General features: G+C 39.8%; 2 protein-coding genes across 4 annotated transcripts; both read right to left on the bottom strand.

The window, feature by feature from the left end:
- Positions 1–29,332: 29,332 nt before the first annotated feature.
- Positions 29,333–51,828, bottom strand: CCDC34 (coiled-coil domain containing 34). The gene is made up of 6 exons (XM_032110728.1): positions 51,511–51,828; positions 47,638–47,770; positions 45,187–45,294; positions 31,695–31,853; positions 31,126–31,267; positions 29,333–29,815 (listed from the first exon to the last, which is right to left on the bottom strand). Exons 1-6 carry the CDS (start codon positions 51,702–51,704, stop codon positions 29,601–29,603), a joined length of 951 nt encoding a protein of 316 aa, XP_031966619.1. The 5' UTR covers positions 51,705–51,828; the 3' UTR covers positions 29,333–29,600.
- A 6,702-nt stretch (positions 51,829–58,530) lies between these two features.
- LGR4 (leucine rich repeat containing G protein-coupled receptor 4) lies at positions 58,531–133,825 on the bottom strand. Of its 3 annotated transcripts, none has more exons than XM_032110725.1 (18): positions 133,214–133,825; positions 98,873–98,944; positions 84,868–84,939; positions 83,312–83,383; positions 73,860–74,075; positions 73,136–73,207; positions 71,653–71,721; positions 70,995–71,066; positions 70,837–70,908; positions 70,098–70,166; positions 69,630–69,701; positions 68,450–68,515; positions 67,747–67,818; positions 66,811–66,882; positions 66,388–66,513; positions 65,133–65,254; positions 64,504–64,578; positions 58,531–61,512 (listed from the first exon to the last, which is right to left on the bottom strand). In XM_032110725.1, the coding sequence occupies exons 1-18, from the start codon at positions 133,396–133,398 to the stop codon at positions 60,236–60,238; spliced, it is 2,853 nt and encodes a 950-aa protein (XP_031966616.1). In that variant the 5' UTR covers positions 133,399–133,825; the 3' UTR covers positions 58,531–60,235. The 3 variants fall into 3 exon arrangements, with proteins under 3 accessions (XP_031966616.1, XP_031966618.1, XP_031966617.1); XM_032110727.1 differs by lacking the exon at positions 133,214–133,825 and adding an exon at positions 111,753–111,828; XM_032110726.1 differs by lacking the exons at positions 83,312–83,383; positions 84,868–84,939.
- Positions 133,826–144,179: the final 10,354 nt, after the last annotated feature.

Genomic DNA, 144,179 nt, shown 5'->3' with positions numbered 1-144,179 from the left:
TGGGGAATCTTTGATAGATATGCTAATTAGTAAAACCTATAATGTTGTACCAGATCTTTTGGGGAGGGGGCAATTTTGCGGGGTGCATTTCGGTGCATATGACCTGGACGTGTGCACCTAAGGATCCTTAAAATAAATACCAAGGTAAAATCCCTTTTCTCCTTCTAACCGTGTATGACTCTTGATTTTAAGACCAGGAAAAGGCATCAGTTGCTGGCGACCACGAAGGGACCACCGCTGCTGCCTCTGCCACCTCCGCCGCCGCCACTCTCCGAGCAGGGGCGGGGGAGGGAGCGAGCAGCCAGCACCAAGCCAGAGGAGCAGTGCGGGGCCTTCCCGCCCCCAGCCTCGTCAGGGGCGGAGGGTGGGCGCGCAGGTGGGAGAGATGCAGGTATGCCACCACCCCCTGACCGCCCCAGCGGCGGAGAAAGTGCAGAATGGCCACCGCCCCCTGACTGCCCCAGAGGCGGAGAAGGGACAGGTATGCCACCGCCCCCTGACTTTTCCAGGGGTAGAAAAGGGGCTGATTGGCCACCACCCCCTGACCGCCCCAGAGGTGGAAAAAGTGCAGACTGGCCACCGCCCCCTGACTGCCCCAGAGGCGGAGACAGAGAATGGGGAGGGGAAGGGGAAGGGGCGTGCTGGCCAGCATTCCCCGAGTACCCCGAACACGGAAGTGAAGGCCGAAATGGACACGGGCAATGGCGGCGGCGTTCCTCGATACGGAGAACCGCAAGCTTCAGAGCTGGGGACAGGCGGAGCCGCTCGCTCTCCCCACCCTGTGGCTCGGCCAATGTCAAAACTGAGGGCAGACAGGATGGCCCCAACCCAGGTGGCTCTTGCAGAGCTAGGGACGGGAGAACCTGCTTGCAGCCCCTGCCTCCCTACCCCTCCACTGCCGCAAAGAGCGAGGCAGTTCCTGATCAACATTCGCCTGGAACAATCTTTAAAACCAATGAACCAATTTCAATTAAAAGTGAATGGGATGATTCCAATACAGATGGTTCTCACAGGGAGGGTGGTAGAAGAAGGAGCAGGATAGCCCGAGAAGCTATGGAAGCAGTCAGTCTCGTTGCTAAACACACAAGGTCCAAAGCAGATAAAGAGGGGGAGGAAGAACTTGCATTAGAAGCACCTCTGAGACAGGCTGTGGGAAATCAAGGAGTGATTTATATAAAGACACCATTTTCCCTTGGAGAATTACAGCAGTGGAAAAACTCAATTGGGAAGTACGGGAACAACCCGGAGAGTGTAGAAATGGCCATAAAATCCCAAAACCCAGATTGGGATGATCGAAATGTTATGCTAGATAAATTATTGGATAAAACAGAGACAAATGGTCAACAAGGCTGCTATATATGCTATAGAAACTCAAATTGCAACCAGGAGTCTCCAAGGGTCAGTTAATGACATCCAGCCCCTAGCAAACCCTGGCTGGGATCCCAATGTCCCAGAACAGATGGAAAAGCTGAAGCGATACCAGAAATGGGTGGTTGTTGGGTTAAAATGCGCCGTTCCTAAAGCAGTGAATTGGGCTAGGTTATATGAGATCAAACAAAATCCAAATGAGACTCCCACAGAGTTTCTAAATAGGCTTAAAGAGGCTGCACAAAAATACACTACCTTATACCCTGACTCAACTGAGCAGCAGATCCACCTGGCCTACCTGCTTATAGGTCAATCTGCTAATGACATAAAGAAAAAGCTGCAAAAGATAGATGGGCCACCAGACATAAGTAAATTGTTGAATGTAGCCTGGAAGGTATACCAGAACAGAGACTCAGTAGACAAAGATAAACATAATAAATCCCACGACAAGAAGTATGATAAGGAAAGTCATCTGACACATCAAAAAGGGGTCCTCCTTTTCCCCTAGCTGAGGACCAATGTGCAATTTGCAAGAAGTGGGGGCACTGGAAAAATGAGTGTCCATCATGAGCAGAAAAGAAGCCCCCAGTTCCAGAACTAACTGTAAATACAGACTGACGGGGACTGAAGGTAACTACCCCAGCAGAGCCTTCGGTTGTACCTAAGCTGGGGAATGATGATGTTGATTTCTGGTTGATAAAGGGGCAACATATTCTGTGTTAAATACTTTAAAAGGTAAACTGAGTCAAGACACTGTGGATGTGATCGGAGCTACAGGGTTAAGTGAAATAAGGCCTTTTCTCCAACCTTTAAAATTTAAATTGGGAAAACACTGGGTCACTCACCAGTTCCTGTATATGCCAAATTCCCCAATGCCATTATTGGGCAGAGATTTATTGGAAAAATTGGAAACAGAAATTAAGTTTTCCAAGGAGGGGGGAGTGAAAGTTATAATCCCAGAATCTAAAATTATCAAAGCAGCTGCTATACTTGTACAGGAATGCCATGGAAAAATTCCCAAAGAAGTTGAAGAGGCTGTCATTCAAATAGTGTGGGCCAATGATTCTCCTGGGAGATCCAAAAAAGCTGAACCTGGGAGTATCACACTCAAAGCAGGGGCTACACCAGTAAGGCAAAGACAGTATCCTCTGAAATTAGAAGCTCGCAAGGGATTAGTACCTGTGATTGAAAAGTTTCTCAAATTTGGGTTGTTAGTGGAATATGAATCCAGGTACAACACACCAATCTTGCCAGTAAAGAAAGCTGATGGTAAAAGCTACAGGTTGGTACAGGATTTGAGGGAAATTAATAAGATAACAGAGGACATACACCCAGTGGTAGCGAATCCTTACACACTTCTGACAACACTAACAAATTAATTAGGATGGTTCACTGTTTTAGATCTCAAGGATGCCTTTTTCTGCATTCCTGTGCATAAGAATAGCCAAGAACTCTTTGCTTTTGAGTGGGACAATCCAGAAACAGGGAGAAAGACCCGGCTCACCATGACAGTTTTATCACAAGGATTCAAAAACAGCCCAACCATATTCGGAAACCAGCTGTCAAAGGAGCTTGAGGACTGGAGGAAACAAGAACCAGGAGGAGCGGTTCTCCAGTATGTTGATGACATCTTGATAGCGGCCAAGAAACGAGATGACTGCATAAAGCTCACTGTAAGTCTGTTGAACTTTTTGGGCCAAAGTGGGTATCGGGTCTTGAAAGAGAAGGCACAGGTTGCCAGGGAAACAGTAGTATACCTGGGCCTGGAAATTTTCCGTGGACATTGACAACTCAACAGAGAATGGAAGGAAGCCATCCATTGACTTGCAGAGCCCCATACCGTAAGGGAGATGCAGGCCATCATGGGAATGGTAGGTTGGTGTCGCCTGTGGATATCAAACACTGGTATACTGGCGAGACCTTTATATGAGGTCCTTAAAGCAGCTGAAAAAAGGACAATCATGTGGACAGAGAATGCCAGGGCTGCATTTAAACAGCTGAAACATTCCTTGGTGTCAGCCCTAGCTCTGGGGCTGCTGGACTCGACTAAACCTTTTGAACTCTTTACACATGAGCGACTGAATGTTGCTCTGGGGGTACTGGCACAGCACCTTGGAGACCAGCGAAGAGCTGTGGCCTATTTTTCAAAACAACTAGACAGTGTAGCCCAGGGTTGGCCAGGATGCTTGAAAGCTGTGGCAGCAACAGTCCTTCTGATACAGGAGGCCCGTAATTCACCCTTGGGCAGCACATTGTTGTGTATGTACCCCATGCAGTGATAAATGTGCTGGAGCAAAAGGGGGGACACTGGTTCTCCCCTAGCAGGATGCTCAAATACCAATCTGTGTTATTAGGACAGGATGATGTTACTCTAAAGACAACTTCTGTGGTAAACCCTGTGATGTTTTTATCATCCACGTTACCTGACAGTGTGCCTGAGCATGATTGTTTGCAGACAATAGAGGAAACTTATTCCAGCAGACCAGACCTGAAAGGTGTTCCTTTGAAGGATCCAGACTGGGAATTGTACACTGATAGGAGCAGTTTCATGAGAAATGGTAGGAGGATGACCGGTTATGCCGTAACCACCTCAGATAAAATTGAGGCAAAAGCCTTGCCTCCAGATGTATCATCACAGAAAGCTGAACTCATTGCACTAGTGAGAGCTCTAGAACTGAGCGAGGGGAAGAAGGTGAACATACGGACTGATTCCAAATATGCCTTCAGCGTTGTTCATGCCCACGGAGCTATTTGGAAGGAACGTGGCCTGCTGACTGCTCAAGGTAATGAGGTTAAGCATGCTAAACAGATTCTTGCACTTTTACAGAGCATTTGGAAGCCTACAGAAGTGGCTATCATGCATTGCATGAGGGTCATGAAAAAGGGAAAACAGCCCCTGAACTGGAAATCGTTTTGCTGACGAAACAGCAAGGGGGATTGCAGAAAAAGGCGTTTTTGCAGTGGTACCATAGAAGGAGACAGATTTGTCTTCTTTTACCCCAAAATACGATCAGAGGGTTCACAAATTAGTTAAGTTCCTTAAGGCTGAAGTCAAAGAAGGTGGGTGGGCTGTTACCCCAGTAGGACAAGTCGTAGTTCCACCCCTGATCCTTCAGGAAATAGCCCAACAAGAGCATGAAAGTACCCACTGGGGAACAGAAAATCTTTTAAAACATCTGAGGAAAGTAGTAATAGGGAGAGGAATGACTGATATTGTACAATCTGTACCAAGCAAGTGTGAAACCTGCTGCAAAAACAACCCTGACACAAGCAAGAGAGTTGTGTTAGGAGTGACAAAAACAGGCGATCTCCCGGGAGATTATTGGCAAATAGATTTTGCTGAGATGCCACGCAAAGAGGGATGCAGGTATATGGTACTGGTTGACACCTTCAGTGGATGGCCTGAGGCTTTCCCCTGTCGCACCAACACAGCAAAAGAAGTAGTGAGAGCTTTGCTCAATCATATAATACCAAGATTGGGGGTTCCTTTGGGAATGTCATCAAATAGGGGACCACATTTTGTTGCAACAGTGGTTGGGGAAGTTAGCAGGATTCTGGGACTTACCTGGGACCTGCACACACCATACAGGCCCCAGGCAAGTGGCAAAGTTGAACGCATGAACGGGACCCTCAAAACCCAGATTTGGAAGATTTGTCAAGAGACATCCATGACATGGGTTCAGGCCCTGCCTATAGCCTTGCTGAGAGTCTGCATACAGCCAACGCAAAGGGACGACATAAGTCCCTATGAAATATTATGTGGCAGGCCATACAAGGTTCCACATATCCTGGGGGAAATTCATATGAGAGGTAAAAACGATTTGCAGAAGTATTTAATGGCTCTGAGTTCCACTTTGCAGAAGCTCCAGAGATTCGTCGTGTTATCCAAACCAATAGGATTGGACACACCTGCTCATCCATTCCAGCCTGGAGACTGGGTCTACATCAAGTGGTGGGACAGTGACCCCTTGCAAGCCAAGTGGAAGGGACCATTCCAAGTTTTGCTGACCACTTTTACTGCGGTCAAGGCTGCTGGCAAGGGACCGTGGATTCATTACTCCAGGGCGAAGAAAGCTTCTGCTCCCGAAACCACCAAGAAGACAAAGACTGATACAAATCAGAAAGATGCACTTTAAACTGTTTTTTACATGTTTGCTGTTTGCCCAACTGGTAACCATGGTTCAGGGTTCACCCCATGATTTGCATAAGACTGTGGTCCAAAATGTGTCCAAAATTCTCAATAAGAGTGATTGCTGGATCTGTACTCAGTTACCACCCCTAGATGGGAGGGGTCACTGGCCATTGATTGGCATTTTAATGGAAGAGAACCGCACTGAAACGTGGGAACCAATGAATAGCACCCTTCTGCCCCCCATACCCCCGAGTGGCCTGGTAGAGCGTGCAAACTATAAGGTTCCTTATGCAATTGTAAACGCCACAGGAAAAGCCGTTCTTCCTTCATATTGTCATAAGACCCATTTCAGGGAAATAATAGACCCAATAATTGCAGCAAAGATGAAATTGACAGGGTGGAGACTGGCTCAGACATTTGGGATGGGGTTGTATTGGATATGTGGTGATAAGGCTTGGAAAGTTATGCCCGTGAACAAAGACCAGGCTTGTGCCATTGGGGCTGTGGTCCCAAATATAACAATATTTGACCATCTTGAAAAACCAAATGAAAGGAGAAGAAGATCTCTTAATCCCCTCATTGAACGTCCCACACTTTTCCATAGCATAATCAGAGTCCTCGTACCTACTTACAGAGTGGTTGAACTGGAGACAGCAATTGTAAACGTCTCGGCTGTCATTGAACGTATTGAGCAGCATACTGCAGATGCAATTTCAGCCTTACAGGAGGAAGCTGACAGTCTGTCCCGTGCAGTTATGCAAAACAGGATAGCTCTCAATGTCATACTTGCTGCACAAGGAGGTGTATGTGCTATTGTCAATACCACCTGTTGTTCTTATGTGGACCAAAATGGAAGAATTAAGAAAGATATGGAAGAAATTTGGAAGGGAACTCAAATTCTACATGAAGTAGCTTCTAGAAATAACACCTTAAATTTTGATCACCTCATGGTTACCAAGCTGGGTAAAACAAATATTCATAATAGCTGTAATTGTAGTTATTATCTGTGTAATTGCCTATGGAGCAGCCGGTTGTATAAACCAGTTCTGCAGGTAAAGAATAGAGTAGAGTAGAGACTAGACAAGGTAGAGTTTTGTTAGTCTCTAAAAGGAGGGAAATGATGCCATGAAGATTTTTTGCCTTTTCTTTTATACCCCTGTGTCTTGGTTTTGAAAGACAGGTGTCTGCTAAGGAAGGCAGAAGCTTCCCTTGAAGTGGCAGATATAACCCCTTTTCCCTCTGAGTTATTATATTTTGAAATCAAGGGCCTTTAGGCAAAGATGTGGGAAATAGGAATAACAGTTCTTTACTATATATATATATATATATATATATATATATATATATATATATATGTATATAACCAGTCAAACAAAACAACAACAACTCTGGCAGTAACAGCAATCACAAACCCAGTGCCAGCCTTCTCGGCTGTCGGGCCCTTTCCCCTCGGGTGCAGTTCCGCTCGCAGCCGGCAGGGGCGCTGGCGGCTCCCGGTGAGCAGGGCAGGTGCAATGGTTCCCCCGCGGCTGCAGGGGGCGCTCCGGAGCGAGCTCGGGGAGCACGTGGCACTGGTGCCCTGGGATCCTGGGAAGGGATGGAACAAAAGCTTCACAAACCCCTGGGCAGCCGATCCCGGACTCTTGGGAACAGCAGGCTGGAGCGGCAGGCTAGAGCGGCAGGCTGGAGCGGCAGGCACAAACACAAATCCCGGGTGGCAGACGAGATGTATCCAAAAGGGGAACCCCCCGGAGGTCCAGGCAGGCAGGACGAGCACAGCTACAACGCAGTGAAAACTCGAAGCAGCAGCGGGGCAGGGCGGCCACAGCCTGGCCTCCTGCAGGGCAGGGAAAGCGGCTTTTGGGATCCCGGCGTTGTTTCCAGCAGAAAGAAAAACGGCCGAAAAAAAAAAGGACCAGCAGCTCCTTTCTTTGCAGCTTGTCTCTCCGGACGCTCAGAGCGAACTGACCCCACACCCAGGTGTAGACAAAGGAGTAGCCAGGCCCGCCCCACTCCCCTTTTTGTCTTTCTTAAGTACAGCTATTTGTCCCCTAGCAACATGCATATGGGAGAAAATTCCTTTAACAGAAAAAAACTAAGACTAAACTAAAACCCCAACACCCTGTTATGCTTTTTTTACAACTTCTGCATTCTTAGTGCTTTTTGCCTACATTCTTGGACTTGTTTGTCAAGCTGAGAGATTAAACATTTTAGAAGCTTTGTAGCTAGGGATCAGTGTGCCCCAGACCCCAAGGAACTCTCCAGAACACATTATGTAAACTAAGATAGAACCATCCAGGGGAAGGTTCCTTGGGGAGGGGGGCTCACTTGAGCCTCTCATTGGGGAATCTTTGATAGATATGCTAATTAGTAAAACCTATAATGTTGTACCAGATCTTTTGGGGAGGGGGCAATTTTGCGGGGTGCATTTCGGTGCATATGACCTGGACGTGTGCACCTAAGGATCCTTAAAATAAATACCAAGGTAAAATCCCTTTTCTCCTTCTAACCGTGTATGACTCTTGATTTTAAGACCAGGAAAAGGCATCGCCTTACCCCCCACATACACATGCGCCCACCCTGGAAAAAAAACCCAAAATGCCCGGGAAAGTGGCAAGATGGTGGGGAGAAAGAAAATGGCACCAGCTCTGGTCTCAATGAGAAAAAAACCAAAACAAAAGGTTCATGCCACAGCTCAGGCAAAACAGATAGGAAGCTGTTGAATCGCTAGTGTTGGTCCCCTCTTCACAGCTGTCTCCATTTCGAGACAAATTTCAGGAGAAAACACCCTAGAATGAGCATTTCTTCTAAAGAGAATGGGCTTCAATAACTCCCTCTTCTTCTGCCAATGAGAGAAATGGATACCAGCAGGCGAAAGTGAAAAAAAAGTGAACTGTTTATTAAAAAAAGAAAAAAAGATGGGGGTGCTCGCAAGGCATAGAAAAGGATTGAAATTTCAAAACCTTAACCCCTATTGCCCTCTCCCCCCCCCCGACCATGTGGCTGTGAGGCAAAGATAGCGGCTGCCCCTCTTTGTCTCAGGGAAGGGGAGGAAAGAGTTCACGCAGCAGCATGGGTCCCCTCCTCACAACAGGTGAAATTGGTGGGGTTTAATGTCCTTTTTTGTGTTGGTTCAGCTTCTCCGAGGTTTTGGGTTAAGGGTGCCCCCCCCCCACCACCGGCTCCCTGGACGGACCAGAAAAAAGGCCGAGCCGAAACAGTTCCAAGAAAAAAAAAACAACCAACCAACAAAACAAAAAGCTGCCAAAAGGATTTGCCAGTGAAAAGCCTCCAGGCCAGGGGAAAGAAAATAACAGAAGCTCCTTGCCTATACTAGCAAAAAACTAATCCAGAGAAGGCAACGGATCTGTGCAGTAGCTGACCACTCCGCGGGGGCGAGGAGAGTTTGAATGGAGCCCGCCCCGGGTTCTCAAACTCTGGTCCGCCCCTGGTTCATCTTAAAGCTAAAGCAGCCATTTCTGGGCATAAAGCAGATGATTAGGGAACTGACTATCATCATAAAATCACCCCAAGACAACAGCAGATGAAGCAGGTGGATTTGGTATTCTTTTCTCTTGCTGGCTTGGCTTTTCCGAGGTCTGGGGCTGAAACGGAGCGGCCTCTCGCCATCACATCGGTCCCCACCGATTCTTCACCTGTCGATTGTTCTCTCTGATCTCGGACGAAAACCAAACTGTCCAATTCAAGAAAAAAGCCACTGAAGGATTGCTGTCACAGTCTCCAAGGCCAAGGAAAGGAAAAAAACCTTCTTGCCTAAGCTAACAAAAACCCCTAGCTAGCTAAGCAAAAAAAATAAAAAAAACCAAAACCAAACCAGTCCGTACAGCATGACAGACAGCCTGGGAGTGAGGCTTTGAAAGAGCCCGTGGAAGAGCCCCAAGGCTTCCCTCTCTCCTGGACCCACCTTAAAGCTACAGCAACCATTTCTAGGCATAGAGCAGATGATCAGGGAACAGAAAACCACCCCAAAACAACAATTAATGCCTGCATTACCATGTTCCATTTTTTACAAAAAAAAAAAAAAAAAAAAGAAACCTGAATATTTGTAGTCTAATTACACATGCAAAAATTTAGACAGGGAATCTGACATTTAATCTTCACCACATAGACTTAACACATAGAATATAATTTCTTGTATTTCACATGTATATTGATATAGAAAATACAGCCAGATCCTTTGCCAGACATTGAACTGCTCTCCTCAGCTGCTTTTAATTTTTGGAAGCTGTTCAAAATGTGCAGATTAGCTCTTTTGTACATATTTTAGCCAGTCATAAATATTCAGCAATAAAAAGAACAGTAAGGTCAGATTTTTGCTTTCCACAGCAGTTTAGTCTTTCCACAACACTTTATGAAATATTTTGTGAAAATCAAGCCTCTAAAAATCTAATTAAATTGTTGCAGTGGGGATACTGTAACACTCATATCAAACAAGGAGTCCTGTGGAAAAGAAATATATATGGACAGATTCTTGGTAGATGTTTCAGAGATGTTTATTTCCCCAGCCGCATGGCCGGGGCTCTGCTGAGGAACTGTTACAATCCCAGGACCGAGGGTCCTTGCCCGTGCAGGGAAACACAACCAGTGGGGAACGAGGCTGACCAGGGGCAGAGAAACCCTGTCTCTGTCCCCTCAGGGTCCCTCTCCCAGGGCCACATGGCGGGGGGAAGGACCCCGACATTTCACCCATTTATTTTTAACAAAAAGAGATTTAAAACTTAACATTGAAAACAACTGGATAAACATAACAAGAACAGTTTTAAAACAAAACAAGCCACCCTCCTGAATCTTTAAATGTCCAAACAGATTCTCTGGAACATCTTAAGGCTGACAGAAGGGGGACAGGACTCTCCGGGCATGCTTTGTGGGGAAACTGAGGCAGGAGAGGGTTTAATTTCTTCCCTCTCCCTTTTCATCTCCCCCCTCGGCATCGGAGAGGAGTTGTAGGGAAAGGGAATTGTATAGGGAAGCCATGGAGTGAAAAACGGATTAGGAATAAACTGGGGATGGGGTAAACTTAGGAAGGGGTTCATACTGGGTATAGGGTAAAAGGGGAAAGTAGGCTGTGGGTAGGGAAGTTGCTGGAATGGATATTGTTTATAATTTTGTGCATAACGGCTGCCTTTGACTGGAATAGCTCCAGGCCCAGTAACATTCGCTGCTTGAAAACCCTTCTTTCCTTGTACTATATCAAATTGTACAACTTCCCCATCTCCTACACTTTGCAGGCAATTTTTAGGGTTATTCCTTTTAATGGCTGTTCTATGGATGAATAAATCTTCCCCTGTATCATCTCGCGTTATAAATCCATAGTTGTTTTTTACATTGTACCATTTCACAGTTCCTGTGATTTTCGTTGCTATAACTTCTCCTATCGTGCTTGCGTGTTTGTCGTGGCTGCTGGTCCTGCGTGGCCGCCACCTCGCCGACTCCGACGTCTCGGCCAGGCCCCCGCGTTGCGGCTGCTCCGTGCCCTGCGAGCGGCGCTGCTCCGGCGCGTGTCTGGGCTCTGCGCGGCCCTGCATTGCCATTGCCGCCGGCCCCGCACCCTCCGAGCGGTTCCGCTCCACCAACTCCATGCTGCTTTGAGTGCAGCTTCATTTCGGCTTGGTGCTGCCCTGTGCGGCTTCTTGTGTCGCTATGGAAACTGCCGGTTCTCGCTCTATGGGGCTCTCCGAGCCGTGTGCTCGGAGGGGGCTTCCATGCTGAACCCCAGTTCCTGGCTGCTCGTGGCCCATGGCACCCGTGGCACCTGCCGCGTCACTCCCTCACTCGCGGTTGAGTGGTTGGGGACCCCGAGACAGGGATGGGGTCTGCAATAAGGCGCGCGCTCCCGAGGGGGCTGGGCGCATCCAGCACAGGCACCTCCGCCGGCACGGCTGCAGTCACGCGCTCCTGGGATGGCTGCCGCGCGGTCTCGGCCACGGGATTACAGTCATCCTCTGCTTTAGGGGTAGTGGGACCATATAAATGCTCCTGAAGAGCTTCAGTGATTACAAGGCATCCACAGAGGGGTTCAATCACTAATGCATGTTTTGTTTGATCCCCCATCTCACACAAGACCTCGTACCAAAAACACTCGAGATGAGTTCCAGGAGGATTAATATCAAAAAGTAAGTCTCGAGAAATATAGAAGAAATTTTTGAAAAGCCAGTTAAAAAGATGTTCTAGATCTCCCGGCACAAATACTTTCTTGTTTTGCTGTTCAAGGATTCCTTTAACTTCTAGATACATTTCTTTCTGTGGCTCAGAGAGCCACATTTCCCATGATTCTTCCATAGTCCAGAGAGAATATCCAAACCAAGGTGAGAAGAGAGAGATCTAGAGTGGTTTTTACTCACGAATTTTCTGTCCTTAGGGATCGGTATCTTGCCCGCATTCTCTACCATTATGTTGCAGTGGGGATACTGTAACACTCATATCAAACAAGGAGTCCCGTGGAAAAGAAATATATATGGACAGATTCTTGGTAGATGTTTCAGAGATGTTTAGTTCTCCAGCCGCATGGCCGGGGCTCTGCCGAGGAACTGTTACAATCCCGGGACTGAGGGTCCTTGCCCGTACAGGGAAACACAAAACAACCAATGGGGAACGAGGCTGACCAGGGGCAGGGAAACCCTGTCTCTGTCCCCTCAGGGCCCCTCTCCCAGGGCCACATGGCGGGGGGAAGGACCCCAACATTAAATATCAGCTCTCTTTCTGCTTTTATTAGATTAAAACACACAAATTGAGATTTATGGAAGTGGTGGAAGGAACCCTCTGCAGTATTTAAAAGTTGCCTCCTTAATCTGAAGAAACTTGGAAAAGTTTTTTAAAGCACCAATACCAACACAAAACTTTATATGTAATATCTACAAGAAGCATACTACTTCCCTGAAATAGGAATCAAAAGGAAGCCCACAGCTGTAGAGGTTATATATGTAGTTAAAACCATGCCAAACTAGCTGATATCTCCGAATTGATTGCACATTAATTGTTGCACTCCTCCCCTATACTAGTCTAAGTGACACAAGGGGGAAAGTCCTTTTATTCCCTTCCCTTCCTGTAACCTGCCTGTTCTATCAAGACTTACCTGGAGTAGGAGAAATAGGAGATAAGATATGATTAGGGGGTTAAGAAGTCAACTCCAGGAGAGAACACCTGGAAGGTATGAGGTGTGCTGTGTCCCAAAGATGAAACATTTGTGTTCCAAACCACTTGAGGAGAATGAGTTTCCAGCAATAACAAGAGAACCTAGAGGTGCATTAGGTCCCAGAATTCAACTAAATGAAAGAAAAATCCCATTCATTGCTGTTAAAATTTTCACCTAAACAGAATAGATTGAAAATGTCTTTAGAGCCAAACTCCTTGCCATTTGCCTAATGCACTGATTAAGCGATATTTTCTTTTAATTATTTGTTTCACAATATTTTTATTATTTAAATCAAGCTGAACAGCTCCATATTGTAAGAAACTAAGGCTAATGGGAACAGTAACATTAATTTTCCACTGAGTCAATAACTGGACAAGCATCACAGACCTTTAATTGATGCTAGGATTGTTTTGTTTGACAGAATTGTTTTCAGATTCAAAAGTGCCCATCCCTTCTTATAAAGCAAAATTAGTGCTACAACATCATCACAGAAGGCAACAAGGAATGTACATTCTAGATACCCAAATCCAGAGAAGGTTCTCAAACGCAGGGGTGGGGGAAATGGGGGGTTTGCTAACAATTACGATTTAAAAAATACTGAAGAATCCAATTATGTCATGTCTCCAGTTCTTTTTCAAAACTTAGTTTACCAAGAATGATACCATGTCCAGAATATTACAGAGCACTAAGACATCTAGTGAGTGAAAAATATATTGCAAGTAGAATTACTGTACGTTATGTAAATTAAGCAGTGCTGGATTTAGTTATTAGATTTAAGAAGTCTATGGGATCATTGCTGCAGGTTAATTATTACCACATGATTTTTCACTATATATTTAAATTCTTCCAGTTCCCAGGTAAATAAATGATTCTGCATTAAAACCCACTTGATGTGGGATCTCATTGCAATGCTCTGGTCTTTTATCAGGTCCTTGCTTTAGTAAAGACCTAGTATACAACCTCAGAGAAATCACATTTACTGGTTTAGCCACTAGTGCAGATCTGGCATTAAGTCCTACCCATTAAACACATACTTGGCATACTTATCACTACAGACCATGTGTATTTAAATTACAATTCAGAAACTGTGATGAATCACATGGCACAGGATGTCTAAACCATCCTTTCTAAAGGAAACACAAGCTTTCCACAACTTTGTTGACATAAAGAAGTGTAACAAAACCTGGAATGACTTAATTCCCGATTCAATAAAGAGATCAAGCTACTTATTTTCCCTATGGCCCTGGCAAACACAGTTCAAAAAAATCTGCCATCATCAGCTTCAAATACATCAGAACTGCTTCTTGGGGCTCATAAAATAAAGAACATTAGTTCAGAGCAGATCCCTTCATGTTCTGTCAGGAAAACGTATGGAAAAATACATAGGAAAGATGTAACACCAACACATGGACAATGTTCGAGAAACAGAAATGTGCTCCTTCAAACTCAAGTTGAAATTATCAAATAATCACAACAAAAAATTGGAGGGTAAAAAGAAATTGATCAATCTACTGTAACAAGTTCACTGTAACTTGCAAGGTTTGGAAATTATAAGAAAGGTTCAGATTCCTTGAAATTGAAAATTTAGGTCAGATTCCCTGATTTATGTAATTTTCTTTATCAATTTCTCTTTTTTTCAACCTAGAAAAAAATTAGTATTCACTTTTGTACATAATAAATAGCACATACTCTATATATACCACATCTATATTTCTTTCCCTATCTTTCACTAGACAAATATATTCTTTAAAATAAGACCAATAATACAAGGATTTTTTTTTCTTCAAGAACTTCAGGGGGAAAATATGCATTTTCCCTGTCTGCTGATATGTAGATAGACCTTGCATTACCCATTGGCTGGTCATTTTGCTGGCCAGACATTCTTGGCTTAGGACCCTGCTTAGGTTTTAATTGCTTATGTTTGACATGGTATTTCTTGGTATGTAAACTTTTCTTTTTGTGATGTTGTGAGAAAACTTTGGATTGAAAAGCAAGGGAATCCCATAAATGTTGCGGTGAACCATGGCCAAAGCCAGGGTCAGCTGGATCAAGTGGACCCAAAGGTCCATTGGTTTGATGCTGCCCCAGCCCAAAAGCCCTGAGCATTCATAAGGCTGTGAAAAATACATAAATCTGTGCCTGACCATTGGCTGCTGCCCTCCCCTCCCCTTATTTCTCATATTTGGTTATATTTCCAGAGAGTTCTATGTTCTTTGGTTGTTAATTGGTCCTCGTTATTCCTCCCCGCCTACCCCTTCTCCCATTTGCTGTAATTCCTTCTCCCCGCCTTGGTAACACCCCCTGGCTGATGTTCCATTGGTTACTATGTGTTTTCCATACCCCGATCATGGGAGTACAAGACCCCCCGAAAGCCGTGCGGCTTTGGCTTTTCTCTGTGGATTTCCCGTTTCTTCAATAAACCCCTTTCCCCACGAGGAAGTCCCTCCTCCTCTTTCCTACCTCCTTCTTGCATCTTTGCCATCGGTGGGCAAGGCGAACCCGAGCAGGTGCTTCGCCGGCCCTCCCACGCAGCAGTCGGCTCTGTCCACCCCTGTTCGGAGCAGGCAGAAGATTGCCCGGTGCCTGGGACAGCATGCTAGCCGGTGCAGCACCGCAGCACATAAATCTTGAGTTCAGACTGACTTCAGTTCTCTAAGAGTTTCTTCCTCACATTGATTAGGATTCCATCATTAGTTACTTTTACATGTCAAATTACTTTTTTACAAATCTCTTGTATCACAATCCAGCCAGATGCTTTTCAACCAGAATTTCTCAGAAATTTCTAAACATTTCACTAGCTGCAACATGTCTGTATTTTAGAAGGTGTTTGCACAACTTCTGCAAAGCAGGAGAAAATGGAGAGTTAGGTAAGATAGAAGGATTAGTGAATCACAGGCCTAGTGATAGTGAACACAAAATCAAGACTTATATACCGGATAATTCACTGTAATGAAAGAATATATTTTTAAATTACGTTAATTAGATTTAATTTAGAAAATTCTGGTTTTTCACATACCACAATTTCTAATACTGCAATATCATTACTACACTGTACACTGAAAATTTATGCATATCATCAACTACCTACCTCATAATTGTCTCAACTGCAGAAGCGTCAGAAGCTTCATACAGGTTTCTTCACAAAAATCATCTTCCAGACCATTTACAGGGAGTTTTAGTTTTACAGAGTATAATTTTAGAAGTATTATTTTTTGCTTTTCTTTGTTACGCTTACTTTTGTTGCAACAGGCAATGATGCTAGGGACCAGATGCACAACCCATACTATCTACTGATTTGTGATACCTTTTGGTCCTACTTAAGTGATACTGGAAACTCCTCAAGGACTGAGGATATTCATGCTCCTAGTGACTCTTCTCTCCTACCCAAAACCTACCATACAGACAAAATCTGTCTTTTTAACTTCTAAGACCTGCTTCTCAGTTTTCTCCATCCGACTGTGAATTAAGTTAGCTATGAGATACTAACAACTGAAATCTGACAGACAGGGGCTATTTATGTCTGGGAGGAACTGGAACCCAAACAAATAGAAATTTAGTTTTGATTGGCCAGTAGTGTTGCTCACTAAAAAGCAGAACATGCCTGAGTTGATGATTCTCAGTAAATTGTTGGAACATTACTTTACAAATAACAACAATAAACTTTATTGATTTTCACAGTGTCTTGAGATTTTGTTTGTTTTTAATGAAAGTGGGATTCGATCTGGGATTGTAATGAAAAAATACCAAACACAAGACTCGGAATAAAGCTGTAACAGTGACTAATAATAGACATAATTTATTTCAAGACACAGCTCATGCTACAAAAGCTGTGGACTGAAAAGGCGCAGGTAGGACAGGTAGGTCTGATGAAGTAGCAAACCCCTATACAGTAGATGCCCTCCAAAAGAGTAGTTGCACACCATGGAAAAAAACACACACTTATATAGTTTAATCTGCCTTTCTCACAGACCATTGCTGCACCCTGAGCATGCCAGTATGTACTCATAGATATAAAAGAACATAGTGGGAGTAGTTTACAAGGTAGAGGTCTGAAGTTAGATGAGATGAAAGCGAACCCAAGTAACTTTTATTTTTGCTTCACCTCCAATTACTTGAGAGAAATTTTAGGAAAGGCTTATCAGATTTAAACTGCTGATCAATTTCTCAAAACTCCACAAACTTTGACACATAACTGATCACCTGAGAAAAAAACAGCCTTTAAAACCACTCTTGAAAGCACACAACACTGCAACCAGTGCTTGATGTTACAAATCAAGCTACATTTGAAATGCATGACACAGACTTTCATTCCTACCCTCCCTTCTCCAGCAACAGGGAGAACTCGTTTATCGAGAAAGCTGGATTACAAACTATGCCTCAAGCAGCAGTGAGTCAAGATTTCATATTAGGTTGGTTGAGCTGCTTTTGCTTTTTTGTCTTGTGGTTGTTGTTTTTGATTATCCTAAAAAACTACTGAGGGAATCTGGGGGGGACTTAAAGTGCAGAAAAGTAACCTAAAAGTTATCTTTTATAACTGGGAGTAGAGAGGAAAACTTTAACTAAGTAATAACTTCTCTGTACGTAGCATTTATTTGTGTGGTATTGCACACACATATTATTTTAGCGGGGGGGGGGGAAGTCCCGGATGCAGGAGAGCCAGCTGGAGTCACAACACGAACACCGATACGATTTGAGCATCGTGCTCCCATTTTATCGTTTACCTTCACCAAGTTATACTTTTTCAAAGTTCATGCCCCTTTCCCATGAGAAAGCCTCTAAGCAGCGGGGGAGCTGACCAGTGTATACCTTTTCCCAAGGCTGTTCAAGGCTGCTGGCTAGCAGGTGCCTTGCAAGCCTATCTTCAGCCTGAGGCCTCATCAAGGGTACTTCTGCAACAGCCCTGGGATGCCCAAGCTCTCCTGGGGTATCCTATGCCCCCGTTCCACAAGGAATTCCTCTACATATCCCCCATTTTCTTTTTGGGCAACCCAGGTCTGGTCAATGATTTTTTGCAGCCCCACTTTAAGGCAAGAAAAAATACACCCAAGTATTATTAAGCCTAATATAACTACAAATAGCAATCGGCAGCCTTCTACTACCAAGGTACGCAGCCATCTGGTGATACCCAGACCCTTAAGCCAATCTCCAATAGGGTTGTCTGTCTCCCAAAGGTTGTGTAGGCCCCTCTGGAGGTGAGAGAGGTGCTTGTGAATTGAGACAGAGTGGTCAGAAAGATTCATACAGCACATACCCTGGAACTCTTCACAGCCATGGCCGTGAGCTAGTAGTAGAAAATCAATGGCTGCTCAATTTTGTAATATTGCATGTCTAACACTAGTAACATCTGCAATTAGCTCATCAAGCATCTGTGAAGTTATGTTTAACTTATCCCTCGCCCAGCAAGCAAGTTTATGCAAAATAGTGTGAGTGAGCCCTGGCTGCTGAAACACCAGGTAAAAACATAGATGCTAGCCAAAATAACTGCCTTCACTCAATCTAAATGGGCTGATTGAAAACGTCCGCTAATGCTCCTGTCTCAAGACAGTCAAAAAACAATTTCTTACTCTACCTCTGTGTCTGGTGCTATACCCAAAAATTTATGCAACTCTCCTTCTTAGTTTTGCCTTTGGAGAGGGTTTCCCGACACCCACAAGTCACTAGCAACCACCCAGGGCAGCTGTTACATTCACCCCAGGGTCTCGCTATTTCTCCTGCTACAGATCTGGTTGGATCTGGCAAGTCCTCAGCTCCCTCACTCAGCCACGTCTGCAGCCTCTCCCAAAGCTTCTCAGGACAGAGGTCCCAGAGTTCCAGCTGTTGAAGTAGTGGCGTCACTTTCCTCAGGAGCCGATGCTGACTGCGCCTTCTCGCTTCGGGGTCCTGTATGCGTAGCACGGCACCACTTGCCTGACACCCTTCTGGTCAGTGCTGCAGCAATGACTTGTCCCTGTTGTCGCAGGACATTCTGCAGTGTTGCAGTAAAAGCAGCTGTTTGAGATGACTGTTCTGCACATACGAGCACGTACGAGCATCTCGTCTACACCTGCTCCTTGGGGCAGCGTGGCAAGAATTGTCTTAGTTTGCCTATTAGCATTTTCAAAGGCAAGTGTTCGGAACATTTGCTCTTGGAGCTCTTCAGAGAGCTCAGTTGCATCCTTTAAGGCTGCTGACAAACGGTCGATGAACTGACCATATGGCTCTGACAGCCCTTGTCAGACTGCTGCATACGGGGGAGACTTCTTCTTTTCAGGTACTGACAACAGGGCTTTGTGGGCAAGAGTCTGTGACAACTGATGAATGACTATGGGCATGGTCAGCTGTGTCACCATCGCTCCATAAGCCCCGCTCCCAGTTAACATGTCAGCTTGGAGCGCATACAGTGGGTCTTGTGTGTCACCTTGGTGTTTGCTAGCTTCTTCTTGTGCTAGCCGCTTCCACGTTCACTCCCAGAGCAGGAACTGCGAAGGGGTTAATAACAATTGTGCGATGCTGATGCAATCATTCGGACACAGGACATCTGCTGTAAAGATAAACTGCAGAATGCTTCGTGTAGCTTCAGACCGCAAGCCATGCGTGGTGACTGTTTGCTTGGCTTGCTGCAAGATCTTCCAGTCATGGGGTTCCCACTTTGCAGTGTCCCCTTGTATCTGTACTTGGCAAGCGAGGGCATTCACTGCTTGCCAACCACCCTCAATGATTGCATCACGGATGACTCCATTCCATCTCCTTCGCAATGGGTCAGTCCTCTCCGTCGGGGCTGATGGAAATGACGGCTGCACCTCCCCTCGCGGGAAGGGAGGAGCTGTAGGCACTGTGCCTGATTCTCCCGACGGGAACGTAGGAGCTCTGAGTGCTAACTTGACCTGTGGGGCCACGGGACACCACGGTGCTGATGGTGTAATATCACAAGCTTTGGACTCCAGTGCGTCTTGCCGTGTAGATAAGTCAGCAAGCTTTTTGATTACTTCATGCATCATTTCTTGGTGCTTCTCCCCCTCTTGGGGCTGACCCCCGGCAGCCCTGGCTGGCTCTGGCTCTGCAGGCGACGAAATCGCAGAAGCCGCTTCGCTGCCGGATGTTGCTCCGCTGTCCAGCAGCGGGGGGTTATGCTCTGCCGCTTTCGGCCAGGCTTTAGGACCGCTCATTTGTGCCGCCGCTTTTGGCCAGAAGCTAGGACCGTCTGTTTCTCCTTGGCCCGCCTGTGCCCCGCCCCCTGAGTTGGGCGGCTCTGCTTCCGCATTCGCAGCCATTTCTCCCTCAGACATCAGAGGGGTAACTTCCTTCCCTGCTGGGTCCAGCAACTCCCGCAGTGAGCGGACGGGTGCTGCTGTGCCTTTAATCGGTTTTCTTGCAGCCAGCCCTAAGAACCGTGCTACCCTGGACTCCGCCCTGGTCTCTGGCCGCCGCTCCATAAGACCCCGTCTGTTCCCTTCCCGGAGTCGCTACACCCGGAGCTGCCACTCTCTAAAGCCTCTATGGTGGCCACGGCTACTGTCCTCTCTGCTTTCATAGCTGCGAGAGTGCCAGTTACTGCTCTCCAGGTTAAGCCGAGAGCTTTTGCTTCTTTAGCTTCCTTTCCTCCCTCAATCGTGGACAGCCATAATTTGTTTCCAACTTCCCTCCACGCTTTGACTGAGAACGAAAGTGAAGTGTGTTTCACACACCCGTGTTCCCGGGCCCATGTAACGAGGGCATTGAGATCTCAGTCTTTCACAATCTCGCCTCTCTTAGAGAGGATGCTAACTAGGAGTCGAGTTCCTGCCTCATAATCCATAGCTTCTTTGCTGCAGGTACTCGCTTAGCCAAGCAAAAAAATGGTCTCCGGCCACTCGGCTTTGAGGTTTAGCCCCCAGCTTTACTCGGCTTTGGGGCCACCCACTCTGGTTCCCCTGGCTCTGCTGCACTGATACAATGAAATTCGGAGTCTTACCGCATTTAAGTGAACCTGCATGTAGCAAAACTCACTCGGGTCCCTGTTCGGGTGCCAGGTTTAGCGGGGGGGGGAAGACACGGGTGCAGGAGAGCCAGCCGGAGTCACGACACGAACACCGATACGATTTGAGCATCGTGCTCCCATTTTATCATTTACCTTCACCAAGTTATACTTTTTCAAAGTTCACGCCCCTTTCCCATGAGAAAGCCTCTAAGCAGCGGGGGAGCTGACCAGCCTTTTCCCAAGGCTGTTCAAGGCTGCTGGCTAGCAGGTGCCTTGCAAGCCTATCTTCAGCCTGAGGCCCCATCAGGGGTACTTCTGCAACAGCCCTGGGATGCCCAAGCTCTTCTGGGGTATCCTATGCCCCCGTTCCACAAGGAATTCCTCTACATATTATAATTAGTTATAATTTACTTTAGTGCCAAGGTTTTTTTGGGGTTTTGTTTTTGAAAGGACAATCACTTCTGGCTTTTAAAGTTAGTTCCAGACATCGTTTGAACTTGGTTTATGCTCTGCCAGTAAGTTATTACTATATTATTTTTAAAAGTTCACATTTCCAAAGTGGATTTAGTTGCCTAGCATAGCATGCCTTTAATCATAATCAACACCAACAACACGGCAGCAAAGTAAGAAACAAAATTAAAACAAAGTCATGGAAAACATGTCCTGATCTGGTTTCTAGATAATATTTAATTGCATGTGCTTGAGACACTTCCTTTTATAGATAACTGGTGTAGTTAAAGTACTCCTTTACATGCCAGCCATTACCAAAAAGCCAGACAATTGAAAGTCTCCCTTATCACTCAGCTATGCAGTGTAACCCAGCCTCCTACACCCACTTTCCTATATGTGCTTTTCACCTGGCAATCAAAAGTGCTAATTTATGAAAGCTAGTACCTTTCAGACATGTTATAACTTCGGCAGAGAGAAGTTACTTAACATGTCCTTGATCAAGCAAAGATTCAGATATATACTTGTGAATTTTAAATCAAGTTCTTTGATTTCATTACAAGGCAGCATTTTTACCCATTATATATTGTTTCAATGTTAATTAAAGAGCATACTGTGTAGTTCTACAAACTATACACAGCTAGACAAGAATTCTTTTTTGTGAACATGATTCAAAAGCTCATGATTATTCAATTTACTTCCCTTTTGTGTTAAGAAACTTAAGCAATACTAAAACTTAGCCAAATGTTTTTCATATATTTAAAAACACACATATATATTAAGACTATGAGAGAGGTATGTATGAAATCTTTATGCAAATAAAAATATAGTTTCAGATATGTTTCTGCTCATAAAAAAGTCCCAAGATAAAACAGAATGAAAATGCTTCATAGTATTAGCAGAAAGGATATAACAAACCAATCTCCCAGATACACTTTGTAGATCGTATCATTATCTCATGAGGTGTGTCTTTTGCTTACCAGTGATTTGGTCTAGAAAGTCTAGATTGCAAATCCTTCTTGTATGGGACTTACATAAAATTTAGAATTGAATACATGCAAAATTAAAAGGAAACAGCACAGTACTGCAATACTTGTATTACAGATATAGTCAAAATGCCAATTAAATGTTTCTCTTCCTAGCTAGACTCTCTGTTGAGCACACAGGGAAACACAAGTTGCATTGCACAAATATGAGTTACCATCCACACATTCATATCCTGCCAACCAGCTGTGTGCAGCAAAATCTTAACTCAGATACTAAGAGACACAGTTGTAAAAATAATTAGGGTTTTAGCTTCAGTAGAGGAAGTACATTTTCCCACCTCAGTCCTTTCCCTTGAAATATCATTCAAACTGTGTCCAAACCCAGCCTAAAACTGCCTATAGAGAGAAAAGACTAAAATACTGTTCACTCAGCATTTAATATAAAACAGTTTTTTAAATCATAAATATGATTAAAAGATTTTTCACAGATCTTCTGGAAAAAAAAAATCAGAACGCTATTTCTCAATAGTCAATTTGTTATTTTCATTAATTTCTCCCATGGGTACTCAGGTGAGAGAATTTATTACCTTGAGCTGTTTAATCCTTCTGCTGAAAAGTATTTTATTTTGCATATATAAGTAAAAGTTCGTGGATCAGATACTGAACCTCACATATCTTATTTTCTAGGCTACTGCCTCTGGAATTATTATTACCTGTAAGCTATTTTAGAAAAACCACAATCATTTCAAAAGGAATGTCTGAGAGAGGTCAAATTCTGTAAATTTATTGACAAGGACAGTAAATGAACAACAAATCAGTGATCTAATTTAACTAGGCATGAAGTAGATTAACATTTTAAGTGACTGTACCAAGCATTTGAACTGCTTTACAAGAAGATTACGCTTTAAAAGTCTCGAAGGCTTAAAGGTAAGTGGCAATGACACTTTTCAATAATTTTAAAAGGCATAAAGTTGAAGCTTATTGTCCTTACTCCTGTTTAAGCATTTTAATCCTGAAATCTTACACCTCTGAAGCAGCCTTAGAAGAACCCTAACAGTTTTATGCATGAGCAATGCACCCAGACCACCTGAAATAACAAAAAAAATGTGAAGATTTTTTTTAAAGATTTGTTTGTATTGGAATCTCATGAAACATGATCAGCACATCCACTATGTTCAGGAGATTACACAAAATATTTTCAATTTTTAAAGCTGTTCAGCTTAACGTGGAAGCAAAAGTAGTTCCCTGGTCAGCATTTAAGCATGGACTATACAAATAATTCAATAATAACATCAGCCTAAAAACCAAGTTAACAAAAAAAAAGAAAAAAAGAAAATGAGGAAAAAAACATCAGCAGCACCTAAATCCTAGAGTTTTTTCAAATTACATTTTCTGTAACATTTTGTATTACTACCTGATTAAACCAGTATGAAAATACATTCCTTGCTAAATTTATTGGGGTTATATTATCCACTTTCCCTACACCAAGAATCCTGATAGTTTTACCCTCCCATTTTCCTTCCTGAGAAGTAAAAGAATGTGGATATGAAACAAAACTAAAGTCTGAAAGCCATTTGATTTTGAAGTACATACAAGGAAGTTTCATAAAGCTTATGTCAGCTGCAATGGGCTGGAACATTACAAACAAGTGCCAGTGAAAACCTTTAATGTTCAACCCTGTATCAGTGCAGCAGCTTTGGCATTTAACTTAATAAATATCACTGTCAAGGTTCTACTGATAAGGGAACTTCAAGCTGTTGTCATTCACACTTGGCTTGGGACACCTCTAACAAACTGTGCATAGGGTGGCATAGGAGAAAGTGCTGGATGGGCACAATAACTCACCTGTCCCAGTTCAAGACTGCATAAATTTTGATATCATGTGACATAAATAATGCAGCAGAGGTACCATATTCTGTCCAGTCACAGCTGCAGACTTACCTGCCATCTATCCACCTTTCAACTTTGTTTCCTGCATACTGGCAGTTACATCAGGTATGGAAATTGTTTTTGCAATTTTGTTATCAACACCTTGCTAGCTAACAATGCGAAGCACAGCACTGTGAGGACTGCTATGTGGAAATGAACTCAAGCTCAGCCAGACCCAATACACATGTCCTATATATCTGCCACTGCCTAGCTCAGTGCACTGTGAGCTATGCTTAACCTGGAACAGATATCCTAACAAAGAGAGAAATCACTTCTGATCAGTGGAAATCAAACCATTGGTATTAGCCCTTTAAACTTAAACTAGTGCTTTAGCAAGAACAACACAGGAATTCCTCAGACCCATCCTCTACAACTTAATCACAATTTTGTTAGGGAAGGCTGATGTATATTTATACCAGTATCTTTGAAGGGCTTTTCAGACTCAGGCATACCAGAGTCACCTTGCTTTCCTAATGGGTACTGATATTCTACATAGCTTTCAGGAACCAATACGTAAAGAAGGATGTGCTAATATAAAGACGAAATTGAAGAGTGTTCCCTGATCAAAATTTTACCAAGAAGGATCTACATATTATAGATTTCATACCTGTACAACCACATATGGTGGCATTGTATAATAAAATCTGTAGGGGTTTTTGTTGTTTTAGTCAGACTCAAGTTACAGAGAAAACATTCTAGCATCTGTTAACATCCTGGCATTGCTGGATGACTTCTTAACAACTTGTTTGTTGCCTTAATCCCAAAACACACAACCTTGAACTGTTTAAATAAATTACCTGTAAAAGTCAAATACCCATCTTCCACAGGACCTATACACAAAAGCACTTATTTTCATATTTATCAAGCTGGGTTAAGGTACTTTCCATTGTTTAGTGCTAGTAATACTGAAATAACTTCAGTAGCAACTCCAGTAAAAGAAACCAAAGTCTGAGTCCTTTATAACAGTATGATTATCATAAACATAACTGAAACATAATTGAATGCACCCTTGCATCTGGCCACAACATAGTTCAAAAGGTTTTCAGAGCTTCAAGTACATCACTTTCCAAATGATCCTGAAATTTTCTGTGAATTCATATTTGTCTCTGAATTAAATACTTGCAATTCCTGTTTCAGTCAGTAAGCTGGACCAACCAAATATTTAAGTCCATATAATTAGGGAAAAACCTTCACATTTTCAAAAAATTTGCCTCACTTAAATACAATTTTAGAGAATTGTCTAATATGCCATTATAAAATGAGTTACACATATAAAAACAAGGACATCACCTTACATATGAAATGGAGACTTTGGTAACTGAACAAGCTTTAGGTCAGAGGCCTCAAATCCCAGATAGCATGACTGCTTTGGCCCTTCTTTATCAATGATCTCCCTAACACATTTCAAGTTAACCAAGTATTCATATGCTTTATTAGATCAGGGTGATCAGATTTCCTTTTTGGTATTGAATTTAAACATAGCTTCTGATGTTGCCCAGGGAACAGCACTATGGAACACTCACTTTTGACCTCAGCAATAAAGGATGAAGTCTTTCATATGTACTCACAAAAATATCCCAGTGAAAGTCATATCAGAACTTCTGACTGCTCTTTCATCTGACTTTCTAAAGCATAAATTAAGGAATTGATTTTATAACTAAACATTACACTGGCAAGGGCATGATTAGGATCTGCTGTTATTGGTTACTGAGTTCAGGTGAAGCCTTGGCTCCACACCAGAACCAGTAACAAAACTTCCAACAGTGGAGTTGCATTGTGCTACATTAACCAGACTACTTCCTACAAATGCAAGGCTCTCTACAATCATAGTGACCTCTTACTAATGATATGCTCTTCAGGACTTTTGATCCACTTTACTGCTTGTAGACTTTCAACCCTGAAACAACTGCATGAAGATCTCCTATCAGTTACTGCAAAGTCATGCTTTTTTATGGAGTACCTACACAGAAACTTTCTAACCCAGAAGCTCACAGGAGATGGAATCCTTCACAGTGAGGTTGAGCATGGTATTCTATTTATGATCAACTCATAGAGAAGTGGAAAAGTTGTAAACCCTAGAAGGAAACAACAGTCATTATTTTGAAGTGGTCTATGAATTCTTACCAGAAGTTCTGCAAAAGCATGGGGATGAAAAGAATCTAAGTTTAAGTCTCATGTTATTTTAGCACAGGCATCAAGATGCAAGATCTTGTAGTGGTTCCAGTGAGTAACTTGAGACTCTGTAACTTGATCTACTGTGAAATTTTGTAAGCAGAGAAATCCAGAAGAGACCTTAATAACAGAATACAGAATGCTCTTTACGCTAAAACAAAGTGTCAAGATTTTATCTTCTAACATCTGAGAAAAAATGGTGTAAATTATTTGCCACAACAGCATAAAATTATAGCCTTCTGCAGCACACAGTCCAAAATAATGCTATAAGGCCAGACCATTTTATTGTGTAGTTGATATCTTGCTGGAAAAAATCCAAACATTATTTCTCTTCTTTAGCCAAATCATTATGTGGATTGAATTTGGGCCAATATGTGCATTCAGCGGCTATCATGCCAAATTTTTTTGTAATTTAGTTAAGACAGAACTGTCTTTACAATTGTAGGAACCCAGAGTGCCAAGAATATTTCTCTGCCTGTTTTTAAGGGGTTTTACCCCCCTGAACAACACTGTTTTAGCCTCAAACCTTGGAAAAAATTACCAACAGTCAGACAACAACTAGAAAATACAGTGGTGTGAATTAGGTTATAGACTACTATGTAAGATTGTCACAGGGTGAAAATTTTAGAGGTTTTGGGCTTCTCTTTATAGTAAATAGAGAAGAGAAAAAAATATCAAAATGGAGGATTGTTGTTGTTCTCTAGACCTTCTTCTCCTTCTTCTACTACTCTATATTCTGCAGTAAAAGTAGTTTGGATTGATTGGATAGAAAATTCCGCAGTTCCTAGTCGTGTTACTGAATAATTGGTAAGAAAGTGAAAATAATGTACGTTTTTAGTAACTATTGGTTAAAATATCTTTAAAAGGCGTGTAAATCTTGATAATTGCTCTCACTCCTACTTTTCCTCCTTCTATGCTGTACCTGGGTCACGCTAGTGGTTCAGTTCCTCTGATAAGACTTAATAAACAACTATCTAAAAGCATTGAAACTACAGAAGACATCTCGCTTTATCTTTTAAACTCCTTGCAAGGATTTTCAGCAAATTCTCTCCCATCAGGAGAGATTTGATTTATGGCACGGTAAAGTGTCAACAATGCTATGGATAAGCTACAATATGGGCCTCATCTTAAAGCTCCTATTTTAGGGGTTGTAAGTTCATTTTATTTCACAACAAGCAAATAAATGCTCAAAGAAATACAAAGCCGTAAGTATACACTCAGGTAATTATGCCAACACACCTTACTGCTGGCCACATGCTACTTCAGAGAAACTGTTAGAGAAAACACTAAAATAGTATATGACTCTTCAATTAAATCAGTCCCGAGAAATCTCTGTAAGCTAAAATTAATCATTTGCATTACAGTAAAATACTGTCCCTTCATCTAAACACTCACAAGCTTCTCATAGCTTACACAATTCTGAAACTTCTGAGTCTGATTAGACACTTCCACATGGCAAGATGGGATGGAGAGATTAACAACTAATCTATTAATCCACTAGTTTCATACCCATCTATTGCAGAGGTCCTTATAGAAAAAGATGGACACAGAGTTCTACATCCTGAAGATAATGTGCAGACTTCTGTATGCTTCTACTTAACAGAAGCACAGTTTGACGCTCCATGTATTTTACAGACTCCAGACTTCTCCTACATGCATACAGTAAAATTAAGATTTTGTGAAAGTCTAAAAGCAAACATAAACTAAGTAATCTACCTGTAAGGTGTTGCAGTCTTGTTAGCATTTGCCACCATCTAAAAAGAACAGACACAGGTATATTGCGTAAACTGATTCACTCAAAGTAATGGTATGAGTAATGTATTAAGTATAAACTTGACATGAGATAGTTTTAGTATTTTTCACAACTTGCTCTGAAGAAATTAAAATATACTATTAAGACAAGAAGTAGAATCAAAAGAACACTTACATACCAGAATGTGACTTAGTGTGTTATTTTACCATGTAAATTTTATAACATGCTTTTTTTTATATATATATTTTGTAACATACTTTATTATTATTATTTTTAATACTGTTAACTTTTAAGACATAGCAAGGTATTTCTCAAAGTGATAAAACTATAACAGGAAAAATAAGTCTTCTTTCTTTCTACTTTTTCCTTTTCACCATTAATAACAGAATGTTGAGACTGGAATGGACTTCTGGAAATCATCTAGTCTGACCCCCTTGCTCAAAAGAGAGCCAACTGGAGAAGGTTTCTCAGGACTATGTCCAGTCAAGTTTTGAGTATCTCCAAGAATGGAAACTCCACAACATCTCTGGGCAATTTGTTCCAGCATTTGATGACTGTATTTTAATTTGCATTCACTGCCTCTTCTCTCACTGGGCACTACTGAGAAGGGTCTGCTCTCTCTCTCTCCATTCATCAGGTATTTACAGACATTGTTCAGACATTACTGAACTTTCTCTCCTTCATGCTGAACAGTCACAGCTCTCTCAGCTTCTGTCTGTCAGATGCTCCAAACCTTTAATCATCTTTGTGGCCCTTCACTGAGCTTGCTCCAGAATACCAATGTCAGTCTTTTACTAGCATGCCCAGGAATGGGCATAGCACTCCAAATGTGGTCTCAAAACAGTTATGGTACAAGGGATGGACTGCTTCCCTTTGTTGGGTAACGCTCTTCCTCATGCAGCCCAGGAGGCTGCTGGCTGCACTTGCCACATTCATCATCTTTCTAGGTGACTGAGGTGAGGCTGACTACTGGCCTGTAGTTCTACATATACACCCTTCTTGAAGACTGGGTTGACATTCACTTTCTTCTAGTTCTCAGGAACCTCCCCTTATCACCAGACCTCTCAACAATAATTGAGAGTATCCTTACAATGACATTTGCCACTTCCTCAGCATTCTCAGGTGCACCCTACCAAATCCCACAGACTCATGTATGTCATTACTGGCTCCAAACTTCACATCCCTGACCAGTTCTCCCTGGTTTGTGTGTATCAGGTCTGGCAAAGAGCCTGTGTCCATTCATTGCAGTACTCCAGCAATAGAAGCTATCCCACTATATGTCTGCAATCCCAATGACATGATAACCCTGGAACTGGTGCAGGCCTTGAATTCCTGCCGCATTAAGCCAAGAATTGTTTTAAAATCTGTTACAAATAGCGTCTTTAAAATATCCTAGTAATACTGGTGCCCAAAATAATAATTACATATAGAAATGAACTCCTTCAACAACAAGAGAGAAAAGGAAGAAACAATCCTGTGCATTTTATTGGTATTGAGTTACAGTCCCATTACAATTTATCTTTTCCTTTTTTTTTAAAACTAAAATGCAATATAGAAAAAACATAAAAAGCCTGATTGGTCGATTAGTGGTAAACACAAAGCCTGCTCACAAAAATGGAAAAAAAAGAAGTAGGCACAAAGCAATCTGCTTTGGACATGTAACTACATAGAACTTCACAGTTATGGCCCAGTTTGCTCAAGATTGTAAGAACACTTTTTCTGAACTATAACTTCTTTCTGCACAGAGATCCAATACAAGGGTTGCTCTTGGGCTTCGAAATCACCATTGGTAAAGATGCACAAGGCTGACAAGATACAGGTCTCATACTCTTCTTCAAGGTAAGAAAACTGTCTTCCTTTGGGGGAGGCACATGTACTGGTTTCCAAGGAATGGGGTTACAATATGCTGGAGCCGGATACAAATTTCTATCAGCACTCCCTAAAACATTCAGAAAATACACATAACTAAAAAGGAATATTTATGCTACAATCTTTCCAATGCAAGCAGTTATAATAATCATCTAGACTAATTACTACACAACAGTGTCTTCAGAGAAAGACAGCACAGGCACATCACATAATTTAGGTGATTCAAAATAATAAATATTCCACCTTTTTTTTTTAAACCAGTAACTGGCATATTCTTCACCTCTACTTAAATAATAACCAGGTTGAATGCTCAGTCCTTTGTGTTCTTAATAACTGTAAATGTCTACAAATTGGCTACCTTGTTTTACCTAACCACATGATGGATACGCTTCAAAGTTTGTAATACATTCTACTGAATGACATAAGTGAGTAGAGAAGTATTTTTCAAAAATCATTTAAATAAATGATTGCAGCTGGCAGTATGTAACGAAGGTCCAACCAAAACATGAAGGCAAGGTATATCACTATTTACAAATAAATGTAAGCAAAAGAGTAAAGGTTGTTCACCTGCTTTGTACATGCTTCTTAAACACTCTGAGACCAGAATTTTGGTCCCAAAACTATTTCTGTTGCAAAGTGAAATGGAAGCAATTATTTTAGTTGCATAGAAAAATAATGTGTAATGCAATACCATTTCTTGCTGATTTTCTGCTTTTGTACTATGTGGGATGACAAAAAATACAAAAATAAAGTAAGACTTGTGAAACAGCACACTATGAACAGCATTCTCTTCCACACTTCCCTTTCAAACAAAAAAAGGAATAGGATTACAGAAGCCAAGGAGGTACCATGCAGATGAAAAGCAAAACAGAAAGGAAATTTTAGCTCAGTATACAGATTGATGCCCCTGTCTCCTTTTTCAGACAGGACTTCTGTCAGCTTCTAATTGTTCTTGTGTCTCAAAACCCCACCTCTTTTCTAAGGGGGATTCAGGTGTGCTAAGGTGGTGCACACCTTCTGTAACATGAAAACTATCTTTACAAGGATGATGACATAACTAATTTGCTTCACAGGAAACAGTGATTTGCTCTAGTGATTCCTATGCCTGGTGAGAAAAATCAGATAAAATCATAATTTGGGACACCACATAATTATCTCAAATAATACAAATTTCCTCCCAAATAACAAAAAAGGCTAAGAAAAATACAGAAAAGGTCTCAGAATCTGTTTCTCTGACTTATACCATAGTATAGTCATTACTATGTGCCAAAATTAGATATGAGATGAATATCCTAAACAGCCTTCGTTTTACATTAAAATATTAGAAGGAAGGAACCACAAAGCAAAGTCACTGCATATTCGTGTACTAGACATACAAACCTGTAGACTTCCCATGTGGGAAACCATAACCATATAAAGCAGGTTGTGGTTTATTTCTAGCATTTTGCAGCCATTCCTTAAAGATTTTCTCCGATCTTGTTCTCTTCTCCTTTAGCTCAGCCTCCCGTTCTTTTTCTTGTTCCTAGAAATAATAATAAAAAAATTAAGGTACTCCCGGACAAAGCCCTGTACAATATACACAAAATAATAAATAATTTTTTGCAGATTTCCAGACTGCTGAATATATTTCAAATATGTCTTCAAATACGACCACCTTTTCCTAACAATGGAAAAGATGCATTTTTTGGTTTAAGTCTGAAAAAAAAAATTAAAAAACCCCAAACTCCATGTTACTCCAGTGTTTCCCTGAGAAAAACTCAAAGGCTATTAACGAAAATGCATTAACGTGCATCTTACTTTGCTGACCATACCACAGTGTCTCTAATGCGCTAACATTGCAACTCTTGAAAGGTTTTTTCCTACACAACATTGCCATTTGATATCAATATATTCAACGTAAGTTACAGATTAAGTAACTCCATCCAAATAAATGATCAGTTTGTTAATACCTTCTCCTTTTCCTTCTTTTCTGCCTCCTCAGCTCTCTTCTTCTTTAACCATTCTTTATACTTTACGTCAGCCTTTTCTTGTAACTGCATTTTTTCTAGTTCCCTTGTCGCTTTTTCCACCATTTCTTTGCTCAGCTTTCGTTTCCTTTCTCTTCTTTCCTATGCGAAACATATCAAAAAAACAGAATAGAAATTTTTCAGTATATTTCAAGGAGTGATTCTTTTGAGGAATACAGTTAATTTTATTACACAATCACAAAGAAAATTATCATAAACCTGAAAATATATGTGATATTGTAAGCTCTTTGAAGTCAGAACCTATCCATCGCTAGATTCTAGGTAAGATAGTTTTAGACATACAAACTTGTCAAAAAAGATGATAAATTTTACTTTCAGGTCTCCTCATACTACTACATTTACTACTCTGTTTTATTTATTCTGACATTTTTTTTAAACACTTCAGACACTTCTCAATATTTCTGGGAATGAAATACATGGTTGCAGTTCTCAACAATGGTGTGTTAGCTTTACTTGTTGGTGAATCTAGAGCAAACTACAGTTCCAAATGGAAGTCAGGTAAACTGCCCCATTCTAAGAGTCACTGAGATATGCAGATTGTTCAACACACTTAAGCAGAAATTAACAGGAAAATAAAAAGTTCACATAAAAATCCAGTTCATGTTTTGTGGTACTCTCTTTTTATACTCTTTAGCTTATTCACAGAGGGAATACTTCAATAAATCAATCCACACATCTCTCCTGTTCAAATCATGAAAGGGAAAATGAGAAAACACATTCTAGGGCAGGCAAAATGGTAACTTGAGTGTGAAGTGAAATTGCTGCCCATATGATTTGGAAGACAGAATACACCAGAGGTGTCATTCACTTCTGCATCTTTTCAGAGTGTGTGTATCCAACAACAATGTTCTGAAGATCTTTCTCTAAGCAAACAAACATGTATCTACTGGCCTTTTCTTCATCTAGAGAGGGAGGTATTTTTATTTGAAGAGTAACAATAGCTCTCACTTCTGTTCCTTGTAACCATTATGAAGTGTCTGGAAGCTACTGATTTGATACTATTTCTGCTTAACTCGCTTAGCTCTGAAGCAACTGCATACACATGCGGAAGCAAAAATCTACCAGACAAGCTGTGCACATGACTTGGAGGAGAGGCACAACACTTAAGACCAGTTTCCTCTTAATAGAAAAGAGCTGTTGAAAAAATACATTGGTTTTTTTTTAAGAAATATTCTACTTATACACTTCCCTGCACACTCCTCTTGAACAAAGGAGATATGTAGTTTAGCAGAAACTTATACTGACTCAGAATTATTACAGTTGGCAGTATGGATGTCAAATGCCTAGAACTACAGCTGCAAAGTATAATAAATAAATGAAATACAGGAAAAACACATTCTCAAGAAAACCAGAAATACACTCCCATTCCATTTTACCATTATATATTACCATTTTTCCCATTAAAAGAACAAAAAGGCAGAAAACTAGAGCTCTCCCCATGTGTCCCTCCCCCACCTTTTCCCAGGTTTACTGTACTTCTGGAAAATCCAATTATGCATAACGAAGCAGAAGCTCCATAATACTGGAGCTGGGGACCAGCACAATTCCTTCAGTCTGGTCTAAACAGGATACCTGTTGGTTCAGTGCTTGTCCCCCATACCAAAACTACCACCAATCCAATAAAGTAGCACATAGAGAGTAAAAACTTCAGCTTATACTGCTCTGCAACACACCACACTTCTGCCAGGAAAGAAGCCAGTTTACAGAACCGCTTGAGTTAGTGTGTCCTGTTCTGTTTGCCAATACCAGAAGCACTACTACAATTTTAACATCAGCAGCTATACTATGCACTGTGGGACTTCCACCCACCACACCCCACCTGCCTCCTTTTACAAGCTATGCTTTATTAGGTCTGTCTACCATAATCTCCAAGGTGGATGTTTCTTCACCTAAAATCATAAAGATACTTTCAGTAGTACTGCTCTGGTATACTCTTGTCAAATATTCTTACTTGACAACAAACACTTCTTTGTGTACAAAATGCACACTATTTCACAAAACAATTGCAACTAGCTATTAGCTCTATTTTCTCTTTGGTTTTTTGTTGCTTGGTGGGTTTTTTTCAATTTCACTTTTAATACATTCTAGCAAACATCAGCTTAATCTGTTTTGTAGTATAGGGAAAATGGTCAAATATTAATACACTCCAATTTCAATGCATATCTGGAATGTAAAACTACACAGAATTATAAAACAATTGGTCTTATTAATATGACTTCACAACACTGAGGCCTGTACATGTGATAAAACTATTTACAACCAAGACCAATGAAAAATTCATTTCATTCTGAGAACTAAAAAAAAGTTGAGATTCTGAAATGTTTTTATGCTAATGAAGAATGGAAACAAGATCTTTCTTAACATGAAACAAATGCTTCCATATTTAAAAATGTTGAAAAGAAAAAATAATGTATTTTTGGCAAAGTATTTAAATATCACCTTCCTGAAAAAGGCAAATAACCAATTGTCTAAGCTGTTCCTCCTTCTTCATCTAAAATTCATCTCAATCTCTTTTATTCAGAGCTGTTTCTCTGTCTCTTCATTACCAAATACTCCCAAATGCACCAACAACTCTGGAACACATAAAAATCATTAATGTAGATGAGAGATATATGTTAAATCAGTGAGTTAAACTATGGGAGAAGGTGGCTTACAAAGATTTCACACATTTTGTTGTTTGCTGACTTACCTCTGACGTACATGAAAGTAAGTTACAAAACTAAGGATCTTCCAAAACTACAGTCTTTAGCTAAGGGTCTTATTGTATAAAAGACATTAAAATAAATATAGGAGAAAACTGAAAAACTGGGCTACTTCCATACCTATGGAGTTGTTCCATAATGGAAAACAATTATAAGCAGAAAATAGACTAAAAATCTTTCTAAATACTATAAAAGAAAGGCAGGGAAGCTTCTTAAATTATGTATCTTAAATGACAATACTTAGATGAGTTTAGCTACTATCTAGGCTGACTCAAAGTTAAATTAGGTCCTATGTAAACAATAACATGCCATACACACTATCATGAAAGCCATGACTATTGCTAAGTTTTACTTCCAGTGAGACATCCGTAAGACAGGGAGACTCCCTGCAGAATTACAGACTTTACAGCAGCCTAGAAATTTTTCTGCAGACAAATCAGAAATGCTTCCTCCTTCTCTCACAATCAGAACAGCTTTTCCTTCATAAAGTTAGTGTACACCACATTCCCAGCTACTTTAGTAACTTGTTTCATGTCAAGCTTCTATCACCCTGACATTCCCAGCTTTTTCCCCATCCTCATTATAAAAGTCTATCAAAAATGCTATGAACATATATATTAAGGTACATGTTCTTCACTCCGTCTTTTACTTTCCCTTCCATGTACATATGAGGGAAGAAATTACTTGTTTATGTTTGGTGTTGTTTAGATTGGGTTTTAAAAATCCTCTTTGATCTTGTCTTCGAAACAGTCACAATTTATTCACTAAACCACTAGTAAATTTACATACACTAAAATATGGTTGCGGGTATTACATAAATTAAGGTATTGATTGTAAAACATCCAATTACTCATTGCAGGAAAGGCTTGTTCTCCTGCCACCCTGCCCAAGCACATAACTAAGGCGAAAGGTTACAAATCTACCCTGAAGGTTCACCACTCTGTGCTGTGATTCTATCAAGTCTCAGAACCTAATGAAGTCTGGGCTAGGTCAATACTTGGAAATCCCCCACCCAACACAAATCCATCTGTCCCACAAAGCAGTGAATGGTGACTCAGTTCACAGCATGTGTCCTACTGAGTCAGTATTAATTACTAACTTTTCAAGAAAAATCAGAACTACATGTATGTGGTGAATGGTCAAAGGATTTTAAAATTTGAAGCATCCCACTTTCTTCCTGACAGAAGGTAGAAATATTAAATAATTTTTCATGCAGGAAAAAAAAACCCTAATTGCTTTTGAAACATAGGCACTATATCCAACTCAAAGAAAACTACTAAAATATATGTTTCTGTATTTTCACATCAATGACTAAATGAGAGGCTGGAATGCACAAAGTGCAGGGGCGTTTTCTGTTTTGCATTTTCTATGCAGACTGTCACTGAGTAGAAGTATTTCCAGAAACTAATGATGTGATTGATATTTTTAAGATATTTTTACTTCTCACAGCAATCCTTTCCATCTTATGGTCCGCAGAATGTGACAACATTTTTCTATTCACAGATAAGGGTTCTACTTCACAGCGGTTTGCTAACAGCTAGCATATTCTAGCATCATTTAATGCTGACTGATGGCAAAATACAGGAAAAGCCCACATTGCCGACATCAGAACACACATCCAAATTTACTCGTTTATCCTCATAATAATCCTGAACATCAACCACTTTTAGCAGTCTTGGAAATCTGGGTCATTCAGACAATTGTAATTATCTTTTCAATTTTGCCCTGTAACCCAAATCAGTGACCAAGCCTAGGCCACAGGAGTACTTCTTTAATCTCTCTAGAATTTCCATGTGAAAACAAGAGGCTAGAAAGGAGGTCAACAGAGGTCTGAGCAGCAGATGTCTCCTGACAGGCAAGTTTATATCAATTTACTGCTGAAGTTCACACAAAGTCAGTGCAGACCCCACTGCAGTCTGGGAACCGGAGAATTACTGATCTTTCTCCCAAACTGTGTTCATTTCATATGGGGACTCAATGTATGTGACAAACAAAGTTTTAGTGTACTTGGTCCCTGGAACACTATTGGGATTTTCAGAAGAATGTGGACTCCACGAATGCTGCTGAAATACATGAGCACTCATATTCACCTGTCACCCTGAATTCCTCTTCCAAAACTCTGTCTAAAACTCATTCTAACACTCACTATGAAAAAATAGTTCATTCTACTTACAGAAATCTAAAGGTAATTAAGATTCAGGTACAACCTAAAATTATAACCATGGCATTGATCGTGCATGACATCACAGAAAAAAATTGTGTAAAGACTTTCCAGGTTCAGAGAGTAAAAGACCCACAATATGAAAAAAAAAATCCATAAGAAATTAAGCCCAGACCCACAAAAACAATTTAGATATGTAAAGACAGGTATGCACACAGAAAATTTTCATTCTTAAATGCAGTTGATTCTCATGACTGGAAATCATGTCTACTAGAAGCTTCCCTCACAAACACATTTCTTGAAAGGGTTCAGTCTTGAAAAAAGTAGACATCTTAGCATCTCTTTCAAGTCTAAACTGTCAGCAAAAACCATAGTACATCAGGCTCTACATTAGCAACCAGTGCTTTGACTCAACAACAGTTCAGCTGTAAGAACATTAACCTAGGACAGGGTAGATCTGGATTTCATTACATTTCTGCCTGAGGAGATTCCAACTAACATGTCCCCAGGCTGCAGGCTGGGATGACAGGATTCTCCACCCCTTCTGTGGAAGTGGCATCACTCCTCACAAAATAATTAACAACTCATTGGATGAGAGAAAGACAGTATGAGCAAGCATAGCTTTTGAACTTGAAAGTCATGCTTGAGCTGTTGAACAATCTGTGCTCTGTATTAACCATGCTGAGATAAAGTACATATTAAACAAAAAGCCTTTGGTGTAAGAGTTGGCATCTAGGTGTCTCTTCTGGGAGGAATTACACAGCACAGCAAAAAGGGAAGTGTCATAGGTTAGCAAGCATAGTCCCGGAAGGGATGTCCTTGCTAAGGGGTGCTTACAGTTTCCTCTGGGACCTGATAGAACCTATCAGCTGGCCAGTTTGAATATGGACAATTCTTTAAGCCACTTAAAATTGTGATCGCCTCTGTGATACACACTTAAGAATAGACAAACTCCCCCCTCCAAGCTCTCTCTCGTTTCCGGTGCTGGGACAGGTGGCTGCGGGCCCCGAGTGGGGCCAGTGGGCCCGGTCCAGGCCCTGCTCGGCCATCCTGGAGCCAACGGGCCTGTTCCATCTGTGGACCCCCCCCCCCCCCCCCCCCCCCCCCCCCCCCCCGCCTTGCTGTGGGCAGCCGGAGCAGCTCGGCTCCCCCCCTCTCCACTTCGATAAGCCACATTCCAGCTGCAAGGCCGAGGTGAGATTAACCCTTTTAGAGCTGTGAAGAGCTGAAAACCTGACGGAAGAGAAAGAGGAGATGCTTAAAGCTGAAAGTCTGTTGTGAAGCTATGATATATCAGAGTATCCCGTTGTAATTTCATGAAGATATGGGGGGTGGAGTGTTCAACTCGCAAGCAAAAGCACCTGCGCTGAGATAGGCAGATGCTGACGCAGCTGTAATTTCATGAGAAGTTTGGACAGGGAGAGATGGACCAGATGAGGACTTTTGCTCCAAACAGGAAAGGAGAAAACCTCAGTTCCTAGAGATGCTCCCAGAGATAGTCCTAACGATGAAGATGAGGAAGACCCTTTGCTCCCAGGGAAGGAGAAGGGCCTCTGTTCTTGTTTCTGAATGGCTCAACCTTAAAATTGTACCCCAAAAAACTTCAAGAGTGGACCCTCGAAAGCAGTTGCGGGAAAAGCTGCAAGTCGGGGGAAGGGACTCACACGCAGGCAGAGAGACTCCTCTTCCTAAATGGACTGAACAATATTTGGAAGTGGGCGGCTGTCTTGTTGTGATAACGTTTTCATAGCACGAGCAAGAAGAGACTTCTCTTTTAAATAGACTGAACAAGGTTATTATGGAAGTGGTAAACAGACTGAACATCTTAAGGGTTGTCTTTTTACATTATCAGTGGGAGAAGGGAGGAAGGTGGGGGGGAGGAGGAGAGTTCTGAAGGTGGTATAATTTTTTTTTTCCTTCTTTTAGGTCTGTTAATAAACTTCTTTATATTCTTTCAAGTTTGGTGCCTGCTTTGCGTTTCTCCTAATTCTTATCTCACAGAAGATAAACAGTAATGAGTATTTTGGACCAAACCACTACAGGAAGTCTGCTCCAAGAACAGTCATTCATTACTATACAGTGTGATGGTTCTAGGCTTTCATATACTTCTTACTGCTTTTTGCTTCTCATAAAGACTATCAGCCAACAGCACAGTAAATGGTAAGAACAAAATTTTCAGTGAAAAAGCATTCAAACAGAACTTTTCCATCCTGAACCTAGTTTCCATTAAAATTATATTTTTCAGTAAGTAAAGGGGTCTTATTGAAAAGAAAAGAACAATAAAAATGTTGAACATCCAAATTCTATTCTTAATGCCTGCTTGGTCATATTTACTTTTAAGAAAAAAAAAGAGTGTTGCCTTATTCTCTATTCAACAATGCAGAAAGTATTAGAAATGTTACAGTCGAATTTAGATTGGTATTAGAATAATTGGTTTTTTCAATGGAAAATTGTAACTTCACCACTTGTGCTTTTACAACTTTGCTAGGTATCACATTATTACAGCATAAAGAATTACATGCAAAGACTAAATACAAGGATGTTAATAAAATGAGTTTCAGAATTAGTTATTTTGGGATGCAAGCATTCCTCTTTGGGGATTTCTCTTACTGTTGCAAAGATACGCATAACACATGTAGTGGGTTTTGTTTTGGATGGACTTAATTTTCTTCATAGCAGCTCCCGTTGTGCTTTGTTTGGATTTGTGAACAAAACAGTGTTTGTTGATAACATAAGTTATCACTAATCAATGCTTACGAAGCTTCAAGGTCTTTTCTGCTTCTCATCCCATCCCACCAGTGCATAGTCAGGGGGGTTGCGCAAGGAGTTGGGAGGGGGCAAAGCCAGAACAGCTGACACCAACCAACCCAAGGGATATCCCAGACCATACTGCTCAGCAATAAAAGCTGGTGGGAGCAAATGAGGGGCTACGTGGGGTCTCAACTGCCTACTGGGGCTAACCCAAGAATGTAATGTGTATATATATATATATATATATATAATGTAAATATTTATATTTACACACATGTATATATATGAATTGAATACTCTAGATATTGCTAAGTTCATATTCTATTGGCATTGTAAAAATGAAGCAGCTTTGCAGAGTCAGTAAAGGTGGATTAAATATGATTTGAAGATACCATATTAGATTGTAGCAGGTAGAGTACACTGCATCAGAGTTGATTTTTTTAATATGTAATCAAAAAGCTGTTGTCATCAAGCCTGACCTTTAATCCTAATATTTTATTCAGCAATAATTCATAAGAGGTTCTGACTGTTATGACAATGTTAAAGAATTAAACAGTCATGGCAGTTTACAGGCTCTTCACAGTTTATGCATTCACAATGCATTTCTCAAAAGCTTTTCATCCTTTGATTTGAAACCAGTACTTTGATTTAATCAGTAATTCCACAATTACAAGTACCTTACCAAAGTGTCCACAGCTGATGATAGGAATGAAAGAGACTTCACATTATAGGATCAGAAGTTCACATAAAACAGAAAAAGAAAAAACCTTGGCTACTGCCAAAAGCGAAATTCCTATGCTATGGCAAAATATTAGGAGGTAAGTCTTATATACCTCAGATTCTGCAGATATGGTCTTGTAAACACTGCACTCTCTACTACTACTCTAATAGATACGCAAGTCTTAAACCCAAATTATGCCTACAACGGTAAAGGCAGGGGCTGGGCTCCCATTTACATGAACATAAGAACACTTCATGTGAGACTACATAAAGAGCAATAGTCAAAACCATCCTCAGTTCTTTAAATAATTAACAGTAAAAGAACACTAGCAAAGAGTTCTCCATACTGCACCTCATTCTTGGGAAATGAGGTGGTAAGGGTAGGGTTTTCTTCCTGGAAGAAGGCTACATGTATCTTGAATCAATTAGTTCAAGGGAAAATAAGGGAAAAAATAAATCCAACTGGCTTCAGAGAGCAGCTTACATATATTCCAAATCAGAAGAGAAGCTCCAGGAACTTCCACTGATTAGAACACAGTAAGTTATCACTCAGTAGGACCAGTGCCTGGTCACACTGTGAAGGAACTTGGAATTGAACCATACTGAACAAGTTCTCAAGAGTGGTGGCCTTCAAAGGAAACACTACAAAAGAAAGTATGAATGAGTGATCAACTCTGAACGTCTATGACCTTAACTATCATGTTATTTTACTGCATGTTTTTTATCCAGCCAGAGTTTTGTCATCGCATATTAATTGAACAGAATTTAGATGAGAGAGAAAAATCTTTGGAAGGAACCAGAAATGTGATTCCCAAATATTCTGAGGATAAATAGCAGTATTTTTTATCTTCCTCCTTAAACTGTAATTTACCCAAGTCTGTAAACAGTCTACTTATCATCTACAACCAGCTAAGCCAAAGAGTAACAAAACTTCTATTTGTTAAACAAGACCATATTTGACAAGCCACAAGTCATACAGATGCCGCTATGGAGAGAAGCTTTTCAAAATGTATCACACAAGTAGGTACCCCGATTCAAATAATTCCAAGACACAGTTTAGAGGACTGTATTGAAGGTGTTGGCTGCACATTTTGTGTTAAACTTACTCAGTGGTGGAGAACAATGACTGAAGTTAACTCATTTGTTCAGAATCTACGTGGAGTCACAGGAGATTACAGACTTCAAAGGCCTCTTCTTTTTAATGATAAAATTCTAGCCATTCTTTACTTCTTGGTTTTATTTTCAATAAAAAACTTCATTCTAAGAATGGGTCCTTTCTTGGCTGCTCCCCCTCCAGAAAAGAAAAAAACCCACAGTGCAATAATGAACAGACAGAGAGAAAATAGGATTTCACAAGCATTAATTCTAATCTGAAGAAATTAAATACAAATTAGTTTTCAATCTTGAATACCTATTCAAGATGTAGTTCAATGATAATATGGCAATCAAGGATGTCAATTCCTTTTGTTTCAAACTCTGCAGTTCACTATAAGCGCCTTACCAAGCTGGAGCCTAAAACCAGCAATAAATAATCAAGCAAATACCAGAGAGATGAAGACAGATTCTAATGACTTTGCTGATCTATCTTCAGTTCCGCATAACACTTAAACCAAGGCTACTTTAATAATGAAAACAGGACACTGAACACCAAATTTACTTGCTCAGCATTTATAACCATAACAACCTCATTTTTATCAATAACTCTAACAGTAACTCAGAAATAACAGTTCTAGTTACATAAAAAATCATGTTATGTTCATTTTTCTTCTGGAATCCAAAGCATGCTTAGAGTTATTTTAGAGTTAAAATATTTCAATTGATACTCCTATGACTTGCTAAAAAGTCAACAGACAATTTACTGTTTGCCCACAAATTACTCTAAGAGGGAGAGAAAGTAAGACTATTTTTGTCCAGGAGAGATCCAGTACCTTACTGAAAATTGTACAGGCATTGTTAGGTCCAGGAAAGTGCCTAACAATTGATTTTATTAAGCTTTTAATTCCTAGTGAGCTGCAAAATTTTGCCATAAACAAATACTTGTATAACCATTATTTCATGGCTTAGCATCTTCTTATATGGCTCATTATTTCAAAATACTACTTCTAGTTCACTTACAACCTTTAAGAACCACAAAAGCTATTTACATAAAGAATACTAAATAGCTAGGATTCCTTTATTTTCAAAAATAGTTTATGTAAAATGAAAGAAAGAAAACTGTAACAACACATAATTTTTAATCTATATTAAATAATAAAAAAACCAATAGTGAACACACAAACAGTGTTCAAGCTTTGCTTCCTAACCCCACCCTAAAGGACCATATTTAACAGTTAGAGCATCACAACTAAAATTGCTATACAAGAACACTGGCTTGACATACAGAAAACCAAAATTCTTTTATGCAAACACAAACATTTTACTTCTGACATAAATGTCTCTCACATTCACAGTATGAAGACTCTTCCAGCAGTGTCTCCTGGTGCTGGATGCTCAAGATGAAGGAAAAAGTTTCACGTATGCTCAAGTGTGCCTTACTTTCTTCATCACTACAGTACTGAGCAATGGAAAAGGATACAGACTTGTGGAGATTACAGAGATAAGATCCCTGAAAGTACTGTCTCTTGGCAAATAAAGCATTTTCTGCACTCTACACACAGGGCTCAGAATCAATAACTGAACTTGAAAAAGGTGAGTGCTTAATGGAAATTTCAGTAAAGTATACTGTAAGTTTTGCCTCAAGAAGCACCTTTTTATATTTCTATGAGAAAGTGTTTTCCAAATAGGAGATATATACACAATCCCCTAGAAAATTGTATCAACTGTGAGTGCTCATGACTCTAACCTTAACTACAGCTGAAATCTTGATGCAATTTCAAACATCTTAGTCACTGAATTGACATATTTATCCTTCAGTCTGTATCCAGTTCCACAAATAATCTTGTGGAAACTTGAAATGGGACAGTCTATGCAGCACAAATATCCTATGGACAGATAAGCTTTTAAGTTCAGTTTGTCCTTGATTTGAGTGTGGCTTATAGGAAAGACTAGCCAATGAATCATCTGATTTCAATTAAAATCAGCTTACTTTTCTAAACACTTGGGACATGTTCTAAGGATGACATTATGCTTCCAAAACATAATATGATAAAGTCCAGACACAAGTATGTTTTTTTGCCTGTCCTCTGGGCTGGTTTGATTACGATAAAAAAGACCTCCTATTCCCACTGACAACAGAATAGAAGCTGTTAACCAGTAAATCCACAAAGTTCCAAGGAAAATCTGAATAAGTAGAAATTTATAGAAGTTGAAGGAGGGGATAGGGGTAGTGAGGAGGAGACAGAAGGAAAACTTCTGGTTTTGAACTGGAAGTGTTTTAAGAGGCAGATCAACTCTTTCAAACCAATGAATAGGTACAGACGCCTAGAATTTAATTTTCATTTAAATTTCATTTTGGAAGAGGAAAATGGCATTGTATATGCTGAATAATAAATCTACTTTTTGCTGTGTAATTTAATTAGTAATATAAATCATAATAACTTAATCGAGCAGGATAGGTTCTGCTGTTTATACCAATTATCCAACCAGCATTAAGACTAAGATTAATTAGGTTAGATCCAAACATATGTTATTCTAGTGGTTCTAGGCTGAATCTGAAGGAGGAGTTCTGAAATAATGAAAACAAATGTATTAGGTCTGCCCATCCAACACAGCTAGTGCTATTGGGATATTTTTAGTGAATTTTCATCTGATTTTATTCAGAAACAGAAGTATAGAACAGTAAACAACTGGTATTGCTACAGACCATAAGACAATGAACACATACACCCATGCACTACCAGAGGCTGAACATGCCCTGGTCTCCCAAGCATTCCCAATTCTGCCATCAAGTGCATATGCTCACTTGGTGTGACACAGCTGTATAGAGATCCATTGATGTGGGAGACAGAGGAGTAGAAACTCCTGCAATTAAAGGAGGCTTTGATTTACAACCCTGGAAGAGACTAGGTCTGGCTTAATTGACAGAGATTTGTGGACTTTAAGCAAAAGGATTACAAACTTGTGTTCCTACAATTATAAGTAAAATTGTACACTGGGTGTTTTGGTGAAGGGTTTTAAAATATAATAGTGTGATTTTATATAGTTTAAGTTAAGAATGTAGATGGTATAAGAGAGACATCTGTGTGTACGTGACATGAGAAGTTATTGGTCAAGACACAGCTGCATTGCAGTGAGAAGTGCCACAGGTGATAGGTCATTAATCTAAAACAAAGTGTCGTTTTAAGTATCTATTGGATTAGAAAGTTATAAATTACAATGTAACCCTAAATCTTGTGACTAGTCGCCATTACTCGGAGGTGTTGTAAAATCCCACGCCTCGACTGATGCGTTTGTTATTTTAAACAATAAATCCGTGTAATTGCATAGTCCCATCCCTTAAAGTTATTTTCCTCCGACACGTGAAAGCGCGGGAAACGGTCATATTGAGATCAGGATTCTGTCTGTTTCTGACCTTGGACTCAGGCATCCCCCTCAAGAGAACTTAAAAATCTTTTGATCCCACCCAGAAATTAATTATTGAGTGAAGGAGTTCCCAATTACTAATTGTGGTCTACTGGGAATTTCTTCAATCTGGCCCCATACCTCAATTATCTCTCTAAACCTTACCACACTCTTTGCCTGTTCATGGTGATATTTAACTAAATCCTTCTTCTGGCTCTACAAGACATTGCACACAGACAGGATGTACATTTAACCCAAAACGTTTGGGCACTGAACCTGGGAAGTCTGGGTACATTAAAGATCAAAACCCCAGCTATAATCAGCAGAAAGCTACTGCACAAGATGTACACCAATTGTCAGTTATCTGACTACTCAGAAAACAAATCCCTTTGTATCTCACAGAAAAAAGCCCATCAGTCTTAAAAAAAAGTTTAGCTGTTTTGGCATGTTTTTATAATTTTCAATTAAAGCAGCCATTTACTCAGCAAACTAAAACCATGGAAGTCCAAACAGACTGAGTAAATTTTACATAGGCTTACTCAAGCACGGCATGAATATTTCCAGCCAAAGCAGTATTTACCTCTTCTCTTTTTTTCTGGACCCATTCCTTGTGTTTCTCTTCAGCTATCCTTTTTCTTCTTTCACATTCTTGATATTGCTTCATTTTCTCAAGCTGTATATTCATTTCCTAATTAAAGAAAAAGTATACATCTCAAATCTGTGGTGACCGTTTACAGGCAGTACTGTAAATAGTATTATGGCAATAGTGCTGCAGTTAAAACAAGGTAAGCATTAGATTTTGGTATTTTTCCTTCACTAAGATTTTGGAGAAGATTAATGACAGTCAACACAGAAATACTATGAAATACAACCAATGAAAATGTATAATTTTTAGGATAGTAACTGGAAATACATATTTTAATTAGATTTTGGAAGCAACTAAATGTACCAAATCACTCCACAGTTTATTGAAATGCCTTTTTAGTCAGCAGAATCTTAATTTGCAGCAGTACTTTCCTACAATATTTAAAATTTACATTGTGTACTTCTCTGCACTGTGGAAGGTATCAAAAGCTAAGTGAAGTATTATTCACCTGTGATTTTTAGTACCAGAACTACTAGAACTTTAGGGCTTAACCCAAAACTTACTAAAGCCAAAATTATCGCAGATTCTAGCAAACTTTGAAACAGAAGGCTTATTTTGAAGATGAGAGAAGAAATTCCAAAGTATCTTTATATGATATACAGTATATATGCAGTCACTTGCATCTCTCCAGTGAAGTTAATAAAGAAAAAACATAACTAAGGAGACAATTTGAGATGTCTAGCTTCTCCAACTGTAACATTAACAAAAAGTCCTAATTTTTAATGAAAATTCATACCTTCAAACACAGGACAGATGGAATTATTTCCATGAAACTGATTTTCTGCAGTCAGTTTCAGAAAGAACACCCTTTTCTTATGACATTGAATTTCAGTTTAATAGGACATCAAGAGAAGCTTACAGAGAGCTCAAACACCCACAATACAGACATGGTTTGAAAATACAGTTGTTGCTGTATTGAGGCAAAGTTACAGCAAATAATGTCTCCTTTGAGTTCCAAGACACCTGTATTGCAGGTATCCTGGCTTCTGTAAAAGCTGATGGCACTGTAAGTACCTTAGAAGACCCAACTTAATTCCACTCCAAATGTTTATCCACATTTTTGACATTCAGGGCCGACTTGGTGCTAACGTCATCAAAAGATCTATCTGGGACTTCCCAGTTGTTTCTCGGGATATCAGTTTAGAATACTTTTAATATCCAAACATAGCAATAATTTTTTATATAAATATCACATATTTCATTCTTTTCTGGCATCTTACAGAACTGTTGATTATATTTTTCCCCCAAATATAAGCTTTTCACTTTGCCTTGCTGCAGTTTGACATCTAATGTTTTCAAAATCTTACAAATTAGAAATATTTACCTATATGACTATTTTCTACTAGCATTAAGTAATGTTTGTCCTATGACTGTTCTTAATACTTAGTTGAGAGACATCTGCTAGCTTACATTTACATTACCAATCCAGAATATAAATGGGAAGTCATGAATTGCTTCATTTGTTTGGTTTGTTGATTTTGTTTGATAAGTTTGCTTGATATTAATGGATCAAAGCATATTCCTTAAGTTTAACAAACTACTTTGGTATACTGCTGATCTTTAAAATACTGTTCCTGAACCTTCCAGTGGTACATGTTTTATAAACAACATGAGGTAGCCCACATAAAACAGCTGTATGCTATATTCACTTTACAGATAATCACAGAAAGCCTAGGAAAACATTCAAGGTCAAATAGTTAATCAATAACTAAAGTGAGAAATTACCTAATTTTGATGTGATTGTTCTAATCACTACCCAATACTTCCCATTTGATTTTTAACAACAGTATCATTTAATCAACTGCCAACTACAAACAGAATAATCAAGAAAAGATAGAGTGCTCTCACTTAATTGTGTCCCAGCCCTGGTTCTCAAGAACTGTTCATCTGCAAGGGGGCAAAAGACAGACTGAGGGGGAAAAAATGCTGTAACAGGGATCCCTATCCTGGGAAAGGACACCAAACAGTTGTAAAATTACATGCTAAGTGAGTAACACCACTGTGCCTCAAAACTAACCAAGTAGCTTGGCATACTTACAATCAGTACACACCCCATTTTCTTCTACATGCAGGCATACGTACCCATGATGAAAATCAAGGTAGTAATTATATAAATGTTTTAATTTTCTAAAATTAAACCATTACCTGACAGTTGGATAAACAAAATATTATACAGCACCAGTTCAATGAAGCATAACATTTAGCAAAAGAGAATGCACACAGTATGAATCACGCCAGCAGTGACAAACACACTTTGGAGGCCTAAGACACTAAAAAAAAAAAAGGGAAAAAAACCTACTTGTGTTTCTACAACCAAAGGAAAAGAAAATGCTGTGTTTGCTATCTTCTATTAGACTTAGAATGAAGCCAATTGGATGTAATCACCTCTGCAGCTCTAGCTTGTAAGCGGGCACGCAGTTCCTTCTCTTTGCCAATGAACCACTCTTCCCATGGCGAAAGGTTATCTTTCAAAGGTGACACTTTTCTCCCCCCTGCTATTTCAGAGCATTCAGCCTTCCTGAATTAAAAACAAGAAACATAAGAGAATATTATCTATAATGTATTTGATTGAAAAGTTAAGCAGTGTTACTGTCTTGAAAAAGTACTTTTCTTTTATGGCATAATGTGACAACAATGACAGAATTTTTCTACTTGCTTAGTAATCTCCCTAATGGATAAAATGGCATTTATAATGCACCTCTGACCATCCCCCTTACATTCTACCTTTTACTTACTAAATTCTAGCTTGTTAGTGATTCTAAACTGTGGAACAGATCCAAACATTACCTTTTAGGAATTAAACAAAAATAATACCTTTTAGGAACTAAACAAAAAGATTACCAGTAACATCAAAGTGTCACTTTCCTTCTCACATATGGAAGCCAAGGAAAAACCAAGATTTAATATTAACATCCTATCCTTGGTCACAAGAAGCTCCATGTATCAAGTGGTCTTTAGCAAAAGCAAAGCAAAAGCTAGAATGTATTTTCTTCATTCAAGTCGTATACAACTGGATTCATGGTATCAAGCAACCTCAGCATTACGAATCCATTCATTACTAATGCATCCATTCAATCCAATAAAGTTTTCCACCTTAAAACGCTTTCACAGGAAATGTGCTTAAGAAATACAGCTAGTATACAATACTTGATGGTATTATACAAGATTGTGTTAGACATTTAATAGGATATCTCACATAAGTCACTCATAACTTCTTTACTCATTACTAATGCAGCAATCCTACCCCCGGTCAGAAATATCTTTTATAATATTCTATACATGTATTATTTCATAAGTAACACAATATATTAGGATCCAAGTCAGCAAAGTTTGAAAACATGCCAAGAGATTTCTTTAAAAGATTTCTTCTATCTGCCACAGAATTTTTTCTTGAGAACAAAGCAGTGAAACTAGACTTCACGTTAGTATTTCATATGGATGTACAGACTCTGGAAATACCTACCTACATACATACTTCACTACAGTGAGGAATTCTGTTTGCTGAATCTAAGCTACAGAAGAAGCATCCAACAAGCATATTATGCTAATGCTCAGGAAATCAATCTTTTAAATAGAAGATATCTGGGCTTTATCAATATAAAAGTACAACATATTCACAGGACACAGCAATACTCTGATACTCTATTGCAAAACATTTTCTGTCCCACTCATCTTTAGAATACATGTCTGTGGTAGAAAGCATTTGGGGACAACACCAGTGCTAGGGAGTTTTGTCCTACTCTTCTCTGTTATTTTACCCATATGTGTTTGTGCTAGCAGGACCAAGACAGGGGAACTGATTTACACTGAAACCTACCTGGAACAGGTTTATTTCTCTGAACAAACCCACTTTTACAGTGTGCTGCCACAGAGATCCAGAATAACAGAACTGACAGGGACACCCTTGCATGTCACAAGACCATGCAAGGACAGAAGCAGCACAGACCAAACACTCACAAGCCCAGCATAGTCCAACACATTCTGCTGCACCCTAGGGCTTTTATGCTACAGGATTAATAAAGACCTAAAATTTAACAGAGACAGCTTTTAAACACATACATATAATAACAGATACCACTTAAGAATGTTTAATAAAACGTTTTGTAAGGAAATAAGTCTCTGAAAGTTTATTAAAGGATAAAAGTACTATACATTCACATTCAGGGAAAAACCCTGTAACTTTGCACAGACTTGACATTTTGGGCAGGGATACTTCCTCAATACATTCCTTTGCTTTGCATGATTTGCATTATGGCACCTAGTACTGGAACATGGCTGACAAATTAAACCGACCTTAGAAAAAGTACTAGGAGAATGAATAAATTAAGAAAAATAATATTTACTATGTCTTTTCTGGTATCAGTACTCATTAAATTTAAGCTGTCAACTTCTCAAAAAAGTTATTCACAGTAATAGATTAAAAACTTACTGTAGATGAGTAAGAAATAACAGAAAATGAAGCTTAAACAGAGGAAAACACAAACTCAGTATTAAGGCCTGTTAGGAGAAATACTTCTCCAATACTGTGTCGAAAGCTCTCCAATCGCACCAGAACCCAGCCTTTCTTGGTGTGCATTGCAGCCACCAGTCACACTGTCCCTGGCACACCAACCATGTATTTTGAACCACACAGACCTTGAATTTCACAGGGCCATTTTCTGAAATTCTAGCTTGTTCACAGTTAAGAACTTCTTCAAAATAATTACGGTAAGACTTCTTAAGATACCCCATTCTCAAGTGCGTATTTATTTCTAACTAAGTATCTTAAATCAAACTGGACACATCTGGCATTAGACCTGAAGTCTGATTAATAAAAAACAGTGATTATCATTTGCATATATGCACTGACGTCACACCATCAAACATAGCACTGATCCACAATGAAAGTATGAAAATGCCTAATCCCATTTCAGAAGGCCTTGTTTTCACCCTTTCTCTTTTGCAAATATTGCATTTCCCAATGTATCTGCCTCCAGTTAATTTTTGTGTAGTTTTAAGACGACAAGAACAGAAAGATTCAGAGTCTATGCATATGTGGGGGTCTATATAAGAAGTGGTTTTTATTATTATACTTCCAAGATCTTGGCAGCTATACACAGAAGCTGCTATATGAACACTTGGTAAGCACTTAGTACAACATGGCAGCAGCATTACTCAGAAGCAGTGTCTGCATTAACGAAGCATGTATTTTCCCCACAGTTTAATAAGACTCTGCCAACTCAGGCCCTAAAAGAGGTTGTCTTCAGCTGCATCTTACTGCTGCCAGAGAATACTGCAGCAACAGGCCCAAGAGTTGGGAGCTGTTTCAAATAGCCTCTCAAGCTGCAAAGACAAGTTGTAGCTTGAACAAATTGCAACAGAACTTTAAGGTGCGTGAACAAAATTGCTTATTGGGAAGAAGTATATGGAGAGGTAACAGAAAAACTGAAAGGGATCACGAACTGGCTGATCTCTTCACTCTGAAGCTTCTGACTACACTTGAACACTCTTTCCCTGGATTTTTAGCACCTTTTTCAAGAAATGCTTTTAAGCAAAATTCACTGTGATCCATATTCCTTCACTGCTCTCCATGGAAATTTGAAAACCATGCTGGAAACCTGCACCCCTGTAAAGCTCTGCTGTCCTTTCTTTACTCCACTGTCACTTTTAGCTCAGTTCAACCTTGCTAGTTACATTCACCAGTTAATGCATAAGTCTGGGAAGTTTCCATCATAAAGTGGTATTCCAGAATAGGATAGGCACTCCCTGCTATTCCCCCTTCTGTTTTAAAGGGAAGAATAAGAATTATTTATTCTCCTATCAAGCCAGCGAGATCCCAAGTAAAAAGAAGGCGTATTATGTTTGCATATAATTAAAATGGAACAAGATGTAAGCCACAGGAGCAGGAGCTGTGCAATGCATGCATACAAAGCTGAATCTGGACCCAGCCATATACACTACGAAAAACAGCCCTTTAGTCCGCAACCACTTTTAAATTAAGGCAGGAAACATTGCAGGCCAACTGCCTATAAACAATTCATGAGCCCATAAAAATACTCAGCTGTTCACTGAGAAGACTTTCCAAAAAAAAAAAAAAAAAAAAAAAAAAAGGAACAAAGTGCTTAATGCACTTATCTATGCAAACAAGCCTATATTTATTAAAATAATCTTCTGTCCCCAGAGTCTCCAGCGGAGGGAAACGAGTTGCAGGGGCCCGCTGGTCACAAAGGGCAGTCCCCGAGCTCCCTGCTCGAGCCCGGTCCCTGCCGCAGGGGTTACCTATCGCCTGCCAGGCTCCGGGAGGCCGCCACCCGCTCCTCCTCCTCACAGCCCGGGGAGCTGGAGCGAGACGCGAGGGAGAGCGGGGAGCCTCTGGAGGGGCTGAGGGGGTCCTCGCCCTCAGAGGGCGGCGAGCTGAGGACGGTGGCCCCGCTGTTCCTGGTGCTGCAGCAGCGCCGGGCGCCACCGCTCATGGCGGGAGCCACCGGCGGTTACCGGCAGGGGCGGTCCAGCCCGAGCTCCCAACGGCCCCCGCGGCCGCAGCAACCGGGTCTCCCACGGCCGCCCACCCTCGCGTCCCTCCCGCCTGGCCCGTCCCTGCCGCACTTCCGCCCTACCCGTGGAAGTGCCCGCCCAGCCCTGCTCCGTCCGGTGCGGCCAGGGCCGAGGCAGTGCCTGGGAAGAGACACCGGGACAAGACGGGGTCAGAACCGGCGGCCACTGATACGCTTTTGACCAGTGAGTCGACTCCTCCCAGCACATGGGATCTGACGGAGGCACCCCGGCCCGGGAGAGGAAGCAGGTCCGGGACTGCCTGCCTGGCCCTCAGCTTCTCCAGGGTGATCACTGACACGCGTATGCTAATCTATAGGAACTCCTCACAGTTGTTCTTTCTTACTTAACATTTTTGCACAAGTACCAGTTCAATAAGCAGGAACCAATAACCTCATCTGCAGGTGACAATCCCAATACATCAGAAGAAGGCAACTTAACATTTTTGAACAGCCAAGTCAAAATTTGTAACCCATACTTGCCGTAAATTGCAAAATCCCATTTCAGTCCTCACAATTACTATCTTGTTTCTGATTCAAAGTTCTAAAGACCTGGTTTGCCTACACCTCTGCTAGGCAAACGGTGTCCTTTGCCTTCTCTATCAGTTAATTCTCCATGGAGTCTACAACTATCTGTAATAAACAGGTCAGATTATATATATATATATGTGTGTGTGTATATATATATATATATATATATATATATATATTCCTATACTTGTTCACCACTACATTCTTTGTCAGTCTTCTATTTGGGTTCCAAATCCCAGGAACACAGTCACTCCTCCCTGGTTATGCTGGGCCACCCTGACTCCCCCTTTTTAGCCAAATCTTAAGCAGGATAAGCAACACACATTTGTATTACCAAAGCTTTTTGTTACCTTCAAATTTCATCAACCAAGGTAACTGCTGATCAACAGTTGGTAAATTTTTATAAAACTTTGAGTCATTTTGCTGGGGCTGACTAAGCAGAAGTATTATATTAAGATATTAAGATGAGATACAGAAGTTTTAAAACTATTGTAAATTTGGCTGCTATTTAATTGTTCTTGCCAAGATTCTTCAGTGAGTTTAACAAGAAATATATTTTTCATTGGACAGGCAAGTTGAAAAATAAGAAAAAGTATTAAAAATGCTTTGTCTAAATCAAGAAAGTCAATTGTGACATCTGAGGCAATTGACTTGCCATAAAAATTGAATTTCAGTAGCTCAGTGATACAAAAAGGTCATAAAATCTATACAACCATTATGTGCACCTAGACACCACCAAAAATGAGTGCCATGAGGTGGGAGACATCTCAATGCCATCATTAACAGTCCTAAAAGATGCTTAAAATGATCATATTTGAAAATTTTAAGATGGGATGTTTGGTGCTTGGGCTGCAGACTGACAGGCACCCAAATCCGTAATTTCTCTGCCAGACAGGCTATATCTCTCCTATCTCTCAGGAGCACATACTTCTCCCTCCTTCTTGCTCACTGAACCCTTCACTGACCCACAAAACCTTACTAAAGTGGTAGAAAAATATTTGGCCAAACAACCTGTGGTCTGAGCAAGCTAAAGCTCAGGGATGTGTCAGACAGCTGCTGAGGCCAAAACCAGGCAAGCAACAAGAATACACAGACACAAACTGAGAGGGAGAGGCAGAGGTGAGGTGTAAGGGATTTGGGATTTCCCCCTTTCAGTGGTGGAGCTTCTGCATTTAGCTTACCATTTCACAAGGAACTGCAGTTTTGACAGGTTGGAGAAATAACATTATGGTTCCTGTAAGAAAAAAACAAATGTTATTGCATCACTGATCACCAGATGACCATACAGAACTGTTTTCCAGCAAGCTGAAAAAGACAAAAAAAGGCATGAATACATCTCTGATCTAAGCATCCCCAGAAGATTGACTGCATCACTATGCACCAAATTGATGCTCATTATGCTAAAATAACTCCAGCCCCTTGTGGTAGATTGTTGAGCTGATTATCATAAAATAAAGAATCAAGTATGACTAGGCACATTATCTAGCAAGCAAATTACACCTGTTGAAATAATTTAAGTTGATGATTCAAGTATTGGAGACAACAGAATATCACTAGAATCTAAATTTCATGCCAAGTAAAGTTAAAACAAGAGAAAATTTCAAATTGGTCTGAATTCTTAGGATACAAGTTACACAAGCCAGTGCCTCAGCTTTGCTCAACACAACCAACCTATGGTTTTACAGGAGCTTTTGTATATGTGCTGCATGCAGCTAAGACATAAAAGCAGCATAGAAGTTTTTCACTCCATGGCTACACAAGCACTGTGAGCAAAGCCGCATGTCATGGCAAGCAGGAAAACTTCAAGTATTTCAACAGGCTGCAGACCAAAGTAATTTCAAAACATCTTAGGAAGGCTTGAAAACCTTCCCTGACCTTAAAGGCCATCTCATAGTGAACACTGGCAATAGTCAAAAATGAACAGAAAACATGAAAAGCCCCATGTTGTCTCAGTAAATTGACGAATTCTGGAGCTCACTCCACTGGGCATCTCTCACTTCTAATGGAGGCCTACATCATCTTGGATGGCCAGAAACTATGAAATGGATGTCTCAAGGCGAGGTAGCAGCAATCTTGCCAAACACACAAACATTTGAGCTTGTCTATTCCCTCCCTATCCTATTATAAAGAATATGAGAATTTCTCAGGATTCAGGAGCAGATATCGGGCAAATAGCTTATACTAACAAACCTTAGCATTGGGACAAGCAAGGAGAGTTTATGCATCAAGACTGCCCGTAGAGAGGGTGGCAAAAGCCAGTTCACCCTTTGGGAAATTAAAGCATTGTTGCTGGAATGGCAGAAGCATTCCAACTTTGAAGAGATGTGAAAACATAAAATAATACTGTTATTATTCCTCTTACCATTCTGCCCAACTTGTCAAGCTGGCTCCACAGCCACTGTGCCCTACTTAACACAGGAAAGGTATGAGCCCAAATAATGTAATTTTGTAAAAAAGCATTGAAACAACAATCCTGCAGGTTCAGGTACACAACGACCACAATGGCCACAGGACTAACAAACAGATAAATGGCATGTTGCAAGGATGGCAAAACCTTAATTCTGTGAACTGAATGCCAGAAGCTGCTGCCCTGGCAAGAATTACATGGCAACACTGCTAAAACCCATAGGCAAAATCAAACTGCCACAATGAAGCACAGAAATTGCTGCAAACAAATGCTGCAAACTGAATGTAGTGAATAAATATATATACACACCCATATGGTTGATACCAGTGTGAAAAATCATCCCAATTTATCACTAAAGAAACTACAGAAACTACATTCAGTCTTTCAGTGCTAGCTCACTGTCATAGACTATAGAATAAGCACTTAAGAGCTATCTAGCAACAGCAGTAAAATTCAGTAAAAATAGCATGATGACCTATACTTTTTGTCTGTTTGGTCATGCCAATCAGTGTGTCTGAACAACCAAATGCTCATGACAAATTTCTCACAAGTATTCGCTAAATTCCACCCACACTATTTGAAGAAATGTTTTATACATAAAATATCACGAAAGCAATTTCATAAGTAGCAGACATAAAAAAGATCTAAATTCTAGACACAAACTACTCTAAATCACTAAGCACCTTGATTTGCCAACTCTTGTTTATGAAATAGTTCAGTTTTAGAAATTCAACTGTAATCTGATGAACTCAGTCTCTGAAAACACAAGAGCCAGCCAACTTGATGAATACAAGCCAGATTTAATGAAAAGAATCAGAGTAGATTGCTTGCAGATGTCATGTCTAATTCCCCAACAGACATTAAGGAACACAGAAACATAGAAATAATCCTATGGGAAAAAAAATTACTAAATTTAGGGAGAAACAGAGGCTTAGACATGCTTCAAGGTTGAAGAAAAGACTATTTTACTTGCAACCTTGAAAAAAGTAGATAATTTGAACCAAATATAGTTGAATTCAAGTTTTTTTAAGTCTTCTTAAGTCTTCAGATTTTCCAGCATAAGGAAAAATAGTGTGTCAGGCACAGGAGTAAGGGAGAAAGCTACTTGGCTCATACTCCATGTCAGAGCTCAACAAACACTGCCTATACTTGTCTTCTGGCTATTTTTGTGCCTGAATGTGTAGTTCTGCTTGATTAGAGGCTGTGAAACCTGAGAGGATTGCTTCACTTTCCTTCATGGTATGATGTATTCTCATCGTTGCAGTATACTGTATACACTACTAGTCCCAGCCCAGATTCTGCTGACTGCAGATGTGGAACCATCTGCTTTAAAGGGACAGGGCCTTGAGATGAGAATTTCTCTTGTCTGGGGAAATGTGGAAGAACTCTATGTAACGTATATATTTTAAAATCACATCTTTGTGAATTGCTAGCAGGATTCCCACTCAGCCCAGCTGTTTTATGTTAGTTGGAGATCCCAGCCCTCCTGCTTTTGAACAGCAAAACTTCTCACTTCATTAGCTAGTGTATAGTTCTGCATAAAGTCTTTCTCTCCTTTAAGACATCAGTTCGTAACAGATTTACTTGCTCATTTTTGGGCTGGAATTTTCAGGACACAGGTTATGCTTTTGTTACTAGAAACCAGTGAGACAACATTTTGTTACCCTCAAATCAAAATTAGCTCCCTATAGCAAACACTACAGTGACCACTAACTAGTATTTCTTATGTAAAACCTAAACAATATTGTTTTATATTGGTGTAGTGCCATATGTGCAACATATGAAATATGTCCATTCACCCTCCAAGTTCTTACAGTATACAATAGTACAGAAAACAGCAAACTGTGATATATTATCCCATTTCAGATTTCATTTCCTTATTTATTGAATCATCTTCAACTGAAATCTAGTGCTAAATCAGACTCCACAGTACAATATGTGAAAGGTAATACTGAAAAAACCTCCTGCTAAAAAAATAAATTTACGCCAACAGTAAAAGATCAAAAGCATTTACGTAATTAGAAATTATTGAGAGTATGTATGAAACAAACTCTGTATTGTGCTTTTAATTAAAAATATTACCCTGTAAATTGAAACTGAAGGCTTAAAAACAGTAATCAAAACTAAAAGAATTACTGAAGTATCTTTGTGTAAGTTGGAATTTCTGAGTGAATTTATAAATAAATGGGAAATTCTACTGCAAAGAAATTAAAAAAGGCAAAAGGCATCTAGATTAAAAAGTTGCTAAGCAGATGCATTATTTTTATAAGAGAATGAAAAGGCTCAATTTCAAATGAAGAGCTCTCCCCAGCATATTGCCACAGAGCAGACTAATAGCCATCTGTAAGAAATTACTCTTAATGGGGGAAAGATAGGGAATACCTTTGGCAATTTTGTGACCATCTCCCTGCAAAAAGGTGCTTCCTCACAACAGCAGAAGGGAGAAAAACAACAACAAAATGCTTTCCTTGCCCTATGTTTTTCTTTTAAAGTCAACAGTAAAGCCTTTTTGACTGCTAAATCCAGCACTGCAGCTCAGTATGACAGTTGTGGAAAGGTCTAGAGGCAAGATATGGGACATTGCAACTGTAAGACCAGTTTCAGCTAGTTTTAGACTCTAGAAAATTGAAGGATTTATTTTCTGTGGGCACCCCAAGATATAACTTGTGGTTTCACTTGTTTCAGACTCGAAACTGAAAATAGGAAGCTTTACCTGGCTGAAGAGACTGCTGAGGTGACAGCTCAGAAAGCCACTGGTACATAGGTAACAAAAATCCCACATGCTGCTAACACAAAACAGCTTTAAAGCAAGTTGTCCCCATGTATTTGACATTTCTTTCGGAGTGGGAGCAAATGCTCACTGGATGTGAACATCTGAACATTCCACTGTGCCCTGGCCTGAGATCACCTTGACCAGCAAAGACACAATGAAAGTTGGCATTAAGTACCTGGCAACTGGATTTGTCTGGATTCTCCTTATGTGATCGCCCATGGGTCACGCACATGGTCATGTTGAGAGAGGCAGGTTTTGCAGCACTGCTTCTTAATAGGCTGGTTTCAGTAGCTGCTGCTCATATTCTTCCCCCTCTACCAGCAGCAGACATAACCAGTGTGTGCTGGAAGACACTGGGCTGACTGCACTAAAGAGTTAATTGCTAGTACAACTGAACTCCAAAAACATACTGAGATACAGTGAAATACTAGAACTTCAAATGGATCACATCCGACAACACTGAAGACTCGCTTGTAAAACAGAAGAAATAAATCCGTACTCAAGAACATTGAAAATACAACAGGCTTTCTGGAAGCTTCATGGTTGGATTTCCTTCCCTACTGATTATAAATGGCAGCTGACACTTACAGTTATTTTTGAGAAGCATTCTTATTACCTTTGACAGGTCAGCCAACAGAGGGAATGTGGGACAAGTTGTGACTCTTAGACAATGATGGCTTAAAAAAACCCCACAACTCCCAACATAAAGTATCAATATGAAAATTATAATCTGCATGGTTATTCAATATGTACTAAAATTTCAACTCAAACACAATATATATAACACCTTTAATCAAGAGATTGCTTTAAAAGAGGGCAAACACTTTGCTTAAGGTTTTTAACCTTTTGCATGCCAAGAGTCAGCATTATTCTGACATCATATAATCCACTTGTAAACTGGCAACTTTCTTGCTTTTCTGGCAGTTCTTTCCTGAATGAACATGTAGCCAACAGCAGATGAGACATAATTTATGCTCAATAATTCTACATGTGCACCATTTTCCGCTTTAACTTTTGAAAAACAGAGATAAATGACCATAGGTATTCACGTACCCTTTATTTGCTTTCAGTGTAACATTCCATGCTAATTGCAGATATAATATTCATGAGTGTAAATATAAGAATTAACAACTCTGGGATGGTTTTCTTCCCTTTTTACACTTGAATATTTTGGCTTACAAAATTAACAGCATACAGTAAATATTCTTCCCATACTTTGTACAAAGTACATGATTTTGATATACAAGGATCCTGTTTTTATTATAGTGACAATATACAACCACATCTATTTACAATGAAAAAAGTACATAAACCACATTTTAAACATTCTGCTACTGGCAGCCACTATTGTTTAGGAGGTAGCTTTAATTAACAAAATGAACTGAAGCCACATTTCCCATCATGGGTTCTATCAAATAACTTAAAATACAAAGATAAAAATTCATTGTATGAACAGTATATACAGTTTAATTCTCAAACCAGCAATCTAGCTTTAGATCTCAACAAGAATTTCTCCAGAGTAACTGGGATAGCAGTGGATTTACTCTTGATCTAGTATTGCCCAAAAACCTTACATAATTACTTAATCATGCATTAATAACTTTGAAATATGATCAATACAAACTAAATACAAAAACTGGATCACTAGTTGTACTTGAATCATTTGGGTCTCGGAACTTTAATGGTTTAAAAAGATTGCACTGATTTATGTGAAAAATCAGTGACTTTGCACAGTGTACTTCACTGTCAGTAAAGTAATTGGGAAAACGCTTTCTTTTTTACTGCCAAATTGCCTTGCATTTTGCCTCTATTTCCTAAAACCTCAGTCTATGCATAGGTATTACTGGAGTGCTGTAACATTCAACAGGCTGCAGAATATTAGCCAGTCTTATTGCAAAGAAATGAGCTGTGTACAGTGACAGCACTGCTAACACCCCGCTACATTGACATTCCTTCCAATGGTATGACTTGACTGCATAATACTGAAGAAATTTGCTGTGGTTCACCTGAAGTAATGCGTCATCACTGGAAAAATGTGTTAAACCCTATTAATCTTGACAGCTGTTAATATTCTTACTTCGATAAATATGCAGAATATTGTGGATTACAAGTACTTTACTGCAACGAACTTTTTTTTTTTAATTGAACATTGGCTAAAATACAAAACAAACACAGTATTCCGATATTGCTGTCACAGTTACATATGGGAGAATTAATCCCTTTTTTGGCCCTGCAATAAAATGCATCCTGAGATTCAATGCTGAATATACTATACAAAGCTAGCAATAGATCTTTTTTCTTAATTATAGAAAAGTCACATTTAAAAATAATTTCTATAATATTAAGCAGCTGTCCTTTATATTGTGCTTTCATGGGGGGGGGGGGGGGGGGGGATGGCGGAATCAACAGAACTTACCACCAGCAGAAGCAAAGTACAACTGCAGTATTATGTGGAAACACACCATTAGCATGTAAAACTGTATATGAGAAACCCCTATTGTGTGAAAAGAGTAAAAATATTGGGTAACAATTTTGGTTTACCAATTATTTACAGTCAGGGCAATTAATTGATTTAATTTTTAAAAAAATGTATGGCTCAAGAAATTACTGCCCACTTCCCTTCTTTACAAATGACACTAAATAATGATTAGAAAAGTGCTTCCTGCTTGAAAGGTCAAAACAGGCAACAGTCTGTGAAGCATTATACCACTTTATTGGAACAGCTGATGGCAGAAAGCCTTTTCAGTCTTTAATTCTTGGTATGTTGTAGGCATAACGCACCAAGGGGAACCCTCTGCTTTGGTAGAAACATGCACGGCCACAGGCCTGCACTTGGTCCGAGCTGTCTGACACAAAGGAGTCGTCCTCGTCCGCATAGTCAGAGTGGGCTGACTGGGTGCCACAGTCCGACCAGTAGCCATCTGGCCTTTGGCAAGGCACCACGGCCAGTGCAGGGCAGCTGTGGGATTTTATTAAATGTTTACAGGGCATGGGCTTGGATAAAAGGAGAGATTCACAACATTCACACAGAGCAACGTTACCCTGCAAGTGGGTGTAAACGCCACAGTCATAGTAAAAATCCTGCGTCACGCAGCCCCCTTGAGCATTGACAGCAACTGCTATTGCTCCATTCTTCCTGGTCAGATGGCGCCTGAGCAACTTCCAGTCTTCCTTGAACTTTGGGTTGAAGAATACATACAGGACTGGATTCAGGCAAGCAGGCAATGGGAAAAATATCAAAGTAACAGACTTCATGATTTCAGGGCTGATAGAAATTGCAGTGATCAACGGTGCAAATGAGAAAAATGCAACAGGGCAGAAAAAGATGCAGTTCGTGAAGATTAGCCAAGCAACATGCTTAATTGTGCTGGACTGGGAGTTTTCGGAGAGATCCTCTTTTTCCAAGTTGCAATAGAGTTTAGTGTAGATAACAGCCATTAGCAAAAATGCTAATGAATTCAGGAGCACTAAAGTTACTGTGAAACTTAACAAAGGTGTTTCTCCAGTGGGGAAGGGCAAGCAAAGGGGTGACGCCGAGTACTCTGCTTTATAAAAAAGTGGTAAGCATCCCGCTACCAGAGCACACAGGAAAGCAAGAAATGCTGCAATTTGAAATTGTTTTTGGTGATTGCTTTTCCCCTTTTTAATAAACTCCTTTGCAGAGAAGCTCCGTTCAACAGCTGCCAACATCAGGAAAAAAATGGCACTTTCTGACGAAAAAACTGCAAGAAACCCAGCAATTCTGCAACCACTGCCAGTCTCCCAACCATATGCCAATTCAGCAAATCTCCCCCAAGATACAGCATCCAAGAAAGTTAAAATACCAGTATAGACTCCCATAAATAAGTTAGATATAGAAATCAGGCTTATAAACAGTTTGGAAGATGACAATGTAGTACAGGAGGCAAATATTGTTAACATGACAAGCAGGTTGAAGAACAAAGCAACCAAAAAAATAAACCAGACAGTAAGCCGAATCATCCAGCTGCCCAATAAATATTCACAAGGCTTAAAAGCACCTAGAAGAAAACAAAAAACAAACAGAAGGACAACCAATTTAGGAAAAAATTCTGCCTTAATAAGCAAGATTTTGAAAAGGTCTTAAAAGCGTACTCCTCATTAATTCATGAATAGAATACACAGCTAAACTGCTAAATAGGGAAGCTGAAAGTAAACTATTCTGTTGAAGCTATTTACTAATTAATTATGCCTGAAATAATAATTACTGCAGTGAATGGTCACTTGGGAACATTTTGTATAAACAAGCTAGCTAAACAAACTTAATTACCTTTTAGCTATTCAAAATAGCTTTTATTAGTGCCACCTAAATACTTTTTTATTTTATGTGGATTTCATACTTCATAAAAAAGGTTGACAGAAAATATAAAAGTAAATGTTCACAATCCCCTTGTAAGGGAAAAGAATTTATTAGAAGGAACATATTCTCTCAAAAAATTATTCACAAACATGCCTTCTGGAGTAACTTTTGGTCACAAGGAAATGTGTAGAACAGCAGACAAATTCAATTTAATCAGCTTTAATAGGGACAGTAATTTACCACAAGCCTTGTCCCCCACTCTCGCCACTGAAAGGCACTGTGAGCTTGAAAAGTCATATGAGAAAATGGTATTTTTCTTCTTCTTCTGCCACTTAAAACAGCTTACATAATAAAAACATCCAACAAGCAAAATAATAGGAGGCAAGACAATGAAAAAGGTCACTACTATTGCTTACCCTTCTAATCCTCCTAATTGCTATTTATTCCATAGGGAAATCCTACTGATTTTAAGCAACAATTAGAAGAATTTAACCTCTTCTATATCCTCATTAGGCACTGCTAATTGTCCGAAGCACAATAGCTTGGGATCCCTCCCTGCAGTTGGGGACCACTCAGGGAGCTGAATAAAAGTGCCAAACTGCAAAGGCTGGAGCTTCTCAGCTGGATTCAGCTTGGGACCCTGGCTCTGTGCAGCACATGCCTTTCCTTTAGGCAGGGGAAAGGTAAGGACAATCCATCCCTACCATGGCAGGAACAGAACTGCAAGAATGATAAATGTCAGTGCAAAAATCTCCCAAGGCCTAAAGCAACTTCCAGAAATTAATGAACTGACGAGCAAAAAAAAAAAAAAAAAAATTTTTTTGGTTGTTTAAGTGATCAAGCTTCATGTATGGGCACAAAATAATGGAGCCCACTGGATTATCAGAAAATCAGGAGTAAAACATCAATGACAGAATAATTAATTTTAAAATACATTCATATGACACAACAATACCTGCTAAGCTGATCTACTTAAAAATAAAAACAACTTCCTACTTACAAAATTTTAAAATGTCAATTCTCTGCTTCCAAAAATCAATTTGAAGCCATTTTTCCAGTAGCTGTACTTTAGACAAATAAAAGCCACCACCCTTTCCTGTCTGTCTTTCTCCCAAAGTCTAGCTATCCTTTGAGTTACAAGTTACCCTCCTCTCTCACGGATATTCCCAGCCCATGCTAGGAGGGGGCAAAAATTCATGCTCAGAAGGATGTTTCAGTGAACTTGAGCTACTTGAGCACCACTGTTCAGCAATCCATTCTTTAGGAAAAGTGCAAGTGGATCTACAGGCTGAGCAATGATTCGGAACTTGCATGACAGGTGGAGTATCTTATGACTAAATGGCAGCATGGCATAGAGACTTGTTAGTATGAGAGGGACTAGTGAAAAACAAGGCAAATTGTGAACTTGTAGAGCAAGCTCTTTATTTTCTCTTTTCTCTTCTACTACAGCATTTCTGGCATGGACAAAAAGAAAGAGCTAAAGACTTTACAAGTTTAACCCATGTAACACACCATCTCAATTCTCATTCTGTAAACAGGAGATCAAAAGCAAATAAGCACCATTAACAAATTAACTTTCAGATGATGTACAATTACACTAATAATATATTTGATGTTCTGACTACAGGGTTTTTTTGGCTGTGATCAAGAAATCCTTGTGATATTCTGGATATTAAAGCCAGAGCTAGCTCAAAAGATAAACAGATTTTCGTAACATAAAATAGTAGTTAGGAAAAGAGAAAGAAATAAGACTTGGAAAACTCCTGCTCATCCAGAAGTAACTTTATTGGAAGCATACTGTTCCCCCCATCTATATGTTCCTGTTTATGCAGACAAAAGGGTGCAAGATGTATGGAAGGAATCCTCTGTCTGTGGCAAAGGCAAGAAAGTAAGAGGCACCACAGCCAAGTCCTTCAGGAGCTGAATGGAATGGTGTACGGAAATTTGCAGTTTGAGTAAGAGAAGCAGAAGGGCAGAAACAAAGCTGCCTAGAATGAAAATATCCATTGCAAGATCAAAGACTTTTACCACTCCTGGACTGTTCAAGCCTGAATTGGACTAAATCTGGTATGCCAATAAGACTAACCACTCCACAAGTGTCTTTAGCAGTTTAAGATGCTACTGCCGACTGCAGGTACTTGTAATAGCCCTCTGCTCACAGTTAACGTGGCTATAGTAGGGCTGGGGAACAGATCATGTGAGTGTTCTTTATCCTCTCTCCTGGAAAGACATCAAGCTTCATTAAAACCACCAGTGATAGATAGCAGTTTGAGTTAAGCTATTACAGCACAAGCTGAACTCTCAGTGAAACAGATAAGCATTCATACAGTCTGCTCCACAGACATCTCCTTGGCAAAAATAAAGCAGAATTTGGGGGCAGTGCATTAAACACAGCAGACTCCAAATATTAGCATTACAGTCATGATTATTCTGCTTTTGGAAAGAAATTTCTGTATTTTTCCTAGCACAGTTCTCCAGTAAAGTGCTATGTGTCTAAAGCTAAGTCAAATCTTTGTGATTGCTCATCCAAAACAACACTGACATCAAATCAAGTTGTGCCCAAAGCATTGTAGAATTTAATCTTCTGTGTACAGAATGACTACCAGGAATGAAAGATGTAATTCTGCACTCAACTCTTTGCCTAACACCACACATGAAGTTCAGTGTGGCTAAAGCACATTATAAGATTTACCTGTTGCTGGTGTACAGTGAGTAATAGTCTGTCCCAATTCATCATTTTTCACGTTTCTTGGAGTATCTGCATCAGCTGTAGAAGTGAAAAACATGTCAATTGTAGGAAGAAAAATACGTGAAATGGCAGTGAAGCTGCCTAGGATGAAGTAGCTCACCAACACCTGAGCCTTTTGACAAGTGAAGTTGTTCTGGTTTACCACATAAGGTCAGATGGTCAGTGCAGAAATTGCTGCTCACAAGGCTTTGTAACAAAGCGACATCTTTGATCACTGGGGAAAGATCTATGGAGCCTGAAGCACACAGTGGAAAGACAAGTCCTGTCTGAATAGACAGGTTGAAACACTGAGAACAGTAAAACCACGACAGAAGCAATACTTGCAGTTTGATTTTTTTTTTAATTACCTTTTTTTCAGACAGGCAAGTCTTACAGTGTGCAACAGATCTTTCACATGTTTAGAAGGAACACTGCACTGCTGATTTTTAAGGAATCGCTACGCACTTTCAGAGACTGCTTTTGTACCCCTATAAAGACTTACATTTTTCATTCCCTTATTCAAAGGCAACATACACTGTTATTCTAGTCTGGTACAAAACAATACTACTGGTTGAGTATGATGAAACATTTACCCTTCTCATGGTCCATCAAGGCACCTTGATCTTGGTGACTGGAATCTTCAGCATTAGAATTTAGATAAGAATCACAACCCCAAAATGCACAGCACTGATAAGCATATGGCACAGAGAGTGACCTGAAATACAGGCAGAACAAGGAAGACCATTAAACTTTGTAACCAAAATTAAGATTACCACCTATTAAAAATACTTAAGTAGCACACTTCAGTGCTAAGCTCAAGTCTTTTTCTCACTGTCACTGATAAAAACTATTTAAAATTGGATCAGGTATAACCATTTCTAATGAACTCTTGCCCTGAGATAAAGGACAGGTGATGTATACAAGTGAGAAGCACAAAGATGATATGATATTTAGCTCTCTACTATACTTTCTACTCCGTATACAAACCAAATTCTGATCAGGGTTTGTGGCATTTCTGTAGAAATTTAACTGAAAACTAATTAAGTAAGCTAATTAAAGAGTAACAGTTTTGTAAGAAAGTTAATTCCCAGATGACCAAAACCTTGTGCTACATCTTTCCTTCTCACTCTTCATTCTGTGATACCAAAATAAGATTTTTATTTTTTGCATGTTTGGCAGAAATGGTACATACTATTATTCTGGCAGAGAAGAAATACATGTTCACACAGAGTTCTAAAAATCCACATAAACAATGAGGTAATAGCAGACCAGAATCTAATTTTTTTCACTCAAGACTACAATATCAACTATCCTGAATTCTCTATATTTAGGAGGAATATCAGACTGCTTCTTCTTAAAGTGCAGAAAAATCTTTGTAAAATGGAAAACAGTTCATCACTGTCTGACCCATCTCCCACAAACATCAATTACAGGTTTCCATTTGAATGATTATTTTTATTCTTATCATTTGCCTCCAAGAATATATACATAAAGCATGGTGATTATGTAATCAGACACCTGCCTGTCTGCTTCTGTTTTCCACATTGTGAAAGACAGACGTGCTCAGTTCAGTAACAAACGGAAATCCACCCAAAGCAGTACTCTCAAGTTGGATGATATCTTGCCTGAGAAGTGGTGGAGGAAAAATATAAAAGATCCCAAAAAAATTATCTGCAAATGGCTTCTATACCATAACAGTCAGATGCCCTTTATATAGACCAGCACTGAGATTATACAGGACTCAGCAAAGGGCCTGATTATTTGTCATGAGTACTACCTACACTGGCTTCATTTATTATCACATTGCTTGGTACTGCAAGCACTCTGTGGTGTTATTTACCAACATACCGGAGCTTTGCAAAGTTCTTTGCTGCCAGGGCTTCTTTCAACTCAGAATTGCCTGTGAGTTTAAGCTGGTTCAGTCCATTCAATCCTTCAACTGGAACTGAAGTGAGCTCATTGAAACTTAGGTCTCTGGAATGTGAATAATTAAGACCATGTTAAAAAGTAAGTCAGAAGATCCTCTGGCACACATTTCATTAAAGTAGGGAAAGACTTTAACTCTCATATGAGGCTGTGGTCTGGAAATGCCTGTCAGTGCAGCAGGCACTCTAAAGAAGTGTGCCTTGCATATATTCAGCTAGCAAGAGCCTTCCTGATTCACAGATATTAAACAAATTATGAACACATCACTTTTAAGCTAAAAATATTTATTATCTCAACAGTTTAATGACAGAGAGAGGAGGTGACTACACAGAACAGCCTACTTACAGGTTAAGAAGCGCTTCAACAGTGATGAAAGCTCCCTTATGGATCTGATGGATCTGATTTCTACTGAGGTCCCTGCAATGAATGGCACAGGAGATTAATTTGGCAGTTTCACCAAATGTAACAGCCACTGTACTGATAAAAAAAGCTAAGGTGACAAATATATCATGCCTTTACCAGAAAAGAAGAACATATCCCCTCTCTTCCCATTCAGCCAGGTGCAATAGCAGCCAAATTCCTTGGTAAGGCAGCTGTATCCTGCTTCACCTCATTGCCAAAGTAGAATCCATCTCCCATTCCTGCTCCCTTTCCCTTTCTGATGCTACCAGCATAACCTGTGCTCGCAAGGCAGAGCCTGGCTCTAGCATCACCTATTCCCAGCATGAAGGTGCCAGGATGACCACTTTGGTGACAATTGCATCGGCAGCAGGACATGTTGGCAGAGATAGGGAAAGACAACAAAAGAACAAGTAGAAGAGCATCTGCTTTGTTGCATTTCAAATCCAGCTCCAGCTTCTGCTGGACCGCCATGACTTATTATAACATTCTTCTTAAAATACCTGTCAATTTCTGGATTGGTTTTCTGGGTAATTTAATATAGCTTGAGTTGTAAGGGGAGAGGATAATTTTGTTTACTTATCTGCTCCTCCTGAGGAAAACATATAGGATTTCTCCAACAAATACTATATCATGAAATAATATAGTTACAATGTAAAGTACTGGACCACTGAAAAAAATCTCAGTTTTTAGATCTCCTATTTATCAAAGTATCTTTATAGGCTAGAAAAATAAAATGGAGACTAGAAGGAACAGGGCTGAAACTGGCTGCTGGCCTTTTGCAATCAATCAAATTTGTAACACCAAATCCTGACATCAGTTTACATGGGAATCAAAAACATGATCTTGTTTTACTCAGCATGCAGCTATATATGCACTTACAGGACACGAAGGGAGGATAGTCCTTGAAAGGTGTCCTCTGCAATTTCATGAATTTGATTATGCTGTAAGGAACTGCAAAGGGAAGAAGCAGAAACAGAACCTTTATTAGCTGGTTTCAAATGAAGGGATAGCTTGGTGTCTGCTAATATATGGCTTAAGCCTTATCAATGACAAGATTTTACTCATTTCCCCTTGTAGGCAGACTGCCAAGTATTTTGCATCAGCTATGTTAATACAACCATGAAGCACATTCATGGCACGTCTGCCCAATCCCAATTCACAACTCTTTTAATTTAGAAGAGACTATTAAATGTAGACTGAATTACCTGCAAGCTAAAACTAACACTTTGGGAATGTTGAAGAGTCATACTGAAATTTAAAACAACTCTACTCCATTCTTCAGGGAGTCTTGAGGCATGTTCTAACCATTCCATTTATGTGCATAGCAATACTACTATGACATGCAGGATTAAGCTATGTCTTTCATTTCTTTTGTGCCACAGGAATAATTAAGCATTAGCTAATTAAGGAAAGCACAAGTGGTTGAATTCTCTGTCCAGCACACTTATCATATGAGATCATATTATCTCTCTTTGTCCTTAATTTTTGAAACTTAGGATCAAACATGAAGAAAAAAAGTCTCTAGAGGTGTAGACTCAGAATACTACAGAGTTTATAAAAATAAACACTTATTTCTACTTACATTTCTTCCAAGGTATGGCAGCCCTTAAAACTTGGGAGGTCCTTTATATTGTTATAAGACAAGTCCCTTCAAAACAGAAAATGGAAGAAGGGTGCTTAGATCAACTCCTTTCTACTTGAAACATCTCATCACTTATAACTATTAAACAGATTGACAGAAAAATCATCCTCTTAGTACCATTCTGCTGAAAAACTAAGGGTAGTTTAGAGAAAATCACAGATGGGATCACAAGTATGAACTCTACATCTCGGTACACACATACCCTAAAAACATACAGTAAAAGGTCCCTGAATTCTGAGAGTTATAATCTAAAAAATTTATTCATAACCTGCTTTTTTACAACAAACTGGGTAAGTTGTATGTAATGCACAAATTTGGTGCCAATTTTCATTTAGTGTGCTGGTAACTGCTTAAGCAAAGCTAGGAAAGCTCAAAATGTTCTGCAAAACAATACAGCAAAGAAAGACTAGAAACAAGCAAACAATCTTAAAAAATCTCTATTTGAAAGGTAAATGGCTGTTTGAAAATAAATCCCACCTCATCATTCTTTCTCCCCTGTTTTTCTTCTATCAAACAGAATGTATTTTTTCTCCTCCCTTTTTCAGGATTTGCTTTTATTCCACATTTTCCTGCATGTATCCTTTGCAAACATGGTTTGTCCCTATCCTCCTAACGGTTTCAGTTACCAGGTTGGGGTTTTTTGCATTAATTTTAACACATGCTCACTTGCTTTTTCTGTCTAGCCTTTGTATTGCTATCTTCTTCCTAATTCTCATCTCCATTTCTTTTGGTTCCTGATGCTCCCTCCTCTGTTCCTGAACACAAAAAGTCAAAGCACTATATCTAAACTCTTCTTTAACCTCTGAATGTACATGACTACGGTTGTATTAAGAAAGAATGGTGGCAGAACGAATTTGAAGATTGGTCTCTGCAGCATCACCTTACATATCTCTCATAACAGATGAAAAAAATATAGCATATCCTATAAAGGGGACTTTGTTTAGGAATGTAATGCATTACATCAAATCTGCCGAAAATCTTGATTTGAACAATCTAGATTTCCAACTTTGGTAGAACTACTAGGATTAAAAATTCAAAGCAATACTTTTGCTTTAAATTAGATTTAAGTTTCTTTCCAAACATTCTGATGTATGAAGAGAGACACATAATGTATACTTACAAAGTTCGAAGCGCCTTTTGCTCTTGGCATAAATTAACAGGAATACTGTTTATCTTGGTCCCTGTAAGAGTTCTGTGGGAAAAAAACCCAACAAACCCACACATATAAATGCTTGTGTTGTTTATGACAGATGGCATAACAAGGATAGATAAGAGCAGAATGCTATTGGGGTGCTAGATTCACCCACCAAATCTTTTGTTTGTTTTTTTTGGAAGACAATTTTTCTGTTTTTCAGTTCCGGGAGAGGGGGTTAGTATCAATGGCCTTTTCATAGGCTTTTCTCAGGTTCCCCCACTAAAAAAAAAAAACCATTCAGTGGCTCCCAGGTATCCAGTGAGGAAAACTGTATCATTATATTTATTGACAGGAAGAGAACATATATGCAGTTGCTCTCCAGATCCACTAATCATATTTCAATTACTTCACAAGAGGCAAACCCAAGAATTTATTTCTGCAGAAGACACTTACAAGCTCTCCAGATTTATGGTTCCTGTCAAATTAGGAAACCACTGCACCATGCTGGCACCCCGAATGACGCTAAAAAAAACCACCATGAAAATGAGCTGTGAATTATTATGAAATTGAATTGTGACATTCAGTCTTATTATCAGGTAGATAGATATTTACACCAAAGAGACATTCTAACATTCTTACTGCTCTTAAATTTTACACTTGAATAATGTGTGAAAGATAATCTTTTCACTGCTTCTTATGCTACTCATTTGCTTAATAAATTACTCCTCCATGAGCAAACAATTGGAATTCATCAAACTGAAAAGAGTGCTATCAATACATATACAAAAAGTGTAGTTTCTAGTTCAAAGTCTCACTTCATTCTGCTTATTCATCAGCCCCAGAAGTGGTATCTTTTAAGAGCATACATGCACTAACATGCAAAGCATTCTCACCATGTACATCCCTGCTAAAAAAACATCAACAACATATTGCAGATTGTTTAACTAAGAATCTGAGCATCTGGCCTGGGGTTATGAATCTTATGAAAGGTAATTAAAAAAAAAAGTTGTAGAGCATATTTAATAGAGCTTCTTAAGAAACTAGATATTCCCGACAATAATAAAATTTATTAAAACTTACTACAAAAAAACCACTCTAACATAAGAGGGAGTCAGAGAATTTATTTATTTTGAGTTTTAGCCACAATGTTACATACCCATTTATTGTACACTATTGTCAAGAAGGTACTTACAGGGAATGCAGATCTGACAGATTCTGAAATGCTGAGTTCCCCACGAAAGACAAAGGATTATCATACAAATGTCTGGGAAATGAAAAACACATTTCAGTGGTTGTTCTTAGAGTCACTGTCTGCTAAAGGCTGAAAATAGATGGATGAAAATTACTTACATCGTTCTTAGAAGGGGGTTTCCTGCAAATGCACCATCAGGAATCATGGAAATGTAGTTACTGTGAAATCCCCTAAAGATATTAGCAAAGAAAAACCCAACATTTAAAACTATACTGCCAGCAATTCAATCAGTAGTCATTTTCTTCACATCTACGCAGTTCCAATCCTGCCATAACCAGGATTGCAATAGGACTAAGTCAACTGTAGGAATAACTTCAAAGATATGATTTCTGTCTACTGCACATCAACTAAACTGAAAATATTTCATTTGAAAGAAATTATTTTGACCAAGCATGATGTTGTACTTTCACTTTTCTTACTCATCTCTTAAGAGGGGACAAGGAAAGTATGTATGATCAATGAGTCCTTAATCTGCTACTGGAGGCCAAAACCATCTCATGATTAAGATCTATGCTAATGATTCTCCTGAATAAATTGCCTGCTTATGTAACTCCAAAATAATTTGCAACACATGCCCTCTCTAGATGATGATTATATTTTTCTTTTAAATTATAGCTTCACTTAACATAACTTAGCCTGATTAGGCTCCTGCATAATGAGACAAGCATTCTTAAATCCAGGATATTTTTTTCCCCCTTTTTATTTATGGAAAGGAAGAAAGAAAGCTGGTAAAAAGGGAGAATAAGTAATACTCACAACTCCTTTAGACTTGGAAGTGCTTTTATGGCTTCAGGGAACTCTACCATGTTATTATAATTTAAATCCCTAGAAAAACCAAAGCAAGAATATTATAAAATTTTTAACAGTAGCCATGAATTGTCAAAATAATTTTTGTTTAAGACAGTCCAATGAAAGAGAAACATTCTCAGAACACCTTTAACTAGGCCATAGAATAACTCCAACTTAGATTTAGTCTTCTGATGTTTTACATGCTTTATAACCAGCTAGTAACTTAGGTAAGATATGTAATATTACCCAGAGGATTATTCATATTAAGTCAAACAGTATTTCCTTACAGCAAAGCTCAGTATTTTTCAATACCTCACAGTTTTTCTTCAACAGAATTTACACAGAAATGAACTATGATTTCAAAGATTTTTTTAAAAAGTAGATACAAATGACTACTCTTCATTATCATCTTACTAAGAATACATTTTGTCCAGGTTTTATAAAACAAACAGTAAATAAGACATTATGTAAAAGCAGGCCTTGCAGCAAAACCAATTATAAATAGTGATTAGAAGCACAGAGAAACCTCATGACACATCAGTGATGGGGATGTGTTGAATTCTCAGTTAACTTGTCACTATTCGAGCAGTTATGCCAGGACCTCTGCAAAAGGGTTTCTTTATAAAGGGCAAAAAATATTTTCAGAGTCTTACATCAGCTGTATCTATTTACACAGCACCTCATTACTTAATTGAAGTTGTAAGAGGATGACAAGATGAAGTAAGCAGCATTTCTGAATTCACCCAAGCTTCTCATGTTAAGAGGTTGTCACTGGCTTGCTCTTGCCCTCCTTCATTAGTTTCACTTATTTAGCATTCTCCAAAGCATTAAAAAAAAATGCATTCCTGAGGGAGATACTGCTTATTAGACATTCACTGATTGAGCTGAAGGGAAATGGGAAGTGTAACCCAAGCAGCTGAAAGCCATTCCTTGCCAGTGAGGCACTCTGGAGTTTAAGGACAAGGAGCACTGGAGCAACAGCCCTCTGAGGCCCTCTCGGAAACCTCCTGTTGTCGCACAACAGCTTTGGCAATGTATCCTATCTATGTTTAGCCCTACAGGAAATCTGAGCAACAAGTATTTGTCCCTTATCACTCATGGGGCCACTCAAACACTTGTGATCTATCCACCTGACTCAGCAGAGTGCTACGCAAAGATACACCAGCTAGACCAGGGACAGGAACATTAGAGCCACATCATCCAGCATGACATTTCACCCAGGCTAATATTTACCTGCTTCTCAACGTGGTTAATTAGTTTTTGGTGGAGCAGTGCACTGATACCAGCCTTCAGTTCTGAAACCTGAGCTGGATCAAAGTGTCAGTGGCATGTATTGCACAGTGCACATACGCTTGATTTGCAAAACTTTCTTCATACCAGTATGGCAACCTTGATTAAGCTGAGAATGAGACAAACACTGACTACTAATTATTTTAAGAAACATACTTACAAGGTTTCAAGGTTGTCTAATCCATCAAAACAGTGCTTTCCTATAGATTTTATTTTATTATTATGAAGATGTCTGAAAAGCAAAACCAAAACAAGTGAATGATTTAATATAAGTTAACAAATTAACAGGTATTTCTATGAAATCAAGAGAGTTAAGTAGTGTAGGAAAAAAACCATTGTATGGGGTGGATTACACAGAAGAATATCTTTCACATCCAGATGGAGTATTTCACCCTCATATGGAAACATAATAGATTGCCTGCAGTCAAGACAACTTATTTTAAATCTTTAATCACTATTCAGAAATGGGATAAAAATATTATGTAAACACAGAAATCAAACTAATTTTTGACACTATTCCTTGGAGATTTTTAAGACTACAAAGAAACAGGTTTCAGATAAAACAAAGAAATTTTTCTTCATTTAGTATCTCTGAAAGCTTTCTCTGACAACCATTGTTTTGAAATATTCATTATATAAGGAGATGTCAGAAATCAAATCTCACTACCCATAGCCCATGTGATTTTTTTTTAGGAGAAAGTCTTCAGCAAACCTTCAGTGGGTTCTCTAATATACATGGTATCACGTCATGTTGGCAGTAGAGGCTGTTACTAGTCAACTGAGCTAAAACATAGCAAAAAACCCATTTTCCATGCCACCCTAGATTAATCAAAAACTGTTTACTGAGGAGAAAAGCAAAGTGACCTATGAAATACAATACTCACAGAACAACAAGACTTGAAAGGTTTGTAAATGCATAGTCAGGAATGTGTGTTATTTTGTTGAGAGCCAGCGTTAAGGCTTGCAGAGAGGGAAGATTGCTGAGCGGATAGATGGGAACTTCCGTCAAACTGTTGTCATCCAACCAAAGGTGACGCAGCTGCACAAGACCCTCAAAACTGTCTTCTGGTATGGCAGTAATATGGTTAGCATCTAAACGCCTATATTAAAACAGAAAGAATTAATGTTACAAACTCACAAACTACAGATCAGCAAAAATACCAGTTGAAGTCCTACTACTTGTGAACACTTTTTTTTAAGCTTATATATCTTTCACCGAAATAATTCAATACTGCAAAGTTTGAAGTTTTATTGAAAGATGCATGAAAACTCTTTCAAGGCAAATGAAGAGCTCTTAAAATAAAGTTCCATAATAAACTTTTCAAATATTTTTAATAAAATATTTTAACAAATTGATATACTTATAATCACCTAACCAAAATGAATTGATAACTCTGTAATGCATCTCCCAACAAAACCCCTAGCTTCTAACACTGCAACAAGTCTTTAAAACAGCAGCTTGACAGCATATCTAAGATTGCAGAGGCATTTACTCATTTGAACAGATTATCCCTACATCTACCTTGTTGATAGCATCGTATACTGTTGTATGCTTTGTTTTGTGGTACTGCTATACAGTAACTAAGCAACTACTTTGGAGAATAAGATTATTAAAAACTGTTTGTGAACAAAGTAACAAAGTCAGAGTTATGAATTATCCCAACAAATAAAACATCTCAACTAAAACTGATTGCTCTCTTGCACCTGATCTTTTCTAACATTCTCCACAACGAAATGCAAAATAGCATGTCAGCACTGGATTTGCCATCATACTTCTTCCCTAAATGAATACCAATTGCAAAATTAGATATAGTAACTGTCCTGGTTCCAGCCATGACAGGGTTAATTTTTGCAGTAACCAAGATGGGACAAGGGGACATATCTAGGTTATTCAATATCCCGGGAAGAAGCAAAACATCCATAAAGCAGTGATAGTCCATGAAATTAAAAAAATGGACTTTAATGGGTCTGAGAAGACATAGGGCAGAGAGCAATGGGCAATATTTGACTGTTCTCTGACCTAAAGGCTGTCTTCTCTAGGCCAACATACAGCTGAACCATGGTGACTTCACTGCAAACACAAAAGAAAGCACCTTGCACAACTGATTTGAAATTACTCCTGTACCAGCCATGGTGCACGGTGCTGCTGCCATGCAGGGAGAGACAGGATACATATACCCTCCTCCATTAACATGGATGCTCATTAAGATACAAATCAGCACAGCTCTGGAATTATGTTAGCACTCCCTGTTTTCTAAAGCCATGATCAGATATGCTCTTGAAAGTCCATCTGGGTTAGTTTCAGAAGTAATATCCTCCAGCCATTCATCTTGTTCTTCTCTGGGCAGGCAGTGTGGACCAAGTGACTTTGCTGCATTTGTCCCCAGTCACAACAGATCTGGATCCCAACACTTAAAGGACATGCAGAATTCCAAGGGAGAAGACAACCCTGACCAAAAATTAATGGAGAAGACAAGCCTGATCACAAATTTAACAGGCTTAATCTTTTTCCTTAAAACAGAGGTTTGCTGTTGTGATGCATGTGGTTTGCATACTTCAAATTATTATGAAAAAAGTCATCGGTTGAGTTTCCATGTAATAAAAAGTCCAAAAATACATCAAATTAAGCAACAAATATACTATTACAAGTGGGAACTTGCAAAATTGTCTGCAGCCAAAGTTCTCTCCTAAGATGATTGAGGTGTCATTACATCAAAGAGGTAATTCCTATGGTTCATATACTGGCATCCCCTTATCATTTGCCCATGGTCTGACAGGTGTGTATGATACTCTATTTGAATGCTCTTAGGCTGCACTGAGACTAGAACATTTCAGAGAAACTAAAGTCTGATGATAATAAAGGAGGAAAACAAAGAGGCAGGGGGGAGAGAGGAAGAAAGCCTGAGGCTCTGCTTCAGAAAAAAAAGCCACTAGAAATTACCTTTCTTCTCTCCTAAATTTACACAGCTCCCTGAAGATCAAAGAATTATTTCCCAATGCAATAAACATATCTGAGTCTTCTAATTTCTCCCTTCCCCTCCCACCCTCTTTTTTTCTGAGGATTTTTTTGGGGGGAAGGGGTTGGTTTGGGTTTTTTAAACAGAAGCAGCATACTCAAGAGACAGGCCTCAATCATTGTGCCGACTCATCTAGTCCATTTGTACTTCCACTGGCGCCTTGCTAAATTCCATTTATTCTAGGAGACTTTTGGAAAACACAAGCACACAAAAATGATGCATGTCCCGCTCCTCCTCTCCCATACTTAAAGAAGGAGGTGAACATAGGAAGGATGGATGCACACAATGAGGGAGTTGAACTCAGCCAGGGAGAACAAAGATGGTCATGGAGATGATGTCAGACCCTGAATTTTTAGTTTGCTTTGTCAAGACCTCTGTCTCCCAGAACGGGTGGATCGAGTACCCAAGTAACGGTACTTTAAACTGATGACTGTCCACAGCCATCCAATCTGCTGTGTTCATTTTCTCCAGTCCACAGCAGGAAAGATGAGGGGGAAAGAACAACACCACCCATCACTGACATTGAGCAAGAGGTTTGGAAAGTGAAAGAGATATTTTGAAGTTATTTGGCCATTTTTGCCTCATGCACAGTTTTTTGTGTTCTTTCATTTCTCCCAAGAGCTTAATATACCATGGTTATTTTTTTTTCCTCTTTCAAACAGTTCAACCTTATACACATGATACTGAATGCGCAAAACACAACTGAAACACTCCTATTTAGTGTGAAATGCACATAAAAAAGCACTTAGTGAAACAACTGAAAAGCAAACCTAAAATACTTGACAACCTTCACAAAATATTAACGATTAAGGACAACAACTTTTCTTTAAGGTAGATAAGGGAATATTCCCTAGCTCCAATAACTAACAAAGAACAAGCAATATTCTTTGCTTGGACTGGACTTTGTACAAAGACTGTGTTTTTCCATTATATTGTTAAAGATAAGAGTATATTCTTCAAATTAGAGCTTGCAGCATGTACCTTAATCTTTCAGAAGCTACTCCAATTCCAGCTTTCTTATAGGCACTGGCTTGTGAGAGACCTTTACATTTTAGTCTATAAATTAAGAGCTCACTTGTTGAGTTGTCATCTTCACTTCTATTACTTCTCAGGTTCCTTCCTCACACAAGCACCAACTCCAGAAGAAGAAAAGAGCAGGAAGATGATAGAAACCTAAACATTCAGCAGCTCTTACATCAGTATTAGATATATTTTTAAAACAGGAACATAGCAAGGTCTGCAGACAATTGACTTTGCTTTAAGGAAACCAGAACTAAAAAGAACGCCTACCTCAGTTCAAATGAATAGAAGTTCCAAGTCTAACACACACATATAAATGAAATTTTACGTACAAATGTACACACACACTACTCAGGGTAACTGCCCTACAGCCTGCATCCCCAACAGGTAACATCTGAGAGACCTCCAGGACCAGCCTCCCAGCCTCACTAGCTCTCATCTGTGACCACAGGCAGTCTTCCAGGCTTCAGCGACTGGGAAATTTTAACAGCCTTGTACTAATAGCCTAATTAACAGCCTTGTACAGCAGGAGTTTACTGCCGATGTTAATAAAAGGCAAATCACTCCCAGCCCTTGTGTTAAACCACTTCTGCTCAATGGCAATCATTAAAGAACTTTGCTCTTTAAAGTGCTCCTTCAAAAACCACAAAGAAATCACTCCAATAACAGTGGAGTAGATTTTTACGTCTTGAAGTTGAGTACCGATAAGCCTGCTACCATGGAAATCCTGCTACAATGGGAGGCAATAACCCATGTTAACAGAGGTACTTTAAAACACTCTGAGAGTTTGCTCACTGTACCAAGCAGTGGCTCTCTGTGCATTATATGTTGAGAACATCAATATAAGGATTTGCTTTATTCAAAGACAAATTTACAGCAGCCCTCAGAAACTAATGATACATGCCAAAGCTATTTCAATCACCAGTACTGATGTGCCAGCACATCTGTTTCTTCCATCTAAATGTTCAAGATGGTACCAGTCAGAGGTCACAGTTTGCTGCAAATTACCCACAGAGGATTCAGCTAATTTTGCCTACAAGCTGTTTAACTTTCATCATTGCATTTAAATTTTTGATCATTCAATTTCTAAATAATTCCCTGATTTTATTTAAACTTAGCAATTCCTTAAGCAAGCCCAGACAGTTTAAAAAAATTTTAAAAAAGCTACAATACTCCCAGAAATTCCTGAAGTTCACAAGAAACCATACCTCACTTTCAAGAAAACCAGAACAGTTTCTAAAGGTAAAGATGGCATAGAAAAATACAACTCTTGTCATTCAGCAAGTATGTGAAGTATACAAAGCAGTATAAATTTTTCAGCACAATCAGATATGCCCAGAAGAGCTCTTATACATTCTTAACTCTAAATATTCATGGAAGAAAAACATATCCAGTGTATTTAAGTCTGTATTGCTTTTGCAGGTTAAAGAGAAAATACATCAATTTCTTCCATTCCCATTCTGATTAATCCCATATTTTAACACAGACTAAATTTGAGGGCTAATCCCCTTTAACCCCTTAACAACAGCAAAGCAGGAAACTAGAAAATCTCTGAAGACAAGCCATTAAAAGTTGCTTAGCTAAAAAGACACCTGCCATGGTTAGGGGTGCATACTACATATAAAACCATTTAAAGCTTCTTAACTTCATCTAGTCATTGCTGTTGATGAACACCTTCCACAGCCTCCCAGACGCTATTGTCCCTACAGTATTGTCCAAACTCTATAATGCAGAATAACAAAATTATCAACGGGAGCCCTAAGGCACTCTTCAAGAAGAAAATAGCAGAAATAGAACAGAACTGTATTTTTTTATAGGAGATTATGTTTGCGTTGTTCTCTCCAAATTCAGGGATCTTCCCTTCTGACACATTTTGCATTTATGGTTTACGTTACTGAAACTGTCACCAACATGAACTATGGCTTAAAACTGGGCAGTTTCATTACCAGCAGAATGTTTCTAGATTTGATTTTTTTAAAAAAATACAGATATTAACTTGATCTGTATAAGGAATCCTTCCTAAAATACAAAAAAGCTAGAAATGCAAGACTGTAGCTGATACGTGCTACAGCACATATTTTAAATGTGTTCTGACTGAAATATGCCTCTATTCTCTGTCCTCATGCTTTTACCATACATTTTTACCCTGCAAAGCATGAGTCTGCTCTCATTACTTTCAGTTCTACATTAGGACCGTAGTCTTTCCTGCCTGGGCCAAGATGATTCCCACTCCCAGAAAATATTATCCCATCCCAGTTCAGCACATTCATGCCTCCTGCTTATCCTGCCTCAAGCCTGCTCCAGCCTCCTAAGATAGGAAAGCAGATTGAAAAACCGGTTATGATCCTGCTGTGAGCAGACTGGGCTGTTCAGGGAGCCAGAACTGCCACCAGCTACTGCAGAAAATGACTGCTGAAGACACCCCTGCAGCTCAGGTGAACACCCACACAAGAAAGTCAGGAGCTATCACAGCTGAGTATCACACTGTCATGATCCCAAATCCCACAATTTGGTAATCTGGCAGAACAGCTAAAATGCAGTGCTTTGAACTGTTGCTGCAGAATGCCCTAATATTCCCTGCATGTGGACATGTGTGCACATGTGCTGGGACAGTAGAACTACAATTATAATAAATCACACACAATACATTAGCAGATATTGACAGGCTTTCAAAAGACTCCTGGATTTGATGGCAAGTGCACAGTGGCAATTAGGTTTTTGGGTTTTTAATTCAAGTGGAATAAAGTTTTCCTTTGTAAAGCAGCTGGAAGTCTTTGTTTAAATACTGTAATTCCAATATTTGTCATACACTGGGGATTGTACTAGACTATTCTGTGCTATGACTTAAAATTCCTACATAGCTGGATTTCTGTGGTAAATCAGAGCAACCTTAAAAATTGCTGTAGTTTACAGACCCATTTTACAAATCCCCAGATTCTGAGTCAAAGCTCAGAATAAACAGTGTTACCAAAATAAGTCATCACAGTCAAATACACCAAAGCATTTAAAGGAGTGACTTTCTTTAATGGCTTCCCAGTTGCTCCCAGGGAGCAGCTTCGCACACGTTGCTCAGCAGCACACTGCTGTGCTACTCTGCCTCTGGTTCTCTGTATGACCCTTGGATTGCCCATAAACTTCACCATTTCCAGATCTAAAATACAAAGTACACCACTTCATGGCCTTGTAATAATGAAAACATGTTATCGATGCTTTGCATTAGTTGAAATGCATCAGGACTATTGTTTACATTTGTGAAGCTCTTTGTCAGGTTTTTCTGCTACCAAATGAGGCGGGCACAAGCTGGACAAACAGTGGCTTCTCCCTTGGTAGAGCCATCCCACAGTCCCACCTATCACAGCATCTTGCAATGTGAGCATACATCCTGCCAGATAAACTTTTCTGGGGTGCTACATAGCAAGCTTCCACTCAGCAAAACTCCTTAATTTTACTAAATTTCACCTCCATATAAAGAACCCTATTATAACTCTCTTTTGGAGGCCAGAGCTGGGAAAAACATTCTATGCAAACAGAAAATAAAGAGTTGTCATTTAGTATTCTGAACCAGGCTGGCTACTCACCAGCTGTAATATAAACACTACAGATCATGAAGCTCCTATAACCATCTTCTTTATTTCCACTGAGGTATGTTTACTGAGCTTGTTAATACATACCACATTGTGGCAACTGTCTTCCTATGGAGCACATTAAGAAAAAAAAAGCAGTTGTAAAGGAGTTTCAAACGAAATTATTATCAATATACTATAAAGTCTTATGAGGAAGTAATTTGTGCCTTCACCAAGAAAAAATCCCTCTAAACCATACTTCAGAGCAAACTGGGAAACTGCCAAAAGAGGGTCAGTTCAGTAATGTTTAAACTTGCAGGTTTGGGTTGGAGATTATATAAAAGAGTAGAAGCAGGTTTTCTAACATATATTCTGCAATGAGTAATTTGTTTTAAAAGAAGCTCACAGCAACTTGGGAGTTTTGAATCCACACAAATTTCTTAGGGAGGGGAATAAATCACTCTTTATGGTTTTTTAATACAATAAAGCAGGATGCTGATACTTATGTTTCCATGTTGAGACACAAAATTCAGAGGACCCCTCTTATATTCCTTTGCCAAAAGGTGCTATCTGCATTACTAGGGGACATGCATAATCAGTGTAATTATGCATGAGTAATGCTAACAAAGTTTTCCTTAAATTCATTGAAGTCACAGAAATGCATTCTGGTGTAGTAAAGAAACTGCACAGAAAAAATGCTTCACATTTCTCACTACACTTGTCTCAAAACCCAATTTATTCTCAAATTCCTGCCCATTCTAACAAATTACAGTGGTCTTGCAATGCAGACAGATATCATTCTCAGGAACAGAGAGGGAAAACCAAAGGCTGATTCACATCAGTGGATGGAAAAAAAAAAGCCCATGATAAAATCTTCCTGAGCTTCAGATTAGCTCAGGTGGTTAAATAACACCAAGGTCATTAGTTCAATCAAGTGTGGACCATTCACTCAAGACCTGGATTCAATGATCCTTTCAACTCAGAATTGTCTGTGATTCTGATACCAGTGACTTCCAGACTGGATTTGCCCACCATATTTCCAACAATTATCTGGAAATCATGGCTGGGTTTTCCACAGAAAAAGAAGTAACAAGCAGGTTGCTACTACTTACTAACCTAATTTCCTCCTTTTTCACCATCCTAAACTTGATACAGTTTATCATTTGCTCTTGAACAACGAAGCTCCTAGAAAGGGAAATCTCACCATGTTTTAAATTGTTAGTATTATATTTTAATTGTAAGGATGTTTTAGTCAAGCGGTTTTAATTATTACATTATACAATCTAACATAATCATCCTACTATTTTTTTCAAAACTAAAATGTTTGCTTTTTTAAAAATGGCTCTAACATAGTCGTCTTTCCAAAAATATAAAAAAAAAAATATGAATTAAAAAAAAAAAAAAAAAAAGACGGATGATGGCTTAATTTATACATTCATTATTTTTCCCTTAAATTTTGTTCCTTCCCTTTTGCACGTAAAACTACCATCAAATTATCATCTCCAGCAACTGGAGAGTTACTATTTTAAATGTTAATTAGAGAACAGACATTACTGTCAATATGTAGAGAAAAAAGAATGTTCACTGAAAATGAAATAGATGATTTGTAGACAAACATTTTTATTAAAGCAGTTTCTCTTTTTGGCATCAAAGAAATGCTGGAAGCCAGGAAGAAGTTTTTGGTTTGTTTCAAATAATTACTAAAGGTTTATTCATACCATGTAATTTGAAGGGCTTTTATTACAATGCATAGTATTTGCACCAAGACCAAGGTATTTTCTTTTCTACACTCACGCTAAAAAAAGAGTGAAACATGGACTAAATTAAATTCACTGCTTACTGGAAAATCCAAGCAGCTATGAGAAGTAGGGCCAAGATCCAAGCTTAGGAAATGCAGAAAAGCACCTTTGCAAAAGCTGTGCAGTAGTTTGCAAATCTATTCTGCAAAACTAATTTTTTTCCAAAAATCCATAATCTGATACAACACCGAAAGAAACAGGATCTTGGGCCAGAAACCTGAATTTTGGCACAGAGAGAATAGATAATTTATCCTCTCTCTCTCTCTGGAGGTAAGTGGGAAGGCAGAAAAATTGTGCAGCCCTTCCCACCTCCTCCTCCTCCTCACAGTGATAGGCATCTACCACCTTGAGAGCTGTATTTATTACGGTCTGATTAAGATGCTTTATAAAACATAATAAGCCATGAGATAGTATAAACACATATGAAATACCTGGTGTGCAACTAGCAATAATGGCTGAGGTATTCATAACTGTGTGTGAGATTTCAACATCTTCCTGTAAAAACAGTACCATGCAGGTCTCAAGTAATACTTCTTCACAGAAACCCCTTTTCCTTCTCTGGATACAAAAGACTTGGGCATCGTTCATTTTTGCACAACATTTCAGAATTGCTTAAATACCTCAGGATGTGCAAAGAGGAATTACAGTTTAACTACACCACCACTGCATTCATACAGCAATCTAGTACCTGGTGTTTGAGTTTTGAAAGAGCTTGCATTTGGGTCACTCCAGCAAAGACAACAAATAAAATTCCTTATGAATTTTAATTGTGAAACTTTGTTTCAGTTGCAATTGCACTTTCAGAAACTCCAGGTACATTATTACACATGTGTTATTGTACTTCATAACTCTATAGAATGAAGCAAAGGGGTACAGAGTGACTGAAAGTGGACCTTGGAGAACAATCCAAAATCAAAAGCAAAGTAAGGAAACTTACAAGGACTGCAAGCCACTTAATCCTCTGATGGCCTCATTAGGTACAGTCTTCAGCTGATTGTTCTGTAGGGTTCTGTAAAAATCCACTGTGTTAATAAAGTAGAATTTGACAATCATCTTTATCAGTGGTAGAGGTAACAGAAAAGCCCATAGTCCTGTTATGGTTTCCCAGATTTCTAGTGTATGTAAAAGCATGTAGAATTATCAAGACCAGATACCCAAAGGCAACAATGAAACAAGAAAATGGTCTATTTCGGTTTCATTTACAACTCATTCCTTAACAGCATTAATTCACAGAGAACAAGCTCTGACACAATATGCTGAGATTCTCTTGGGAACTTGATGAAGAGGTTAAACAATGTAACACTAGGACAAATTTGATACAAGAGATGATTTTTTCTGTTTTCTTGTGGAATTATCTTATACATGCTAGAAAACACACAAACCTCTAATTTTTCCTAAAATCACATCAATACACAGTGCATTAACAATCTAATTTACAAGGTGTGCTCACATCAAAAGCACCTTTGGGCCAAGCTGAATTAAGCTATACTGTTGTCAGTTTCTTCAAAATTCTCTTATAGGTCAATGTAGGTCATTGAGTTCTTTCATAAAGAGAATGTAAGTGACCTTATATGGTTTTGGTGCATACTAGGGTAAAAATTCAAGTAGACAAGAAAGTTAACTGTTAATTAAGACCCAAGTTTCAAATTTTTCCAAGAACTGCTGGAATTTCAGGCACCTCTGGTGCTGAGTATTGCAATGCATATGCCTTCAAGAGCTTTGACACTTTGCATTCAATTTACAAAATATCATATAAATAGTCCTGCAGATGGGCAGTTCCCTAATCTGCACCCTGTTTATAATGCCTGTGCTTTTCTCTTTAAAACCTCAAGGTCTGCTATTTTTTTAAAGTATGTCTTTAATTAACTACCTATTACCCTGCTAGCATTTGGAAATATTTACAACATCAGAAATGCTACAGTTTCTGAAGAGAGGTTTTTATAACCCCAAACAACAAGGAAGCTTTTTTTATCCTTAGCTATGGAAAAATAATTGCCATAAAAATTCTTATCTCAGAAAGAAAAATAAAATATTTTTTTAATAGTAAGCCATTTTCACTTAGAGAAGCATCAAACTATAGCAACTTTTTCTATCACCAGAAGGGAATAATTCAGTGTATTAAATCTCTAAGCACTAGTACTACCTGATAACGTCAGGGCACCTGACAGAGTATGCTGGAAGGGGTGGAAAACAACAAAAGCTTACATGTCCTTTTTAGGATTTTTCCTCTGATTCTTCTGCTACAAGATACACTTCAGAAACAAGTAAGTGTTCTAATAAAATGCAATAATTATAGTTTAGTCAAGTTCATCACTGTCATCTTAACCATATCCAGCAGGTTTTGTAAGGAAAAAAAAAAGAAAATAAGTAAGAGAGCTATACTTTAGGAGGACAGAGGGCAAAAAAATTCCCTCCAGCCTACCAGTAAACAGTCTGGCTGTGCACTAAGAAAGCATACAACCAGCTATGAAGCTGTAAAACCCAATTACTTACAGAACTTTGAGTTCTTTCAAACCGGACAAGGCCTTTGGATGGATAAAACTAAGGTCATTGCCAGCCAGTCGCCTGGAAAAAAATTGCAATAATAATTTCAGTCACAAAATACAGTACTTCTACAACCACCTAACTAGGAAAATCACTCCTATATCGAATTTTGCAAGTAATTATGCATTTTGCATTCAATTATGCTACATTCACAATCTTCCAAGTTTGCAGTTATTTTACTTACTGTACATCTATAACAATGAGAATGCATTACTCAGCCTCTTCTGCAAATGTGCTAGAAAAAACATACCCTAGAATCGTGAAGAACCTTCTCATGGTACTAGGTTTGAAAGTGCATTTACCAACACAATCCTCTGGCTTTCAGCATTGCTCCACTGAAACACATGCTCTGGTACCCACATATTTTTAACCTATACAGCAGTTTCTAAAGCAAGTATGAAGTTAAAATAAAAATAGCTAGATGCTACAGCAAAGCAGCAGAAGTCTCTACGGGAATCCCACATATGAAAACAATATTCACAAGCAAGTGGTATGTTCACTCAGTGCTGACAGTTGACAGGACACCTGCTGATATGACCAAGACATAATATTGGTAATATTTCATTTTTTTGGTCAGCTATTTGGAGGAACTTTTCAGGAAAGGAAATTCTTTTGGGGCAGAGAGAAATGGAACAGCCATACACACTCTCAAAATGTGGTTGGTTAAATTTGGACTGCTAGACATTAACAGAAAGTAAATTATGAAAATCACCATGATATTAAAAGTAATAAAAACAGGAGATGCTGCAGAATACAAAGCAGGAAAGCAGAAACAGCAGTCAAAACAGCTGCTTCCAAACAGCACATTCCCCTTTCCCCCACTCTTCTTTTTTTCTTTAACGTTTTACCTCTCCCCTGACCAGCAGATACTGTGCAGTCCAGCCTTGGTTGAGCTGCTAATAGCTGTATTTTATCAAGGGTAAAGACAACAATGCAAAACACCTGGTAATCCATAACTGACAAAAGATGCCGATATCCAAGCTAAGCAAAAGCAATGTTGGACAAGGTTGTGCAATGAAATCATCCATGGAAACACTATGTATAATCCAGTAAGTGGTAATAATTAAAAAACAATCAATGTGCTTTAACAAAGGTTACATAATTTCGAAACCCACCTCTGCTGTTACAGGGCACTGTGAAGCAAGCCAGACACAGTAAAGTGAAAATATTATTTCAAAGAGGCAAACAAAGGAAATAACAAGAGCAACATCTAAAGTATCAGCTTGCCAGAACATAGCAATGTTATTACATTTTTATCTTCGTCTCTAACTACATTTAATGCTTACATAAATCTGCTTGCAACAGAATTAGTGACTTAATAAAACACTGCCTGATAGAGAGGATGCTAGTTACCTTTATTAAACCCATTTCTCAAATGCAGATGGCTATATTTATAAACCAAGGGAGGACAAGAACACTTTCATGAACAAGAAGATGACAGCAAAAGATACTACTTGTTCTTAGAAAACTGTGTTACTCTTGCTTGTTAAGGCAGACATTGGTTTTTAGTCCTGGTATGTTCACACACCCCTCAATTGCTATGGCTCTGACATCACTACAAGCACGCTTAAAAAAACTCCCATATCTGCTGACTGCTGAGAAAGTTTGTCTGCATCATTTGTGTATAATCAAACAGCTCTGAAACTAGAAGAAAAATAAAAATAATCTGTGTAAGCTTATTCTTGAAATCTCCTGTCTACAAGCAACCTCAGAATTTCAGGGACATGATTTTTCAAGTACTTTGAATTTCTAACATTAATGGAAGTTTCCAGATGGCAACTAAACATTCTCCTAAAATTCATTTTGTTGTCTGTAGCTGTCTAAATCAACTTTATTAACTTTATCTGGGGGGATGTGGAGGGATGTTTGCAATACTTCATGTCTTGCTTTGTAACAATTTCCTAAGAAGTTCACTGTGAACAGAAAGAAGTACTGATGAAACATGCTGAGTCTCTACAGCAGAGAGCCAGTAATCTGCAAAACCCGTTTATGTTAAAATGGTTTTGAAACAGCATAACACAAATCCTTAAATCAAACAAAATTTAACCAAGGTTGTAGCACCGAATCATTTTGCATACAAACACTACTATGATTACATATTACACAATTCAAGGAGTGGCAACCCTGGTAAATGTGTCAGGCAGCTCTGGCTGCAGCTCAGCCAAGGTTCCCAATTAATCTAGTGTGCGTGTGGCTTGTCAGGCATCTGCTCCCTCTCCCAAAGAGGCTGGAGATTACTTTAGCTTTAAAAAGGCTAAACTAAATAGAGTTGCATAGTCTCCCCCAACCTGAATGTCACTAACAACAACCTAAAGAGCACTGGAAACAAATCACAGCTGAGCCAGAGCAAGACTTGTGTGACTTCAAATAGTAGGACTTTGCCTTCCTCTAGGCAACTCCTGCTTCTTCAGCCTTTTTGCAACCAACCAACAGAAAAAACCCAACCCTTGCAATCAATTACATTTCCATTTCTCCACCATCTGGCAGTGTTCCAGGAAGTGCACAAAGGCTTTACTAATCAGTTTGCCAAATACATATTTATCATTCACATCCTAGCCTTGGGGAGCCGCTTGTGAGGAGGTTCCAACTGCAGCTCTCAAGCAGACAAAGATCAGTATATCACACACTGCTCTCAACATGCTTCCCTCTGCAGCAGCATGCAGCAGCTGGAAGGATGGAAACGTTTCTCTTTACATAACCAGGTTCATTTTAAAGAGAGAATTGAAAAATTAATAGCATACAGTATAGCACACATACAGCATTATAAATTAAGATGTCATTGAAATCATCCAGTCAGGTTTTCCACACTACTTTCTTACAGCAAGTCTTAAAAATATTTATTACTAAATATTTTAAAAGCATCTGTTTCTCTCTCTCTCATGCACACGGTAAATGGGCTAAGGGAAATCACAGCTTTACCAAGGCCAAAATGATAGCACAACAGAAAGGACACAACTTCCATCTCCTTACAGCAAGAGCCACTATCCTGCTTGAGAGCAGCCCTGGAAATTTCGGCTCTATGGTGGGACAACTTCAAATTGCCACAAAGCAGCACCTGAGGCAGCCCTCTATTTACACTGTCAAGGGAGTACCCATCCCTCCCTTCATTCTGAGTGGAAATGATTACAGGGACCTGGTCAGAAAGTCCATCTGTTTCCAATGAGCCAAGGTACATCACCATTAATTAGAGCTCTTTCCAAAAGGCAGCAGGCTGCAAAAGAGATTCACCCACAAAGACAGTAAAAACTTAATTGAACAGACAATTGTAAAGTGTCCTGCCATGCTATAAGGCCACAGAAAAACTTTATTTGCTATCTCTTACTTCTCAAGGCACAGACACAGCAGCAGGCATCATCTGAAGTGGAATGAAAATGTCTATCACACTGATACACCATGAGTTTTTCTGCTAACTCAATCCTGACTCCCCTTGTTTGGAGACTCTGCCAAGGACTGCAGGTATCTGGAATAAGTGCATCTGAGTTAAACCTTGAAGGTTTCTGCAGTGGAGTCATGGCTGTAATGTATGGCTACAGTATGTACCTTTCTTCTAGGTGGGCAATCTTGTAATTGCTTAGCATTGAATGTTGTAGTCTTCTGTATTTACTTTAAAAATAAAAATTGAGTGTTTTAATGGTAAATTTGGACAAATTCAAATTACAGAATCAATTTCAGCACAGCAGGAAACAGAGTAGGACACACAGAGAACAAAATACTTCTGCTAGCCTGTCATACAGACGTGAGCAATACCCTTTAATCATTATTTTAAGTGACACAGTAAATAATGTCCAGATGTGGAGGACACCTTAAGACTAGCCTTTCATGGTGTCTCATTCCCAGAGTACACAGCAAGCCTAGTTTCTTGCACTGAAACTGCAGCTAATACTGTTTTCTCTCTTTTGGGAAATTAAAACTTTTGCAATTATGCATCTGGCAACCCAGCTGCATGTTAACCGAGCCAAGTTAATCACTGGTGTCACTCCAAAAATCAGGAAGGGTGTCCCAAGGATACATTTTTGCCTGTAACAATTAAAACCATCACTCTCATTATGACAGGACGCAATAAAACTTCTTGGAAACCTCTCTCTTTGTCTTGCATCCCAGATGGTAGTTAACCTCAGGATACTTGAGCAAAGAGTTTCATCTCCTTCTCTCCATCTGAAGGTCTTGTGCTCATACAGAAAATGCTTTTGCTGTGGATTTTGGGTTGGTTTCTCTTTTCCTCTTGGTGGTATTCTGGGATGCTTCTAACCTTTTGTCTATCTTGTCTCCGATAAAAATATAATGGCTGCTTTCTTCACAGATAAAATTCAAATAGTGACACAGGCTGAAATCCTGATGTCATAATAAAACACCTGATTTATTATTTTTATTTCTACATTAGCTGCTTTGTCTTAAGACCCAAGACTCAAGTATTTCAAGGTTTAGTCAAGCCTGAACCTTCCATATCCATCACTGTCCCTCTGCCCAGCCAACAATTTCTTATAGCTATCCAACTTTTACATACCTATTTTCATCCCACTGGAAAACATTCCACTACTTCTCCACCTGTAGTTTTGCAAACTCTACTTTTTGTGCTGTCTTACATTGAAGTATTCTACTATCTTTATATGCCTATCCCTAACTTCCACTTTTTCTGGGTTCTCTGTTTCCCAAATACAAACTTGAATTTTACTTTAAGTTCTCCCACAACAGAAGTAATCTTTGAAAATGCCTCAGAGATGACTTAATCCATGATGCCCAGCAAGTGTTTCCTCAAACCTAAAAAAGAGCTTCAGTTTCCATCTGTGCCAAGTGTTTCCTCAAACCTAAAAAAGAGCTTCAGTTTCCATCTGTGCCAAAATAGCAGTCACTTTGGAACAGAATTCTGTTTTTCTTAACAGATGATGCATATTTATGTGCTACAATTTATTAATCAAGGTTTGGAACTCTACAGGAGAGGTACAGTCATTTGCAGGAAAATACAGGGTTTCGCTACATCCCTTGTGCCAGGGTGGATGCCCTGCCTGGTCAGGGCACACGCCTCTGCAGACAGCTCCTACCCAAGATGGGCAACTGCAGAAAAGGAGGAGCTGGTAAATGAAAGCTGTGTATCCAGACTAAACTTGGCTTTGCTTTTCTATGAGTAGCAAACAGACCTTTTGGGACTTTTTTCAGCTGCAGCCTGCCGAACTGCTGGGAAGCCAATCTATTGCCTACAGGTTACTCCAAATTCCTCCACACCAATTTAACAAAACTAAATGGATACTTTATTCGGCTGCTGCTAATGGAAAATGCATTTGTCTCCTCCTCTTCTTGCAGTAGTTTCAGTATTATACATATAACCTCAACGATTATTTATAAAATTGTGAGTACGTGCACCAAGACACATCATAACTGAAAATAGAGGACTGTAACTACAACCAACACTGAAACTGCACCAACTCCATTTCTTGTCATGAACTTTCCCTTTCCAGCATTTACAGCTTTCTCAAAGTTATACTGAACTTTAAGATAATTGCTTGTTTTCAAAATGCACTTTGGGTCTAAAAAGCTAAAATATCTAAGTAAACTAAACTGACTGATTAAAAAGTCTAAAGCTCATTCATAAGTTCTATAGTTAGATTATCAGTAAGAGAAACCAGCATCCACCACAGACAAAATACACTCTATGATAATGCTTTTTATGGACTGTCAAAGAACATTTTTTTTAACAGGAAAATAAATTACTACGGATTTTCAGGAACGCAAGCATTCACAACCATGCAAAATATGCTCTATCCTTTCATTTTCAAGCAATATCTGTATTAGAGCAAGACCTCCTTTAAGTAGAACCCACAGGCTGCAAGACATGCACCGAAAGACATAATATAACATAAAACAATTCTTATACACTATGAGTTGTTGAAACAAGCAGCCTTTGTAATCTCAACTAGTATTCTGCAGCAAAAAAGCTCAGAAGTTTGGATAAATTTTTTAGCATGGACATATATGTCATAAACATAAGCAACAATATCATGGTGTCTTGGAATCTGGTTAAAACCTAGTCTACAGCAGAAATGCTGAGTTGTTGCAGAAAACAATTTTGATTCCTCTCACCTCCAAAGCAAAATGCAGAATATATTTTATAAAACACATTCTCTTCTCTCTACTTGCCTTTGCACATCTTGTATTATGTTTGTGGTAACTTTCCTTTGCTTTACCACAGGCCAGATAGACCTTTCCCTTGATAGCTATCTCAACACTCAGGTAATAATGCATTTTACTTACCTAGTTTGTACAGCAGAGACACAGAGATGAAAGCCACTGAGTTTGGTTTTGATCAACTGGGATGCAACAAATCAATTAACTACAGACTTGTGCTTTTAGCAGATAGTGCTATTAGGATGCTCAGAAGGTTTCCAAGATCATGAAATACGTTAATGGTCAGATACGAGAGGTGAAAAAACTGCTGCTGATATAGTAAATCCTGTAGGTTGCTTTGGTCTGTTCATACAGCCTTGTCTCTTGTCCTGGCATTTATTGGCTATCCAGGCATGGGATCTTTGAATGACTGTGCATCTAGGAAGTGACACTGCAAAACGGGGAAGTGGATTAAGTCTACATATATTTGGCAATTAAACTTCTGTTACTGTTTTTCTAACCACTTCAGATACATACTGGGTAAATGCAAGACCCAGGTTCTGCAGACATCTTCACAATGAATGACCTTAGAGAAATGGAGGTAATTTTCAGTATGATTCTTTGATTCAGTTTAGGTTGACCGTTAACTTTCTTCCAGCTGAAATAAAAGCAAATATTTTAACAGAATAATCTAGAATTTTACTTTTATATAAGATGGGCAGGAAAAAGAACTTTACCAGAGTCTGGTTACTATTTCTATACCAGGACATCTGCCAAGGCTAATTAGGCAAGAGTACCTCTGTACTAACACAAAACTACAAAGTACAAATATCCAAGCAGAGGGGAGGAAAAGAAGTAAAAGAATGACATCACCATGTCTTCTTATGGTAACATACAGCATCATACTATGAAACTATGATGACAGAATATACTCAATTACTTCATCAGAGGATAAGGCATTTATCTTCGGCATACAGGATTAATTTTTTCTCCTTTTTTGTCGAAGGTTTTTGTAGAGCTCATGTGATGACTCTTGAGACTCCAGCCTCGAACTGGCTACCTGATCACTCACACACATACATCTTTTGTTCCATACTCCAATTTCTGAAACCGAAAGGAGGAGGAGGACTGCATGGTACAAGCACCATTTGGAGAACTGTACTTGGAGCTTCTCAAGCTACTGCTCAGCATCCAGAAGCTTCTTATCTGGTTTATACCTTCAGATAGCCCCAACCTGGCAACTGAGTCAGCATAATAAATAAGGCTTGTAAGACTGGTCTTGAAGTGTAACACTGCAAAGTTCAGCCTTCAGGCCATTTAGCTGAGCCAGCTTCTGTGTGTGTGCATATGAACAGAACACTGAAGCTCAAAAAAAATGACAGGTAAGGAAAAAGTTTTGTTGTTCTCTAGAGTACTCGCAGCAGAATAACCAGTTTTGGGGTCCTTATACACAACCATGCCAACTTTGGAAATTAACATGTAGAAACAGAAACTGGAAAGAAAGTAAGTTCCTCATCATCTAAAAAACAATGGAATTTACTCAACCTACTAGCATCTATCCCCACAAATAGGAAAAAACATGCAACTGTCAAGCACAGCAAGAACCTTCTAAGCTACAGAAATATTATTCTTGTATCAGCATGATTGAAACTCATCCAGAATCAAATTGATTTAGGACTCACAGAGATAAGAAAACACTAATTAAACACAGGTTGGCCAACATGTTTTTAAACATGATTTAGCATTTAATGCAGACCAAGTAAGTGATGTTTAAAAATATCTTAGCTGACTGTGGTTAATTCTGCTTGGGAGTCTTTGCCTAAAGGTTTGTCTTGACTAGAATTTGAAGGTGCAAGTTATGACATGCTGACACTTTCTAAAGCTTCGGTGCACACAAGGCAGCAAGCATTCCTAGTGTGAGCTGGCTGGTCAAGTTGTTAGGCTTTTAACTTGCTACCACACAAGAAACCTACACCTTGCATTTTTTCATTAAATCTTTACCTCTTGGAATTCAGGCTGGAGCAACTGAGGAAATCACCTCCTCCAGCTGTTCAAATACTTGGAGCTGGTAGATCGATGAAGGCCACTCGTTGGCTTCCAACCCAATGTCCATATGGCTATTTTTGAAAGACCAACAGCCAGTATCTACACTGGCTGCCTTTGTAAAAAAAGCAGCTGAAGAAAGATCTCTGCCTGTTCCTCAGACTCTGCCGGTGGGGCTGAATGGACAGAGACAGGGCAGTAATGTCTCCAATTGCGCCAGCCTGTTTTACAAGAGGATGTTTAACCACAGTTTTAGTTATCACATGTGAGCTAACACAAGGCACCAGGACAACATGAAGATTCATCCTTACCTTCTCTACTCAAAACAAGTCCTTCAGCTCCAGCTTCTAACTATAAACCTTGGGACTTCTCACATATATGAAAGAGAAAAGAATTGCACCATCTCATCAACATTCGCACACCACCTTGAAAATACTGCTTTTAAAAGGCTTAGCACTGAAGGACAAGGCAAGTCTTTCCATCAAGTGTTCTACAGCCAGGTGAGGAAAGACACAGTATCCTAAACTAACAGCCCAACCTTGGCATAACTCCAAGATGTCTTATTCATAAAACTCAAGTAATAAAAAAGACATGATATTCTCCCTCCCTGCCCAAGGATAATACAGCTTGGTGCTGATGGAGAAATTAGAAGGAAGGGTACCATCTAAATTACACATTGAAACAGATACTATAAAAACAAGCAGCTGTGGCATTTCAGCCAGGTGGTCATCTTCAGCTGCAGTCAAGAGGAAAAATAACTAGACATTTCCCTTGCAGATACTTCCTGATTACAACCTTATGGCAAAAACCCACCTCATTTTCACTGCTAGTATACATTTTAATTATTCCTTATGTTCCTAAAATATACTTTATCAATTAAAAGCCATGATCAGAGACTGTGGCTGGGGAGGGAAGATGAGGAGACATTTAAGCAAGACCTCTTAAGACTTGTAATCAACATGGATATAATTAAATAGTCAAGCAAATACTCAGTTGCACTATTTCTTTTCTTGCAAAAATTAGTTGCATGTGTGTGGTCTCTTGTTCACTGTTTATTCATCTCTCAAAGAACAGATTAGCACTGTGTTTCAGAAAAGAGAAAACTCTTATTGATCTAAGTCTTCCTTTTATTACTTTATTTCCCCAACCATTTTCAACCAGCCATTAAATAAAATCCGTAAGAAAGTTTTGCCCTTGCCTGATAAAAAAAAATCTGAAGGTAGTGTCACAGGAGAGAAACTATTTCATATCATGTATGAGCAAAAAACAAAAACACAACAGATCTTGGTATCAGTACACATCTAGAAATTAATCAAGCACTCGTGTCTGTTGGTGCTTTCAGGAAGGATTTTTTTCCTTGCAGTATTACTGGGTGTGATATAGTTTTTATACCCACCAGTTGAACAGTAGAGAGCACCCTCCCTAGCCGTTGTTGGAGAAGCTCAGGGCCCCACCCCAAGGCTGACTGGTTGGGAAATTACCTGTGCTCCCCTTTGGACAATCACATCCTTCTGTCACAAGTAACCTACAGACAGACATGGAAGAGATTGCAGTCCTCTGCTTCTCACATGGACCAGCAGCCAGACAGCTAAAAGCTTATAATCTAAATCTTGCCCATGAGTGCAGGGCAAAGAAGCTGACAACATTCTAAAGGGTTGAATGGAAATCAAAACAAGCTTAAAAGGTCATTAAGTCAAAAATACTTCTGCTTTATTGGAATAGTTCAAGTTTCTGAAGACAGACTGAAAAACTGGCCAAGAATAAAAATAATTTTGATTTTGCCTTCCTCAATAAGAGGCTGCCTTTTTAATTAATCTAGCAGATCATTCACAAATAGAGTATAAAATTCTTCAAACTACTGTAGATAACTCTGAATATTAGAAGGGACTGCCACCTTTTAAAAGGCCATCAAAACATAACACAACCTGGATATTCTAGTTAAAAATTCACACTGGAAAACTATTTCTTCTTTCTAAAAACACTGCATTATCTAGTTATATTTTCCTCTTCTAGCTTTCTATAAATACTTTGAGGTGTGGTTAGAAAACCATGGCCAAGTTCTTCAAGAATTTTTAGTTTCCATATCATGTTCAGGGCTGCAGCATATTTATGTTAGCATTTTCTGAAGAATACACATCATTAACTGCTAAGGCAAAACCCTTGGTGGTCTGCTTCTCCCTGACTCTGACCATTGCCATTTCAGTAGTTTGCAAATTACTTCCAGATGGGTATCAGTTACACAGACATGGAGAATTTTTACAACATTTATAAATAGTGCTAGAATCCTGCAGACATATGTTAAGTGTGCTATGTAGTGACATGCACGACAAGGCTGTGAATGAGGGTACATGGAGCACTCAACCCAATGGGCAGATTCTGCCCACAGATAAGTTAAAATCCCTTTGCTAGTACCTGTAAATAATAGTCCAATAGGGCACTATCTCAAAGTTACAAAATCCCAGATTATTCCTGCAAATTTGATACTTTGCTGGGGAGTCAGCTGCCTAAACGTGGCCATTTAGTGCCATTTCAGATGTTCTCCTTCACCTGCCATCAAGTGCCATTCACAGCAGCCATTGGTTTCCCATCTGTGTCAGACCTGTCAGTCTGGTGTGGGTGTCTCGGATAACGCAGAACATCTAAAAACAGCCTGGGATGCATATTTGAAGCACCCGATTTGCTTCCTCTTGGTGACGCAGAACTCACTTTTGAATCAAACAGACAGCTGTTCCAAGTCTGGCACTCTGCTTCTTTCACTAGTGTTCATTTTAGGATTCGGAAAATGATCCTCTGAAGTCTCTCCAGACTGCCAAATAACTAATTTCATTGAAGAAATGACAACCCACATTTTAAGTGGCTCCTACTGCAGTGTTTAATCTCAGCCTCTACATACAACTTAGTTGCCAAAATAATACATTCTAATTGCCTCCCATTTCCATTCAATTAAATTCTATGACACTATTTTGCAACATTCATTAGCAAACTCTGCCAAGGGCTAATCGAACACAGCATTTGACAATGGCAGGGCTAAGGCATGGTATGAAGGTAAAGGTGTCTGGGGCTGTCTCCTTGATGGAGACCTCCTAGAGTCCACACTGGTGTGGGTACTGCATTCCCATTAGTTTGTGGGATTTTCATTTGCTTTAAACACAATTCTTGGGAGAACTTCTCAATGAAAAGTCACTTCTAGCACAGATTCCAACACCACTTTAAGTCTTTTCTTTAATTTATTTTTCTTTGGCATGGAGACTAACTCCCAGGTTTGCGTGCTGAAAAAGCAACTTTGCTAGTACCCGGCAGTCAGAATTTGGATCTGTTCAACTATAAATAAAAGCCAGGAAGAAACTCTGACAATCATAGAAAGGAAAAATTGTGGTTGTACAGTAGGAAGTACGAGAGTTCAGTTGTACCTGTTCATAACCAGGAAAAATAAAGAATGAAATATTTTTGTACCCTATCCCATAGAGAAAAAGGAACAGGGAGAACAAAGCAGAAATGTGTCATATCTGGTGCTGGTCATTTCTCTTAAGGAGGAAAGCTGCTTTTGTTTGAAACTGCTTTATTATATTCCCATTTAAGAACCACTTGAACTGAAACAAGAGAATCTGTAGTTGACTGGTGGTTTGGGGTTTTTTTCCCCCAGAAGCTGCTTTAACCCATCAGGTAAGCATGCTAAGAATGATTTAAAGTTTCTTGGTGTTCACACATAATTCTAAGCTTAATGCTAGCCCATTTTTTTTTTCAAACTGAAAACCTGGAATTTAGGGGGACAATGTAGCAAATGGCTCTTACGCAATAGGCACAACAGATGATAGCTGAAGGCTCTGCCTTTCCTCTTTACCTCCTGACACACCTCAAGGTTTATGAAGTTACACAATATGCACACCCATCAGTTAGGTTTTATTGCTTAATTACTTATTGGGGAAAAAAAAAATGAAGTCTCCCACAGTCATCTACATTGGAAAACCAGAATTGTTTGAGTTTTTCAACTTCTGGTGTGAAATATGCCTACGAAGAATTAAAATTAAAAAATGGGGTTACAAATCTAGTATAACAAATCATACAGACATACAGAAGCACATATGATAAAGCATATATGGAATATTGGCTAGTATATATTCTGGAGCCAACCAAGCCTTCCTAAGCCTCTTTTTTTCCCAAGTGACTACTCATGCCATAGAGCCTTTCTTAAATTCTGTCAATTACACAAATGCACCATCTGAAAACCTATTTTTCTTCATACAGCATTCTTGACTATATCGCAGATTTAAGCAATACCTAAAATCAGAGGGAATAAACTAGAACCTGTTAAACATTAAATAAGATATCACACACAATTTATCTGACATAAATAAACTCAACTGCACTTCACAATTGTACTGACCTGAGTCAAAACTATTTAAGAACCAGGTAAAATGGAGCTATTTAAGTGCATTAGTAATGGTAGCTGCTACATTACCAGGATATAAGAGAGATCAAAATTCTAAGGGGAGGTGGAACACATTAAAGCAACCAGTGTGGCTGAGATGCAAAGAAGCAGCTTTCAGGAACCCAAGTCTTTCTTCAGAAGCAAGTAATCCATCTCTTATCAATCTCTCAGTATCTCTGTTTCAGTGAGGTGCGGCGGCTCTACTGGTTATAGTAGATAACCAGAGTCAAAGGGTTCGAGGCTTTATCTGCAGTTTTGCTATAGGGTTCATTTATCCTTTTGCCCTCTACAAATGGTTTCCATTCTTTGCTTGTTTCCTCATTGGTAAAGTCAGAAGAACACTTCCCTACCTTGTAAGGGTGGTCTCTTCAGGGAAACGAGCTGTTCTTTCCCTAAGGTGATTTATTGAAAAACCTCTCACCGCAGCATTCATAGTCCCAGTCTTGCCAAAGTCACAAATAGAGACAGCCTTAATTTGTACTTTAAATGCTCTTTAATATAAGAAATCCTACTTTGTCACTGAAAATATAAGAGAAGCAAAGCAAATTGCAGGAGTTTTGTCTTATCTATTGCTTAGTACTGGAAGTTCTCAAAGCTCTCTTGCAAAGGTTGAACCATTACCCTCACCCTCTCTTCACAGATAAGGAAACTGTAAGGCACACAGAAAGCACTTGTCACAAAACCGTACTTAATAAAGTAGTAAGTGAAAGTCAAACCTGCCTCCCTGTTTACTGTCTCCAAAACCCAACTTAATGAAGGACTATGCTGTGAAAGCATGCTTCGGCTTTGCAAAGGCGTCTTAGTTAAGACTTCAACAAAATACTGAGCACGTGAGCTTGAGGATTCAGAAATCCAAGTATCATTTAAGTAAAACACAAAAAAAGAAAGCTAAAATGAGAGTAGGACAAAAGGGAGGTGGGAAGTAGGAAAAAAAAAATTCTGCCAGAGAAATTAAGAAAAAGAAGCCCTGTACCACAGAATTTTGATATAGGTCAGGATGGGCTTGTGAGCATTGCATCTGTAGCCTACAAGGACAATGGGAGCCAGCTGCTCAGTAAATGAAGCAACATCTATTTTATGGAACTTATGCAACAGCTATACTGTAGTTCCTTCAGAAACGATGGTAATTACACAACTCTTGTGTTATCTTTGGATAACACTGTAATTAGTATGTGTCATCACCCTAGCCATGATTAAAATAATTACCACAAAAAGTCCCTTGTAAGTAGCATTTACTGTCCTGGTTTCCAAACATGTACAAGATAATATTTTTAAAGTATAATTGCTTTTTCTGTTCGCAGCTCAACACTGTTTCTCCAACCACCTTCCACTTCATACAGCCATATGATGTAGCAAAACTTTTAACATGTGTAAAATACTTACAGCTCTTCCAAGTAGGGAAAGTTCTTGAAGGCATCTTCTGGTAGTCTTGTGATGTTATTCATGCTGATATCTCTGGAAAAGAACAAATACAGATTTATCAATAACCAGAAAAGGATTTTTACACTCTACGAAAAGCATAAGAAAAAGAAAGGTTCATCATATAGTATGGTAACAGAAAAAAACCTATTCTAGTATCACACAGTAATATCTCTTTCTAGAAATTTGCATGCCAAACTTTCAAATCAGTGTAATTTGAGAATCCAGTTGCAGCAAAGACCTATAAAATGGGAAGTTGACAAAATAAAGTTTTCCAACACCTTTAAACAAAAAATAATTACTGTGAAACTACAGGGAAGGCATACATGGAAGATGCTCTACAGTACTGTTATCCCCAGTACTAATTTTTACCAACTTACATACAGTTTTAACTCAGATGATTAAGACTCTAAAACCACAACATACGAAAAAAAAGTTAAAAAAAAACCCCATTGTGACCACCCACCAAGCAAATTTTCATCCCACAGTGTCTTTAAAAAAAAGGAATACATGCATTAGGACTTAATAAATAGCTTCTGGCAAATAAGGCTTCTGGAACAACTGGCAAGAATAACAGAAACATGTCCTAGCTCTACCACAGTCTTGTTTTGTTTTTCTTATACAAAACCTATGAAAGTCCTCAAGGTAATAGTTTTAAGCAGATTTCATTCTCAGTCCATGAGCAGAGAGAAGCTGGCAGCAAGTGCTTACATGATTGGTATGTGGACCTGCTCAGCTTTTTTCTTTACAAAGCAGCAGTAAGTGGCAAACTTGGTGCCATCACCTCAGTTCACACCTACACAAAGATCACAGATAATCCAGTCCTAAAGCAAGTTATTACTCAATGTGAGTAAAAGCAGCATGAAAACAATTTGGTTTGATAATTAATCTAACTGCGTAACAATTCATGGCATAATCCAAGTTCTTACTTTCCACTTGGTTACTGGTTTGGGTTTTTTCAGTATGTAGTTAATGAGCAATTCAGTAACACTTGTTAGTAGAGCCTTCCCTGCTTGCTGTCTTCCACATGTTGTTCTCTAGAGTCTATCTGCCACCTCCCTACATAATTCAGATAGAAAGCAAACCAGGCAAAACTACTTTTATCTCACTAATAGCCAACAAGTACCACTGAAGCTCCTCCGTGACATTAACAAGTAACTGGCAACTGATCTGCTGCAACACCTGTGCAGCAGAGACCCTCAGGCATTGCCAATGTGAAAACTGTGCTCTTACACTAAATCTAGAGGCAACCATTCCTCTAAACTAAATGTTTATTAAATAGTAGTCCAAAAACTTCATTTCTCATTTCCCAGTGTAAACTAAGAAAGTTACTCCTCAGCAGCTGCTAACAGTATACTAACCTAACTCAAGAGCAGTGAGATCAAAATAAGGTTCAGCTCATACAAAACAAACCCAACTGTGATAAGAGCCCAAAATAAACCACTATGGTACAAAAGACTTCTTCACTAAGCTCCAGAAGGAGCTGAACTCAAGATGCTTTATCCCTGGACTCTACAGCCTGCATGCTTTAAACAGTGCTTTGTGCCTTGGCAGCAGCCTGGTAACAGTGCAATGCTGTGGCTGCTGTGGAGGATGTTTTTCTTCTTGTGCAGGAAAGTAAATAAATGTATCTGGTACATGAACTGCCATTTGTCTGCTCCATGGGAGACTGCAACTTCTGTTCTCGCACATTTTTCAAATTGTCATAAATACACACATTTCACACATCCAGGCTTGTCCTCTCCTTTCCAGAGGACTGCAAATCCACTTCTAGTATCAACTAGGAAGCATTTATGAAAAGGGCAGAAGAGTAAGAATGGAGTGGAGATCCTAATCTTAAACAGTAACCCACTCAAGAAAATCACAACTCTCAAAAAACCGTCCAGGTGATATAAAACCTTACTGTCATATGCACCATAATAAATGGTGGTACTAAAAAATAAGTCAACAGTACATATCATCAGAAAGCTTATGCATCACTTTGGCAAAGATTTTAGCTGCACCCACATTTGTTGTACTACATGGTAGCTCTTTTTGACAGCTGAGGTAAGGAAACCACATCCACCTGAAAGCAATGGTCTTGAAATTTCCAGAGTGATAAACGCTCAATTTCAGAAGTGTCCTATGCAATCCTAAACAAAGTCAATGGAAACCATGCAGACACACAGAATGGCTGACATCCAAATTCAAAGCAATTCTGGCTTTCTCTGGGATCTGAAATTAGCTAAAAATGTTTTTTCCGTGTAGCTCCAAGTGTTAGGCTCTACAATTTTAATTTAGAAAGTAGATTATTTGGATGTAAGCATAAAACAGATCACCCTACAATGAGGACTGAGAACCATCATCAATATTCTCAAGTTCTACTGAAATTTATTTTCAGTGAAGCTGAATTTATAACAAAACCAGACACAAATATAAACTGCAATTGTCTTTATCATGTCAATCTTCAGGGACTGCTTACCATGATGCCTTGCTAAAAAGCTGAAATATTTATGAAGTTTCTGTATTTGCCTTCATTACATGTGATAGTAACTCTTACTAAATAAATAAGCCAATCTTTATGGCACTGATTTGCAAACTTTGGGGAACATCAAAACACCAACTTTGAAAGTTTCTTAATGATCATCATACAAGTCTTAAAACAATTCTTGTTTAATGAAGAACATTATGTAAAAGCAGTTTTGCCTATATGTAGATATAAAAAAATATTTTCTCTTTTCATTTTACTCTACAGAATCTCCTCAAAGAATGAGTTCATAGGCACTACACGCTCGTAATAAAATATTAAGTAGTTCATGAGTAAGAATCTATAAACAATATTAGGAACATCCATGACACTAAAATTAGATGACTTAATAACTAGTCTCTATTAAGTTTACCTAGTTAATTTGGTAAGATACTCTTAATAACACATAATTAATAGAAGAATTGCAATAGAAATGGCAGAGCACAATTTACTATGACAAAATAATGACAAATAATCCCCCAAACCACAGTCCAAAACAAAAATAGCCCTTGCTAAGTTTCTACTGTTTGTATTTTATAAATAGTCATTTTACTACTCCTAAACTTAAAAAAAAAGAGATCAGTCTATGCAGTATCAAGAAGGCTGTCTATTTAATAAAGATAAATATTAGTATGACCCTTGACACGTCAAAAAATCTCCATGAGAAACTGTCATACACCACCTGTTTCTCTACTAAAAAGCCCTCAGGTCTATAAGCCCAGAACTCATTTAGGGTGCTAATATATTAAAAAGGTTCTAAGAATGAACAAAAGAATATTAATAGTACTTTCCCAGCCTCTAGTAGTGTTCATGGGAAGGATGCTATCACACAACAGACGGATCATGTCAGCAGTTGCCTAAAGCCCCTTTTCAGCAGGACTAAGCTAGAAGACCTACTATGGATTGGGTTATTACATTGAGATATAAGTCCCCTAGAAACAGCACAACACCTGCAAACCTTGGAATTGCTGCCAAACACGTGCACACAGAACTCCCAACAAACAAAACACCAAAATCTCCATATGTTTGCCCTAAATTTTATTGGTAAACTGAAGTCCAGACTCAGTATCTAAAAGGCTTATTATAGGTATCTTGTTCTTCCAACAAGTCCCCAGTATGGTCTGTCAGCCCAGCAAACTACACCTCTGACTTGAAATTAAATTCAGGCCCACATTTATATTGGGGATGTTTTCCCCAGAAAGTGTAGAACAGACACAACAGCTCTAAGAGATATAAGATTATGGTAATGCCATGGGTTTACACTGTGGATTCGCCAGGAAAAAGAAGGAGAAGCCAGAGTAGACCTGCACCTTTCAGCAGGTAGCCATTAACTAGGTTTATCTATACTAAGCAGTCAGGCTAACTCTTCACTCACTAACCAACATTAACCAAGGCAGAGATGGTAGATGCCCCATTCCTGGAAACATTGAAGGGCATGATGGGGCAAGAAGCCGGCACTGAAACTAAAATGATGGCCAAGAAGCTGGCATTGAAACTAAAACATGAACTGCCAAAGGTTCTTCAGTAAGAAACCTCTTTAGCAAGAGGCTGCATCTCGGGGGATAACATGAATCACAGCCTTATAGTTATAATTAGTTTCACCATTTCAGGTAGGAGAAATGTAACACCAGAAAATAAGCACAACTGCACTCCCTCCTACAGTGCCATGGCTGCAGTTTTGAATGATAAGTAAGGCTTCTTACACTCTGTCAGAAGCTTTGTCCTTCTTCCAAGAAGGTAATACAGAAAAGAATACAACTAACTAAAATTAGTTAGTTTGTAACTGTAAATCTTGTTTTGCCATCCCAGGTAATATAGAGATTAATTTTAACAGGCAAAGGTGAAAACCCAAGCCACGGTACTCCAGCACTCATTTGCTGTCTCCAGCCTGCTCAAGTAGATCCTTTCAGGTTATTCTGACAACTACTTGAATATTCATTTCCAACTGAGTTTAGCAAAGTTTTCTGCTTTCACCTAACACAGAAACACTTTAAAGTAATTAAAAATACTAACTGGCAACAATAGTAAAAACAATGAAAACCTCCCTCTGTTGAAAACATGCATCAAAGGAGATTTCTGTGTTCTTGTGAATATGAAACAGTTGGGTTTTCCCCATTTGAAGCTGTTGTGTCTGTTTTCCTTGGAAGAGGAAAGCAGCTTTGCCGGACACAGTAAAAAACACACAGCACCACATCTCATCTTGCATAATGCTGGATATTTAATCACTTTTAAATCAACCAGCAGTGGAGATTTCAGAAAACTGAACTAGAAAACATAATGCACTTAAACTTTTTATTATACTCCTTCTGCAAGAATTCCAGTTCCTGATGTGAGGTTTTAGTTATTTGGATTTTATTTTTCTTCAAGGATTGTTGATTTTACCACTAACCAAAGTCAAAGATCTCCAGGCTTCAGGATGAGCAGAAATACTTTGTCTCTTGGATGGCAACTTACTAATTCTCTCATATTTTAAAAATAGAAACTCTCTTATGTTTAAATAGTGGCTTCAATCACAGCTTTCATCAGTGGCATCACACAAAACAGAGTTAGATGCAATGCACAGCATGTCATAAGGTACTATGTACCTGCAGGCACAGGTAGCCTTCTCTATCACTTTATAGTACTGCCTCTACCATAAAGGAGCCTGACCGTTGTTAGATTTATCCTGAACATTTCTCTTACCAATTGCCAGAGCATGATTCTGGCTAGGAAGAACAGATGACTAGAGATGATGGAAAGGAAGGAGTGGGATGATAATTCTTGGATGAGAAGAAAAGCTGCAACAACAAAGAAGTGACCACAAAATGGGCAGTACAGACTTCCTGTAGGACAGAAAGGACAATAAAATGATAGATAAATTAGCCCAAGATATAAGCAGAGAATAAAAGCAAATGACCCACCATAACTGATGGGCATTGAAAAGGAAATAATGCCAGTCTCTGTGACCTGAGGGACATTTACCCGCAACAGTCTTTTTTTTTTTTAATGACAATACCTACCATTCCTAACTGCATCTCCCCCAACTGTGTGCACATTTTACGCAGAGAAACTTTCCTCACAGCTCTGGTGTGCTGGCATGTCTTCTAAAACCCACAGGAGATGCCAGTGTTACACTTCCTGTCCTAGCTCACATTCTCCTCTCTCAACACTTGGATCTGCACTGAACTGGGGGCACACACACCTTCCCACCACATTCATGAACTGCATCCAGATACATGCTAAAGACCTAAAACACACTACTTTGTAAAAAAGGTCTTAAGCCAAATAAAACATGAAATAACTAGCTATAGAAAAGCAAAATTAGATCTCAACAAACCCAAATTGAGATTGGCTGTTTGAAACAAGTAACATCAAAATACACCTCTGTGCTTCCCAGCACTTCATTAATAGCTATCTACTTTTTGGCTTTTTGACTCTCTCAAGTTTAGAAAAGAAGGGAGAAAGGGAAGGAGTGAGAAAGGAAAAGAGAGGGGAGTGTTGATTGAAGGAAAGAAGATCATGTTTCAACAAGGCACCTTTAAAATCCCATAAAATACTGCCTCTGAGCAAGCTTAACCTGTTTGTTGATAGATAATAGCATGTAATACTGTAGGCTCCATTTAGTCTTTTCCAATGTCTGGGCCCTCTGCCATTGAGTTATTTAATTATAACAGTTAGAAAATTACTTAGGTAGAGCTATCTATATTTGAATAAAGCCCTCCTACCTACCTGTACAAAACCATTAGGTAATAGGTGTTAATCTTACATAAAATTCCCCAAGTAGTAACCATGATCCAGCTTCAGCAGTACTAGGAAAAGCTGAGGCTGTTAATATTTTTACATTAAATAAGCCAGGATATTGCAAATGCACCTCAACATGATTCTAGGAAGTACCCATCAACAATCTGTTACCTTTGGATCATTGATAACATGGATAATGACCTGATTACATTAACACTGGTGAAGATAAAGACAAAGCAACATATATTCTTCTTCGCATATGAGACCAACAGTTCCTTGCACAGAAGAACAAGAGGAACAAAAAAACCCCCACAAACAAACAAACAAAAGGACTGATTATACAGCTGCATGGCAATGGTCAGTGATTCAAGTTTTGTCCAGGTCATATCTGTGTTAACCAAGAGAACTTCCTGGTGTTGTGGCAGCAGGGACAGGCAGGGACACTGGAGCCAAAACAAGTGGGCAGGGGGAGACAAGAAATCAGAGAAACTCAAGGTTAGACTAACGTTAAGTTGTACTGCAATGCTACATTCTTGAAGAAAGACATTCAGTGCCCAACTCCTTGTAGGAACATGTTCACATGATGAAAACCAGTGTAATCCAAATCACACCCCTCAGCAGCCAGTCTCAGGGGAGAGCAGGAACTGAATTACATCCCTGGTTTAAATCTTCTTTCCCATTTAGCCAGTTCCTCCAGGATGGTGATAAAACCACTGAAGGGACAGAATAAATGAGTCTGCATTAATACTGTCTCATATCTTAATTGTATTCAATATGTAATATATTCATTATGGAAATACAATTCAGTATGGAAAGCCTAGAGGATCGGCAAGAAAATTTCAATTAAATTAGAAAGAAACAAATTTGGTAGTAGAGTTTTGTTTTATTGTATCTTCCTGATGACAAGAAGCAAACGATTCTCTTCCAGAAGCACCACCTCACAACTACTGATTTGAATGTATGCACTATGAATCCAGTGAGTGCAGCTAAAATCCAATGACATGCATTACATGTAGACATGCCAACCCCAACAGCGAGAAATTATGAACAGGAAGAAAATACCAGGCAAAGATGATGTTTACAGAGGAACCTACACCTGGAAAGTGTTCAAGCTTGCGATGATGTTTGAGTTCAAAATAAAGTTTAAATAACACACTGAGAAATTAATTTCTTACCTTTTATATATTATCTATATCTATTACTGCAAGGTAGTAGCATAATACCTATACTATTAGCTAACATTTCTATGGTAATAGGACCTCAATGTCAGACTGGCATTGTATTTAAAATTTACATTCTCTCAATTTCTGACGAAGTCACAACTACCAGTGCCCATCTTCCAGTAGGAAGGGTCCACTGGGAATGACAACAGCCAGAACTCTGCAGTATTAACTATCCCTTATCTCCAATCCTTATTGCCATGTCCCAACACATTTTTTTTCCTCCTGATACTTATCTACTGTTCCTTTTAACATGGGCAAAGCTGCTAATAACAAAAGGGAAGATTTTAAACCAATTTTTGCATTAATATAGATTTTTCTTCTTGTTATTCCATCTCTCCCCAGCAACCTTAAGCATGCTCTACTGCCTCTGACATGATCACAGAGACCTCCAAAACTCAAAAGCACAGAAATCTGTTCTGTACTCACACACCATTCTGCAGTAACAGAAAGCCTATGAGATATGACATTTTTTCATTTACTAGCATGCTTCATTTTCCAATTCTTCCAGGAAAACACTCTTACAAGAAAGGAAATATCCAAATATTTAAAGCCTTAGTCAATATCTGCTGTGACTGGCTAAGTAAGACACAGATTGCATTCCCACCCAGCAAATACACTTGCCATTTCCTAAGTACCCATGCTATCTCACTAATGAGCACAAGGTCTTATCATCTGTTGTTTGTATTGCAAGAGAAGCTAAGGGCCCTGTTCAACACGTCAATGGACTGATGCTGTACAAATACATAGCTGGAGACACTCCTCACCTGGAAGAGTTTGCTGCCTAAATGCACGAAACAAACAGCATGGCAAGGAAAACAGGTATGCAGATATAGGTGAAGCAAGCTGTGCAAAATCATCAACAGAACCTGAAGCCCCTCCAGTTGACCAATGCTGCTCCCATGTTCTATGTCCAGCTACTACCTACCATGTCCTTTACAAAACAAATTAATTCTTTCCCTGCCTCTTTTGTTTGTTTAGCAGGAAAACAGGACAGGAGATTGTTCTGACAATTTCTTGTTTGCTAGATATGTAGCTTCTGTCCATTTCGTGGCAGCAGTAAGAAATTAGGCTCTAACTTACATGCAATGTTTTCATTCACTTTTCTGCGGCTCTAACTGGAAACTATGTGACAGCTCACTTGGGGATGAAGCACTTAACCTGATTTTTCATGGGAACAATCAAACTTCAGATTACCCACCAATGCTGGCTATTAAAGAGGATTTTGATTATAAGAAGTTTTAAAAATAGTGGCACACAGAGCCCTTTTTCAGTACAAATAATTTAAAAAAAAAAAAAAAAACCAGCATATAGATCCTGTAGATTTCAGTAAGCTTTTAGCATTTTGCTGAAGCTGTACCTACAACATTTTCACTGGCAGCAACAGAAAACCTGCAAAACTTCAGGCAGGTCTGTTCCTGCAAGAGAAGTAACATCTCCCTCTTTCTCCCACCATATCTCTAAGTTATTTCTCCTGCCTTCTCCTTCCCGTGTCACATCAATATGTTGTTGGGGTTTTTTTTCTTCCAACATGGTGTTTTAGCTTTCTTTCAGACACTGTAACTAGCTCTAATGTACCCTATTCATGTGCCAATCAAGCCATCATCAAGATTTTAGAGAGAACAATACTTGCATGCAAAGCCCTATTTTGAACTGGTATTTGAGCCACTGCAGGCCAGCCATTAAGCAATCACACATACGGTTAATGGCTTATGTTGACACATGGTAGGGAATTAACCTAGAAAAAAATGCCACTGCATTATTGTGAAAGCGATCCTATCCCGGAACTGGAATATAGAGCAAATTAACATGCTCTTCAGTTAATTTTTAGGAGCCAAATTTTGAGTGCAGATTACAGTCTAAAGGAAGGGCTTATTGTAAACTGGAGGAGGAAACAAAATATCTTTCAGTGCAGGAGTATTTCTTTTACACAGAGATTTACAGTTAGAGTTATTTATAGCAGAGAGTAAAATTATGTATTATTCACAGTTTCATAATTATTAGCTCTATGGAATACAGTAATGCCAGGGAATTGAGTACAAAAAAATCAAACCATGTGACAGGCATGCCGATCAAGCTGTCTGTACCAAGATACTCCTCCTGTAACTGTGAGTATTCATCACAAAATGTGAATAACCAATAAGACCACGAAGAGGTCTACGGACAAAACCAAGTGGGAAGTCAGATCATCCACATCCCTGATCTGTAACCAATTGGCATGTCTTGCTACCACCCAAACTCCTGGAAGGAAAGCTTTCAGCATGGTTACATCACAGCTACCCTCTGACTTAAGATGTTTTTAAAATAATTTATACAAAGTAAGATCATCTTAGCTCAAAACATATGCATCTAAAACCATGCATTACAACCATCACTTTTGGCAAGACTTGAGATTATTTGAAAAAGCCAGTAAAGGAAAGCAGAAATATTTCTATTTCTTTTAACCCATAGTTCACATGTAGGGAAAAGGGGAATGCAGCAACAGGTTACACACTTAAAGAATTCAACCAACTATACCCTGGAGGTGTATTTCCGTGCTTTGGGCTCTTTTTTTTTTTTTTATTGTAATCAGGTGGTGGTAGCTGTATTTTATGTAGTATGGCCTCAGAAAAAGCCATATCAGCACAACTATGGAGCAGCAGACTCCTATGGTAGTAGGAAAGACAAGTACTGAAGAAGACAGTGGGAACTTCACACTAAGAAAAAATACCACATGTAGCTCATGCCTGTAATAACATCAACAGAAAACCTAAAGGAGTTTTATGGAAGGGTATTTGTTATGTTTTGAGTAAATAAAGTTTAACACTATACCTGCAACTAAGTTAAAAAAGGGTAGCATTGCCAGTTGTATCAATTGTCCTTACCATCATGGAGTCATATTGAACCATCAGTCACTGAGGTTAACTATGTCATTTTTTAAACAACTCTGACTGATTTTTCTTTATTGAGTTGTCAGTCCCAGGTATAATACATACCTGTGCTTTAAGTTAAAACAGGTATAATTTACTTAAAGCACAGGTATAATACATAGTTGTGCTTTAAGTAAAAAGCTGACACCAACACTTCACGTATGGCCAAGCCACAGTTTTGTTCATTACTACAGAGGAAGTTCTCAAGCACTTTTCCCTTATCGAAAACCTCCATGAACAACCATTGCTGTAACACTAGGAACATTACTTAAGTATGTAATCTAACCAGTTTAATGAGATCTGGGTCCTGTCCGTCCCACCCTCGTCTTGCTTCCCCACCATCCCCGCCACTCCAGTCTCGGGTTTCTGCTGCATAACCACCAACACCTACAAGGCACGTTTCATTCCATTTAACAGCTTCAAGGGCAATTCCATAAAACTTAAACCGCCTTAATAGGAGTGTCGGGAGTCACACTCACCCTTTGGACTTCAAGGACATTACATCCCTCTCCACCTAGCAACACTATTTAAAACAACAAATGTTTCACACCATAAGCTCCCAGTTACAACTCCGGATGCAGCCGAAGTGAGGTTCAGTGCCTTGCCTTGCTCCAGCAGAGACATATTTTGTGGGTTTGGACAGGTTGCTTTTGTTTCCAAGTCTCGGGTTCAAAGGAGAAAAATATTTCTGCATCTCTGTGAGGAAAGAGGAGGCTAAAGCTACCCATGTTTCTGAGCTGTCCAGACAGAGCCTTAAATCTGTTTACTGTTAAAAAAGCAGTGATATCATTGCACACACATATTAATATAAAAATCTTCTGTTGCAATTTCACTGTGTGTTTTTGCTCTGCTGCAAAAAGAGAACATTAACAGCTAGAAATCCAATTTCATAAAAACACCAGCTTTAGTAACTCTAAATGAATTTTATTCATTTTTTTCTGGTTTATTTTGGTCTTCTAGTCTGCCCCACCCAATGTTTAGAAAGCAACCAGAGCCTCAAAAGTCTGGGCAAGATCTACATTTTTAGAAGACCAAAAACAAAAAATAGCAAAACAAAATTGGTATATGAATACAGTCACTGATACAATGAAGCCATATGACAAAATCTAAATGTTGCAATTAGTCCAAACCTATATACAACAGCTTTAGCATTTAAGAATTTTTTTCAATTACATATAACATGTAACTTGGATGTAACTAGAAACTATTTTTGGCAAAAAGCACTCAAAATACCTATATTGTGGGAAAACTAAAAGCACATAGTACAACTTTCTAGTGCCAAAACAGACGTCATGGCAGCACCTGGAAGGACCTTTTTAGAACCAAACGCTTTTATGGAGCAATTTTCAAGGTATCTTAAATAAGCTGACGAAGAACAACCACTTTTGATAAGATGTAAAACTTCAGTTTTGAAAACTTTTGGTCATCAATTATTGCATAGCATTTTAACATAAGAGTAATTCCTACTTTATGACACTTAAAGGATTAAAGTTTGCCTGAAGTTTCCCATGTGGCAGAGTTCATGTGTGCTAACAACCCTTGTATTTCTCTCAGGAAACTGTACCTTCAACAACTGGCAAATCTGCTGCCTATTGACAAGGAGTGTGGCTGAATACAAGAATCCAAACAGCCTCATCAGCCTTCCTGATCTGTAGAGTTATGAGGGTTTCAGCTACGTCTCCCTTTTTTTGATTTGAAATCAATGTCCAAATCCCTCATAGATAGAAATGAAGACATGGGTTAAGCATCTACCTTAGCTTCCAGTGAACCTTAGACATGAATTAAAATGAAAGCTGCCCAAAACATCTGCCAGGACACTTTAGAGAAGAGCTACAGGTTCAGCTTCCATTTCAATAGTACAGGACTGAACAAGGGATATCAAGGAACTATTCAAAGTCAATTTTATTTCTTCTCATATAGAGTGCCAGGAATTACCTTATAATCTGACTTATCACAGAGCTAATCATTTCATTTCAAGAAGCCAAATTCATGTATGCTTTTTGCCTTGTGAAAAAACACACAACTCTTCTTGCTTACTTCCCTGAGAGCCAAGCTGCTTGCCCATTCCCTCCAACAGGCGAGCCCAGCTTCAGGCCCAGGAGAGTCACCCTCATCACTACCAATTGCTGCTGGCATTGTGCAGGCAACTGCACAGCCCCACACATGCCCGGATCTCTTGTTCTCAGGAATTTGGCAGAGGCACAGCCCTACAACTGACACTGCCCCACAGATGACAAGTGCCTCAAAGTCACATCCTCTAAGGATTCAAGAGCCTCAGACAATGCTGCCTGCACCATGCTAAGCTCATGGGGGCCACAACTAACTCCAAGCAATATGGTTTAGCAATACAGTAGAATCTGGCAGGAACAGTCCCGTCTGCAGGTAATAGGCCATTCCACAAAAACAAAAACAACAACAAAAAAACTATGAAGGAAAATAATCAGTCTGGATGAAGAGAAACCAAATGAAAGCATAGAAACTTCATTCACCAATAGATGAAGGAGGAAGGTACTCAGCACTTCCACTTCAAAAGGTCTGAGGACAAAAGACAGACTCTCCTCTCACCTGCAGCAGAAAGCCACGTTAGATGAGGAAATACTATTATAGCGAACTATGCAAAGAGGCTACCACAAGCAGCCCACCTCAACCACTCACAGGCTTCATGAGCAGCTAACATGACAAGAAATCTTCTAGTGTAACAAAGATGGATCAACTCTGACTGAGACATTGGTCCTTGCTCAAAAATGGCCCCTAACTGGAAGAGACTCCTCCAGGATCCCAGTAGCCCATGAACCTGGTTCTTAGTCAACTGAGTCTCTTTACACATTTAAACTACAACTACTGAAACAAAGAAAATTTGCAGGGAATAGAATACATTTTGAATTATGAAAGGAAGAGTTTGGGGAAAAGATTTTTATACTGTACTGGACCAAGCAATAGAGATGTGGGAGAAGGGGTGACAAGTTTCAGGCACAGAGACACTTTCTGAGGTCCTTAACGGCATGCTGATGTGTTTTGCTCTTGTAGGGCTTCCCACTAATCTGCAGAGGTTGTCCCTCTATCATTACAAAGGAGCCAGCACAGTCTGAGCTAGCAAGCCATAAGAGTTAAATGAACACTGCACACCAATTAGAAAAACTCTACAGTTAAAATCAATTGCAATTTCAAGGTAAAAAAGAAAGAGGAGAAAAATAAATCAAAAAACCCTCACTCATTCACACTCTCACAGAAAAAGCTGAGTACAGTTAGCATGGGGAATCCAATCCCTCACACATTCCCATTCCCTGACAGCACATTCACAGCAGTTTTCAATAAACATCTACACAAGTCACTGGAAGGGAAAAAAAAGATCTGTCTTCTTTCATACAATTACACAAAAATAACTGTCATCACAACCATCCTTGTGGTAGAAGAGTCCATATTTGCCTGCACTGAAATCCATCTGCAGCTGCCCTGTGGAAAAGACAGCCAATAATTGGCTTCTTTCACCTCTGTTAACCATGAACAAAAGTGTCATTCAGCTCCCAAAAGGATAGAAGGCACCAATGGATGGTCAGCTCTCTGAGCCAGTGGGCTGGAATAACAATAACCCTGTAGCATTTTCTTTTTCCTTTTGTTTAGTCTTTCAAAGCCCTTAATTAAGCCCTCACAAAGCACCCCTACAGGCTTCTTTCAATGAGGCATTACACGCCTGTTTTCTTGTATTTAAAGAAGAAAAGTAACAGGGAATTCTGAAACACATTAAGCAGTACACACAATTTCCACGTATTCACAACTGAAATACTGTTACATTTTAGCTTTTAAATATTATCATCATTAATAAGAAGTTCAAGCTTACTATGCTCACTCTTTGCTGTACATCCCTCGCTAAATACAGGCAGTCATAAAACTAGCCTATCTGCAACAGTTCACTCAAATCTATCACAAGACAGCAGCCCCCAAAATGAAAGCAAGTGGAACAACGCATGTTGATCAAACATCCCTGGTCGCCCTGAAGCAGACAGCAGAGAAAGGACCGAGTAACACTGAGGCTGCACATGATGCATCAGCATTGTCTGAAAATAGAGCTGGTGAAGGCTAAGTATAAACCCTGCTATGTAAGTGGCCTCTCATACAATTAGATACCTACTTGCATTTAATATAATGAAGGTAATCTGTACTCCACTATTTGGGACCAAACTGATGTAATACTGATGTGTGTGTATTAAACAGGACATTTGAGGATTACATCAGCTTTTCGGCAGTGTAGGCAGATTCTGTTTGACAGAAACGCTACGGAAATTTGTAATACTTGAGCCACAACCGGGAAACAAAACAGTTTTAAGAAAACACCATTGAAATACCATCCTCATAAATGCAGGCTGATTGGAGGAAACCTAGTCATCTAATCCCTTCACACTCCAAACCAGCCAAAGCAGCAGACTAATGTGGTCACTGTTTTTTGGGTGGCATCCAATGCACATGGTGAAGGGCTTGGGGGTAGGTAAGGAGTACCAGGTACAACCACCACTTAACAAAGCCATCACCTGCTCAACAGTGGTCCAAGCCCTCCAGGGTGCTGCTGCCTTACTCCATGTCATAGGTTAGCAAGCATAGTCCTGGAAGTGATGTCCTTACTAAGGGGTGCTTACAGCTTCTTCTATGACCTGATAGAACCTATCAGCTGGCCAGTTTGAATATGGACAATTCTTTAAGCCACTTAAAATTGTGATCGCCTCTGTGATATAGACAAACCCCCCACAGCTCTCTCTCTCTCTCGTTTCTGGTGCTGGGACAGGTGGCTGCGGGCCCTGTGCGGGCTGCTCGGGCCAGGCCGGGCCGGGCCACGGCTCCAGGATGACCTCCTCCCCAGCAGGACTGTGGGCAGCCAGAGCGGCTCGGAAGCCGCCTACCCCCCTCCACTGCAGCCAAGATTTCAGCAAAAGCAGCACCACTGTCCGGCAGAGGTCAGGTGACCAACTTCGATAAGCCACATTCCAGCTGCAAGGCCTAGGTGAGATTAACCCTTTTAGAGCTGTGAAGAGCTGAAAAGCTGAGGGAGAAGAAAGAGGAGATGCTTAAAGCTGAAAGTCTGTTGTGAAGCTATGATATATCAGAGTATCCCATTGTAATTTCATGAAGATATGGGGGGTGGAGTGTTCAACTCGCAAGCAAAAGCACCTGCGCTGAGATAGGCAGATGCTGACGCAGCTGTAATTTCATGAGAAGTTTGGACAGGGAGAGATGGACCAGATGAGGACTTTTGCTCCAAATGGGAAAGGAGAAAACCTCAGTTCCTAGAGATGCTCCCAGAGATAGTCCTAACGATGAAGATGAGGAAGACCCTTTGCTCCCAGAGGAAGACCCTTTGCTCCCAGGGAAGGAGAAGGGCCTCTGTTTTTGTTTCTGAACGGCTCAACCTTAAAATTGTACCCCAAAAAACTTCAAGAGTGGACCCTCGAAAGCAGTTGTGGGAAAAGCTGCAAGTCGGGGGAAGGGACTCACACGCAGGCAGAGAGACTCCTCTTCCTAAATGGACTGAACAATATTTGGAAGTGGGCGACTGTCTCGTGGTGATACTGTTTTCACAGCACGAGCAAGAAGAGACTTCTCTTTTAAATGGACTGAACAAGGTTATTATGGAAGTGGTAAACAGACTGAACATCTTAAGGGTTGTCTTTTTACATTATCAGTGGGAGAAGGGAGGAAGGTGGGGGGAGGAGGAGAGTTCTGAAGGTATGGTATAATTTTTTTTTTCCTTCTTTTAGGTCTGTTAATAAACTTCTTTATATTCTTTCAAGTTTGTTGCCTGCTTTGCGTTTCTCCTAATTCTTATCTCACAGAGGATAAACAGTAATGATTATTTTGGACCAAACCACTACACTATATTGGTGTTTCTGCCCAGTTACAGAACCAAACCCTCGACACTCCATTATCTTGTAAATGCCATTGTCCTGTGAATACAAGCAGCTTCCCCACGGGAGATTGGCCCAGCCAGTCCAGCCAAAAACTACCAAAGTCATTACCAGAGGATAGTTTTCACATCAAAGAATCACAGGCTGAGGCTCTGGTAATCTCTAAAACTCTTTCTCCCCTGAAAGAAAACTGGAATAGCCTTTTTGCAATTGACAGAAACCCCCAGAACATTTTGAAGAACAGACCAAAACATTTTTATTACAAACACCAATCTGAGCAAATGCAAAAAGTCACAGTTTAAAATCCTCTCTACACCACCTATGTATCCAGCAGGCACTGTTTAAAAGCACCACATGCTATAAAGAAAACTGTGCGTCTAGGCAAAACCTGGGATTGTTCAGCTGGGAAAAGAGAAGGCTTTGGGGTGACCTAATTGCAGCCTCCCAGTAGCTAAAAAAGAAATGGAGAAAGACTATTTACAAGAGCATGTAGTGACAGAACAACACGGAATGGCATCAAACTGAAAGACAGTAGGCTTACGTTAGATATTAGGAAGACATTCATTACTGTAAGAGTGGTGACACACTGGAACAAGTTGACCAGAGAAGTTGTGGTTGCCCCATCCCTGGAACATCCCTTGTTCAAGGCCAGGTTGGATGGGAGTCTGAGTGGAAGGTGACCCTGCCCATGGCAGGGGGGTTGGAACTAGGTGATATTTAGTCCTTTCTAACCTAAAGCATTCTACGATTTTATGAAAATGCAACTGGGTACAAATCAACGTAGCCCTTTTTATAATTTTTTTTAAATACACCAAAGAGTCAGCTGCTTGTAATTCTGTTCACATAATCAAAGAAGCAACTTCCCTGCCAAGAATGGTAATTTAATGGTAGTCAGTGATTTTGCTTTTCAAAGATCAGATGGCCTACTTAGGCATTATACACCAAAATCTCTTTCTAGTCGTACCTTAGACCACTGAATGAAGGCCATGACAACACATGATGACCACCTGTCCTACATGGTGTTCCTGTTTCCTCCTCCTACAAGAAAATGTGATGTAACTATACAAAAAAATAAGGAGGAAAAAACCACTGCAAGACTTGGTTTGAAGGCCTAACTCCACATATTTTCAGAAAGCCTACTCACAAGCCTTTATCAGAATGTCTCGTATCATTGACCTTAACAGAGTGCAACATTGATAAAGGAAGAATTTTCACTCAAGTTCTGTTACATTATTGACAATTTCTCTGATTATTTACCACAGCAGTTCAGGAGGAACTCTTCTCTAGCAGCAAAGAGCAAGAAAAGTAATTTACATTCTAAAACCAAGCATGAAAGCTCATCCTAAGTGCATCCAATCTATCAGCTACAATCCAAATTTGTATCAAGCTGATAAAAATACTGCTAAAATATCTGATAAAACTGCAATATAACATGAGAATATGCCATTGTAATATAATATAAAAAAGCAAAACAAGACTCAGCCCATCCTGTCCAAGCCAAGGCCCACACGAGGGTGAGGCTTTGCCTCTCACTAATTGCATGGCTCAGTGTCTAAACTGCTGTTGTCAAAAAACAAACAAAAAACCCCCCCCAAACAACATCAACAACAAAACCCCAACAAAAACTCTCAAACAAACAAACGCCCAGACAAAAACACCCAACCAAACCAAGCAAATACAGCGATGAACTAAAACACACAAAGTCCCATTGAGCAACATGTACTTTTTTACATTGAGGATGGCAGAGCACAGGAACAGGCTGCTCAGGAAGTAATGGAGTCTCCCTCTGGAGGCATTCAAACCCCACCTGGACACATTCCTGTATCACCTGCTCCAGGTGACCCTGCTTTGGCAGGGGGGTTAGACTGGATGATATCCAGAGGTCCCTCCAACCCTAACAATTCTGTGAAAAAAAATGAAACCAAACAACCCCCCCAAAACTATTCAGACATCAGAGGCACTCACAAATCACTGTTGGTTAGGAATTGCATCTCAAACTGGGTACTTGTGCTAACCAAATTTAGTAGGACAGCTCTGGACTTCTGGATTTTGCCCTAACATGAATAAAATTAGTAATACTTACTATTGCTGACCCAACAATATAACCCAATAAAAACTTAGCATATTTTCTAATTTTTAAGGAAAATGTATACAAGCATATGAAATGTTTCACAGAAACCCTCTACAAAAAAGAACTGATAGCCATCACTTGCAATTATAAAAAAGAGGTAAAAAAAGTACTTAATACCAATGATTTTCTTGAAAAGATTAAGTTATCTCTTCAGTTTAACTTTGTTCTTAGTATTTAAATACACCTATTTAAAATCGAGCAGTTTTTAATCACTAAACTGTCAAGAAAAAACCAGCTTACTTAATGCAAACAGAACATTTCAAGTATTCACATGAAAAACAAAGACATATCACATAACTGTTGGTCCGCACTCTGCAACAGAGATTAAGGATTGTCAAGCTTAATCTTGTACATAGAATCAATTTTTATACAAACACATCTAACTCATGTGTGATCAAAAAGCAAGCGACCCACAGAAGGCAATCAAGTGATCTGCCTGTATTTCTAGCTTGCTTATAGACAGATATAGTACATGCATCTTCTCAGCAACATGCATTTTACAGATGAACTCCAAGAAAAAAAATTGGCTTATGAACACTGGTCTACTTGGTTATCTCTACATGACAAACACAGGCATATTTTTACATCATCATAGCTATTCTATCGGCAAGGAAATACACTGGCTCTTACCTAAAGGCCACTGACCAATGTAAATTCACATTATGACAACTATAATGGATACAACGTGGATAAAACGTATCCTTCCCAAGCTCCATTAAAAAAATGATCTGGTTTGTCTTGTTCTTGCTTGTTTGGAAGAAGTCTGGTTCCTTCTACCTTGAAAGACTATGAATTTTACTGGATCAGTAAACCAAGGCCGGTAGAACTTGCTTGAAACCTGCTCCTAATAGCTCCTTTAAGCTACTGACACCCTGTTTCCTCATTACCAATTTAATAATTTACTTCCATTAACACACTCATTTTTCCAATTTACCACCAGCAAAATTACGAAGATAACATTAAAAAAAAAAAAATTAATACCCTGAAAGTTAACAGGGTGTAAAGGTTTCTATTGAAACTGGCAAACCATTTTTAATACAATAAATGAAATCATGCTCTACAATTACAGTATCAGATTCCACAATAAATAACAATGTATCTTATATTCACTACCAAATCTGAAAAGCGTAAAGCAGATGCAGTGATTTATTTTAAATTTTAGTTGAGGGACAGGTGATCAGAGTAGAGGTTTAAGAGACTTCCTTAGAGGAAAAGGTGAGGAAACACGGAAAACATAATCACTTTTTGTCTGTTTTTGAACAAACACCAGGGTATAATGAAGAAGGCAATTTTTAAAAACATACATAGCTTTGTCAAGTTCAAAGTTTATTTTTTCCACATATACAAAGACAGTCAACTTTACAAATATTTACTGTGTCATTAACAGTAGAATTAAATAATTATTCCATCTTAATAAGAACACTAAATATTCAAAGGTTCAAGACAAACGGAACCTTCTGCTACTTTTCACTGTATTTGCCACAAAATAGTTAGATATAAGGACTATTTATAGTAAACATGGTAGAGTGAAGAAAACCATCCCTCTGACATATCAAACTGTATTCTGTACAGCATATAGATTAATAAATGTTGCAAAAGAAACAGCTTTTGGAAATAATTCTGTACCACCCAGTTCAAGAAATTCGCTCTCCTAACTACCACTTAATTAAAATAAAAATTGTTTTAACAAAGAATGTATGCACTTTATCTCTGCTGGTCTTTACTATTTGTATTTTCTTTTCTTTCATCCATACTATGTATTAGGAAGGACAACATGGAAGGCAAATAGAAGGATATAAACCTGAGAAATTTCCACAAGATTAAATACGTATTTCTTTGCTACCATAGGAGCAATCAGTTTGGCAGCATTGCATCACATCCATCTTATAAATACATTTAAATACTGTATGATTAAACAGCTGCGAGTAGAAAGAAATGGTTGAATTAATGGATGTTATTAGGCAATTTGAATGTCTTTTCCTTTGTACCTGTATTCCCCCAATACAGTATTGAAGGGCAGTGTAAACTGGTGCTTTCCTGCTGAACTCATAGGACCTCTAGTTAAGGGAGAAATGTTTAGAGCTTGCTTATTCAGTACATATACTAGTTTAGTTTCTGCAAACTGAAGCTTAACATGCTATTTAAAAGGTATAATTTATGTTTCGAAAACAGCTCCAGGCACTGCCTTGTTTGGAGTTGCTTACCAAGCAACTACGTTTCTCCAAACAAACTAATGTGCAGAGGGTAAAGGGCAGTGAAGGTAATTATTGGAAGGAAATCTCTCCCTAGGCCAGAAAAGAATAATTAAGCTTGTGCATGTTAAATCACATGGGGAAGTGAACACTGAAATAATTGAGTGTGATAGCAAGACCTATCTATAATCTTCTTGAAAGGAAATTAAGGCAGGGATAATATCAAGTGGGATTGTTTAGGCAACATGAAGGCAATATCCCCAAACTTCATTCACAGTTCTTTGTATAAATGTTCACATTTTCCCTATACACACACACACACTCCCCCACAGCAGAGAAAACCTACAGTAACCCAGTAATTAAATGAGTGTGCTGAAATCTAAAGCAGTTAAACTGCATTCTGCAATCCTGGATTCAACACAATTTACATACTGCTCATTAATCTCTCCACAGATGTTATCTTTTTAACAGCTAAAAAAGCTTAAAATATGACCAAGATTTTCAATGCTTAAAATGCTTCTTGTGCTTCATTCACCACTCCACCTTGTCTAAACGCATGCAATATATGGCAGTAAGTGTGACGAGTTTCCAGTCTAGTCCTTGCCCAAAAGCCTTGGGCCATTGTGTGAAAACTTAATGAAAGCCATTTGCACTGAAAAGCTGGTGAAGAAAAGCTGTAACAGTATCTCCTCCTTCTGAGTTGTACACCTGGTGGAAAGGGCCTTTCCAAGACATCCACAGCGCACTGCTGCTGCTGACAAGACAGCAGCACAATAGGGCCTGTTTGTGTTTTTAACTGCACATGCAGTGATTATTTGCTGAAGCTTCTTGGGTGATCTGCATATATTCTCTGAAATTACACTATGTGTTAGGCGCTTTTAAAATACAAAGCAAATATGGAGCAATATTCTGTATTTATAACATCCTAGGCACTTCAGGGAGACCTAAACCAAAGACCGACTATTTCATAGTGACAGGTTAAGAAGTAATCCCATTTCAGGCTATGCTTATATGTTTGCGCTCCCAAAGGACATAAGCAACATCTATAACACTGACAGATCTTAAGTCATTCCCAATAGTTTTGCAGATATGAATTGTTAAGATATCTGCTGTCAGCCTCAAAAGAAGCATCTGCTAGCACTGTTCTGCTGCAAGAACCTTGCTGTCTCCTTTACCAAACTTTAGAATTTTATAAGTCGCTCTTAACTCTTTTAGCAAAGCCCTCAGATTAAGTTGCTAAGACAGATATCCATAAGTTCCTGCAGATTTACATTGATGTACAGTAGAGCTAAGCAGAACTCACCGCTATCATACATAATGAGCAGCTTCCACTTTAATATAAACATGAGCAGGGCTCAAATCCCAAGGCAGGGTGCTACTACTTAATGGTTTTTCTTCCTTTAAATTAGAGATGCAAAAGACTTGAAATACTGAAAATGTAATACTGAAAATACGTAAAACTACCTCTACACTTTGCCTGTTGATTCACACTGAGATTCATCTGTTCTCTTAAAAAGCTAGTTTTCAATTTGATAGTTCAAGAAAGGCACCAACAATTAAAACTTACTTAGCACATGGAACAGTAGGCACTACGTAATTCTTGTTACTTTCTCAGTAACAGCAAAATGCAACTAATGTATCATCTCTTGAAAGAAGTGGGTTTTTTTAAATATGTACATACATCATACACACTGTAGAATCCTCAGTTTCCCCAGTACCTCTAAAGTGTGCAGACCAGAGATGAAACAGAAGCTGCCTATTCCCATTGAAAATGCCAAAGGACAAACTGGCGTGAAAGCCAATTTGCACAGCAAAGTGGCCAACAATATCAATCTTGACCCTTTTATAGTAAAATCAATCAGACTGGGCACCAAATTCACTGAGGCAAGTTCAATGAAAAATGGCATGAGGGACAAATATTTTTTAATGTTTACATTATTATTCCACTATTCTCTATTCTTGATGGCACTCAATCAACCCAGATCAGGTGATGCACTTTGCCTGAAGGACACAGGGAATATATCTGGTGAGGCAAATACCAAAGGTATTTGCATATTTATCTGATGTTTGTCAGAATTTCTCCCATTCATGCTATTAGGGGAAAAACAATTATTTTGTGTAAGTGAAGATACAATCACAGTGCAATCAGTCCTACTCTTAAGTGGGATTTCAGATATATTATTGTTTTCATGCTAGTCTTTTTTGAATACATAGACTAATTTTACTGGCGTAATTACTCAGGAAAGTTGAAGAGTTTTAAGAAGGAAAAACCTGTGTTGCTGCAAAATTGCAAAGGATTCTGCTGAAGAAGTAAACAAGTGCCACCTAATTATCCCAAAACCAAATTAAATCCCCGTGTAATGCTCTTGAACATTGAGATATTGCATGGTTTTGGTCTGAAAACTAGAGATCTGCCTTTGCAGTATGCAGGTTAAAGAAAAACAACATATAAACAAACCAGTTGAAATTTTTGAAAAAAATGACAAGCAGGAGCAAGTAAATTCTAAATAAATGGTTGACCTGATATTGAAGAGATATAGTGCTTCTAGTAAACATTTAGCCATAGTAACATAGAGCCAGCAGATTTGCCCTTGCAAAAGACATGGATTTTCTACACCTAGCAAGACATACCAGTTCTGTAAAATATTAACAGTTTGGTCAATATTAGCCCATCCACTTTCATTGGTTTTTTTAACCCAAATGTTAAAACCAACACCAATAAAAAATTACCTAAAGGCAGAAGCCTGTGCAGGCCCAAATCATCAGTAACTATATTCTCAGAGCAGGACTCTTTACAATGGATCATTTCCTTTCCTCTCCCTAGCTAATTCCATGAAGGCCACCAAGACCCTAAGACAACACCCAGCACAGTGAGCATTTAATGCCTCAAGAGAGCAACTACTTGAGTGAAACTGTAAATAAAGGAGATGAACAAGAAATATGTAGGTTGCTGCTGACAATGGCTTTGCAAAATTCCCTTAAAGAATGTGTAAGTCTGGCAACTATCTTCCGAACAGTGCAAGGCTCCTTTCCATAGGTTAAAGAGCTCCTAATTTGCAGGAGCAGCTCACTGAACTGCTGAGAGCACTACTACAGGCATGTACCCCAGTCTGGGACAGGTTTCCCCTAGTTAAAAAAAACAACATATTTCTAGGGCTTCCAATCATAGCACCTGAAAAAGATGACAACCTGTTCACAGCTTTTACATGCATGAGTGAAGTGAAAGTCAGATCCACAGTTCTGCCACATGAAGACCAGGCATGTTTCCAGACAGAACAACCCACTGCACCAGATAGAGAGGCCTGCACTCTGAAGTCACAGGTTTCACAGTGTCTTCACTTTTCCAGATCAACCAACTACATCTGCTACTACTCTGGATCAGCATTTAGAAAACAGCAAGGAAATTCTCAAGTAAGAGTTATTTTTAAAATAACATGAGACAAAGATTTAAAAAGGACAGTTAGGATACTCCATACATCAAATTCTAGTAACAAAGGACTGAAGCTATACACCACCAACTCCTTCTGACAGTCAAGGAGCAGCAAGCTTCCCCAAACATCCTTTCCTGGCTTGCACCATCCTCTACTCCTGCAATAGGAGCAAACTGTCCTGCTTTCTTGACACAACCCTAAAGCCTTGATTGCAGGAAAAACAAATTCTCACTTTACAAGCTAACACACTGCCATGTTCTGTTTGAATAGCAGGGAACAGTGGGTGCCCTTTTTTGCTCTGAAAGGGGAAGCAATGGGCACAGGAGAAACTGACCCCCAGGTACATCCCAGCGGGACCCCTGTATCTGCGCTCATGTTTTGCATCTACTGAACACCACATACCAACCACCAGAGTGCCCAAATGGTTGAGAAAAAACACTGCATAGTATCACATATAGATGAATGAAACGCAACCACAGTGAACTGTACTGCATGGTCTTTGCAGTACTTTTGCAATACATTGCATTACTGCAACGTCAAAACAATATTGTTCTACATCTGGGGTTCTTGTACCACAAAAAACAGTGCCAGGCAAAGTACAACAGCTTCAGCAAGAGCGTTTTGATTGCTCACAGCAAACCTTATGGTTAGCTTACCAATCAACTGTGAAGTCTGAAGCCCCCAGCTCTCTGCCCTTACAGCCCTATACATCGCTTTCAAAGATGGGAATGAAATATTCCATATGTTTCCATCATCAGTGACACGCATATTGAAAGCACTGTTCTCCCCACTGGGGCACTGGGTCAGGCTATTAATCTGTAACTATGCAGATGTCAAGAAGGTAATGGCAAAACTCCCAAATTAAAACACATTTTTGGAGAGCAACCTTATAAAATATACAGCTGTATCTGCAGCACTATTAAGCTAAATTAAACAGGTTTAGGCCTCCCCTGCATACCTCTGAAATTGCACATTCATTTATGATTCACTACTAATCGTGTAACCATTTAAAAGTCCAGGCACATCTGCTTAGAAGTTTTAAGATGAAAAAAGCCCTTGCAAGATCTAGCATTTCACCACAATTGGCTGGAGAGAGAAATGGAGGAGGCACATCACTTTAAAAGAAAAAAAAAAAAAAAAAAGCTCAAATGAGAGCTGCAAAGATGGCTGCTTACTACTCTCCAAGGGCCTGACTTCTGAGGGTGCTCTCCAGAGTTCTCTCAACAACTTCACCTGACTTTGTATTTTTCTTCATTTTGGGTTTGGTTTTTTTTCAAGGTAAATAATTAGCACTTGCTCTTTTGGAAAGAAGATCTTTTTTTCTGCTCCAGAGACAGAACCTTCTGTGCAACTTTAATTCTGTCTTCCAGACCATAATGATTTAAGGCTCCTCCTTCATTTTTAATGCAAAGCCTACAAGATTTATTACATTTGAAAAAAAGTGACTGTGTTCTTAGTTTTTGTAATAGTTTTCCTAGTCCTAAGGAAAAAGTTAACCTTGATAATTTTAAACTTTAATTCTGATTAAAAACAAAACAAAAAAAAATTCCGACTCAGAAATTACTTCAAGTATATCTTTACTGTGCAAAATCTTGAGGCTGAGTTGTCAAAAGTCACTAACTACTGAGTCAATGACCTACAGGTGACCAAGTTAAAAATGAAGATTTTTAATTACATGTGTATTTATCAATATTAGATTTGAACGTCAACAAAAAAAACCAATACTGATACACACTGAACATCAAATTTAAGTAACAAATCTTAGATGTTTTAGAGTTATCTGACATTATACCAACAAACATCTGAAGACATTTAAAAATGCTGACTTGAGAAACACAAGAAACTTTTTTCAATTGTGAAGAAGATATTCTTATCTTTCACACACTCATTACTTCACATGTATCCTTAATGAATTGCATTCATCAGATATAAATGCAAAAAACACACAAAGGAAACCTAAGGAATTAATTTTTATTTCTGCCATGCTATGGAGACCGTTCTTCCTTTGAGAAGACATCAAATTAAACAAAATGTATTTAATAATATACTTTCTAGTAGGTTAAAAAAAAAAATTAATGTTCAAAGCTTAACCAAAGTTTTACTAACTCCAAAACATACTGTATGACTGAAACAGGCCACCAAAGAAAAATATGACTTCCTTCTAACTCAGTAATAGCAAATATGAAAAACACATGAGGAAAAAGAGACTGATAAAAATTCCTGAAGTGATATTCTTATTTCCCAAAATCAAACATATCCCTCACAGATGTCAGACCGCAGTCCACCAGGGAATATATATCGATATCACCTGTTCAAATCTATTTTTTTTAAAACATGTTATCATATTGGCTGACATTATGCACAATACCATCGGCTGGCTATTACCCATTCAAATTCAACAGCAGTTTTCAGATATCAACTTTAAACTGTTATTTTTGACATCACTACAGTCCTCTCCGTGATTTTGTAAAAGATGTAAAATATCATTGTGCCTTCAAATTCGTGGTGAAGCTGAAATAGATTTCCCTTACTCTTTCAGCAACAGGAGTATGTTTCTGGGAAGTGGAAAGTTCAGACCTTGTCACCATCCTGTACCAGTTAAATAATTCAACAGTAAAATAAAATGGATTCTGCTATGTCAGGTATGTATTTTTAAAAAATGACATTAGATTTGAAAATATTGGATACTTCTAACTTCAGTGAAAGTCACAGAGAGGAACAGTAACTTAGCGCTTAAAAAAAAGGCAAAAGGTCAACTGTTTTGCAGGTACATCACAGGCCATTTTTTCATTATTTAATTACACATCCCAGGTACCCTTACATCTACTGCTGCATGTTTCCAATTTGGACATATGTCATGGGTTAGCAAGCAGAGTCCCAGAAGTGATGTTCTTGCTAAGGGGTGCTTACAGCTTCCTCTGTGAGCTGACAGAGCCTATCAGCTGACCAGTTTGAATATGGACAATTCTTTAAGCCACTTAAAATTGTGACCGCCTCTGTGATCCACACTTAAGAACGGACAAAGCCCAAGCAGCTCTCTCTCGTTTCCGGTGCTGGGACAGGTGGCTGCGGGCCCTCGTTTCCGTGCTCGGCCCAGGCCGGGCTGGGCCACGGCCATCCTGGGGCCAATGGGCCCTGTTCCACCCACGGAACCCCCCACAGCCCTGCTATGTGCAGCCAGAGTGGCCCAGCTCCCCCTCTCCAGTGCGACCAAGATTCAGCTGAAGCTGCACCACTGTCTGGCAAAAGATCATGTGACCAACAGTGATAAGCAACATTCCAGCTGCAAGGCCGAGGTGAGATTAACCCTTTTAGTGCTGTGAAGAGCTGAAAAGCTGAGGGAGAAGAAAGAGGAGATGCTTAAAGCTGAAATTCTGTTGTGAAGCTATGATATATCAGAGTATCCCGTTGTAATTTCATGAAGATATGGGGGGTGGAGTGTTCAACTCGCAAGCAAAAGCACCTGCGCTGAGATAGGCAGATGCTGACGCAGCTGTAATTTCATGAGAAGTTTGAACAGGGAGAGATGGAAGCGATGAGGACTTTTGCTCCAAATGGAAAAGAAGACCTCAGTTCCTGGAGATGCTCCCAGAGACAGTCCTAGAGATGAAGATGAGGAGGACCCTTTGCTCCCAGGGAAGGAGAAGGGCCTCTGTTCTTAGAGACGAAATGCTCCCAGAGGTGGGTAAAGAGAACTTTTGTTTCTGAATGGCTCAACCTTAAAATTGTACCCCAGTAATTCAAGAGTAGACTGCTCGAAAGCAGTTGTGGGAAAAGCTGCAAGTTGGGGGAAGGGACGCACATGCAGGCAGAGAACCAACCCGGGTGGCTGTCTCGTTGTGATAATGTTTTCATAGCATGGACAAGAGAGACTCCTATTCCTAAATGGACTGAACAAGGTTATTATGGAAGTGGTAAACAGACTGAACATCTTAAGGGTTGTCTTTTTACATTATCAGTGGGAGAAGGGAGGATGGGGGGGGGGGGAAGACAAGTGTTCTGAAGGTGTGGTATGATTTTTTTTCTTCTTTTAGGTCTGTTAATAAACTTCTTTATATTCTTTCAAGTTTGGTGCCTGCTTTGCGTTTCTCCTAATTCTTATCTCACAGAAGATAAACAGTAATGATTATTTTGGACCAAACCACTACACTATATTGGTGTTTCTGCCCGGTTACAAACCGAACCCGCTACAACATACCAGCTTTATCTGGAACAAGAGTGAATTAATCTGGGCCTGATTCTGAAAGGAAAGCTCTTAGACATATTTATAGAGAGGATGGTATTTATACAGTAACACCAAGGTCTTCATCTCCTCTGTGTGAACTCCTGTGACAACCATCACTGCATGCAATTCTGCATCAACGAAACCAGTTGCTCACCTATCAGCAAAGGAAACACCAACGGCTACCTCCACTTTTTCAGCAGCATTTTGCAGGGCAAGCTAGTGGTGGGACTGCATTGAGAACCAAGACCACATGACCAGAAATCTCTTTTCAGACCAAAGTTTGACAACGTCTTATCAGAAACTGCAAGAGTACCTGAAAGGTAGATATGAAAAACTACAGAAGAGTATTCCTCTGTAGCAAAATCCTAGGTCACTGTTGAAGCAGATGGTGAATCTACCAGGTGGAGAGGATGGCCAGGGACCTCTAATCTGTGACATACGGTTGATACCTCTGTAAGCAAAGGTCTTGTAACATTTAAAACTCTGTTGCTTCAATTTACAGGTTTCTTCAAATAGGAATGGCTGCTTCTACTCTTATGTACCTTCTCCTACCTTTGTCTCCTATTTCCAGGATCATACAAATCTAATTCTTCCTCAAGCTATTTTTGATCTTCTGCTTCTTCCATAAAAAGACTCAAAACCACAGCTTGGCAGCACAGAGCTGCTGCCTGAAACACATTCACCCCTTAATAGAGTAACTGCTGGCAATGAAGTTCCATGTAGCCATGCCGAAGTGAACCAGTCCCATCCATTTCACTCCCTTGTTTGTTTGTAAAACAAGGAGCAGGCAAACCCAGGCTGTTGGCAAATCCCCCAGAACACAAACAGAACATCAGCTCCTACCCATTCCCAACAAGAGGCTCATCTTTAGGAACAAGCTTTTAGGAAAAGCGCAAGGGCAGCTGAGAGGAAGATCTCTGACATTCAGAGATACTCACAGAGCCACGCAGCTCTCTAAAATGTGATATGGGTGCTCAGCCCTTTGGAAATCTAGGCCAGTAATTTTCTCTGGGTAAATAAGAGTTTGTGTTCTGCAAAAATTGCTGGCTTAGATGTAGAATACAAAACAAACAAAGATCCTTGCAGAGGAGGTTTTTTTGGTTTTGTTTTGTTTTTCAGTCCTTATATTACAGCTTCCATATTTTCCCTCTAGAGTAGACAGTTACTACCAAATTCCTCTCAAGAACTGAAAAGGTAACTATTTACTAGCATAAACTTGCTTACACTAAAGTCCAACTTTTTTCCATGCTGCAGACTTATCTTAGTATTTAATACCCAAAATCACACTTACAAGCCTGTGCCAGTAAGCATCAAATGAGAAATTACACATTGCTGATACAAATGAGCTCAGTGTACAAAATAAATGCCAAATACCTGAGAATTACATGCTATGGCAGAGTGTTGGGGTTTTTGGGGGGAGGGATAAAAGGTAAAGAGAAAATCACCAAATTCGATACCAACAAAAACATAAAAAGGCAAAAATATTTAATAAAACTTTGGAACACCAACAGCTTCACTTCGTGTATACTACCTAAAAGCATCTACTTTTTTACAAGACTGACAGATAAATTGGCCAGCTTGAAATGAAGATAAAGACTCCAATCCTTGGGTAATATATGCTGGAAAGACTGTTGCTGGAATCACTGAATGTTGCCTCCTGTCCATGGGATTTCATGGGCCTGTACAAATGTAACAATATTACTGATGACTTATTCAAATTCAAGTGACATGATCATGTCTTTCTAAAAGAAGCATGGAATTATTACTTGCCATCACATCACCGGTATGTAGCACAGGCAAGTGAAAAACTAAATTATTTACCTGTAAAACCTTCAAAAACCTCTAATTAGATAAGGCTTTTCTATCTCAGGAGAATTGCAGTTACGCTACATTTTCCAGACTCAAGGTCACATCTGGACATCTTCACTTTTCACCCTAACAACTCTACTAGACAGCATTAACAAAACTCAGCCAGGTCCTTACTGTACTTAAGAGATATTTAGCATTCTGCTATGGTCAGATTTCTATCTTTGTACCAGATGTATGAGAAAAAGACACCTCACACCTCCCTACTACATTTTATCACCATTCTACAAAAAAATAACAGTGATAGATGAAAAGACAAAAAAAAAGGGCAAGGTCTGCTCAATCCAAACAGAACCATATCATTTTGCCTTTATACGTAAATGGAGAAAGGTATCTCACTCAATTGTGAGAGCATGTAGGTACTTCCAGATAGCATGTATACCCGAATACAGATTGCCAATTCTCTGTGATTGCTGAAGCAACCTGTAGTATGAAACAAGTGAAAAAAGGATCTCATCTTGACCTTATAAAGCTAGTGCATAACGGCACACAGAAAGACAGCACTATTAGGTTAAATGAGCAATAAAACCCAAAAGATCAAGATGACAATTTCATCCTGAAGGTCTATCACCTAGTCTAGGGCAGCCAGAGCTCCCAAGCCCCTGTGCCTTTCACAACTCAAAGAAAATAAAATTAAAGCAAGGGACCCTACCGTTCCCTGAAAATACATACAAGAAGTACTAGAATGAAAACAATCTGTACTGTTTTCTTATTTCAAGTGCCTAAAATATAATAGTAGGCACTGAGAAGGGGCTATATTCCTCATGGTTGTCAGGCAAGACCTAAACCAGCAAGGCCCGTGGAAGATCTCTCCAAAAGTAATTATCTACAATTACTTGCTTTTAATCTCCTTTACAAGAGTCATACAAGTATTAAACCCTCCAAACTGGAATTTGAGTTCTCAAACTGACATCCATGAGAAGCACAAGCACATGTATGCCCTATTACAATTACCTCTCACTAGCATGAAATTTTCTAGAACATGGCAAGTGAAACATCATAGCAAAAATCAGGAGCATACAGCATTGGAAAAAAACCCAAACAAAAACCATTTTCGTATTCTAGCACAGGCACCACTTGTACAGATGACAGTTATTTTGCAACCAAGCAAACTGAACCTTCGTAAACAGAAAAACAGGCAGACGGTAATTAAGAGTTACATAAACACCTACCTAAATTATGCAGAACAAACGGTTGCCTACAGTGAAAGTATCAAGCAATTATCCGTGTCATCCCAACTCCCTCTGAGTTCCTCTCCATCCATCCCCCCAAAAAGTTTGGATCTAGTGCTGTCACCTCTCTTTTGTGAGTGCTTATACATCTCCCAATAATCTCTTCACTGAGATGACTGCAGTTGGGACAAAATACTCACCTTTATTCAAATTCCACCTCTCAAAGTTCACCAATGACTCAAAAGTAGTGACCAGATACTACATCTTTTCAAGCTGCTCGGTCTAATACAATTACCCTCAGGAGACCTCAACATACTTTGGTAATCATATAACTCCCCACTACCACTCCAGCCCCTCTCTCCCTGCTTTCAAACCACCACAGTAAGCAAGAAATGAGCAGAGGATCAGTCAAGAACTGAATAAACAGAAATAAGGAATGTGAAGGGTATTCTGTAAGGATATGCCTTTAAGGCTCTAGAGAAACTCCTGCCTGATCATTCATGGCAGCACCTTGGAAGTTAGGCTAAATTATTAGACTTAATACAAAGAAATTAAGATTCCAGGAAAACAGAACTAGTAAAAATTAAATACCAACTTCCTTCCATAATTCTCAACTGCCTTGGAACTCATTCACTAGCAACTTTAATTGTGAGCAACTTTTCTTCAGTTGCTCTCTCCTGGCCAAAGCAAAAATCTAGGTATAGCTTTGCTCTAGTATTACAGAACATCACCTCTAACACTTTCAGCCACCTCTATGCTACAGGCTCTCTGCTGCCATGGCTATAATTAAAAAAAAACCCTGTAGTAATGCTAAGGGGCTTTCCTGACATTATTAAGGTGCCTGACATAGAGCACAGTAAAGCTTTCTTCTCTTCACATGGCTAAGGTGCTTTGCCATGAGACAAACATGTCAGGTAGGGGTGTGATTTTATTTTCATGTCTTCTTCCTCCACACAAACCAACTCAGCATCTCTGGCAAAACTATACATTGCCCGGTTCAAACAGGTCAGAAGTGAGTTCTTTACTGCCTCCCAAACTGTCTTCTACATATCCTAGACTTCTAGCGGCCTCACTACAAGAGAGGCTAGTTAAGCTCAGAAGTACCAAGAAGTCATCAAGTTTTTTTCCTTCTGTAAATAAGAAAGCAGGAACTATACACAAATGGGGATCAAGAGTGTCCTCCACTGCCACAGAATCAGAGTCTTCTCAAATTCAACAAAGTTTCTAATCAAGCTTAAAGAGCATAAAATCAAAAGCTACAAAAACTCATTCCAAAGCACACTGAAGTGTGTGCAGGTCTCCTCTCACTTTTGCCGTGTCACATTGGCTGTGTGAAATTTACCTGCACAGTAAGGAGAAACTTATAAACTGAAACTCTTTGGCAGCCTTATCTCTCATGGGTGTTGGCTATGGCAACTTGTGCCCATTAGACAACGAATGTTGTGTTGCAGACACTCAGGGATGTACCAGCCCGTTTTATAAGACAGCCAGACAATGTAGTAGCCATAAAAACTTATGCTTAAATGCAGCTTTTACCAGAGAGGCTTCAAGCATTTTATTAATTTGGGTAACTTCCCTGTTTTATCTGTGGAGGAAAGAGAAGCCTGTTTACCAGTAAGTCCAAGGGTTCATGACGGCACTCAGAAACCACCATTTCTGCCACAGGAAAAACACCACAAAGTGAGGTCCCACTAACACCTTATAAGCACAAAAAAAAAAAAAAAAAAGGAAAAACACAGGTAACAACTGAGACCTGCAACTTCTACCATTCATCAAATACTACACAAGAAAAAAGGCCCAGTAATCTTTCTCCACCCAGTCTGAACAACTAAAAGAAACAATCCAAATATGTAGGAGAAATTGGAAACCTCCTCACTAAACAAAATATCCAGTAACTAAGAATCAGACTCCCTTTGTATATTAAGTGTAGGCAAACAAACAGAAAGAAAATAAGTGCAATTTTCGAAGGCACTGTTGTATTCTGACAAAACAGCAATTTAGTACCGATCTGAAACCATGCACCATCATTTGCCGTAGTGTGCTGTATTATATGTTGTAAACACGGCAAAGCTTTGGTAATACCAGACTTGACCACTGGCCCATACTAGACCTTGCTCCACCCTGTGAAATCTGCGCTGAGAAGTGGGGCAAGACTGACAAGTTTTATTGTGAAACTTAACAGGTTTGTGGATTAGCAAAGCTACCGTATTGAAAGCTGCAAATCCCTCCTCGGTCATGTCTCTGCAGAACAGGGCTCATTCCTCAATTAAAATCTTAATAATAAAGTTACCAAAACGCCACACAAGATCTACCAGCTTCTGCCTACTTTACAACATTATCATAGAATATGGGATAAAATGTTTTAAGAGTTTATATTTTTCTTCATTCACAAGCAAAACTCGATAAACTTTTGATGTTTACTTATGCTGGTCTTTTTCAAGGTTCCCCTGAGCTCTACCATAGTGAGAGATTTTGTAGAAGTGAAGGCACCTTATTTAAACAGACTTATTTCGGACTGAAAATGCCTCGACTTTTGGGAGAAAACTGGCTAGCCTGACAACTGGTTGCTGGAGAAAAACTACGAGACAGGCAATTCAGGGCGAGGACATCACGCTGAGGCACACATATATGAGGGCAGCAGCTCCCCCCCGGCTCAGGACGGCACCGGGATTGACTCGGGCCCCACCAAACCCCCCACAAGACCTCCCCTTTCGCTGCCACAGGACCCGAGCAGCTTCCTCCCGGCCTTTTAAACCTGCGACGCCGATTCCTTCGGGGTCGGCCGGCTCACGTCCATCCGCCGGAACCGCGGGGTGCCGCCTCAGGCCCTGCCAACCTCACCTGCCCTAGCGGGGCCGGGCCCTGCGTGCGGCCCGGAAGCCCCACCGCGGGAGCGCGGCGGCCCCGGAGTCGGCCGCGTTAGACCCGCAGCAACAACAACCACATACACACTCAATTGTCGGGGGTACCCGCCGCACGTACCTCCCCGCCGCGGCTACCTGCCCGCCCGTCCCCAGCCCGGCCCACGCCCCGACTCACAGGGCGTGCGTGAAGGCGCTGAGTCCCGGAGGCACGGCCACAAGCCCCCGCCCGGAGCAGTCCACGCCGCGGTCGCCGTCGCAGCTGCAAGGGGCCGGGCAGGGCGGGGGGGACGCTCCGCCGCTGTGTCCGGCCCAGCTCCCCAGGCCCCAGGCGACGAGGCCAAACAGCGCAAGGCACCGCATCGCCGACCCTGCCGGCCGGGGGCCGCCCAACCCCCCCCCCCCCCCCCCGGCCCGGCTCGGCTCGGCCCGGCCTGCGGCTCTCCACTGGCGCACTCCGCGCACCAAGCCTGGCCGGCTGCCGGGAAAACGTATAAGAACCCACCAAAAACAACAACGACAAAAAAAATCAAAATAAAGAGGCTCCTCCGTCCGGCGTGGCTCTGGGGCTGCCTTAGCGGGAAGTCAGCCCTCCGCCGCCCGCCTGCCCCGTGCACAGACCGCAGCGCTGCTCGCCACCGCTCATCTCAGCCCCGCAGGCAGCGCGAGGGGCAGGCCGTGGCGGTCCCGGGCCGTGCGCCCCGGTCCCTCGGCGGCCCGGCTCCGGGGCTGCGCTCGACGCACCCGCCCCTCCCAGACCTCGGTCCTGCAGCCGCGGCTGTTCCGCGCCCAGGGCAGAGGTGCGTATGCTAATGAGGCAGCCGCACCCGCGCTCCCATTGGTGCAGAGCTGGCGCGGGGTGGTGAATATGCAAAACAGAGCTCGACCGCAACCAACGGACGCGAGGGGCGGGGCCGATGGTGGGGCAGCCTCTCCTTCCCCGCGCTGCCGCCGCACCGCCGGGGCGCTCCCCGGACGCCGCCTGGACCTCCGGGACCCCCAGGCCCCTCGTCCCGGTACCCACGGAAACGTGACGGAATGAGCCGAGCAGCCGCGGGGCCTGCTGGCCTGCTGGCCTGTGAATGAGGGCAGCGCCGTGCCCCGGGACCTCAGGACACCATTTCCAGCTACAGCATTGCCGCGGCAGGGGCATGCGGGTGCCTGGGCCCGCATCCCCTAGCAGCCGGCAGGCACCGGTACCAACAAGGCCCCAACAATGCAGCGGGAGGAGATAAAGGCAGCCCCGTTCGGGGTCCGGTACTAGAGGATTACAGCTGGCATGGCACATCCATCCTCTGGTAACAAGGACAGGGAGCCATGCCGTCCTTCTGCCTCAGGGACACAAAAGCGTTTCACACTACTGTTCCCAAAGCAGCAGAGACTGCAGCACAAGCTCTTCTCAAAACCGGTTTGCTTTTAAAGAACTGTTTCCTTCCCACACAAAACACTGCCGTGGTACCTGGCTTTTATACAACTCATACATCTCAACCAAACCTGTGCCCATCTGGGTCCTCTTCTCCTAACCACCTTAAAAAAGAGTACTAAACAAAACTGAAACCCTATCTATCCTTGTCATTAGTTCCCTGCATCACCCAAGTGTTTTTTTAGTGCTTTCTTTTGGATGCTTCTAATCTGCAGCCACCACGAGGAATAAGCCTGCTGCATTAGCTTGGCTCACTCATGCACCATGCTCCACGCAATCACCAAATCTCACTGGGGATGTCACAGCAGCACTTGGATAACCAGCTGGGACCTGTCACTGTTGGCCCACTCTGGTCCAGACCCCATAACATGGTCTGAGCCAGCAGACCTGGCTGAAGAAAGCACTGCAAAGGCACCGAATCTTGTCCTGGTGCACACTCACACCACCTATTTTACATGTCTCATTTGGATGCTCTGAACTTGCCTGGGGAGTTGCCTGCCCAGCTGCACTGCCAGCACAGCCTGAGTCACACCCAGGCAGGTGTCTCTGCAGCCCAACCTAAACTGCACAAACACCCGCAGAGCCCACTACAGACCTTTGTAAAGGCAGGCAGGTACCCTTCTGTCCATTCTGTGTATAAATGACAGAGAAGCACAAAAAGTGGTCAGTGGCTGACAACCTGCCTCTGCCACAGCAGGGAAATGGGATGAACAACACCAACATGTATACACAGAGCTCCGCCAACTTCCCTAAAGCCAGGAGTAGATTTGCAGTGGAAACTGAGCCCTTAATCCAAAGTAAAAGCAACTGTGCAAGGGTGTCACATGGCCTGGTAGCAATTACTTCAAGTTCCTGCAATTGCATATGAAAAATTCTAAATACCTGCAAATATATGGTAAGGCAAACAGGTCAGGGATGAGGCAGGCCTGCTTCCAGCGGACACACAGTGAAGAGACAGTGTTCATAGCAACCCTGGCCTGGCACTGGTGCTCTGATCATGTGCAGGTCAGTCAGAAGTTGAGGAGCTCATACCTTGCACTTCGCCTTCCAAGGACTCCCTGTAACAACACTGACATCCCAGAGGGCACCCCATGCCAGGCTGAGGTCCATGCTAATCACACCTTCCTTGAGCTGACAGAAGTGGGGGGGGAAAAAGCAAAAGTCTTTGCTTAAAAATAGTAATTTGGTGAAAATTAAAAATCAGGCATGCAAATAGTGGAGACCTGAAGATTTAAAATCATCTCTGCCCAAGAAAGTACAGTGCACAGTGAGGACCCTAGAAATATAGATCCTCTAGCCACCATCATCTCCATTGCCTACATTTCTCCTCATCATTTTTCAACTTTTAACTCCCTTCTAAATGTGTTAACATTATTTTATGTAGTTGCAAAAAATGTTATTTTCTTGCATTTAGGAATCCGGTTCCTGATGCACTGATTTTATATTAACATCATCACTTACCAGTGCAAAAGTAAGGTCATTTTAATAACAGGCTATGTGCTTGTCCTGTTGTGAGACATATGAAGTTCTCAAAGTTGAATCTACCAACATATGCTAAAACTTTGCCATATAAATACAGACACATATGGTTATCTTTTGTCCTCCCCAGCTGATCTTGGCAGGGATATGCTGTTGTCAAAGCCATATTGTTCTTAGAAATGTCAGGGTCAAAGACACCGTGCATTCATGTCATTCTCTGTGCCTGTGCTTAAGGATAGCAGTGGAGGACCAGCAACCAGAATAGAAGGGGAAAATATTTAAAGGAGTTCTCTCAACTTACTTCAACAAAACAGATCCAAACCGATCCCCATAAGAAAAAGTGACCTTTTTCTTCTACTACTGGCAAAGAAAAATAACAAAGTAATTATACTCACTCTGCAAATAGTCTCACTTCACTAACCAAAGATAATGGGAGCAGAAATGGCCCTCAGTGCCTGCTTGGATTTTGGAAGACAAATAGTAGCATGGAGGTTACTTTGTACAGCAGCAGTGGCACCCTATAATGCCCACAGAAGTTCTCTGGACAAAAGGACAAAAGATCCCTAGTAAAAGCAGAATAGCAGAGCTTTTATTTTCTTCATGCTTTGAAACACTGGAATAGTCCAGCTTTTCCTCTCAATCCTTGCCTGATTTCAATCTTTCTGTTTCTTTTACCAGCTTTACTTCAGATGTTTTATCCTTAGTGCAGCTCTCTGAAGTCTCCATATTTGAAACTCCTGTCCTAGGAGCAATCCACTTCCCCTTTTTATTCAGTCAATACTGCTTTGCTGCTTCCAGTTGGTCCGTAACTCAACCTGGCAAATTAATACTTTCCTTAGTTTTTCAACCTCTGCCTCTCCCTTGCTCGTACTGATGGATCACTGCTCTCTCCTCTCCATCAGCAACTCGCATTTCTCTCACTTTCTTCTTAGGCAGACACCTATTAGCAGGTATTTATTGGGTTTATTTTCCTTGATAAATAAAACCCTTAAATTTTCTGCGAATCTGGCTTATTTATGTAACAAAGATCTACATGCTAAGATGTTTTAAGCTGAAAAAATATGGCCATATTTTACTAAATTATCTATTTAGCTAAAAATTATACCATGGACTTTGAAATTATCATAGTTTAAAAATCTAGTCTGAAGCAATCCTTAATAGCACAAATTCCAAGAAGCACCCTCCAAAATACAGCATAAGGCAGCAATTAGCTTATTTAATAAAAAAAATAACTGCAAAAGAGAGAAAAATCCTGAGGTGTGCTGTAAACCAGGTGAAGAAGATGAGGGTCAAACAATCAAGTGAATTAAAAAAATAGATAAAAATAGCTCATTTTGGTTGAGCTGAGGAGAAACTATTGTTGTGGTTTGACTCTGGCTAAGTGCCAGGCACCCACAAAAAACCCATGTACTTATTTTCCTCTGCTATAGCTGAGCAGAGGAGGGGGAATTGAAAACTTTATTTTCATGAGTTAAGGATTATTGAAAAAAAAACTTCAAGGCAAAACAAGTTCAAAACTTAAACAGTATAAAGAAGATTTATTATTGACAGAATTAAAAGTAAAAAGGGTAATGAGAACCAAAGCAAACCTTCAGAACACTTTTCTTTCCCGCCCTCTTTCCACTGACCACGCAAGGAAACAAAACATGGGATATTGGTTCGTATTTCACTTCTGAAAAAAATCTTTCTTCAGTACGCTTAAGGAAAAGAGTTTCTTCTGCTGTGCCATGGGATCCTTCCCACAGGAGATAGTTCTCTGTGAACTTTTCTAGCGTGGTTTTAACTTCCACAAGCAGCAGTTCCGCCCGAACCTGCTGCAGTGTGAGTCCCTCCTATGGGTCAAGCAGTCTTCCCACAACTGCCTACCGTGGGTCATTTTAGTTCATGGGGTTTAGTCTTTTATGGATGAGCTGTTCTAGTCTGGAAGCGAAGGCTCTCTGCTTTTATCTCTAAAAGCAAGGGTCATCTCTCTGTTCGAGTTCCTCAGCATCCACACACTCCAGAGTGAGTACTCGTCTTCACAGGCTGCACATGGATCTCTGCATCCCCCCATGCACTTATGAGTTACAGGGGAAACAGTTTGCTGTATCATAGTCCTCACCACAGCTTGCAGGAGAATCTCAGCTCTGGTGCTTGGAGCACCTCCTCCCTCTCCGTCTTCTCACTGACCTCGGTGCCGGCATGTTGGTTCTCCTCACGTGTCCTCACTTTCCCTTTTTCTTTGACTTGGAAGAAAGTCAGTGTCTGTAAGTTGCAATTGAGAGGTTGATCTCGTTTGGGCTCCACATCGGGGAATTGCTTGCCGTATCTCTCGCTGCTGGCCACATGGTCCCTGCCAGCACCACAGGGCCAGCCCCGGCTGCATGGTCCTCACCAGCACCGCGTGGGCGGCTCCAGCCTTGGGAGGGGCCTGGCTGTGTGGTCCCGCCCTCGGGAAGGGCCCCGGCCGCACGGCCCCTGGCAGGATGGGCCCCAGCAGCCACCTCAGCACCCCTCGGGAGAAGAAAGAGAATTTCCCACTGTTTTCCTGTCTTAAATACTGTCATCACAAAGGTGTTACCAACTTCTCTAACTGGGCTACTAACCTGCCCATAGTCAGAGCCTTCAACAATTGGCTCTTTGCTGGACACAGAAGGTTCAAGCAGCTTTTCTCCCACCCCCACAAAAAAACAGGCTGTGTTAAACTAACACAACTATTCTCTTTTCTTCTTCAGGGAAAATGGAAAGCGCCATAAACTGATCTATCACTGCATAAGACCTTCAGGATTTAGTGCCTAATGTATAGGCACATGGTTTTGAAACTTTTGTCAGACATTTGGTGAAAAGGCATTAGGAAAGCTTGAGAGATATAGGGGAAAAATACAAAAGTATGGACATCGGATTTTTTCTTCTATTGCCACAACATGTCCAGCAACATAACCGCTTCTGACAAAAATCCCACTTCAGAGACATGAATTCACTTGGATTTAACGGGAGTTTGATGTGGAAGAGTATGCAGATTAAGATGTGAAGCACAGACACAAAAATAAATACAATGTGAAGGTTGACTGGAGCAGCAGAACTCCTTGATGAATTCTGAGCTGTGCCATGAGACGATGGTAGGTGAATGGGAATGTAAAGATCATAGTAATGATAAAAACTTTGTTTTGCTTTAAGAATTTATTAGACTTCACAGAAAAAATGGGATTTGCATGGAGATTTTAATTTATAAATTGGGGTAAAAATGCAGTCAGTGTGTTAGTCCTGCAAGGTGAGCTGTTTCATCCCCGGTTTCCATCACCACTGGTTTTGCACATCCAAATTATCCTCCATCAGAAATGCTAATGTGGCAGGATGTGCCCCAAGGGCTGTTCCCCTCCCTGAGGATTGCCCAAACCCAGTTTAGTATGCATATGTAAATGCAGAAATGTATGCAGTTTAGAGCAGCTTTAAATTTTATCTCTGTCTAGTGATAAAAGTAAGGTTTGCACTCCAGTAGGCTAGAAATGGACCTGAAGAATTCATCCAAAGCTTACTGTGAAGAAGCATCATGTGCAAGAGCTGCTGCTGCTATTATTTAGCCCCATACTGCTGGGAAATTCAATTAACACTTGAATTCCAGTTACACAGTGTGCTGCGTTTGGCTGGTTGCTGGCTGGGGTTAAACCACGACACAAGGAAATTACAGTTATGCTGGAGAATGTGACATAGAGCTGCTGTGTGTGGAAAAAGAACAGTCTGGAATATCTGCACTGCCAAAGCAAGTTCTCTTTGTCCTGGGTTGCAGTGTATTCTATTGCCATCCTCATGTTGAAACCAGGTGGGGCAGTGTTTCCTTGCCTCCTTCCTCCGGACTATCTTCTGTTAATGAGCCCATCAACGCCTGGTCTCATGACTCATCATCCCATTGTGAGATGCTCCACCCAGAAGGAGAAACCAAGCATTCTATCCTGGATATAATCTGAGATTCCGAACACCACAGACACCCTTTTCACTAGTTTCCCAGAGGAAAGGAGCTACATAGCCACCACGGGACCTTCCAAGGAAGAGCAACCCCTTTCTACAGGATCACTGCTTCGACAGAACTGCATCCATCACTTCCGGAGGACTCCAGCCACCATTTTATCCGACTGCCACCACCACCCTGACTAACAGGGTGTCAGGTTGTATCCTGACTCTGTCAATTTAATCCAGTGTTTTCTGCCTTTATCTTCTTGATTTCCCTATTAAATTGTTATTCTGACTTGGCGCCTCCTACTGGTTTGTTTTCAAACTAGTACATCTTTAAAATGGAAGTATACTTCTTCCCACAAAAAAAGTCTGAAACTTTTACTCAGTTGAAGTAGAACTGGAAGTCACTTCAGGAAATAAGTGACAAATGAAAGGCTCAGCCAAGCTCAAAACTTTGTTAAAAAAATGAAGGTAAAGATCCAAACCTTGGTATAGCAGAAATACAGAAACAATTTAAAACTTCAGAAAAATGACTGGAAAAAAACCCTGGTTTGGTAGGGTCAAAAGTTTGCCCAGAAAATTTTTTTCTCAGTATCTACTTTATACCTCTGTAAAACAAGAAAAACTAATGAGGACAAGCAAGACCACTAAGATCCATAGTTTAGAAACAACACATGGAGAGTCAAGGAAAAAATATACAAGTTAACTATTAAATGGAAACCTGAGAGAAAATTAATTTTTAAATAGCTTATAGTTAAATATTACTTTTCTATGTAAACCATACTTAACTTCCAATGGTACAGTGTCTTTACCACCATTCCTGTATATGCATTACCTAGATGGTCCAGAGCATAACTTATTTTGCAGTCTGGTGCGGTGATTATATCCTTGTTTGATTATTCCAAAAGATGCCTCTGAAATGCAGTGAGCTGGGCTGCAAGTAGAAATGAGATGTACCCTAGCTAAAAGAGAATGACTGCAGGCAGTTTATTCCAACACCTTCTGTAAATTGGATAGAGCAAAGACAAAAGAGAGTGTTATAAATGAAGTCTGTAATTCATGCTGTTATGTATAAAAATGAACTGTAATAAAACTATACAGAGCCAGAGTTTCAAACCCCCCCACCAGCCTGGCTGAGAGGAAAATTTTACAACACTGGAGCAGTTGAAAAGGAAGTTCTTTCGGCACAGAAGTAATCAATAGGTGAGGATTCCACCCCAGGTGGGGTTGGATCTCATCACCAGGACATTAACACTGTGATGACTTGATCACTATATTCTGATATCTACATCTCAGCCGATAAGGAATTGGACATTCTGGGAACTCCATTGAGGGTTCCAAGAATCGAAGACAGACAAATTCATCACCGAAGATGGGCAATTCATCACATCTAGAAGACCCTTTGTTCAGCCTTGCACTGTGAAAGAAGAACTTCATGATTATGTTAAAGAACAAGAAGAATGGACTGGACTTGAACACTCCCCAAAAATCATATAAAAATAACCCGGACAAGGCAGCTGGTGTGAACCTGGGAGGTCTGATGCAATAGAGGTCAGATCTATGCATGTTCACCCAGCTCCGATCCCAGGCTCGGTGCTGCTTTTCTCGATCTTGGCTTTTGACACCGATATTTCGGCCGCATAATAAATTTTATTTCTTTATTAATTTTGATTGGGCTATCTCGTTTATCACAAGAGGACAGCTCACAAAAGTGTGTGTGGAGAGTTGTTATTTTTATTATTTTGTTCTTTTGTTTGTTTCTTTGGGTTTTTTCAGCCTAGATTCTGCTGTCCAGAATTCATTCTGGAGTTTCTCCAGTATTATGTGTTCTCCTTGAAAAAAGAGGGACACCACAATAGCATCATAACAAATTAATTTTATGTTATCACTCTAACCCAGTCATCAGCTGAAAATAGGTAACTCTACAGGAATGAAAAAGCAATTTAGGATAAAATTACTGGAAATTAAATTCAGGGTTTAGTCCAATATTCATGTCAGTTTGTATTCTAGCTAGAAAGCTGTTGTAATAAAAGAACAGGCTTTAGTTAATATTTTGCAACTTTTAGAGGCATTCCACTGTAAGTAGACAGTACAAAACATCTCTGTCTTACTATGTGAAAGTAGGCATAAGGCAGAAATCATCAAGTACCTGTTTCTTGGGCATCTTCCCCTGCTTCCCACACCCACCCAACCCAGAGCAGCAATGGGTGGGTGTGGGAAGAATGGTTTGGGTGGGAAGGGTCCTCATCTCATTCCAACCCCCTGCCATGGGCAGGGATACCTTCCACTAGACCCAGTTGCTCCAAGCTCCATCCAACCTGGCCTTGAACCCTTCCAGGTTCTCTGGGCAACCTGTGACAGTGACTCATCCCTCCCCTGGTCAGAATCTGAGCTTCCCCCACTTAGAGAGGAAACCCCTACCCACCGCAAACTGCAGGCCTCTGGCAGAACACCCCAATGGGGCAGACACTGTGCACCTCTCCCCTCTGTCTGACCACTTGCCTCTGGGTTTAGCACATCACTTTTTGAGCATCACTTCACTTTGTAGGCACTTTGCAGTAATTCAACATATTTTTAAGTTAGACAGAGCTAATGAACCCCCCCTCATTTGAAAAAAAATGGAATGATTGGTGCTAAAATGCAGATAATTTTTCTTCTATAGAATATTCATTAGAAGCACAGAACAATCAAGATTTTCTACAGACATTCTAGAGGGAAATACTTTAAACATTAAGACAAATCAAAGGGTAACCAAAATGAAATCGGCTCATGACCGGGGCAGTTTATATATGCTGAGCATGTACTTCACAGGAAAGGAGTTACAAAGAAGTGTGTGGAATTTAGTGAAGTCAGAGCCACTAAGACCACTAAGGAAACAATTATAATGTAAGAATTTGGTGATGAACAATTTTCAGTGTAGTGATAACAAATTGTTTCTTTTTAATATTGTTATAAATGAAATTGGTAATTCGTGCTTGTGTACATAAATGTATATATTAATTGTACAAATAAAAATGCCTAAGCCCAAACCCCAGGCCGGGGACGGAGAAAATTTCTCAAGCCTTGGCAGCAGCAGAGAAGACAACACAGCCAGGAACTAATCAGCATAAAAAAAGTCTATCTCTGGGTAGAGGTAGACCTTATCTGGAGCCATTAACACCACAGCTGGGTGATGATCTGGACGATGATGAAACTGATTAACATCTCCGAGTTGTTGGAGTATCCCATTCTGTGAACTAAGAATAACTGTTCCAGGAATCGGAGATGGACCATTCATCATCTGTAGGTACAAAAATGCTGTTAGCAAGGATTTTCTTGTTATTTTTCTAAGTCCGTGAGAGACTTTTCTCTCTCACAGAAGAGGTAGCAGGGAATGTAAACAACCAAGCCACCTGCAACCTTGGAAAGTCTTGTTTATGGTATAGTAGAAAATATTTTGATAATTGATGTTTTAGGATTTTGGCCAATCACCCCCAAGGGGTGGCTGGTCTTTTGTCCAATTAGACTATGAAGAAAAAAGTCTATAAAAGAGTTTGTAAAATAATTAAATCAATCAATCTTACTGCACAATTCCTGCCTGCTGGATCTTCTCCTCCTCCTCCTCCCTATGGCTGCGGGACACGGTGATATACCCTAGGGCCCAGGCCTGCGGTAATAATCATCCAAGATGGACAATTCATCAGATCCAGGAAATGCTTTGTGCAGTCCAACTTCGGGACAAGAAAACATCATGAATATGCTAAATTGCGAGAAGAATAGAATTAATTCGGACTCTGCCCAAGAACTGTATAAGAAGGAACCAGCCGAAGCGACATTCGACATTCGTGAACTTGGGGATCTGACGTGATAGAGGTCAGATCTTTGTCCACCCACCACTGATCCCGGGCTCGGGGCTGACCTTTTTCCGATTGTGGCTTTCTGTGTGACCGATCTTTCGGCCGCAGAATAAAATCTGTTTCTTTATTAAATTTAATTTGGCTGAATTTCTTTACCTCAATATCATGATGAAGACCATGGGGATGCACACCTCCTAAGTTTTGAGTACAGTTTTCTATTAGTATAAATTAGCACACTAACATCCTGGATGAAATGCGCTGATTTAAATCATGTTCCACATATGCTAGATAGCTTTTTTTGGTACATTTTTTGAAATCACTAGGTCACTGCATGAAATTGATTTCTTCCTGTACATGGAGCCTTAAAGATGAACACAAGCGTTGTGTTTGCTTTGTTTTAGTACATGATTCCTCAGCACTAACACTTTATGTTGTTCTTTGTCTCTCAAATGCTGCAGTGGAGCAAATTTTTTTAT

Source organism: Corvus moneduloides, chromosome 6 (assembly GCF_009650955.1).
Source record: "Corvus moneduloides isolate bCorMon1 chromosome 6, bCorMon1.pri, whole genome shotgun sequence".
NCBI lineage: Eukaryota > Metazoa > Chordata > Aves > Passeriformes > Corvidae > Corvus > Corvus moneduloides.
The sequence above is the reverse complement of the archived record's forward strand: the minus strand, read 5'-3'. Positions and strand labels throughout refer to the sequence as shown.

Coding starts and splice junctions, on each gene's coding strand:
- CCDC34 (XM_032110728.1), bottom strand. CDS start 51,704: ATGAGCGGTGGCGCCCGGCGCTGCTGCAGCACCAGGAACAGCGGGGCC. Junction 47,771..51,510: donor CGGAGCCTGGCAGGCGATAG/GTAACCCCTGCG, acceptor TTTTTAATTCAG/GAAGGCTGAATGCTCTGAAA. Junction 31,854..45,186: donor TCCAGAAAAAAAGAGAAGAG/GTAAATACTGCT, acceptor TGTTTCGCATAG/GAAAGAAGAGAAAGGAAACG.
- LGR4 (XM_032110725.1), bottom strand. CDS start 133,398: ATGCGGTGCCTTGCGCTGTTTGGCCTCGTCGCCTGGGGCCTGGGGAGC. Junction 70,909..70,994: donor AACCCCCTTCTAAGAACGAT/GTAAGTAATTTT, acceptor TTCATTTCCCAG/ACATTTGTATGATAATCCTT. Junction 64,579..65,132: donor CTTGATGGACCATGAGAAGG/GTAAATGTTTCA, acceptor TCACTTCTACAG/CTGATGCAGATACTCCAAGA.